Genomic DNA, 144,179 nt, shown 5'->3' on the forward strand with positions numbered 1-144,179 from the left:
TTTTATTTTTCTTGTGTATATTAGAATGGTTAAAAGTATAATATTATGGTTAAAAGAAGGAATCCACCTTTATGTGCATCCACTACCAAGGTCAGGTGAGTTAATCAATATATATACATATATATTGTGAGGGGTTATGCTCAGGATCGCCTTTGCTGGGGTGAAAGGAAACTTGTCTGGTTCATCCAACTCAGATCACACACCGAGGTATCAGCCTTAAGCTGGCTTGCAGCAAAGTTTGTTGAAGGTTGCAGATAAAATAACAAAACAGCAAGAAAACCTTGCCTGTCCTGCACTCACTATACATCAGACGTCCCTGTCTATCAGCTGGAGGACTTCTCCCTGTCATCTAAAAACCAAGCTTCCAGCAACCTTCTACTCACTTTTGAGCTCACTCACACAGCCTAACTTGAGCTCACTCACCCAGACCGACTTTCTGAGTCTCTCAGCAGGGCTCCCTCACACAGACGGACTGTCTGTGTCTCCAAGCAGAGCTCCCTCACACAGAACCCCTGTCTGTGTCTCCAAACAGAGCTCCCTCACACAGAACCCCTGTCTGTGTTTCCAGCAGAGCTCCTCACACAGACCCCTGTCTGTGTCTCCAAACAGAACTGAACTACTGACTGAGCTTGTGGCTCTATGTTATTTCCCCACCCTCAGTTTTCTTCAATAATTACCTCATAGGTGAGAGTCTTCCACCTGCTACTTCACACAGAAGAGGAATCTTAGACAAATACTTCACATAAAAAAGGAATCCTGGGCAAATATATCTCCCTTCCACCTCCAATCCTGCCTTGGTGTCACAATATATATATATATATATATATTATTTATATATATATATATATATATATATATATATATATATATATGATCTTATAGTCACAGAGTGGCTTACAACAATGGTCGATTTACATTTACAATTATTACAAAAATTCATACTGTTACTATTTTCACAGTTTTTATAATACACAAAAATACAAAAACAAAAAAATATAAATATCAAGTATTCATCAACATCGAATATACATGCTATTAATGGAAGGGTTTGTAGCTTAATACCTCATTCAGACCTGGGAGATCTGTAGCCTTCAACTCAAATATCCAGTGAGCTTCTTTCTACAAAAGGATTTGATCAGTGTCACCCCCCCTTAAATTTGGGGGTACATGCTCAAGTACTAGGAATCCTAATGAATTTTCCTTGATTTATTTCTATTTCAAGGGGAGAATATTAATATCTATGTTCAATTCGAATATTCCCTCTTCATTATTTATGTTTCTTCATCTTCTCTATTTCCCTCTGTAAGGCCCGGGTCAATACCAGCATTCCCCAGACACCAATTCCCCAATCTTTCGCCACAGTCTTTGCCTATAGCAGCCTCCGCTCAGCCTTGGGAGACCGGTTGCATCTCCCAACACTCAGTTGACCCCAGAACTTGGTGCGCAAGGGATGGTGTCTAAAGATAGGCTGGCAGCCGACCCGGAGCCCACTAATACAGAGTACAGAGCCCACAAATACTGGGTACAGAATGTCAGGAAATCAAAAACAAGCCGAGGTCAAAATACAGGAAATCAGTCCACCAAGCGAAGTACAAAGTGAAAGGCACAAACAGAGTCGGGGTCACAAGCAGAGGTCGGTCCAGGCAGAGTTCAACGTATAGTTAGGAACAGGCACAGGTCAGTAACAGAACAGTCAAAAATCACTCCAAAACAGGTAAGCCCAGCAGACGCTATAACAGGCACAGAAACTGGAAGCAGAGTGGCTATAAAGCCCCAGCAGCCAATGACAATGCAGGACTGAGTCAGGAGCTGATCAGCCTCTAGAATTGCCTTCAGCTGTGCACAGCCTACCAATGGATGCTGGGGATGCCATAAATCCATCAGGCTGCATGGCTAAAGGGAAGCAGGGGCTGCTGCTATCTTAGTTCTCCTGGTTGTTGCAAATGACATCTCTGGACAGAACAAACAGCGTTTTATAGTGCAATGGCACACAGCACAGAGTTGTCGGCCAGATGAGCATTTCCCAACACCCTCCTCCCATAATTATTTAAGGATTTTAAGAGTTCTAAAATTCTCACTCCTAAATCTCTCAAGTATCCTCATATTTGAGATATTATCTGAATCTTCATTGTCATATAGTACCTTATAAAAAAAAGTTTTACGTGCAAAAAGTTTTAGATCTTTAGTAATTTCAAATTTGTTTAACTCTTCTGTGGGACACAAACTCAAATCTAGTTCTAATACTTCTATTTATTTAGGTGACAATGTTAAATCCGACAAATTATTCACACTTAAATGCCTGTCTTTGGTGGTGCTTTGTACACATAATTTTCCACTGTGCCCAATATTTGAGTGTTCAGTGATATGCGATTGAATGTTTGGCCAAAAAAGGGGCTTATAATGAATTGTGGGGGTTACACTGGAACAGGATATACCTAGGGTGAGATTTATACTTGCAGTTCATAACTGGTTTGGATGCAGTTGCTACTGGCAACAACACATTACAGCGGCAATTTGAATACAATGAAATGGGTGATGGGTAGCTAATGCATGTTATAGTTACCTTCATAATAACCATGTGTTATGTGTCCCCATAAATGTGTTTATATTTTTATTTGTGTAATAAACATTTGTATTAATATTAGATACATATTGGATTGTGAATGAATTAATGCCTGTAAAGTCCCAAGGTCATTGACCCTGTTATGTAAAAAAATGTTTGTTTGCAAATTGATATGAAAGGATGTGGCATAGGTTTTTAAATATTTCTCTTTTGTTAACCCCAGACATAAACACAAACACTACTGGTTAACCCTAATTAAAAGGAAACAAAAACATATATATCTTTACTCAAATGTCAGTTTCTTACACTGCCCCTGATTCATCAAGCAGAATCGGATGATCGCTCGCGCATTCGTATTCGCGATCCGAAATCATACGCCGTCGCGCTATTCAGCAACTGAAAAAGCTCGCGGCCGGGGCCGCGCATCTCCGGCAGCTTTACACTGGCGAGGTTGCATTAAAAGTCACTGTTCCCCTAAAAAATCTTTCTTTCTAATGGCACACATATTACCCATAGCCCTAAAAAAAAATGTTTGCGCTATTTAAATGGTTTAAACATTTATGTGCGCTAAGAGAAAAGCATATTTTTAAATCACTTATTTCTTTCCTGTTAGGCAAGAGTTAACCGAATTCAACTCCTCTCCATAGGCTGATCTCACCAGTGACAGCTTAACAGATCCTCCTTAATCGCGCAGCTGAAATCTAATGAAGCATTAAAGATCCTAATTGACCTGTAAAGGACTGTAAATAAGCACAGAACAGAGAGCAGGTGTGCGGTAATTAATTGCTATGATCTCACGATTGAGCTTAACAGATCCTCCTTAATCGCGCAGCTGAAATCTAATCGCCTTAATTGGCAGATTCACGCCCCCTATTGCTCATTATTATGAAGGCAGGAATCCGGCTGGCAGTGAGGAGGCGAGTGTACGAGCACACTCGAGTCCGGACCGCGGTAAACCGCGCTCGCTGGCCGCACGTACTTTCGCGCTTCCAGCGAGCGCGGATTTTATTGATGAATCAGGGGCACTGTCTCAATATCCCCAAATAATTATACAATTACTTTACCCGGTAACAGTTGTGGACCTCTGCTGACAATAGCCTAACATCTCCCGTCCTGATACTGTCTCTGCTACCAAAGAAAAATACCCCTTACTTCACCCTCGACTCACAATGTCTTATAGTGACAGCATCCCACGTGCAGAGGTCGTTCCCTTAACAGGAAGTGCACACCCTGCAGTCTGTCAGCTTGGATTCCTATAACAGAACCACGCTGTTCTAGAGTCGCTAGTGTCGCATAGAGCTCACGTCACTCGAGGGTGATGTGGGCATGTCTCCTCTCGGCTGCACACCCCCAGTCAAAGTATTTCCCCTATACCGCAACGATTCATAATGGGGCAGGGCACACTCCCTGGGGTCGGGGCGCCGATCACTCAGTCAGCACTGTGGGAGTTTCTCCTGAGGAGAGGCCGCCCTACATTTGTTCAGAGAGGTGAACTTCCTTTATAAGATATAATGAAAGCGTATCTAAACTCAGAATTTTCATATTACATAAAAAGTTAGACAACCCTTTTATGTAAAGTAAAAATTATTTTCGTTTTTTTTTAATACAACACACTTTAAAAAAAAAAAATGGTGCAGTACCACCCCCTAATTCTTGATTGCCTAGGCAATCGAGAATGAATAGGAGCACAAAGCCTCCCAGGATACCTACGCCAGGCATTCCAGATAACTCTAGGGTGCTCCTTGATGATGCTCAGGCATGCACAGAATGAGCCTTTCTGCATGCACGCATGCGCAGTGAGATCTGCAAATGTTTTTTTTCATCCTACATCACCCGATCTCGCGCCTAGGTCGGGTAACATAGGATAAAGAACTGGAAGAAAAAGAGAAGATGGCAGGACCCGAAGCGCCGGCTTTGGGACAAATGCTGGGACGACGCAGGCCCCGATGCAGGACAAAAGGTGTTTTTTTTTTTTTTTTTTGCTGTTTTGAGTTTATTTTCTCTTAAAGATCTTCCGTGGGGCTGGGTGCCCCATGCGGCACGAAAAGAAACTACCCATGAGGTATCTGCCTCCAAGGACATCCATTTATAATTGAGGGTTCTTTGTACAATTATAACATAACAGACATTAAGGCAAACTATATTCATAATTATTTTGATGTAAATTTTGTCCCCAAACAACATATTTTTTACTCCATGTGCTATTACAAATTATTAATACCAAATGTATGCATTTGTTGTAATAAATGATATCCATCATCAAGATTTTCTACATTGATTGTATTTTATTTATATTCAGAACAATCAAATCTATAATCCAGCATGAAAATTCATAACCCACTAAATAATTTTAGTACATGAATCGATAAAAAAAAAAATAGGTATATATATGTTTTTACATAGAAGAGGTAAAAAAACGAAACTAGGAGGCACTAGGGGGGTATTTTACTTTTTACTTTTCTTTTCCCCTTCTTTCACAAAAATGGCTTAAAACTAATAATTTTGTTTAAGCCAGGATATTATAGTGTGGTAAATCCATTTCTTTTCTTTCTGTAAAATAAGCCTAGTCCCCTCCCCTTGGGTCACAATATATTTGTTCTACAGCTATAAATCTCACTTTTTTTGAAATCGTGGCATGTTCCCATGTGTAAACTCAATTGTGTTATAATTTTTCTGTTTTTTATCACATATATGTGCTCATATATCTGTTTCTTGAATTCCAGTTTAGTTTGTCCCACATAAAAACAGCCACAACTGTAGAAGGCTAGGTAGATTATGCCTTTTGGTTTTACAGTTTACCCTTTTTTTTTAATTTAGTGACAATACTTATTGGCAGCTGCATATTATTTTTACTACTATAGATCCATTCACACTGTTCACAGGTTGCACATGGGTATGTACCCATAACCCATTCTCGTTTTAATTTTGTTTTTGTTATTCACCATAATAGTACTTTCTGTGCATAAATAACAAGATAGGGAAGGTGGGTCCTTTAGAAGGTCCTGCATTACTTGTGCTTATGGCTACCACCCCCCCCCCCCTTCCCCTTCCCTCTATCAAGAAAGCTTCCAAATCAATTCTTCTACTCAAATTGGGAACACTGCACACTCTAACTTTAAATTGAAATATGAAGAAAAAAATGATCAAATTTGTATTATTACTTTAAAGAAAGTAAATAAATGGGAATATTAGGCTGTTTTTACTGTTTTTTTGTCTAGGTTCTAGAGCAGTTTTCAAGGGAGTGCAGGGAATTACACAACATTAGGGTGTAATATGTATATCTTTACTAAATCAAAAGTGTAAAATGTATACAGAAAGACTACCAGGCAAGCAAGCAAGCAAGCACTGATGAAAAAACAATGGAGAAAATAAGAATACAGGCCAACAAATCTCAACTATTTCCCTCCTTGGACAGCAGCATTTTTTCAGGACCCAGATATCAGTTCTTGGATAAATTATACATGGTAACTGTATGGACATTTTTGCTGCTTTTTTCTTACCTTTACGGATTGCATGAGAACCTAATTCTCCTGGACACCAGACGTATAGTGCCTATTTTGCCTATATTTATGACCTGTACAATTTGTTGCACGGTTTCAGAAGCACAATACCTAAACTCACAACAGTATCCAGATATTTTGCATGGTAACAATATGCTTGAGGAAGCCTGTTTAGCCAAAATGCATCAGGAAATACTGAAATAACATCAACCAGCTACTGGACACCCTAAGGCTAAAAAATCATGCTAGTAGCAGTATCTGTATAGAGCCTATGGGCAAAGAACCAAGTTCTGTTTTATTTCAGCTTTTCTTGCTTTTTTGCTATATGTAAACTTTATTGAGAAGTAAACAATTTTTGTGTGCCAAAAAAACCCTCTCTCCTTATGTTAATTTGATATACTGATCTAGGGCTGGCACACTGTACCTAGATAAGAGAAAGGAAAGAACGTCTTAACCCACTACTTTACGCTATCACCAGGAACTCATCTGCAGCTTCCTCACCTTTCATTTCTCTGCATCTCATCTGGTCTCGCCATCAGTACTGCTTGCTCCACCTCTCAAAGCTTTTCACCTTAATATGTAAAACAAAGCAGACTATATGTTCTTTCCAACTAGGCTAAATATACTACTTTGTTTTTCTATGCTCAATTCTGTGGTTAAATCATTGTAGGGTGAGCACTTTTCTTGTGTGATACTTTTACACCACGGTCTGCTATTCCAACTATAGGAACACATTTGCTTCTCTGGAAAGACATTGTGTTCTCCTGGAAACACTGACCTGCTGCTGACCATTCTTCACAATATGGCACTCTACTTTTGTGTCTCAGTCTATGACAACAAAAATATCTGATGCAACCGAATTTACCTTTCCCAAGAACTTGCTTACACCTCTTGAGCAAAGCTGGTGTGGGGATCATATTTCTCTCCTCTCTAGGAACTTTCATCCTAGGTAAATCAATCCACATTTGCCTTCTAGAGATCACAGACCTGGCATTTCTATTATGTGATTCAACTTACTTACTATTACAGTTCATTACACTCACAGCTTCCCACTCATGGGGCGTAATAGTGGGACACATCCTACCTCTACACACAGGCTTGCAGCCTTTGTTAGGACATTGTTAGATTTGGTTTTAAGGGATGCACACCCGATTCAAATCTTCAGTTTTGTCCACAGAAGTCTATACAAACTGCCTATATTTTACTGTAAAACCCTACTTTCTGTTTTTTCCTATGATATCCTGGTACAATAAATGTTTTAATATGGGCACTTCACAATAAGTTATTAAGAATTGTGTTACCCATGGTCTACTTTAAACATTTATTACCACTAGGTGGTACCTATTTGTGGTGTTACAAAAACCAGCCAAGACGGGTGACAATAACATAATGTTTACTTGCATTTTAGAGGTTAAATATGTATATTGTACAATATTTATGTTTTTTCTGAACACTACCTCAACTTTCTATAGCCCCTACAATGCCATGTGACGTTCCATGTTTTCCATTCACACACCCCACTTTTTTTAATCATACAAAAAAGGAAGCATCAACATTTATTGAACTTTAGATTAGATGTCACATTCTGACAATTCAATATACAAAAGACTGATGGGTTTCTCGGGACAGCCTGCTTTTTCAGGGTTTAACATTACAATAATTGCCCTTGAAATTCTGTCTACAATGGAATCAATCTCTGCCTAGGGCTTTAATCACAACAAGGTACAGGCATCAGGCTGAAACAAACCGCAGGTGGAACAGAAAAGGGGGTGAGTTTAAAAGAGCAGAACAAAAATTCCCCAACCCTTGATTTAATCAAATGCAGTCCTCCAATGTAGCTGTTAGATACTCAAGAAAGAATATGTAATAATATGATCTTTAATACTACAAGGGTCCTCCAGACTCGGCCAACCCTCCAAACTGGATTGAAAAGAGAGGGGGAAACTTGTCAGACTACCAATAGATCCATGGGAACTTTGAAGCAGCTGCAGAAATTTATGGCAAAGAGTGGTCGTCGTATGTCACTAGCTGTAATAGAATTTGAATGAATGGAATTTTGGCAGAGTCTGAATTATCTCTGCATTTTTTATATTTGTGGATCTCCAAATACTTTTTTTATTCTTTATTCTTATAAATGAAAGACCTTCATCAGTACTATTACTTGGCTTCTCTGTTTTCATCTTGAGGAACCTTACTGAACTTCATGATAGCAAACAATTCCCCTTTGTTCATTAACCACACTGTTATCCAAAGGTGTTTTGAATGCCTTCTGTTTCTACCAATCCTTTTATTTCATCCTATTTTGGTGGTACACCACACAGCTGGAAAAATTATTATTTAAATGTGACTATTTTGTCTAAGGTGATTCTTTTCTTTACCTTCTGTGGTATGCTTTGAAGATGGTCAGGTATGGCAGTCATATTTCTCACTACAGGTGACATGATGCTTTCAAAAGGACCATACAAATGTAAAATGTTGTATTAAACAGAAACGTTACTAAATTTTTAAAAATATAATTATCCTCTTTATATATACTTGATGTTCAAGAGTTGTGGAATATGGCAGGGTTTAGTTCTGAAGAAAACAATACATTATTCCCCTGTCCAACAGCTACTTTGGATACTCTTAGTTAAATCTGTGTTAACTTTATGAGTATTAAATACCACAACAAAAAATTACTTTTGATAATCATCAGAAACCACAGCAAACTTTTCTAAATCGGTTTTTCGTGCAGATCTGGTTTTAGTTTTTCCCTAACAGGTAGTTCCTGGGTAATGAGTACCCTTATAGTTAACATTATATGTCCATGTATTTTGTTCTAAAATGTAAGCACCTTTGAAGTGAGGGGGTAATACATCTTCAGTGAGAGCTGCACGCAATTCTCGCCTAAAATGTATCCAACGATATTTAGGGGGGCTTAACCTACCCTGTTTATCCCAATCGACTTGATTGGATTTGGAGGCCCCGAGTTTCAGAGAGCTCTCAAACCAAATCAGGGAAAGCTCCGGGCCCAGATGGATTCTTGCTCTCCTATTATAAGAAGTTCCCAGAGAATTTGTCCCCTCATTTTTTAAACGCCTTTAATTCACTGACCGGAGAGGGTTCTTTACCAATCGACACTCTAAGGGCTTTAATTACAGTGATCCCCAAGGCTGATAAAGATCCCCAGGCCTGCAGTAGCTACAAACCTATTTCACTTTTAAATCAGGATCTTAAACGCTTCACAAAAATCTTAGCTAACAGATTTCAAAGACATATCCATGATCTCGTACATTTTGATCAGGTGGGGTTCATGCCTTCTAGGGAAGCATGTGATAACACTACCAGGGCCATAAACTGGATCCATTAGGCTGTATGTTGTTCACTTGGGTCAATGGGTTTCAATGGAGATGCTGATGGCTGAATCTGGTGGCTTTGGAGATTTGGAGGTAACTGCAACTAATGCATTATCTCAGGTCTTCTTCTGAGTACGGAAGTATTCGATCAAAAACATTGTTTAAAATGGTTTGTTCAGGTAGTGGATCGTCCATGCATACTCTGTCTTTGCTGTATGCTGAACTGAATTCGCTCTCTGCAAACTTCACACCCACCTATCTACAGGCATGGGAGGCAGAACTTGGGTACACACTAGAGGCTGAGCAGAGATCTAAGATTCTTACACCAGTGCACAGATCCTCCATCAGCAGTAGATATCCGAGAGTTTAAAGTTAGAGTTTTAAAATCCTTTGTAGGTGGTACAGGACCCCGGAGTGGTTACATAGGGTCTGATTTATTAAAGCTCTTCAAGGCTGGAGAGCATACACTTTCATCAGTGAAGCTGGGTGATCCAGCAAACCTAGAATGGATCTGGCCCAGGATTGAAAACATTTGCTAACAAAAAGCTTGATTTTAGAAAATCCATTCCAGGTTTGCTCAATTACTCAGCTTCATTGGTGAAAGTGTATTACTTCCAGCCTTGGAGAACTTTAATAAATCAGGGCCATAGTTTTTTCCCCAAAGTTTCCAACAGATGTTAGAAAGGATAAAAGTACTATGCTCCATGTTTTCTAGTCCTGCCCACTGCTGCTTCCCGACTGGGAACAGATGAGGGCCCTGGTGCAGCAAGTCACTACTTTCAACATACCGTGGGATCAAGGGTTTCTCCTGCTGCACCATAATGTAATTTTAGAAAAGGCATATAAAGGCTCTATTCTTAGACATCTTATTGTGGCAGCTAATTCATGGATCCCTCTGTTCTGAAAGTCAAAGATTATTCCAACTGTGGGTATGTGGCTTCTTAGGGTAAACAAAATAAAGCTGATGGAGGATCTTACGGTCAGTTTAACCGGTACCCAGGACAAATTAAATGCTATGTGGGGTAGTTGGACTTACTACTGAGAAACTCAGAAGTTTTAGCACCACCTGGACCCGACTCCTTAACTTTTAAGTTGCTAGGATCAGAACCAGTCTTTGCAGTATGTATCCATAGGGCAGACCAGTCCCTTTTTTTCAGGCATTTTTATGTTTGTACAATCTATTGCTAATTTGATGCTATATGTCTAACCTCACCACAATTTTTCTTTATGTTCTGTAAACTGTGCAATGCACTGTTTTTGTATGTTAAAACTGTTCCTCTTTTTCACAGTTTTTGTTAGTGTAATTCATATATTTTAAACTTTTCTAAAATAAAGACTGTTATAAAAAAATACATCTTCAGTGTGAAGTAAAATAAGGGCACTGTGGTTATAGAGCTTACTAAACAGTGTCAGTCAGGTTTCTTCAGAAATGCTTAGAGTATGATTTTCTTGTGTACTCTTTCTCTGGATTGTCGTGGTACAGCATCCAGCAGTACTCAGCCATCATTCTTTTATTTCAGAAACCTTGGTAGCGGTGCACCATAACTGAATGTCCTTGTGAAAATGTTCTCCTTGTTCGTCACTCACCATACCAAGATTTTACGGGAAGAATTCTAGATGTCAGTGCAAGAAATGTATTTTAAATGAAGTTCCATCTTCGCTTTCCTCTGAAACCTGGACCTCGGCGGATGGGGAGGTAATGTGACACTGACCTCTTCCTCACTAAAGCGCACATGCCTCTCTCTCCTGTACATGCGGGCCGTTCTGACACTGGGTGTGCCTGTGCTCCCAAGCTTTTTCAGTTTCCCCCATCCTGCCAGAAAATCAGGAAATAGCCTCTTAATCATCCCTGGCTATTTAGCTAGCTCAAACACAGCACGCAACATTCATGCAATGTTTCTCCACTAGTGCTGAACTTTTTGGCAAGAAGAGGAGCAGACACATCTGCAGCTGGAACCCACAATCTCTTCTCTGTAGCAAAACCTTTCCAGTCAATCAGGTACATAAGATTCTTGTGAGAAATTTAGGAATCCAAAATTTGATGGACTTCATAATCCTGAGAAATCAGGTGCAGGAGTAGCCAGCGGAGAGGGACAAGAAAAACATATCAGGACCAACAGTTAAGGCAGAGACATATGGAAAGCAATAGACAGCTTGAGACATAACTTGTAACAAACTGGGTTACCTTTGGCAAAAATGGCATAAGATGCGATGAAACGTGGAGCAAACTTCAGAGAAGGCACCTTGAAACGAAAATTCCTTTTTTTAGGTTGGAAATGAGGCTCCTTATGGCGACACTGATCAGCAAACTTTTTGTAACAGGAAGCTGACTGCTTTAGGTGCTCTGAGATTGAAGCCTAAATATAGTTGAATTCCCTTTCCAGGCCACTGAGTGTGGGTACATCAGCAGAGCAGGGTATAGGAGACGGAAGGCGAAGACGTTTCCTGTAGACAATGAGGAATGGGGAATCCTTGGTGTAGACATGAATATTGTGGGAAACCTCTGCCCAAGGTAGAGCCATCCATAGGCTGAAGAGAACTCTGCAGAGATGTCCAGGGATTTGCAGAAGAGGGCAGTAAACTGCACCCCATGATCTGACACAATATTGTATTGCCAGGTGTCAGTGACGCTCACTGGGACTTGGCCCAGGGACCCCAAACTGACAACACTGTATCTGATTTATCCATCTGGGTTCAGTGAGCATCACTGGCACCTGGCATTACAAATTTGGTGTAGTCGACAGGATTCCGAACCGAAAAGGTGGTTGGGAGGTAGGAACCCCTGGTCACGTTTTGGTAAGCTGCTCTGAGTGCGTGCCCAGAGCACTGTGACCACTGTGTTAGAGGAATACCTTGTAAAAAACCTGTGTAAACATGTTTAAGCAATAAGAGTAAACAGAAAAACCTAATACTGTAATTCTTAGGTGCGAGGATTCCCCTATAACATTTTAGCGCAACTAAACTGAAACTGCCCAATGGACAATATAGAAGAGGCTAGGTGTTGCTAACTGCCTATGCTAAAACACATCAGCAGTTACAGAAAATTAAACAGAAATATGGCTCTCTACAGCCTCAGTATGTGGCAGGATATAAAAACAGTAGTAGAGTAGAAAAGAAACGAAAGATAACAGCAAGAAGGTACTTTCAGTAATCACAGAAGCGGGGAAAGATTGGGACCCTGACAAGTGGAGTGTAGAGTTTTGTACACCCATGAGCGAGAATGGCCAGGTGGAGGTAGACCATTGTATACCCTGAGGGACGCTTGCCATCGTCTCAAGAAGGAAGCCATAAGAACCTCTGTTCTAATGGAGAGACCGGGAAATTATTGGAGGAGTCCCTAATGCCATTAGAACAGTGTTGAAAAAAAAAACCGCCACCCACTTACAAGGGGGTGATGATGACATTGCTGCTGGGTAATGTTGGTCGAATAGGTCACTATTCGATTTTACCGCTATTCGGTCGAATACTGCATAATTATTCGGGTGATCGAACATCGAATTCGAACTCCATTAAAGTCAATGGGGGAAAAATTCGGGTTGTTATTCGGGTAAGTAGAGAGCTTCTGCAGCCTATAAATACATTTAAAAAGACATGTCAAGACTCTCCCATCTCTGCACAACACTGTACAAGTAAAAATAAAATAAGGAAGTCTTTTTTCTGTTGCTGGCAAGGCCAATTTATGGGGCGGCCAAGGGAACATACCCGATTTTACACGGTCTCCGAGTACAGCCAGAGAGGGACATATGGGGGTTCCTCTGGTCCAAAAATTAACCACCAGGTTTCACCGCTCCGTTAAAAGCCATACACAGGCTTCAGAGTACAGGCAGAGGTCTCTGAGGGTAGTCTTTCAGTCCAAAAATTAGCCAGCTAGACAGCTCTGGTATACGTTACAAGTGACAGGTGGCAGCAGCAGCAGCAGTAGGAGGAGGCGGTGGGCACTGAGACGGAGCGAAGACCGCATTGGTAACTGGCATCCAGAGTTGGGAACTGGGCAGACGGCATCAGTTACAGCATGAGGAGGAGGCGTAGGGCCCTGAGAAGGAGCAAGGACGGCATTAGAGGTTGAGGCCATCACCCATATGGACAGTGTCGAAGCTGTAGCTATTGGAGACATGAATGGATCAACGAGATTCCAATCCGTACCAACTATGTAGCGAAACCACATGAAACATGTTTCCTGAATGATTGGACGAAAAAAAACATGTTCCGTATCTTCATCCTCGATTTCAGGAATAGGAATGAGGGAGATTACAATCTGTACTTACCTACTATATAGCGAAACCACATGAAAGGGATTGTGCTTGGAGGAATCAGCAGGGAAAGAAGACCCTGTGTTAGCACTGCAGGCCGTGCCGGCGCCGCTGCTCCCAATCGCAAAGCCTTATTCATTTTAATAAAAGTGATTTGGTCGACATTTTCTGCGGAAAGCCGAATCCGTTTGTCACTCACTATGCCCCCAGCTGCACTGAACGCTCTTTCAGATAACACACTTGCTGCTGGGCAGGCAAGGATCTGAATGGCATGTTCTGACAGCTCCAGCCACTGCTCAAGCTTAGATACCCAGTACCTCAGTGAGTCCTGGCTTTGCAGGTTGCAGATGTCCCATGCAGAGCTCATGTATTCCTTCACCATGACTGAGTACCGCTGCTCAGTGTCATTGGCAATTGCTGCACGACTGGCAGCTTGCTTCCGCTGAAAAAAAGCCTGCATAGTTAGGCTTAGATGACCTCTACTGCTGCTGCCACCCATGCCGCCTAAAGCAGTTGTTTGGCTCCGTTGGCTGGTGGAACTGCCAGGGGGATCCCTGCTGCTGCTGCTGCTGCCAGCTGGAAAGGCTGAGCACAAGTCCCTTACAAGCACTTCTTGGTAGTGCTGCATTTTAGGTCCCCTGTATTGGGGCAAGATGAGTTGTTGTATCCCAGGCTTTTAACGTGGATCCAGTAATGTAGCAATCCAATAGTCGTCAGTCTTTGTTTTTATGTGTTTTATGCGTGAATCTTTGGCTAGGCACTCCTGCATGAAGGATGTCATGTGGCTCAAACTACCCACAGCTGAGGTAATTCTGGACCCACACTCCTGTGGGTCGAACAGAAGCACAGGGTCATCCTCCTCCTCCTCCGCCTGGTCTTGCCATCCACGGAACATGCCGCCTTGTGTTTGGATGGATGGATGCCATATACCCTCAATATCCTTCTCTGCCCCTTCCTCCTCTTCTCCCATGCCTGCAATGTCCTCCTCATCCTCTTCCACCTCCTCCTCTTCCTGGGTTGGTGGTGCTCTATTCATACTAGGCACGCATGTCTGAGATGATATTTGCAGCGTCCGCTCTGTGTCGTATCTGAGATCCATTATCATCTGTTCCAGCAGGCATATGATGGGGTGACACGGACACAGGCCTGATCTCTGCTGATCATCCTGGTCGCCTCTTCAAAAGGTGACAATACAGTGCACAAGTCTTCAATTTGCAGCCACTCCGCAGGGCTGAAAAAAATCTGGCACTGGCTGTGTACGACCGGCGGAAATGCGCTGACAACTTTCTGGTCTTCAGTAACAGTGGCTGGAGACCTGGGTAATTCTGAAGGAAGCGCTGTACTATGAGGTTCATGACGTGAGCCAGGAAAGGTACGTGTGTGAGTTTCCCACAACGCAGGACTGCAAGCAGATTGGCCCCATTGTCACACACGACCTTGCCTGGCTGAAGTCTGTTCGGAGTTAGCCATTTCTCCTCCTGCTCCCGCAAGGCACTTAGAATGGCTGCGCCCGTGTGGCTGAGGGAACCCAGGCTTCGCAACTTCAGGACTGCGTGGCAACATTGGAATTGTGCACCGAAATAGCACAATTTGCAGGTTGGTGCTGGCGCTGAACAGATGCTGCTGAATGGGAGGTGCTGGTGCTGGGTCTCCACGGCAAAGTGTCCCTGGAGGAAGAGGTTGAGGCACAAGATTCAAAGGAGGAGGTGGAAGTGGAGGTTGAGGAGGAAATTACATGGCGATACGCTCTGGGCGGAGGTAGGTATGCAGGCCTTGCTGCAGCTGCATCTTCCCCTGCTGCCACCAAAGTTACCCAGTGAGCTGTAAAGGAAATATATCTTCCCACTCCATGCTTGCTCGACCAACTGTCGGTTGTCAGGTGCACCTTGCCAGAAACTGAGTGCTGCAGGGTCATAGACACATTGCTCTGCACGTGTTCATGTAAAGCAGGAACACATTTTTGTGAAAAGTACTGTCGCTTAGGCATAACGTACTGTGGGTTTGCGCAGAGGAATGCGTAACGGAACGCATTGGAGTCCACCAGCCGGTAAGGGAGGAGCTTACATACTGTGGGTTTGCGCAGAGGAATGCGTAATGGAACGCATTGGAGTCCACCATCTGGTAAGGGAGGAGCTCAAATGCAATCAGCTGTGCAATTGCTGCATTGATCAGCTTTGTTTTGGGGTCAAATTTCCTCTTGCGCTCCAGCATCTGGGGGATGGAAAGTTGGATGCTGCAAATGCTAACCACAGAAACATTGGATGATGGGGTAGAAGTTGTGGGGGATGGCAATGATGCCTGGTCCTGACTGCCAGCAACGCCACAGACAGCATCCAATCTGCGTTGGAGCTCCTGCTCACCGCTGGTGGAGCCTGAAAAAGGTAATGATCAGCTACATGCCACACTCAAATTGCTTGCAGCAGCACTGGAAACTTAGTGGCAGAAGGAGGAAAGCCAGCGGAGGAAGATCGAGCAGTTGGAGCTTGCTTCTTGGGCGGAGGTGGTTGCACAGAGCTCTGTGCTTTCACCAGGTGTTCAGGCCAGGTTACTGGATGGTGGCTTTTTAAATGGATGCTCATGCAACTTGTTCCAAGTTTGTTTGGGTTTTTGCCTCGTTTCAAGTATTGAGCACACAGTTTACAGATGACCATAGTGTTATCATCACTATGGACATTAAAAAATGCCCACACTGGCGAACATTTAACTGGGCCGAAAGGTGCTCTGGAGCTGATGCTTGTGGTGGCGGTCCGCGGTTGTTGAGGCACAGCTGTGGGGACAGCTTCCGACGATTTACGTCTATGACTTGCCTCACTGGTATGTGAAGACTGCAGAGTGTGGGCAGCTTTTACCCTCTTCCTCCCTCTCCCCCTTTGAGGGCGCTCTGCAACCTCCTCCTCTTCTTCTTCTTCCTCCTCCTCCTCCTCCTCTTCTTCCTGCCTATGAGGATCTCCTTGTTCGCCCCATGTCTGATCAAGGACAACATCATCATCATCATCATCAGAAGAGACAGTTCCCCTATATGTACCGAAAGGAAGCTGCGGCCTTTTGGAGCCAGTTTGAATTGGCTCGTCTGGCTCAGAGTGTTCTGGTGAAAAGTAACTGGGGGGAAAGCCTGTAAACTGACTCTCCTCGTCAGATGACTCAAACAACTGAGCATCTTCAATGAATGATTGTAGCTCAGCCTCTCCAACCCCTCGGTGGGACTCCTCTACATACTGCCATACACGTGACTTTCCAGCTGCTGATGAGGAACTAGGAGGAACAGGTGTATCATGGACTGTTTGGGACACCTGTAAGGCCTGTGTATGGGACTGGGATGAAGAGGGGGTACAATCACTAGACCCAGGCTGGGTCATGTACTCCACTACGTCTTCTGCCTGGTGTGGCAATAATGGATGCCCACCACCAACAGCAGCGCTTCTTGTTCTTGGGTCTACAGCTAAAAACAAACTCATACTGGTTTGCTTGCCAGCACCCCTGCCAAAGCTGCCCTTTCCTTTTTGCCCAGACATTGTACAAATGTTTTTATTTATGTAGCTTGACACCCTGCAAAATACTTTGTAGCTACTAATAATATATTTGTATATATAAATGTGTATATATGTATATATATATATTTGTGTATATATGTGTATATGTGTATATATATATATATATATATATATTACAATCCAACAATCTATCTGACTAATAGTGTGAGTGTGACACAGTCTAACAAAGTAAAGCACTTTTTTTTCACTTGACAAAGAAAGCAAGCCAAGCAGCACAGAAAGGTTGTGTTGCTATCAGCAAATCTCTGTCAGGAGTGGGAAATGCAGGCACACCTTGGCCAATGTCTGCCTGTGTGGCATGCAGTGACAGACAGCCAATCGGCGGTCTGCCACAACAAAGATCGAGGGGGCATCCCTGCTCTAATTGGAGGGCACTGTGCATCATGGGGGAGATGCCCAGTTGTTTGAGTGCATTGTGGGAGGGCCGAATTCGGGTAATCGAATGCAGCAAAATTCGGGTCGGGTCCACCCGAATTCGAACGGTCATATTCAGGTCGAACATTAGGACGACCCGAATTCGAACAACAACACTACTGCTGGGCTTGACTGGACACCCAGTTAGTGAAGTCATCGAGCGCATCTTGGAATTGCAGGATCTGTGTGACTGGGAAAAGCCTGCTCCCTACCGCCTAAATTCCTTCTTTTTAGAAAACAAGGGTGGTAAAGAAAAACCTAGAGTTTCCATGAAAGACATGTTTACCGCACTGTTAAAAGCCAGTGTTCTGGTGGACGTGTTTTAACACAGCTCTCATACCGGCCCGCACTCCAGCTAGTTCTCTGTCTGAGCATGTGGAAGCAGAAACACCAGTGGGATCCTAAAGCTTCAGGAACCCCCATTCTTACCGCTACTGATCCATGATTCCGGGTCTTTTGCAGCAAAGCCGGCTCCCAGGAACCACATGGCTAAGATGGCGCCGGCAGCTTCTCCCTCTCCACACAGAGGAGATCCCGAGGCTTTTACCCCCTCCTCCCCCCGGCTGGCAACAGCTTCTTTGAGAAGAGAGGAGCCCTCTGCCTGCGATTCCTCTCCACCTTCAGCGGCCCGCTTCTCCCCAAACATCGAAGGACTTCGGGAGGATTACTCCGGGATTTAAAGGGCCATTGCACTCCAGTAACTATCGTCTCCCCCCTGCCTAATTCTTACATAGAAATCTCCCAGGCTCGAGTTAGGGGTGCCTCTTCATCACATATGCTGCAGACCACCATACTCTGTGGTGATGGGGGAATCTTACATTAAGGTAGGCACTACTGACAATTGTGGCCTTCAGCCTCTCCCGCAGAGGATTCCCCCTCACACAGCCCCTGTGGTGCTTATTGTAGCATCTGCTGTCCCCTTTTAAGCTCTTCCCACAGGCCTGGGAGTAACATCCGCCAGGTCGCACCTGTCCACCACTGCACCTCATATGTCATGGCAAGATAATGTGCATATGATTCCCACTAAGGAGGACTTTCACCAACTTTTAATGAGGTCAAGGAGGCATTCTGAAGTGAGATTCATGTTTTGAGGGAGGTTTTCCGCTTACTGGCAGTAAGGGTGGAATCCGCAGATGAAGAATTACAAGCCTCCAAAACAGTTGTTACTATTCTACAAGACCGTGTACATGCCCAGGAGGTTGCTAACACGATATCTGTGTCAGGGGCCTTTCTGAGGCTACTTCTGCAGACGACCTTCCTAGGGTCCAGCAAGCCGTATTCCATTATATTGTGGGTCGCCTACCAGTGGATTCCATCCCACTGGATTATGCGCGCAGGGTTGCTTGCTCTCAAGGCCCTGCTTCTAGGCCCTATGATGTTATATGTTGAGTTCAAAATTTTGCAATCAAAAAGGAAATCATGCCTGCTGCCCGGAACATGCAGACTGTTGAGTTTGATGGAGCAGTGGTTCAATTATTTCCAGATCTCTCCTGGTCTACATTACAGCAACCCCACTGTAGCTTCAGGAAGGACCCTGACACGGATATTTTGCCTTTTCTCAGTGCTCAGGGATAGTTCTATCCCCTAAAGGTGGGGTTTCCCCCTTAGCCTCAGGGCTAGGAAGGAAGGCAGATATGTGATTCTACGCTACCTGGAGGACTGACAATCTTTTTGCCAGGAACTTGAGATTCCTTGCCTGCCAATTCTAGGTTGGGATCCCCTACCGATGGCGGTGGTGGTTTCTGACCAATGGCAACAGAAACAGAGGTGCTCACTGCACCCAAGGTCTACAGCGCTCTCAAGCCCCCCATCCTAGTGGTTCCTCAGCTTATCAGGGACCTTGAATTTAAGTGATTATGCTCGTTTTTTTTTGTTAAATTGCATTGATTTTGACAGTTTTACTTTCATTCTCTTTTGCAAATTTTTTTTTCTTTTTTTAAGCAAATGTTTTAACATGTGTGCCCCAGGTTGCCTCCAACAGGTGACCCAGGAATGTGAGTTTGAATGATTATGCTGGTTATTCATGATTTTCTTGTGCTCTCTGTTCTGCTTCGTAACGCAGTGATGAAATCTTGAGCAATGTTTTGAGGCTTACTTGCACTAGGCAAAGCTTTGATTTTATACACAGTTACATTTTTTACAGAGACATGATGAGGTGGGGCAGTCAATATCTAAATTTTTTTTTTCAATTTTATTGAAGCTTGCCTATTGCAGGTAAATGTCTGAATATGTGTGTAGTAAAAAGGGCGGTTTATTTGCAAGGTGAATTTGAATGACTATGTTTGTTATTTATGGTTGCCTTGCTCCTCCTGTTTGTTTTCCTACTGCAGTTATGCAATCATTAGCAACTTTTTGAAGCTCACTTGTAGTAGGCAAATGTTTGATTATATGCACAGTTTATTTCATGCAGTTGTGTCCTGTATCTCTGTTCTAGAAATATTTGTGTCATTCAGCCTGTACTTTACCTGAGCGACTGCCTGTGGGTTTTTGAGTGCCTGTTTTTGTGCTGCTCATGTTCTCTGTAATTCCCCAATTGTAGCACATGGTTGGGCTGTTTGACATGGCTCCCGTTGGGACCACTGTCTCACCCGATTGTTTTTTTGGCCCTAGGAGTGGTTTCACCCCTGGGAGTCCCTTGGGTGCTATGGGCATACCTACTGATGTTTGTAGGTGTAACTTTTGTTTTATGTTTTCTTTTTTTTTCCATTTTGTCCTTGTTTTTTTTTTTGTTCTTTTATGTCATATCAGACTATTTTTTGCCCAGCTAAAGTTACGTTACTTTACTGGTTTTTGATGAGGTTTCTAGCATTGTTTTGCATATGCTGACTGCTCATGTGTCTTATATTGGTAGTATCTCCGCTTAGGAGGAGGTGGCCTAGTCCAGCATGTCCCCTTTTTCTCCCGATATAGAATAAATGTTTAAGTGTATATCTTTGAATGTTAAGGGGCTAAATTCCCCTTCAAAGTGTAAACTTGCCTTACAAGAGTGCAGATGCCTATGTGCAGATATTGCATTCCTACAAGAAACCCATCGGGCTGATTCTGGGGTCTAACGCTTTGCAAAGGGGTACTATCCTCTGGTTTTTGCAACCACCACAGCAAATCATTGGGGGTCGCTATCCTGATATGTTCAGGGACCCCGTTTACCTGAACCCAATCAATTATAGACTCAAAAGGCCGGTATGTGCCTCTTCACGGGTATATTAACTCAGTATCTGTTGTACTATTTTCGCTCCTAACACCTCACAGATTGCTTTTTTAGGGAAGGTGTTGAATCTTATACCTACTCTACCTCATACATACATAGTAGTTGGGGGTGATTTTAACCTTCCTCATATGCCATCATTAGACCGTCTCTCTCTTGATGGGAGAAAGCGCCCCCCTCCTGTGTTTCCTACCACTTTAGGGCCCTAATGCATACATTTGCATTTTATGACACCTGTCGGGTCCATCATCCGGGAGACAAAGAATTTACTTATTACTGCAAACACCACAATACACATAATAGGGTAGACTATTTTTTTATAATTTCCCAGTACTTAAAGCCATTAGGAAGTCCCGTATTGGACACATTGTTAGATCAAGTTATAATTTTATATGATTCATGTACGTGACTGAAACAAATGAAGGGCAGGATATATGTTGTTTATCTATCTTACTTTACAGAGTTGATGCTGTTTTGGAGTTTGAGACTCCCCAGAAGGCTGGAACAAATACTCATGAGTTGTGTTATGTGGTCTTTGTTATCAATTACTGTATGTATGACCATATTTGAATGTATGGAATGGTATATATTGGAGTGTAACTATATTGGGAGATGTCACATTCATCGAGCATCACCACACACACACACACACACATACACATATTTACACTCATGTATTCTTATTGCCCTGCTGCTGTATCTTCCTATGAAGATTTTTGAATAAATACACACTCTTTTTATGATACAGAAGAAGACAATCCTTTTCTTAATGCGCCCAAACAATATTTATAACAATATAACTTTTTTTACACATATTACATGGTCCGATCATGCTCCGGTATCTATAAAGATAGACTTAGATAATTCTCCAAGGCGGAAGTGCCATTGGAGATTTAATAAATACCTACTTAAGTATTCCCCTACTGAATTGGAGTGCTAATTTAGAGAGAATGCCTATTTAGTCTCTGAAGTCTCAACCCTTTGGGAGGCATACAAGGTGGTAATTAGGGGGCACTGCAGGCATCAATTCACAGTCCCTGAAAACACTAGAACAGAAAAAAGAATCATACTTATCTCTTTGCTCCTTGCTCACACTTAATAGCGGTTGCGGCCGCTTATTCTGCATTACCGTCGAACAAGGCCCAGGCCCAGATGGGTTCACGTATCTCTATTATAAATCGTTTAGTTATATCTTGATACCGCATTTGACTTCCTTGTTCAATAGTTTCATGGAGGGATCTGCCATTCCATCTATTATGTTACATTCTCATATTTATGTTTTTTTGAAACACGGTAAAGACCCAACAGACCCTGCTAGTTACCACCAAATTTCCCTCCTAAATAAAGATCTGAAGCTTTTTACTAGAATTATGGCTATGTGTTTAGGTAAGCCGCTCCCTTCTCTGATTTCAAAGGTGGGGTTTAATATGGGACGTCAAGCAACGGACAATATGAGGCAAATTGTGTCTCTAATAGATGTCATTAACTTCCTTGGCGGTCTAATTATGTCAGTATTTTTATGCATGGAAATTTGTTGTTTAATATCTCTTAGAAATTCTTAGTAATTCTTAGAAATAATTCCCAGGTATGATAAAGTTTAAAACACATCATAAATTGTAATATAATAAAAAATTATAAATATTAATTAAAAAAATAATAAAATATTATACCAACAATCAATGTAATTTTAAAATTTTATCAAATCTAAAACACTGAAATTTGTCTAAACAAGGGTGCAATATTATTGATAAAATTTAATGAAATGTCTAATAGACATCCCGGGTATGGTAAATTTTAAAACATGATACTGCACAAAGTCCAACGTCGCAATCAGGACAGTAGAACCTGGTTTCCTTTTGGATCTTCCTTCCACTGTCAACCCTCTTTGAGCAACAAACCACGCACATCCTTGTAGGTGCTGCCTTTTCTCGGTTGGTGGGTTGTACTCTGTGAAGTGACGACCAGTCAGCCGTTCCGAGTTGACAACAGCAACAGCACAACGTCCAGGTCTATTCACGGCCATTGATGGTGTTTGGTGGTTCTTGTCAATAGATTCCGAAACTGTCTAAATGAAGTCAGAAAGATTCACAGGCATTCCGCAAGCATTGCTCAAAAAGATGCCTGAAAATCTGTCGACATGTCCCATGGTGTTATTGTAGTCAATCACCACTTGTGGCTTCAATATTTGTTTCCCACCTTTTGTGCGTACCATAAAAGTGGAGGCACTATGGACTGTACTCATTAGGCACACATCTTTTTTGTCATGCCATTGCAGGGCCATCATTTTGCCCTTCTGCCAGGCAACCATTTCTCCTGTTTTCAGCTTCCTTTTTGCAAACATTGATGGCAGGTTGTCCCAGTTAGCTGTAACGGTTCCATACGCATCTGTTTTGTGTTGTAGAAGAAACTCATAACGTTCAGAAGTGTAAACGTTGTTGGTTGTGACACAATAGCCCTGATTTAGCAATAGATCAATGAGTGAGTTAGAGAACAGAAGATGTTGCTATTCCATAGTTGCTGTATTTTGGGTTGAAATTTGTCCCTTTTCCAGTGTAAAGGACTTGAATTCCATATGTAGCCAGTTGACGATTCACACAGCATTTAGGATTTCACGCCAAATCGTGCTCTCTTTTACGCAATGTATTGCACCCAGCTGAGCCTTCCCTTGTAAGCCATTGGACTTTCGTCTTTGCTGATGTATCTTTCTGGCACATAGGTCTGTCTGAAATTTTTAAGAATCATTTGAGATACTTCTCAAGTTTTTTTGAGTTTTGGTGCAAGATGAGTAGTTTCATCAAACTCTTCATTGTTGGCAAAGTGTAGATACTTCATGATTAGGGTAAATCTGTACGGCTGTTGCAAAGAATAGAGTGGCAAGTAATTTATTACTTACTAGGGGTTTGCCCACCACTCCCTGAAGTATCACTAAGCCCAAAAAAGGGCCTCCTTTGGTCACTGGTTCCCACTTTCTGCCTCTTGCAAACTTCAGGTGAGGAGCAGCTAATTGTGGTGCAGCATACCTGTTTGTCTCACCAACTATTTTATCAAAAACTTCATCGGTCAGAAACAATTGTAGGTATGCCAAGGGGTCATTGCGTTAGGCATCAATTTTCACACCAGGTGCGCCAGTTATTGGGAATCTTGTGGGCGCTGCCTGAGCTGCATCAAGATCAATAGAGCACCAAGTGCGCACATTACTGACCTCAAGTTCAGAATTATCGCTGAGTTCACTTTCAGTATCACTGTCTGATGACAAATCACTATCGCTCGATTCCACAAGTGACTCCAAATCGCTATAGCTGCTTTCTAGTTGTTCAAAAACAGCTTTTACGCTGGCAAGACGCCTTTTGAAGGCCATGGATGTGGTCAAGTCTCCAGTAAGCAGTCAGGAACTTTCAAGGTCAGAGACAAGTGTTCAAATGAGGAAATCAGGAAATGATGAAAAGGTCAGGAAAAGTTCAAGCAAATGTCAAATCAAAGTCAGGGCTAATAGTGGACAAACTGTAAATTCGACAAAGCTGTTTTATGCACTAATAGATGTACTATTGCATTTATAATTTATTATATTTTACTGTGATCAAGCATTTAAAAGCATATTACAATATAATCTGCTTTTAAATTTCTTGCCTGGCCACGCCTCCCAAGCGTACAAACGCTTCACCCATCACATCGAACGTGCGATGCAGAACCGGCTGGGAATCATTGAGAGCGCCGCTGGATTGAGGGGCGCAGGTAGGAGTTTTTTTTACCTATCCCGAGTGTGATTAGGGGTTACCACATTTTGCATGTTAATTCATTCTGAGTCACACTTGGGAATATCGCCAGGGGGGTTAATAAACTAATTCAGGGGGTTTTACTTCTCAGCTTAGATGTTGAGAAGGCCTTTGATAGGCTTTACTGGCCTTTTATGCTTAGAACATTATGTGCAGTTGTAATAAGGGCCTCTACTACAAGCCATAAGGGCCTTGTAATCGGCCCTTATGGCCGAAGTCAAATTTCCCCATGCTATGTTCCTTAATATTAGAATTAAGAATGGTACTTGATAGGGCTGCCCTCTATCCCCATCTCTATTTGCTTTGTGCATTGAACCACTAGTGGAAACAATTAGGCGACACCCTGATATAACTGGGGTTAATATTAAAGGGAGAGGGTATACCATTTCCCTATACACTGATGATTTCTTACTTTCGCTAACAAACCCATGTGTCGCTCTTCCAAATCTGCTTGCAACTCTGACAGAATATGGTTCTTTGTCAGGGTATAAAATAAACTTCAAAAACAGAAGCGTTGCAGCTAAAACCTTTCCCAAGGTACAATGGACCACCTACAAGCAAATTTCCCCTTTAATTGGAAGACTGACAGTATGAAATACTTGAAAGTTTGTCTTACCCCATCTTTCCAAACACTGTACAAGTCTAATTATCCCAAAATATATTGGGAAATACGTAATCTTCTGCATAAATGGAAACACTTAAAAAACAAAAAATTTTGTTTTTTAGACGTATGGCCTTAATGAAAATGTCTGTACTTCCTAAATTGTTGTACTTATTTGAAACCTTATCAGTCCCTATCCCCCTCCATGCTCTTAAACACCTTCAAACAGATATACAAAATTTTATATGGGCATAGAAGATGTATAGAATCTCAACATGGGTCCTTTGTTCCCGAAAAGACCAAGGGGGTTTAGGTGTGCCTGATTTTCTTAAATACTACTATGCTGCCCATCTTAGGCAATTGGCATCTTGGACCACCCCGACTCCATCTAATAGGTGGATGGAGTTAGAACAAAGTTGGGTTTCTCCAATACATCCTAATTCTCTACTATGGAGCTCCAAAGTATCACTTCCGGACAGCAACATACTTGCCCCTTCTCAATTTACAAAGCAAATTTGGGGTAGATGTAAACTTTTCTTTTTCAAAAAAGTTTATTAGTTTTCCAATTATAAATTACAAACATTGGTAAAATAAACAATAACAAGAAGGTAAAGGAAACATAGTATAAGGGGGTCATCAAAAACAATTATATTTTCTTAACTGTCCAAACTAGCCTAGATTTCCATATTTATATATTAACTATTAATAACTATTCATTGTTATCTATACAAAAGTTTTTTTTCAAGAATTATTATAACATAACCATTCTTCAAAACTTTCGGGTCCCCTTCATTTTTGTATCAGAATTATCTCAAGTAACCAGGAATGGGGTAATAAAGATAAGGGAAACTAAGAAAAAACATTTGAGCATTTGAAAAAATAAAATGCGGGACGTTACATTTAAATTACAAAATTCAATCCACGGGTCCCATGTCTTATAAAACTTATTCAGGTTGCTCTTAGGGATACATGGCAATTTATCATTATCCAATTAATTTTATGTTTCGTAAAATCAAGAGGAATATTGGAAGCTTTCCAGTAACAAGCAATTGTGATGCGGGGTGCTATCAGAATGTATTTAACCAGTCTACTCGACTGTCTATGAACTGATTCCTTTAGCTGCGAAAATGAGGCACTTTCCACTTGTTTGGGAGATTAACTTGCGTGACTGTATATATGAGATTATAAATTCAAATCCAGAATCTCTGGACTCGAGGGCAGCGCAACCAAGCATGGTACAGGGTTCCCATCTGACCGCAGCTTCTGTAGCATAAGAGGGAAATATTTGCATTTAGTTTATGAATTCTGATGGGAACTAAATACCACCACATCAACACTTTATAGTTAGCCCTTATAAGTGATGTATTAAGGGATACTTTTGACACAGAAATCAACCAAACCTGAGCAGTCCAATCTACCCTTAGATCCATTTCCCATTGATTCATGTAAAAAAGTTTTTTGTCTTGGGGAAATAGTGTGCTATAGACTGCTGATATCCTCCCTTTAGCTTCAGTGATCATGCTACAAGATTTTTCAAACACAGTTCTCTGGTAAGGAGGAGACAGCCCTTTAAGCTTATTTTGGATAAAGGATCTGACGAGATAGTACCTGAAAACTTCCACTGGCAGGAGGGCAAATTTTTCTTGTAGGTGTGAACAACTAAGGATGGTTTTCATATCTAATAAATCTCCAATGCGGAAAAATCCCTTGTTGCACCACCACTTAAATCGACCAATTGCATCCAGGAAGAAATTCAGGGTTTTTCCAAAGAGGTGTAAAAGGAGCATGTTGGGAGTGAAGTTTGTAATTGTTCTTTTGCCCATCCCAAACTGCTAAAGCATAGGAGAGAGAGGGGCAGAGAATTGCAGGTTTCCTATTGGAAGGTATCCACATAAGTACCTCTATCGTTATGGAAGGGCAAACTAGGGCTTCCAGGTCGGTCCATTGTGGTTTAGGATGTGGTAGAGTGCTCTGTCCTAGAGCTGCTATTTGAGTGCTATATAGTGCTATATTGGGAACTCCCAAACCTCCCAATTTCTTTGGGGTGTAAAACGTTGACGCTTTTATGCGGTGTTGCTTGTTGCCCCATACAAATTTGAGTAGCTTGTTTTGTATCACCATTTGAAACCTATAAAAAAATAACAAAATATGTAAAACAGAGATAAAATGTGCAAAACTTCAAAATGAAAGACAGATTGCAAAGGAAAGGCCTGGTTTGGCAAACCCCACAAAAATTTTCAAATATAATAGCAAAAAGATCAGATCTTAGCATGTAGGCTCCTTAAAGGATGTCGCTGGGTTGGTAACTGGGAATAAAGACAAGGCAGATTTACTAAACACTTTTTTTTTAGCTCTGTGTACACAAAGGAAAATGGCAGAGCTCAAGTCCAAATTCATAATAGCAATGTCACTGCCCTAAATGAGTCACAATGGCTCAGAACTGATATGATTGAGAAAAAGCTGGGAAAAGGTAAGGTTGACAAAGCACCAGGACCTGATGGATTACATCCACGTGTCCTCAAAGAGCTAAGCTCAGTTATTTCAAAGCCATTATTTCTAATTTTTAGAGACTCTTTAGTCACTGGCAAGGTACCGATGGATTGGCATAAGGCTAATGTGGTTCCTATCTTCAAAAAGGGAGCAAAGTCATTACCAGGTAACTACAGACCCATTAGTTTAACGTCCATAGTTGGAAAGGTCTTGGAGAGTTTGATAAAGAGCCACATGGAGGAGTTTCTGCTAGAAAATAATATTATACGTGATAGTTAGCATGGCTTCAAGAAAGACAGAAGTTGTCAAACAAATTAACTCTTTTTATGAGGAAGTAAGTAAACAGGTAGACAGTGGAATAGCAGTTGATATAGTGTACTTGGACTTTGCTTAAGCATTTGACACTGTACCCCACAGATGGGGAATATGCAAGTTAGGGTCGATAGGTTTAGAAAAGTCAATCTATAAATGTATAGAGAACTGGTTTAAAGATCCCATCCAGAGAGTTGTAATTAATGATTCATACTCTGAATAGTCTAAGGTTATTAGTGGTGTACCCCAGGGTTAAGTGTTAGGACCTTTACTGTTTAACATCTTCATAAATGTTAAAGAGTTTGGGATTAAAAGTATTTTATTTTAACCATTTCTGTGTTTGCAGATGACACCAAACTATGTAATAGAATTACGTCCATACAGGATGTCTATAATCTACAAGCAGACCTGGATGTACTGTTTGATTGGGCAGCCAAGTGGCAAATGACATTTAATATAAATAAATGTAAAGTTATGCACTTAGGGGCTAACAACATGTATGCTTCATACTGTCTAGGGGGAATACATTTGAGGGAGTCAGAAATGGAAAAGGATCTGGGGGTTCTAGTAAATCATAGACTTATTAACAGCATGCAATGCCAAGCTGCAATATCTAAGGCTAGTAAAGTACTTTCTTGTATTAAAAAAGGAATAGACTGCAGAGATGGAGATATAATCCTGCCCCTGTACAAAGCATTGGTTAGACCACATCTGGAATATGCAATCCAGTTTTGGGCACCAGTTTACAAAAAGGACATTGTGGAATTGGAGAGAGTGCAGAGAAGGGCAAGGGGATTTGAGAAGAGATTAGCTGAACTGAATCTATTCTCCCTTAAGAAGAGACGTTTCAGGGGGATTATGATCACCCTGTATAAATATATAAACGGTCCATATAGAGAACTCACTTGCCCTTATTACTACCATTATTCACTTTGAGATCTTTACAAAGAACAAGTGGGCACTCATTGAATCGGGAAGGATTTTTTTTCCCCTGTTGAAGCAAATTGTACCAGGGTTTTTTTTGCCTTCCTCTGGACCAACTATGTCTTATAGGGTTTTATATCTGGGATATGTTTATTTCCCTAGTGGTTGAACTAGATGTACTTATGTTTTATTTCAACCTAACCTACTATGTAACTATGTAAGTTGAACTGCAGACTTTCAGCTTTAATTCAGTGGGTTTTAACACAATCACTTCCTTTCAGGGGCTTGTCTCTGTCCAAATATTTATGGACCTAACTGTACATGGCACTCCAAAAAAAGGGACACCCATTGAATTGAGTAAAACCCAAAACAGGCCCTTAGCTGTGAAGCTTGGGAAATCATAGCTGAGTATGTTGCCATTAGGTGGGTCATATGTCAGATAACTAATGCCACAAGTTAAGGACTAACAATTGGACAGCACCCTGCCGCCCTCTCCGTCTCATTGGGGAATATTTTTAACCCGCATAAAGTAGTTCAACAATAAAATCCCATTCAGATTACCAGTATTACCAATAAATAACATAAAAAAGGGAGAGAATAACAGAAACCAAAAATTACAATACAGGCAATCATTAATAATAATCAGTCCCCAGATTGAGACACTTTAACAGCCGCCATTGACGAGGCTGTTTCCTTTGATTTTCCTGCCAGGCTGATTGATGAAGAGGTGAGGATCTAATATATTCTGCATCTCGCCATCCTGAAAGAGATAGTTTCAGTATGCCCAAATCAAAAAAGGTTCTAGCCCTTCCTGGTAATGCGATTTAAAAAAGCGCTGATCTTTTTTTTGAATTCTTTTTTTGCAATTAAACATGCAGGAAAGCCCCAGTGGTACTGTATGCCTGCCTTTCTTAGTGACGCCAATAAGGGGCGTAGTACCCTACGACTATCCAGCGTGGCTTTAGCGAGATCCAGATAAATGCCAATAGCTGCCCCCTCAAAAACAATTGTAGGAAAGGCCCTAAGCTTTTCTTGAATTGCAGCCTTATCCGAGCAATAATGTAAGCGACATATAACATCTCGGTATGAATCAGGGAGAGCCGCTTTCGCTCTGGACCCCTGTGCACTCCATCAAACCGAAGTGAAGCTGTAGTGGGGGAAGCCCAAGATCTGAATAAGTAAACCCCTTATAGAAGCTTCCAACTTATCCAAGCCTAAAGCTTCAGGAAGGCCCCCAATTCTCAAATGATTCCTCCTTCCTCTATTTTCAGCATCCTCTACCTGGTAAAATATGTCATAGTGAATTGTAACTGACTTTTGACATCTCACATCTTGCAGATCCCTTATGGCCTTTTCATGTAATCCCAACTTGTTTTATGCCTCCTTCCCCCTAGAAAGTGTGTGTGATTAATCAGTACGCAAAGAGTCCACCTCTGTTTTCAAATACTCTTTCATGTCCGCAAACATGGATGATATATCTTCCTTAGAGGTAGTGCACAGACATAAACAGCCAGGGACCCAGGAGACAATAAGAAGGCTCACAGGAGCGAGAAAGTGGGTCTGCTTGGAAATTAGCAGAAACAGGTTTCAAGGTAATGACAAAACCAAACTGTGAAAATAAAGACTGATGGACCAATGAATTGCCAGTAGTAGCTAGTGAACCTCAGGAAACACTAGTAGCCTTAAGGCCGCAGGGTAGTTGCCAGTTAGAAATAGCCGCAACCTTTTTAGGATCCATGCAGAGGCCCTCTTTGGAAATAATGTAGCCCAGAAGGGGCACCTTGGGAAGTTCACACAGGCACTTCTCAGCCTTTGCTCGGAGCCTAGGAATAAATTGTCTCAGAGCCTTTGTAGGACTAAAAAGGCATGCTGTCCATAGGAGGGCAAGTCAGGAGAAAAAATCAGGATGTCATCCAGATAGACAACAACACAGATGTATAGCATGTCACAAAAAAATTTGTTGACAAAGTGTTGGAAGATGGACTCGGCATTACAGAGACCGAAAGGCATCACCAGATACTCATAATGCCCATCCCTGGTATTAAACGCTGTCTTCCATTCGTCCTCCTCCTTGATCCGAACTAGGTTATAGGCCCCTCGGAGGTCCAGTTTGGTGAAGACCTGGGCACCAGGGAGACGGAGATGATCAAAGAGCTTGCGCATTAGCGGCAGCAGGTAGCAGTTCTTAATGGTGATGCCATTCAGACCACGATAGTCAATACAAGGGCAGAGAGATCTATCTTTCTTTTTTGTCCACAATACAAACAGAGACCTGTAGATAAGCGCCGGGACCTTTCTTCTAAAGACAGACATGATAGACCCGATTGCATAGGTTCTTCTGAAGAAGGAGAAGCAGAAAAGATTGGAAGTTCCAGAGGTCGCTGGAAGGATGGAGCTAACTCTGGTGAGAAGACATTGCGTGAGCAAAATCAGGTTATCCAGGAAGGCAATAATCTCTCAACCAGCCAACTTATTATCTTTGATGTGGTCAGAAACTCCCTGCCAGCAGGTAGAATGAAGTGCCTATTTCTAGGCGAGCAAACTGTCCAAGAGAAAGTGACCCTTGGCGGAAACGCAAGAGCGAGCTAGCTCCTGAGGAGGCACAAACTGGTTTATCACAAACCCTCCTAAAGAGGCTCCGAAAGGCTTCAATACTAAAGGTGATAAGGTCCTTCCTTTCCCAGAGCGGAGAGGCCCACACCAAGGCTTCTCCAGAAAGTAGGGAGAATAAGTATGCTACCTTAGCCCAAACAGTGGGGAAATTTTGTGGCTGAAGCTCAAAGTTAAGTCAAGGCTGGAGGATCAGCAGGTACATCGGAGGCCAGAAACAAACCCAGGCAAGTAGTAAGAGTATGAAGCTGGCTAAGGACCTAGATTTGGGTAGCTTTTTGGACGTCCAGCCCCTGGGTGAGGAATTGGTCCGGGTCTGCTGAGGCCTGGGAGGGTGCGGTCATTGTTCGTGCAAAGTGTCACGCTTGGGGAGGGTGCTACGGCTTTCACAAAGGTGGTGTGAGTCCTGAGAAGGACCAAGGTGCAGAGTCTAAGCGGCAACCTGGTCTTTTTTTGGAGCCTCTAGTGGTGAGGATGTTGCGCTTCTGGGTATCGCCAAATTGCGGTTCTTGGGCACACCAGGGTGAGCAGGAGGATACATGGTACCAAATCCCTAGGCAGAAGAGTTGTCAAGGAAGGCCTGGGTCAAGGAAGGCAGCAAGCAAAAGAGGTCATGTTAAATGCCAGGGGTCAAATACCAGGGATCCAGGAAACAGACACCAGTGACACAGGGAACACAGGAGACACTGGAAGCAACAGGAGGCACGGGTGACACAGGAATATCCACAGACAGGAACACTGGAACAGCACAAGAGAGTTCAGCAATAGGTGCACAGGAAATAGCTCAGCAAGCTAGGGGCTCTGCGCTAGTGGAGACACGTAGCACGAATGCTGAGTGCTGTGTCTGACTTAGCTTTTTAGCCAAGGATGATTAAAAAGCTTTTTTCTGATTGGCTGGTAGGCTGGGTGAAACTGATAAAACTTGAAGAGCAGGCACGCCCCGGGGTCAGAACTGTCCGTGTGCGCAGGAGAGAGGCGTCTGTTCTTTAGTGAGAAAGAGGTAAGTGTGACAGTTTTTTGCTCGGTTTCCACATTAGCCTGGCTTTCCTTAGGTGGCGGTCACTGCGCACTCACTAGAAGCCCCTAGGCCACTCTCCGTTTGGTTGGGTTATTTTGTTAGTTGATTGTTGTTGATTGCTGAATTATTTTACACCATTAAAGGTTCTATTGCACTTTATTTTATTTTGTGTTTGTCTTTCTCTGTACCCCTCCTTGCGTTTCTGTGTTTACCTAACATTTTGTCTCATCCCCATATTCCCCCCTTTCAGCCACCACCCCTTCCCCAGGAGAGCGGGACCCCCATTGAGTGCCAGTGAGTTTCATCTTTACTACAAGGTTAGTTGTGTTACTATACAATGCCACTTACAATATTAAGTTTGAATCTGCAGGTGCTGAACTCCCCTGTTAAAAGGATTAAGGAGTTCAGAGCCTTCCACTCGCAACAAGTGGACATTATTTGTCTTCAGGAAACACATTTTTCAGCCTCTAAAACTAAAATATTTCAGTAATCACTATCCCCATATCTATATGGGCAACAGCCCAACTAAGCAAAAGGGTGTCATGATTGGTTTCAAGCAGACTGTCCCATTCACATGTGACAAGAAAATTAAAGACCCGGAGGGTGGCTATGTGATCTTGGTGGGACAACCCTGTCACGTATATGTGACATTAGTCTCCTAATATGCTCTTAACAGCAAAGCAGCTCCCATTCTTACGTAAACTATCGTCTGAGCTACAAACATGCCACAAGGGATCACTTCTGGTATGTGGGGACTCTAACCTGATGATTCATTCCACCCTAGATAGGGAAAAATGTCCAATCATCACGCTCCCAGGTACATTTATTTACCTCTGGCCCCTTCTTGAAATTGTTTCAACAGCACAACCTTGTGGATAGCTGGTGGGAACTACATCCCTTACAAAAAAGATTACACACATTTTTCTCATCTGCATAATGAGTGGACTAGGATAGATCATGTTTTTATTTCCTCCCTTCTGCTTCCACAGGTGTTGGATTGCAAAATCACTCCAATCTCCTGGTCAGACCATGATGCTATGGTACTCCCCCTCTGCTCTCCATATGATAGTGGGTGAGTGGTCTTTAAATGATTCTCTTTTGGGCAATCCAGAGGTGACTGCCCTCTTGCAACAACACATACGGGAATATTTCACCCATAATGACAATGCTAAGGTGGGGGACGAGCACTCTCTGGAATGCCCATAAGGCGGCCATCATCATCAAAGGCAAGTCAGTTCAAGTAGCATCTCGTAGGAAGAAACTAAGAATGGCAGAAGTCACTGAATTAGAGACAAAGTTTAGATCCCTGGTTGACCCAACAGCTCGAGGATATACATCTGGAATTCAATGTCTCAACAAGCAGGCTGAGCGGCAAATCTGTTGGGTTAACAACAAGTTTTATTTCAAGAGCAGACACCCTGCTGGCAAATAGGTTGCGTTATCAGGCCAAAATGGCACAAACCATATAGGGGAAACCATCCAAATCATGGTCCTACTAGTCACCCACATAAAATAATAGAAGAATTTCAGAAACATCTCCACTCTCAGTATGTGTGTCAGTACATGGTAGAATGCAGCTTTTTTTCCCATCTGTAACCCTCCCTACCATACCTAAACATCTTCACACACCCGTGGAGGCTGCTATTTCTCCAGAAGAGGTGCAACGAGCTATACAAATTCTGAAACCCAATAAGCGCCTAGGACCTGATGACTTCTCGGCGGCATATTGCAAGAAATTTGGCTCCTTGTTAGCTCCACACCTGGCTAGTCTGTTTAACTATCTCCTACTGGGGGACAGTTTCAGGTCAGACACACTCACAACCAGCATATGTATGATGCCTATACCCAACTCCGACCATACCACCTGGGCTAATTACAGGCCCACCTCTTTGCTGCTAGCAATTTAACATCCAAATTAACCAATTTTGGCAGGACGACTGAACTACGGTATATGATATTTATTAAGTAAAGATCAAGTGGGCTATATGCCGCAGAGACAGGCTGGAGACAATGTCAGACGCATAATACACCTTATACAACAAGCACACAAATGAGGAGTATCTGCGATGTTCCTGTTCCTTGACATCAGGAAGGCCTTTGATACAGTCTCCTGGGTAGATTTGCAACAACTCCTACTTAGGATTCAGTCCACACTTTGGGTGAAAGCCCTATACGCTGACCCAAAAGCATTTGTACAGTATGCTGGCTACCGCTCGGATTATTTCCTGATTCAACGAGGCACCAGGCAGGGATGCCCCCTATCACCTCTATTATTCATGTTAGCTATGGAACCCCTAGCCGTCTCGATTTGTGAATGTCCTGATATTTGGGACATAGAACTGGTAGGGTATCATCACAAAATATCCCTCTTTGCGGATGATGTTATTTTATTCATTACTAATCCTTTGATATTGTTACCCAATCTGTCCAAGATACTAGACACCTTCTCTAGGGTGTCAGGCTTAACTGTAAATCATGATAAATCAAAGGTCTTGATTGCCTCAAAACGCGTGTTCAATCTACGTTCTCTTATCAGTGGGAATCACATAGTTTTGCCTTGTGTTGTCGATTATGGGTCCAGTCTAAAATAATATTTAGGATTGCAGCTTTATAATAGATTTAAAATCAGATTAAAAACAGAGATAGCCTATCCTCCTTTGGCCTTCTTTCTGGTAGGAATCATGCGATTTATTCAAGCTTTTTTCCCTGCCAGATAAAGGAATAGACCATTCGGTCTAAACGAGAAAGAAAGAACTCAGTGGTGGGGACACAATTGTATAAAAATAGTATAGAATCTTTGGTATAATATCCATTTTGATGACATTCACCCTATCCAACCAGGATAATTGTAAATTGTGATAAGAACAGAGGGCAGTTTATATCCCCAGTAATAAGGGTTTATATTAGATCTCTGTGAGATCGGATGAGTTAGAAGGAATACAAACTCCCAGATATTTAATGACATTAGATTGCCATCTGAAAAAAAAATCTTTTCAAGGTAGACACTTGGGCAACCGATACAGAAATATTTAGGGCCTCCGTTTTATCATAATTGACTTTAAAATTGCTTAAAGCTGTAAATCGTTCATACTCTTTCATAAGTCTTCCCCAACTAGTATACCCTCTTCATAATGGCCTTTATACCTTATTCCTAATGGCTTTGGCTTTCAGATGTTTAATTACTAAAATGTATAGAAGCGGGGACCCCTGCCTAGTACTGTTGTGGATTCCAAAGAATTCAGATAAAATACCATTTGTACGGACTTCTGCGAATGGACCCATATATAAAGTTTGTATGAGCTCAGTCATGATTGTACCAAGACCAATCTGTATCAGCGCTTCGTGAAGAAGTACTCATTACCCAAATTAACGCTGTTAAAATGTATTTTCAGCATTAACTGATAAAAGGCAGGTTGGCACAGAGGCCTTTTGAACCCAATTGACTAGGGAAATTGTTTTCAGGGTCTTGTCTCCATCTCTCATCCAGTCATAAAGCCTGCTTGGTCCAAATGGATATTATGAGGTAACAGAGACTTCATTCTATTTGCTAGAAGTTTGGAATAAATCCTAATATCCAAATTAGTTAGTGAGATGGGTTGTAAATGCCACACACAGTACGGTTTCCACCCAGAGCCATAGTTATTTATTTTATATTTATTTTATCCATATATTTTATATGTAAATATGGCCACATAATATTTAGAAAAAACATCTTTTTAAAATCCTACACAGAAAGACCTACCACTTGATTATTTTGACAACTACAGGAGAACTGGAGACCTGAACAAATAAAACTGGCCAAGAAAAAAACTGGCCCACACAAAAACCATGAGAAATCGGAAATAGTAATAAGACCATACTCAGCTATGCTAACCTGAAACTAAAATTCTCAATCCAACAGGAATTGAACATATATGGCTAACATGGCGTGTTGTGTAAGAAGACATAAGGTGAATTATGTGACCAACATGGGTATACTTAAACTATGCTGACCCAAGTTTGTAAATTATTCAGAGACCAATAAGTAACAAGCAAAGGTCCCTACATGCATAAAAAATTACAAAGGAATGCAGGACAAGCAGGTGAAATCATTCAAAAAGGACATAGATTCTGGGGACCAGATCCCACAATATCAGAAGGCGATCAGGGAAAAGTATGGCTACGTGAAGGAAGAACAGAAATCTCTAATAACAGAGAAATACCTCAGCCCAATGCTGGTACAAAGCATATCATGCCTAACAAGGCACAAAGCCCAAGAGATTCAGTGTCTGGAAAGTAAGAATATCTTCTGTACCAATATTGCTACAAGATATGGAAAAAAATGTACGAGGTCAACTGAATCCCAGTCCTAAAAATGGAATACCTTTAGCATGCCATTAAAAAGCCTTCCTTGACAAGACAGGGGGCTGGAGAATTTTAAGGGGCACATCTTGGAACAAGGCTGAATGATTTTATAGCTCCATGCCCTGGGGGTTTTGAAAATTAAATGAGTCTACAGAGACAGGACAAAACAATGCCTGGAGCTTTGGACTTGGAAAGTTCTTCACGCATGACTAATGCCTGATTAGGATGTGGATGCCTTTTTTCTTAAATTCTCTGCCTTGTGATCTTTCAGCCATGAGAGGAATGTTAATTGAAGAGGATTGACAGTAAATAAAAAAAAAAAAAAAAAAAAAAAGACTTTACTCTGACAAAAAGTATAATAAAGTTTGAACCACAAAATCATGTCAAAATAATAAATTAAATAAATTAAAAAAAAAAACGCTGTGCCCCTAGCGATGGTTGTACACACTGTCACTCACGGGGAACGTCAGCGCACTCGCCGAGGGAAAGATGGATGGAGGAGAACGCGGTTAGAGGATGGCAGGTCACTGGAGGGTGCCAGAAGATGCCGATGGGACCAGGTAAGGCTTTATTTTTTACTTTATTAGCTACCACGAGTGTGGCTCGGGGTTTACCGCTTTTAGCAGGTTTTTTTTAGTCACACTCGGTCTTACCACCCGGGAAGTAAATGTTTCACCAACCATGTTATTGTTTGGACTGTAAAAATACAAAAGGGGTTCAGAGGGGTAAAAAGATCCTTTACCCTTTTTTACACCTTTTTGTTGTTCCTAATTTAAATATGAAAAAATAAAATTGTCACTTGATGGTTCCTCACTACGAGCCATAAGACCCCGCTTTTTTGAACCTAGACTTTGAATTTTATATTGACAAAAATTCTTTCAAAGATATTTTGTATAAGATCTGATTTTTTTTTTCTTTTCAGTGTATCCTTCTAGTGTTTTTTTCCAAATTCCCATTTCCAATGTTGTGCCAAATATAATATTTCCCTTCATAAACATCTTCATAAACAAAAAGACTTGTGCAAACATGTTTACAATAGCAGCAACAGATATTACAAGACCTGAGGAAGCAGAAAAATATGACTTAAAGAACTACAATAGCCACAAAATTAGATAGTCCTTTTACAGCTCAGTGCAAGATCAGGTGACCTAGCCAGAAGAAGGAAGAAGGCTGAAGATGGTGGTGTCTGGAGTTTCCTCTGTGCCAGGACAAAGGAGAATTTCAGGACTGCGCAACACCGGATGAGAGACTTCTCCAGCGTGATCGAGGGATCTGTGAAATTAAAAGTAAGTAAGATTTTTTTTATTTTTCAGTTTAGTTCTGCTATAAATTTGAGAATGCCAAACACAAAGCCAACATTTAAGGCCATTTATGGGACTGCTAGTTCAAGAACTGCAACTAATCCTCTTTCTGGTGTTGAACATATTGTCAAAACTTCTAAGAAAAGCCACAGTTACCACTAGTTTAGGAGTCTATCCACAAACCAGAGCTTAACTGCATACTGTTCAACTGAGCCTTTGCAGTAGCTGGGAGGTAAAAGGGAAAACATAGTTGTGAAAAAATTGGAGGAGAGAATCCATGATCGGAGACTAAGGGCACAGTGACACAAGCAGAGCTGAACAGTGCTTAACTTGATGATATTGATCCTAGTTATCGCTACTACAAATCTGGGTGTCCAATGCATCACTGCAAGCAACAATCCAATGGGATGTAAGGTTTAGTAGGCTACAATATTGTACACAAGCAAATGTAACTGATTTAGCAGTACTGAAATCATGAAAATGTTACACTATTTTACTATGGTATTGTTTTGCAGATACCACCTCCACTAGAAGAGTCTTCAAATGCAGCCATATGAAAGCCTGAAAATAAGTGGCAGCCAATAAGTTTCTACATTTGGTTTTCTGAGCCAATCCAAGTTTTATGTTCAGGGTTGTCACATTGCAAATTCTTGTACTTTCTGTAGGTGAGCCTTTCTATCTTTTTAGTTGTCCGTTTGGAAAATGAACAGTAAAAAAAAAAGGTTAAGGTGCATCTAAAGTTCCACATGTAAGAATACATGGTCATGCCAGTCATTATTGCAGAAAAGCGACTGGAATTAAAGTTCCACTTTTAAAATTTGCAATAAGGGAGAAGGCATTACTGCAATTAGGAGTGGTTATGGTTGTATTAAGTAAATACTCAGAAAATGACATTTTTGTGGCTATTGTTTTAAATCCATTAATCCATGAAAGACCTGGCCTTACTAAGATGTTTTGAAGTGCACACAGTAAAACAGCCAATCACATGTGAACAGAGCAAGAAAGTTATTCAAAAAAGTAAATGCATTATCTTACCTCCAGATTAATACAGGCCACACTCAACAAGATTGCTCTTTATGATTACATCTGTGACTGCATCAAACACAAACTGCACATTCTTTGTATCTGTTGCACATGTAAAATGTGTATAAATCTCCTTTGTCTCCTTTCTTCTGTTTAGGTTCTCAAACTGACATTGGATATAAGCTGTAGCCTCTTCATAAGTGTTCGTTCCTAAATGAGGAAGTTTAAAAAAAAAAGATATTACAGATTTCAATTTTTTATATGGCTGAGTGGGTAGTAAACACCACCACCAAACCCTGTACAAAAATTACCAGCTTATTGTTTACCTGAGTATTCTGGATAGCAAGTTGTGAGCGGACTTCTAGTTATTTTCTCCTCAAACAAATCATTTTTATTCAAGAAGAGAATTATGGAGGTGTCACTAAACCACTTGTTGTTGCAAATGCTCTCAAACAGCTTCATGCTTTCCTGCATACGGTTCTGTAAGAGAAACAGTGACTGTTTTTGAATGAAATCAAACAATTTATGTAGAAAATCAGAGCTTACATAAAAATACCCATTCTCATATCCTATCTCATATCCTGAGCACTTGAAGATACCAAACACACAGTAGTTGTGGAAAATACCTTCTAAACATTTGCTTACCATCTCTTCATCTTCAACCAGAAGCAAGTCGTAGTCACTAAGTGCCACACAGAAAATAATTGCTGTTACACCCTCAAAACAATGAATCCATTTCTTCCTTTCTGACCTTTGTCCTCCCACATCAAACATTCTGTAATAAATTAAAATTAACATACACTGAGACTTGTCATGCAAGAGACGTGTAAATTTACCTTTTTTTATTACAATCTACAAATAATGACTACTAATTATGACTTAGGTTCAAAGTATCAACTGAAAAGAAGCAGGAGACAATGCGAGTATTGAATTAAGTATAGAAACAGCAAAATAGCAAGACACTAAGCATTGGTGGTATGTTTTTTTTATTTAAACTTTTTATTAAAGGATTTTTCCTTATTAATAAATAACAATACAAACAAAACAACAATCAGGGTTATAAAAAATAGATTGACATAAAATATACAAATGTGTAGAAAAATTTACATTGAATGAAAAAGAAAAAAACAAGGAAAACTAAACAAACAAAAGGAAACAAAAAAAAAAAAGACAGGCATATGAAAGTATACCTATATATTATGGAAGCAGGAAAAAATGGGTACACAATCTCGTTAACAATATCAGAAAGTTTTTGACCACGGAGGGTCATTTACTAACACGCGCAAAGCATACCAGGAGGTATGTTCAAAGGTAGACACATTCTGACGTTTTATTGAAGGAGACTGGGTCTCTATATAGGATTCCTATATTTCAAAAATTTTCCCCACCTAAGTTTCCTTATCCAGGGATGGCTCAATCCAGACCATTCTGAAAACATATCCCATTTTTTCCTGAAAAAACCCAAGTGTCAATGGATTTGGGTCTAGCCATTTATGTAGTATTGTTTTTTGGCCACTAAGGAGAGGATAGCTAAAAAAACTGTGGCTGCCCCTAGTAATATTTGCACCTTGTAAATGATAGGTACCTAAAATAACCCATTCAAGGGTCAGTGGAACATAGTTAATCAAATATGAAGTAATGTAATGAGCTACCTCTTGCCAGAACTGTTTTATTTTACGGCAGTTCCAAAAAGCATGGTATAAGTCTGCCTGATCCTATGCACACCTAAGACAGTTAACGGTAGGGGCATAGCCCATCAAATATGCATGCTGTGGGGAGATTGCCTCTTACCAGCAAACTATCCAGGGGGTTCTTCCAATCCCTAGCAGATAGGGACTTCAATACCTTCGAAGTGTATGACTGTAATTGCATGAAAACATAGACTGCTGACCTCAAAAAGGGAAACTCAGCCACCACCTCCTCAAAACCAGAGGGGTCGTTTGCACTCCCATCCCCCAATGAGTTGACCATTAGAGTGTAAAAAGTAGGCAATTTCTGCAACAAGGAGAAATTGGATAATTGTGGGAGATCCAAATTGCCCCAATATGGTAAAAAAAAGAGAGGAGTGACTATTCAGAAGATGTTTTCCCCTAATCCTATGCCACACTGCCCCACATGAAAACAATAGCGGGTTTGATGTGACTTCCTCAGGAAGTAATTCCCTATGAATGTGTAAAACATATTTTAGATTAAAATGTGGTATAAATTGTTGGTCCAAGGTACAGTCAGTGTAAATACAAGTACTATATGTAACCAATCTTTATTGTATCTTAGGATGGAAGCAGCATTATATAACTCAATGTTGGGAAAATTTACTCCTCCATTTCTGGTCAGTTGTTACAACACACAGAGACTCAATCTAGCACATTTACCTCCCCATTTGAATTCAGAGAATAATTTAAAAAAGTTTTGAGGTCCATCTTTTTAAATACTAAAGGTAAAGATTGAAGGATATATAGAAGTTTGGGAAAATAATCATTTTTATCAAACTAATCCTTCCTAGATAGGAGAGCATAAGTTTTGACCAGTTGCACAGTTGTTCACTAAGAGCTCTAAAAATCGGTTCAATATTCTGAGAGTATAATTTGTAAGGATTTTTAGTAATTTGTACTCCTAGGTACTGTATTTTCTCTGTACACCATATAAATGGGTAATCTTTACCCCATACAGGCCTTACAAATTTTGTCAAATATAAAGCTTTAGATTTATCAAGATTAATCTTTTAGCCAGATACAGAGCCATATTGAACAATTAAATTCATAATAGGCGTCAGGCTGTTTCTCGGGTTAGATATGTATAACAGCAGATCTGCAAAAGCAGTGATCTTAAAGAGTATGAGAACCCACTAAAATACCTTTAAATTCAGGCAAATTTTCCAAAAGTCTAAGAAGAGGGTCCAAGGCCAAATTAAATAGAGGGAGAGGGGGCAACCTTGTCTAGTTCCTCTGGAGAGAATTATGGGTCTCGATAAGGCCCTATTAATATATAATTTAGAGGACAGATTGTGATATATATATTGGATATAGGAGGAAAACACATGTCCAAAAGCTCTGTGAGATAATATTGTGTTGAGCAAAGGCTATTCTGTTCTATTGAATGCTTTTTCTGCATCCAAACTTAACAGCATGGATTTGGAGTTATGTGAATTTGTAGACTGTACAGGAGCTGCAATAGCCACCCGAAACCCAGTTGTTGAACGCTTATTACGTACAAAACCCAGCTGATGTTTAGATAATATAGTGGGTAGAAATATCTGCAGCCTGTTTGCCATCAATTTAGCCAAAATCCTATAGTCACAATTCAACAATGAAATTGGTCTATACGAAGGAAGGGAGTCTTTTTAGCCGGTTTTGGAATTAAGGTAGTGTAGGCTTCATTAAAACCTGGGAAAGGAGTCTGATGAGATAATATTTTGTTGTAAACTTCTGCGAGCTTAACTAAGGTGCTAAAATTTTTTTATTATCCCGCTGAAAACCCGTCTTGGCCTGGCGTTTAATTGGAGGGCAAGGTACCAGTTGTGCAGAGAATTTCTGATTCAGTAACTGGGGCATTAAGCCGCTCCCTGCAAGTTGTGGATAGTTTTGATAAGTTAGCTTTTTCTAGTAAACATTGCATCAAATGGGGTTGGGCTTCCTGAGCAGTATAACGCTTTTGATAGTATCTTTGAAAGGCCTGTAAGATATCACTATGAGACGTATAAAAACTATCATAAAATGGATCTTTCGCTCGCAGTATATGCCGCTTTGGGCCTAATGGGTTAGCCAATCTGGACAACAGAGTACCTATTTTTTTTCCTCACCTATAGAATTTGTGCTTAGTATAAAGAGCTTGCATTTTCACTCAGGTAGCTACATGCATATTTATATGCACAACCGCCTCTTGCCAGGACTTCTTAGCCTCTCTATCAATACACTGAGGAAATATTTTTAATATATTTATTTTCGTGCAACCTGTTCATGAAGAGCATTATGCTGATGATAGTATTCTCGGTTGCGTCCTGCCACAAAAGACATGATATAACCACTCATAATGGCTTTCATAGTATGCCACAACAAAACTGGGGTATCCCAATGTTGGAGGTTATCATCCAGTCCATCCGCCCAATATGATTGAATATAGGCTCAAAAGGAGAAAGACTTGGATAGATAAGCTAGAAATGGCCACAAAAATGTTTTTCCAAAAAGGCTGCTGCAGTTGCAGTTGGAGGGTCAAGGGGGCATGATCAGAAAATGTAAAGTTGCCAATAGATATGTCCTGAATCCTTGGAAGTAGGCCTTCTATTGCTAAAAAAATCAATTCTGGAAAATGTGGAGTGGGCTTTCGAATAACAGGTGTAATCCCTCTCAGTTGGGTGGAAGAGACGCCATACATCTATTAAAAGAGTTTCCAAGAATAAACGTTTTAGTTTAGAAGTGGAAGGGTCAGGTCTAAAATTGATTTGCTTAGACTGATCTATTAAAGGATCAATGATCGTATTCAAATCTCCCGCTAAAATGAGATTAGGATAAGAATTTGTTAAAATATTTTTGCGGAGGTCAGTGAAAAAGTTCGAAGAGTTGTTATTGGGTGCAGATATGGAACAAAAAGGTGGTGCCTGCAATCTTCACTATTAAAAAAAGATATCTACTGACAGGATCTAATTCAATGGAAACTATTTTGTATGGCAGATTTTTGTTATACAAAAGCACCACTTCTCGTTTTGGTTTTATAAACAGTGTGAATCACTTCAACAATCCACAGGGCTCTGAGTAACATGGCCTGGCCCTCCTTCTGGAGGTTCTGCATCTGGAGACTGTTTTTAAGATGCACTAACACCCTTTTTCGCTTTTGGGGACTGGTTAAACCAGCCACATTCCATGAAATAAGTTTTAAGGAAGATTGATCTGAGGAAATACAATGCGTGGGGGTTGTCATGGGGTTTCAAAGTGGAAAGCATCAAGCATAAGATATATAAAAAATATGCATCATAAAAAACAATGAGTTGCAAACTGGAGGCACTTATGTGAAAGGATATGCATCATGAAGTTATCAATTAATGTCCTTCTGAAGATGAACTTGTTATTTGAAGAGTTTCAATGGCATCAGCAGGATCCTCAAACAATTTTGTTTCCCCTTGCAGAAGACTTTCAGCTTCGCTGGGTACAATAAGGAAAAACGAACTCCCATATCTATCAGACGTTTACAGACTGGAGCAAAACTTTTTCTCTTTAGTGTAACTGCTGCGGAGTAGTCCTGGAACAGTAGAATCTTGTTGCCCTTCACATGGAAATCACAAGCTTTCCTATAGGCTCCCAACACAGATTCTTTGTCAGCATAATGAAAGTACTTGACTATCACAGGATGTGGACATTGATTCATGTTGTGATGCTCAGGGCCCATCCTATGAGCCTTTTCAATGCTCCTGGTTGTAGCAGGTGGGATATTTATCCCTTGTATCAAGGGGACAGTAAAAAATTGAACTAAATCATGGCCTTTATAGGTTTCTGATATGCCAAAAATACGTTATTTGGATCTTCTGTTGCAGTTCTCCAGATCCTCTAATTTGGTTTCCATTGATGTAAGTATGGTGTCTTGGGCAGCAATTTTACTATTAGATTGCAGAAACTCATCCTCTAAATCACTGACCCTCTGTTCCAATTCAACTATGCGTTGTGTATTAGAGGAGATACATGTTAGTGCTGATTCAATGGATTTTTGTAAGCCATCAAATTTGTTATCAAAATATGGCATTAGGACTTTGGATACCTCTGAGGCAATTCCTGAGCAATCAGGTATTGCATGCAGCCATTGGATCTGCCCTGGAACCTTCCCCCTCTAAATGTTCCATGGGGAATAAAGGTTGTGACAAAGAAGGTGATGAGGGAGAAGGGGAGTCAGCTTTTGGTGCAGGTTTAAAGTTTCTGTTTAGTGGTATGCTTACGCATGGAAGAAGAATGTTGTCATATGTAAGAGATTCCATACATATGATGCCAAGTGCAAACACAAATCTCAAATTTGCAGGTAAAATATAATGTCAGATGAAATTTCTCATGAAAGACACTAGGTGGTGCTATGTCCTCAGTTTCCGACTTTCCGACTTAAAAAAAAAAAAAAAAATTACTTCCAATTCCTCTTGGTAAATGCACTCTCTCAGGACTTCTACAGCCTATGTAGGCAGTCAGATGGTCGGATAAAAGAGGAAAAAAAAGGCTCTGAGAGAGGAGATGCTGATCAGGAGGCCTCTAATATTTATGCTAAACTCTTGGAGGCACCCACAGACAGGGCTCACAAGCAGCCCTGCAGCCAATATGGCCACCGCACACCATAAAGCCTGGACATAAGGTGCTGATTCTGGGTGTTTTGCAAGGTATGAGCCGTGAAATAATGGCTTACCCTCTGCTAAGTCGCTCCCTTGTTGCAAACCCTGACAGTCTACAGGGGAATGATGCCTGGATGCGAGGGATAAATCCCAGATGAGGATCAGAACAGGGAGCTGGATTAAAATGCAGTTTCTTGTAGCTCTGCCCCCGGAAGGCCTGGTGGTATGTTGTACCTAAATAGGGCACAATCTGAACAAGCCTTTTTTATTACACCAGGAAACCATGAAGAAAAATTATGATTTAAAGGTTAGGACAGATTCCATTTAAACATAGGGCAAATAAATATTTATTGAGAAATAAAACGCTTGGGGCATTTGCAACAACACACATTATCACAATGAAGTAGTGTGAAGGGGTCCAAAAGAAAAAGCGCAGAATGAGCTTTTTTTATTCAGACTGTTGCTCTTCAATAAACTGTTCTCGATCTGAGAACAACAGGAAAGGGAGACCAGCCATTGCTCTGACTCAGCTGTGTGTATTCATTAGGCAAAATGTGTTTTTTTTAACAAAGCAAATAAGAAAAGCATTAAAAGGAGCTAGAGCTTCACCTGGGAGTATAGAAATAATACTATACTACAGGTAGTCCCCGGGTTAAGGACATCCAACATACGGACTACTCCTAGATATAAACGGGCTTCCCTGCTCCCTGCTTGGAGGGGGGTAGTTTGCATTACTTGCAGAAGAAATCTTTTGCTAAACACCGCTGAAACCGCTGAGTTCTTCTGCAAGCTCTTGTAACTTTTTAATGACCAAGAAAAAATCTGCAGTTGTTTTTTTTTTTTTTTTTGCATATCAAAGCACAGCTTGCTCCAGAATAAATGTCTAGGCTACAGTGAGGATTTTATACAGTAACTAACACCACGCTGCCTAATATGTAGAGACAAATATCTGTCCTAATTGCATTTAGTAAAAGAATGTACCTGTTCTGATTTTCATACAAATTCAACTTAAGAACAAACCTACAGTCCCTATCTTGTATGTAACCCAGGGACTACCTGTACTTTCTGTCTTTACTTTCTATTATCATCTGAGACTCTTAGTAAGTCATACTGGAAGAGACCTCTGGAAATTGGGGATAATTTACTTTGCAGTAACCCACAATTCCTACCTCTAAGAAATAACAAAAGCTGCTGAGTAAAACAGCAACTGTAGTAAATTCTTCTGATCAGTGTGTATTAAGTCAGACTTTTTTTGACAGAAGAATCAGAGAAAAAAGGATAGAGATGTAAGTGTTCCTATTTACCACCATAATATACCTTTATAACAATTTTTTGTTGTGCTATAAATTTTTGAATTGTGTTAAAAGAAAGTCACTAAAAAAAAAAGAAATGCTGTATCATGATACCTTATTCAAAGCTTTAAACAAATAAACAGGCCCAAAGCAGAAAATGAAAAATTGCTCTGGTCCATAGGAGGTAAACAGCTGTGGGATTTTAAATTTGGTGTTTACTTCAGCCTTTCCTAATTTCCTTAATTGCACCTTGTAGCCAAAGCACAATTTTGTCCTGGCCATAATAAAGATATTACATGTAAAGCCAATAAACAGTCGTGAATAAATTGGGACAACCCATTAAATATATTCAGTTCTTTATCAAGGAATGTTCAAATATTGACGTTTAATCTTGTTTTTTATCTCCTGAAAAGTAAGTGATTTAATTGAAGTTAAACAAAAATAATCTTGATTTCCTCATTAAACAAAAAATCCCAAAAATAGCTAGTGTTACCACCTTTGGCTGAAATAACTGCAGTGAGACACTTCTTGTAGCCATCTACCAGTCTCTGATATTGGTCTAAGGAAAGTTTGTCCCACTCCTCAATGCAGTATTCTTTCAGCTGTAAGATGTTTGAGGGGTTTCTTGCATGTACAGCCCGATCTTGGTTTTCACTTGACCACTCCAGGACTGTCCATTTCTTAGTTTTCAGCAAGCCCTTGGTCGATTTACAGGTCTGTTTTCACTCATTGTCGTGTTGCAGGGTCCAGTTCCACTTCAGCTTTAAATTTTCTTACAAATGGTCTAGGATGTTTCTCAATCACCCTATGATATATGTAAGAATTCATGGTGGATTTCATGATCGTGAGCGGGCCAGGTCCTGCTGCAGCAAAGCATCCCCAAACTATGACATTTCTACCTCCATGCTTAACAGTTGCTATGAGCTTATTTTTCTGGAATGAAGATTTGGTTTACGCCAAACCTGTCCTCTGTTCTAGTGTCCAAGTAAATCACTTTTTGTCCAAAAGAACATTATTCCAGAAGTCCTGGTCTTTGTCTATGGTCTCTCTGGCAGACTTCAGTCTGGCCTTGATGTTTCTTTTAGAGAGCAAATGTTTCCTTCTTGCACACCTCCCACGCAAGTTAAAGTTGTACAGTCTCATTCCGACTGTAGAGGCATTCACTTTCACATCAACAGTAGCAAGAGCTTGCTGTAGCTCTTTTGCTTGGACAGCCAGACCTGGGCATGCTGGCAGCTGTTTTGAAACTCCTCCACTTGTAGACTATTTTCTGGACAGTGGAATGATAGATCTTTTTAAATCTAGACTTATAAACTGATGGCCTCAGGCAGCCCTTTTGCGTTCACCATGGTGTTCACTCCCACCTCAACAGTCAGGAGCACACCTGTGCTGAGGTTTCTGGTCTGAGGTTTGAATAGGGCAAACTTAATTCAAACTTCATTCAAAATGCTCCTTCTAATCAATCATTCAAAATGATGTTCTAATCATGTGCACTCAAAGTGATATACCTGTGTGTGATATGTGACATTTTTAGTGGGAATAAAAATGGCTTTCAGAGGGTGTCTTACTCTAGCTCTACTACTATGCACTGAGCACCCTTAGTAACTTAAGCAGAATTAAACTGATAGCAAAACTAAAAACTTAGGATTTTCAAGTTTTTCACCATAATGTTACCCTCCTGGGCATTTCATTTCTGTCCGGATTTATATGTATAAAAGCGGAACATTGTCTTTCATGAAAATTTATTTTACATTGTAAGCCTATAATTCTTATGCATAACTCACTGAAATATTTAATAAATTTAATAATAAACTTTAAATAAAAAAAACAAAAATCTGTTTAAAAAAGGGTGCATAGAAATACTGAAACCTGTCATATAACTGTACATTAGCATAAATATATTTATGGGATCCGATGAGCAGGACACTGGAGGACACTAATGGGACCAGGTAAGTATTTATTTTTTAATGTTTTTAGCTACCCCGAGTGTGGCTCACAGTTACCGCTTTCAGCATTTTTTTTGTACCCCGAGCCACACCCGGGGTTACCTCCAGGGAGGTTAAAGTATGCATAGCGTATTTGAAATGTAATTTCCTCCTGTGATGCAATTTTTGTTCTCCACCTCATTACTTCCATCTTTTCTAAATCTTCAGACTTTTGACTGAAGGACCAAAATCGTTTTTCTTTGAGGTGAATTGCACTATATGCAGTGGACACCAATTGACTATTATATATATATATATATATATATATATATATATATATATATATATATATATATATTTATTTACTGAGGCTAAATGTGCATAGAAGCTATTCTACTGGATTTAGAAAAATGTTTACATCAATTACATTGATGAGTGCAACCAATATGCTGATTTCTATCAATGAAATGAAGAAAAGTATTGGTGGTAAGCTTCTTCTTCTGGTCTATATGGCTGTTTTAATCTGACTGAAAGTGGGTAATATTGTTTTAAAATTGTCAATGTAATTCACTAGAGGGCACAGGACTATGTTTAGACACCAGGCACCAAGGATACACCCTTCTAGTGTTTTTTTTTTCCCTACACACATTAAGCTAGGATTTGCATCTACAGAACATGAAAAAGAAAACTTACCTTACAAGATTACTGTACTTTATTCAAAATGCATTTTCCTACCCCGCTTACCTACACTAACCCCATCCATTTTAGATTCATACTTAAAGAACTGAATGGCTGTGCTTCCATGGTTTGTTTTAATTCTGACAGTTGACAAAAGTGTTTCTTATCAGCATCTGTGCATTGAATCCCTAAAGAATAAATGCATTTTAATTAATTGCCTTTTATGACTTATCTACGAGGCTCTAATAGAGAGGCATTGGCAGGGAAGAAGACTAGAAGATATCATTTGTTAAGAATCATTGGTTTCCCATTAGGGGACAGGAATAAAAGTGACACTAAACCCATCAATACTTACCTGTCCCTTGGTGGATGCCTCTATCGTCTTCCTTCTTTCTTAATGTATCCTGACTTTTGCCTATCCTAATTGGCTGGGAAGGGATAACATTCATTCAAGGGAAGGGTATAGTTGGGTAAACCTGGCAACAAACACTGAACTGCACATGTGCAGTTTAAAGCAATGTGACAGCTGGGTGGCAGTAAGAATAGGCAGGCAAGGTATTAACAGTTATTGCAGAAGGGACAGCACCTGTCACTTTCTGCAATAAACACCTTCATGAACTACAAATTTTCAAAGTGGAACTTTATTCCACTTTAACTGCACTCTATGATAAAAAAAAAAAAAAACCTCTACAGCTTGGAACAAAACCATAGCTTAATAAAAACAGTATTATTTTTTCTTCACTGCAAGATGAGACATAGACAACACAGATTTCCCCCTTTATGGGTGCTCAACCACATGCTTACACGGTTGTGAAAATTATATTAAAGCACATTTACAGGGTAATAAAAAAGGTTTTATTTTTCAAAGTAGCTGAGGAATTTTGCTGAGTCTTGAACTTAATTATTTTTGTGCTTTGGTTATGTTTTGTAGATGATTGAATTATGTTGAAACTAGTTGTACTCTTCTTATCAGTAAACTAACGTCCGCTTCCCCCTTTTTTGCTTTGAAACTCTCCCTTTCTTTCCCTTTCCTTCCTATGGCCATATATCTGTTACTTTGACAAAAATATCTTGTTCTAAGAGAACCACAGTTTTGACAGTGATCTAACCACACATTGAGTTGTGTGTTACACTCTTCCAGCGCTGTAAACAGAAGCTATTAGAAAGAGGGACAATTGATCTGGGATCAATAGGAGATCGCCTTAACAATTTTATTTTGAGTGGAGAAGGGTTAGAGCCTTTTTTTTTATTGTGGTCAAATGTTTTACATGTGGATATATTGCTGCCTACAGGTGGTTAAGATGATATGCAATTTAAAAAAGGTTAGCTCCTTGCAGAAAAAAACAGAATCAATAATCTTGGAGGATATTTATTCAGCTGTTTTACGGTTACAAGGCTAAATCACAGACATGACCCCCAAACTAATTTATTTACAGGTGACTAATCTGGCATTACAAAACATACCTACCAAAAATAAATTTTTGTAATGAATAGCACAAGAGAAACTTGTTTTCTTCTGTTTAGGTGTTAACAGTTTAGGCTTGGCTTTTGTTTATGTAAATCCCATTTACTTTAGCCAATTTCTTAAAACATAGATTCCAGAATCCCTTGTTTGTTGATCATTTTTTGTCCTAATGCTATGATGCCTTTCTTGTCTACCTATTTATCTTTTTTGCATATTACTAGGGGATGCTAAAAGAATACCGTTTTTTTAATATGAACATCCTTATACAATGAAGCAGCCACATACACCACTAAAACGTGGTAAATTGAGAGCCAGAGTGTAACTGCAAATTTTGGATACTAGAGTCTAATGCCTGAATGCCTAGGAAAGGCTTACCGCCCTAAATGAGAAGTGGCAGGAAAGGCTCTTAATGTTTTAACATAGGAGACTGTAAAATGTTTGCCAAAACCTCCAAAAAATGTTTGCATTCGCAGTAAATAGGGTCATCAATAACAATGAACAAAGGATTAAACTTGATAGCAATGTTAAAAGGAACCCACTGCAAGGACCAAGTTGAGCATGTGAAGGGGATGGCCTTTTTGTTAAATCCTGAATTTATAGCTATGAAGAAAAAAAAGGCAATCTCCATCAGACAGCCTAACCCCAGACTTAACTATGCATGTACCACATAAGGCCCCCATACAGGGACAAGCAGAGGACATACAGGTTATACAGACCCAGGCAGTGAGTGCCCTCTAATGCATTGTGGCAGCAGCACCAGAGCTGGGGTACAGCAGCAATCCAGCATGGTCACCCCACATTCATCTCCACAGTCTGTGATTTCTAAACAACAGGGCAACCGTCATTTGCCCTTAGATCCTATCCCTCAGGACATGGGTTTCCAGTTGCATTGGCGGAATTACCTACAGTGACTACCCACTAAATCAGACTTCCAGAACTTTATATCTGATGTCCAGGCAACCTGTCAAGAACAGATAGGTGCCTGTTGCACCGACTTGCAGTCATTAGCTGGGAGAGTTTAGAGCCTGGATGAGGAAGTCCAACAAGTTAAGGGGGACATTGACCACCTTGAGAATAAATGTAAGGAATATGACACTAAAATTAGAGATCTATACCACCATCTGGAAGACTTGGACAATATAGGGCGCAGGAACAACAACAGAGTATGAGTCCTACCAGAAGCCACTCAAGCTTCAGATCTTAAGCTGATATTCCAAGCTTTTTTAAATATTATCCCCGGGCTCCTTGCAAGGGATCACATTTTTAGGGCCCATAGAGCTCTGAGACCTTCCTCTAATACATCAAGGCCCAAGGATGGTATTTGTAGACTGGTGGATGGCGAGCAGAAAGTCAGAAAAATGCGCAACCTAGAGTTTGATGGCACCTTTACAACTTTACCACGACCTCTCATGGAATACTCTATAGCAGCGAGGCCTCCTGTGACATCACTATCCTTAACGATCATGACATCCCTTATCATTGGGGCTATCTATTTAGTTTGACAGCACAACGTGAGGAGAAATCAGCCACCATCCATTCCCTGGAGGACCATGCCATCTTATGTAGAGACTTAGAAATTGACCATCCTAGGATCTCCGTCTGGGAACAAGCACCACCTTCACCCCCCGAAACCTCCTAGATGGCAGGCGGTAATGTAGTGTTGCCCTACAAGTAATATCCCTGCTGTGGATAGAACTGTCAAAAGATAACAGTGCAGTTTTGATTTCTCATGTTTACTATCTTGCCTTGATGGTGATTGAAATATAGTTTGCTTAGTACTTAGCCATTGATAGGCGCTTAATAACATGTTTGTCACTAGGTCTAATATATATAGCTGCTGGTATTGGAGTTGATACTTTGTTTCGTAATGGACACTCAGCCCCTTGGGTGACTTCAACATGTTTTTTTTTGTCTACCTCACCTTCCCCCCATCACCATCAGTGATCTATCATTCCCAAGCTCTGCGGCAGTTGATTAGACTATACCAACTATATGACCTTTGGAAAATATTTCACCCGTCTGCTAGACTATTTTCCTTCTTTTTGGTTTCATATCAAACTCACACCCTTATTGACCTTCCAATACTGTGTGATAGAGTTTCCTCTAGGATTCACCCGATAACGTGGTCGGATCAAGCTCCTACCACATTAGATATTGATGTATCCTCGTCCACAACTAGAATATGCCATTGGAGAATAACTGACTTCTTGCTTAAGCAAGAAGATGCCAAAATCTCACTCTCATGAACTCTACAAAACTACTTCGAGCAAAACAAAGGTTTGGTGTCACACACCTCTACACTGTAGAAGGAAAACAAATCAGTTATTAGGGGTCATTGCATAACCTTAAGCACACGACTTAAAAAGGACTCTAATTATCAATGCACTCTTACTCTGCAATTCCTACGGGCTGCTGAACGAGGGCTCTATACAAAACCCTTAGTCCACTTCCTTCGCCGGGTGGTCTCCCTCAGATCTAAGTTGCGAGCATTAGACTTGAGAAAAGTGAGCTGGATGATGACACGTACTCATCAGCTGTATTATCATAAGAGGAATAAAGCGGATACCCTCCTTGCAAGGAAACTGCAGGAGTCACTGATGAAGTCTCCAGTAGCCATTAAGGATGACAGGGTATGTCCTTATATGATCCCTCCCAGATAGCCTCTCACTTTGAAACCTAGAATATATAGAAATGTCTATAAGGCGGTCCATCAAGCCCAGGGCCCACAGGGTATAGGTCTGCAGTCCAAAACAGACTCTTATCTAGCAAATATCAACCATCCCACTATTCCTGCTGAACATCTAGAAAAGCTTAACAAGCCAATTACACAGTAGATTTTACAAAAGTGATACAACAACTATCTTCGAAAAAAGCTCCTGGCCCAGATGGTTTGCCTTATCTGTATTATAAAACCTTCCTCCCAGACCTCCTCCAAGACCTCCTCCCAAACCTTGTTGAACTTTTCAATGATTTTTATGGAAGTTAAGCCAGTCCCACCTTCTATGTTAAACCCCCATATTACGGTTGTCGCCAAACCTGGAAAACCCCATGGATTGTTCTAATTACAGGCCTATTGCTTTGCTAGATTCGGACCTAAAAATGTTCACAAAAATTCTGGCCAATCGGCTAGCTAGCCTTCTTACTTGTCTCATTCAGAGAGACCAAACAGGGTTCATCGCTTACTGACACACCAGTGATAACACTAGGAGAGTGACTGACATAATAGACCTCCTGAATAAATGTAAAACAACATCCTTAGTTCTTAGCCTAGATGCTAAGAAGGCCTTTGACTGACTCAGTTGACCATTTATGTTTTCCACTGCTTTGAGATGACCAGGTCATTCTATCAGGCAATTCACTCCCTCTACTCCTCACCCTATGCATCAGTCAAACTTCCTCATGTTTCCTTGACAGTATTCCCCATTAGAAATGGAATATGGCAGGGTTTCCCACTGCCCCCCCTACTATTTGCCCTCCGGATTGAACCTGGCCTCTTGATTGAACTTCTGGCAGCATATATCAGCAGTAACCCGACATAAAGGGGGTTCATGTTTGGGAACAGTCATTTAAAATCTCCCTATATGCAGACATTGTCCTCCTCACCCTGACACACTAGCTAAACAAACTCCCTAACCTATGGAGGGATCTCCAAGCCTATACTGAGGTGTCAAGGTAAAAAAATACATTTGCTGACAGTGGAGGCCCTCCCTCTACACCTGCCCCCCGCATTACTTTCATCCCATGTACTACCTTTTATATGGAAATCGCTCTCTTTGAGATATCTGGGAAGTCCAGTCCTCTTACAATCAATATAGAGAACTTCCCTCCAATGTTTTGGGATATTCAAGCATCCCTTCAGAAATGGAGTGGTCACCCACTCTCCCTTTTTGCAAGGATAGTGTCAATGAAAATGATGCTCCTCCCGAAACTACTCTATTTGAGTAGTTTCTATCTAGAAACTATCTATTTGAGACCCTTCATGTCCAAGTACTTACCTGAACTCTGAGGAAGCTCAAGATGGACTTCTTGAATAATATTTGGGCATACAAAAGAAGGCACAGACTAGCTTGGGGAGTAGTCTGTTTCCTGAAAGATTTAGGAGGTTTTTGGAGCCCCAGATCTATCCAAATACTACTTAGCAAGCCACCTAGATGTCTACTTTCCTGGTCCTTTCTACACTCGACTAGTGTCTGGAGGGAGATAAAGAAAAACTGGATCACTCCTATACACCCCAATGTCATGTTCTGGAGCTCCTCTTCCCCTTTCTAACCATGACCCACTCTCCCCAATGGTCTTCACTAAACAAATCTGGAGGCAATACCAAGCTGAATTTAAACTTGTCTCCGCTACTTCAGTGAAGACAATAATTATCCTGACACCACAGATCCCTGAAGACTGCTATAATTCTCGGAACTAGGGGGAAAGTATGACCTACTACGGACAGCCTTTTATGCTTACTTGCAAATACGTTAACATATCACTGCATTAGGCCCCTCCTCCAGGTTTACTGACTTCACCGTGTTTGAAAGGCTGTGTGGGGAAGGCCCATACCCTAAGGGTTTAATTTCACCCATCTACAAAATTCTGCATGTTAACAGCCATCCATTAAAAGCCAAATTCCCTAGCATTATCACTTGGGAGAAAATTTTGTGACAGAGTTAGATACTAAAGCATGGTCTGAGATTTGGGAGGCAACCCATAAATCTCGAACTGTGCTATTTACAAAGAAAATTTGTAAACAAATTCTATTTCGGTGGTACCACACCCCAGAGGTCCTTCACCACTTATTTTCCAGCTCCAGCCAAGTCTGTAGGCAGTGCAATACACATAGGGGCACCCTTGAACATATATTTTGTCAGTGTCCCATTTTTGAGGACTACTGGCTTGGGGTTAATGGGCTACTTCAGGATGGTACACACCACCAGATTACAATGGACCTCCTTACACTCCTGCTTGGCTTACCAATACCAGGTATCCCTAAACACACAGGTAAATTGATATCACATTTTCTAGTGGCGGCTTGTACACTCATCCCCTCTAGATAGAAATCCATTCTCCCCCTTCCATGGATGATCTTTACAAGTGCATTTAAGATGTCTGACTAATGGAATATCTCACGGCGCTGATAAAGAACCAAGTGTCCAAATTCGAACGTACATGGGAGGTCTGGGATGTTTTCTACTGACAGATGTCTACTTAGGTTTCGGAACCATTGGATGAGTTTCTCTCATTTGATGTCCCATTTCTGCTACTCCCCGGGGCACTCTTCCCATTGGCACACACATGTTAAGTTGAAGTTACAGAAATTTACAATAAAATATATGATTAATTGGTATTTTTGTGAAAAATGTAACCTAACTAATAAGTTTATATACAGATGGCCTGGAGTACTAAATCGGCAACTTGTTTTATTTGTTGGACGCTTTGATTCTTCTATGTTCTAATTCGACATTTATGTATGTATAGATTTGACATAATCACCAAGTGCCTTCTGTTTATGTTCCCTGTTGTTACTTCCTAAATCCCCCCACCCCCATTGTTCTATGTTCTATGTGCCTTAGTTGCATTTGTATAAATCAAATAAACATAAGGTGCATAATCCACAGCCTTTTTGAAGTGGCCATATATGGCCCTAGACATAGTTCAACTCAACACATCATATACAAAGAATAGATTAGGATATCTTATATTACAAAACACCATGATCGTGTTAATGGTTGCACCCGACGCATTTCGCATAGTTTGGCTTCTTCAGGGGTGATGGCTTAACCATCTGTGTTTGGATATTGATGGTATTGGTATCTAAATCAATGGAAATGAGAATCAATTGTATTAAAGATATATGGGATTAATATTGCTTGTGGTAAATGGTATGTAAAGTATGGCTTAGCCTCCATCATGGGATAACCCAAAACCATACATACCACGTCCAACATAGTTATATTTATTTATTTCATTATTCTGAACTAATATAAAAAGTACCTCATGGAGTTGCTGCAGATAGGTAAAGGTGTATCCTTAATAAATGTGTTGTGAGCTGGTAATCCTCTCCTCAACATTCACAGTAGTACAGTGGCAAATATGTGTGCATAAGGTTTGATAGCCTAAAGGATATAGAAAACATATGTGGCTTATAAAGAAGCTGTACAAATATTTAAACTTTTTCTGAACTCGTCTAAAGAACTAGAAAAGGTTTCAATTGTACCTTAGTAGATTTCTGTAATCCAGATCCGGCCACTGGCAGATATGCAGATTCAGCAGGGAGAGAAGCACATGGTTCCTGTCTGTGTGGAGGAGCAGGGAGATCTGAGACAACGCCATCTTATATGCAGACGTCGTTCTCAGAGATCCTCCATCACACACGTGCACGCAGCAGGCGTCCGTGGAAACCACAGGCGCCAGCTAAGCAACGTAGGATAACCTGGGCGGCGCTTGTACGCCAACCAGTGCATCCTATTAGAAGGGAGGGGAGGAAGGCGGGCCCGACATACAGCGATTGGCTCAGCGCTGTAACCTGTCAGGGTGAAAGGCGCAGCGAGGCATCTCCGCCTGACAAGACGGGGATATGCGGGGAGAATCCCCCCCCCCCCATGCAAAGTTAGCATGGGGAGGAAGTAAGCGGCGCCGACCAACAACAAGAGTGAGCGCCCCCGTCACCCGCAAGCCAAGTGGATGTGGACCTATGGGGGGGGAAAGAAAGGGTAAGGGGGAAGGAGGGGGGAGAGAGCAGGAAGACAGGAACCATAACACATCTACATTCCCTGTTCTGAATGCATAAATGCTGTGGAGGATACATATGATAAAACAACTTGTTGATCATACATAGTTTTAGATGTAAGGTTGTATCATTGGTAAAAGGGTTGAAATAAATGTGTGTATACATATTATGTATTGTACTGGAGTTCCCAATAAGTTGGGGTAAAAGACATATAGCTATAGTTTAACCTAAAGGTATATCCTAGGTAGATTAGTATAAAGTATGTCTAAGAGACTGTTTACTGTTGGTCAGTGTTCAGTAAGATATGTTTATAAAATATAAAGATTTTAATAATTATAGAAATGGTTTAAAGGTAAACGCATCATTCAGTCCAGGGTAATGATTAGCTTTCAAACGAAAAATCCACTTTGTCTCTAGTTGTAAGAGTTTCTTGTCAAAATCACCACCCCGGGGATTGCATTGTGCCTGTTCTAATGCAGCAAATGTGATGTAATATGCAATTGGTGTGCCATGCGCCTACACGTTGTACCAATAATGAAAAATCACAGGAGCACATTAAATAATATGGCAAACTGAAGTCCATGTAGGCTGCAACTGTATTATGGGTTTTAGGGAGACTTGTAAGCTTGTTGAGTTCCAAGTGTGGGATAGGATGAATCAAAGCTAGAGAAAAGGCAGTTCAGGATGGTAGCAGCCAAGGTTGTGTTGGAGTCCAGGAGTAAAATTGATGATGATTCTATCTGAAGGCATGTAATGGAAATTGAGTCTAATGATGTATCCAATTCTGTTCCAATTGCTGCTTCACTTGCCTGGATTGTTTCCCATTGCTTTTAAAAATTTGGCACTTGAAATTTAAGCATGTGACCTTGCCTGATGTTTAAAAAGTAGTGCTTTGAGCTCTGAATATGGCTGGACTGATTTGTGCAATAAGTCCATCTAAAATGCAGGACATACCATACACAGTCCGATGTAGATTGTGGAACACAAATAGAGTTATTATGGCAGTCATAATGCAGAACATAAGAATTTGTTTATTGTCAGTTTCCTTTTCCACACCCCTCAAACGAGTTAGCATTTCCTGCATTGATAGATATTACTTACATAAAATAGAGCCTCAGAGTTTATCCATTTGGATGTCTATTTGCACTTCTAAGTAATTGCAATTCTATAGGAGCGACTGCTTACATAAAAAGCTTCCATATATATATTATTATAACATCCAATTGTGTACACTTCCAATGCAAATGTACACTAAGCCCAAAGGAGAAAGATAGTTTTAAATGCTTGCAATAAAACCATTTCACAGGTGACCATTAAAGATGTGTCTTGTTATTTAGGGAGTTCATCTTCTGGAAGCCTAGTTGCTGACAAAAAATTTTAAACCAAAGGATTCAACTAATGACCACAACCAAGTTGAAACCAAACAACCTACATCCATTGAAGTGTTAAAATCATATTTGACCACCTATGTCATCTGCCTAGGTAAATGCTTAAGTGCTACAGTAATCACTGGACAATAAGTTGATGATGCAAAAGTTTCACTGGCTTGGTAGCCACCTAGAAGACCCGGAAACATGATTTTTTTTTATCCACTGAACGTTTATAGAATTATATTTTGCAATAAGAAAAACAGTCGCCTTGTTGAGGTAGACCCACCCAAGTGGGAAATGGGAGGCACCTGAGCTAAATTTCAAGTGTTGTTGCAATAGGTCCGCAAACTTATGTAAATGTGTTTTTTCTTTTCAACATAACAAAACTGAAAAAAGTGAGGTCTGCATACTTTCTGAAGCCACTGTAAATATATATAGCACACGCTGGCAAGTGCAATGAGAAAGCTAAAGAGATCAACTCCCTACTACCCCTCAGAAATTCAGATATTACAAACAGTGACTTACTTAAAGTAAAGGTCTTTAAAACTGAAATGTGTCTCCACGATACCCGTTGTTTTGACCCGAGTTCTCAGAACATCTTGTTCTGTGGGAATGTAGTTGGGCTCTGAGATCCTGTCCAGATCATTCAGGTAACTTTAAAGAGAGAGCAAACATAAAAAGGTTATGTTAGAAAAAGCTACTTATGCTTTCTGAACTTTATTTATTTTACCCTTGACCAATGGAAATGTATTTTTTGTTTTGCTAGATGGGAGTGGGTCAAAACCTCTGTAGCATGTTTACCGATGTCTCAACTGAGATCTCTCATACATCCTCTTCTATCCAACACTCTGTCATTGGGTACACAGTAAACAACTTAGTCAAGTTAGTCAACTGACTCCCAGCACATGTAGCCAGTGACTTGGTGAGGAAGATTATGAACAGTCTCCAAATAGCTGCGTATTGTTAGGCTACAGAAGGTACAAAAACTCAAATGGAGACTTAAAGGTAGAGGCAGTAATCCAAAATATTTTTAAAACATATAATTTATTTTGATAATACTAAAAATAAAAATTATCAATTTAAAAGCTTCTAGGTAATGTATAGCATAATCTAATACAAATCTCAAATCTTCCTCGATGCTTTTCACAGACAAAAGCTGCTTCCTCAAGAGATTGATTAAGATCTAAACACAATATGAATATATGAGTTGTACAATATAATTCATTATTTTCATTTTAATACATTTACTTGGCAAATTTATATTCCTTTTTACATATTACAATGATACACTATATATCATCTTTACTACCTCCTCATGATTCCTTGGAGCTGGTATAAGAACAGAAGAATGGGGGTGAACTCCAAGATCATCCCACAGTGCAGGGGATAATAAATAGGTTGCAGTCAAAGAACTTATCAAATGGAATAAATAGTCACCAGTTCCCACATTCTCTTTTGAATATATCAACTTCATCAATAAAATCAATTACTCTAAATGTGTCGGTGTATGAATTATGCTATATGTTACAACATACTACTGTTTCCCATCAAATCAATATTTGCCTAACGACTAATAAATTAAATAAAATATAACATTAATCAAAACCATGATAATCAAATATGTTCAATTGTAACAAATAATCTTTATTAGTTATAGTGAGTTTTTAATAATTATTTGTTGAATGATGCAGTTGCCATTTAAAATTAAATTAAGTAAGAATATGAATTTGACAAGTAAATGTAGTAATATGAAAATAATGAATTATATTGTACAACTCATATATCCATATTGTGTTTAGACCTCAATCTCCCGAGGAAGCAGCTTTTGATTTGTATTTTTAGTATTAAATATATTACATTTTAAATATATTTTGGATTACTGCATCTGCCTTAAAAGTCCCCATTGGAGTTTGGAAATATGATGATGGTGGTAATATATCACAGTTACTGTAAATAGGACAATAACGTGCCTACCCTTATCATTTAATAGATCAAAAAATGGTTTTGTATTGTATTATGGGATGTGGCAGTATTCTTTAAAAAGTATGCACATAAGCTGGACACTCAAACTTTTGTTCTAAGCTACAGAAGTGCCTTCCCTTTTGAGACGTTGGTAGGTCCTGTGACTTGGACCGATTCAGCCTTATGTGAGTTTGGGATTATGTGACTACAAGATGCAATCACAGTGTTTGTCTTGAAGAAGAATTGAGTGTAAAATGCAAAGAGAAATGATGTATCAATAATTTTTGTTCCTTTCAGCAAGTGTACCTAAAAAGTCCATTAAAAATTACACAGTAAGCGACTCAAACCTTGAAGCCCAACCTTTCCCCGTTTTTTTAAAAACATGGCCTTTATCAGGTTTGGTGGTCTTGTCAGGAATTAGAGAGCAATTAAACATAATTCTCTTTACCAGGAAGATAGACAGAAGTTTTAACTCTCTCCTGCTCTATCGAAAATTTACTTTATATACTGTTCAATAAATGCTCTAATATAGCTTTCTTTAGATTTTTATTGAGAACTTTCAGAATAACCAGATAAAGTAGTTTCTGATTGACAGCAGCATAACAATTTACAAGGCAGGAACATGTGTATATAAGCCAAAACAGGCACAACTGGGTTATCATATTTGAATTAAGTTCTAGGATAGAGAGGCATATGCATATGAGGTTATTACATCAAGATGTAAATTGAGACAATCAGTGGACAATGAACAGTAATTTGCTATGGTAAATACAGAACATCGTCTGCCAACACCAAACTTGAGAATGATTTATTCATTGTCAAATGGTTAGTCGTTTAGAAATTTTTGTAAAAATTGTTTTTTTTATACATGCATCTATACAGTGCTGGCATCTTCTCCAGAGCTTCACAGTCTAGTCATGTCACAAAACGGTCTCTCAGAGGACCTCACAATTTCCTATCCCTACCCTATTAATAAGTCTAACATAGTCCAAGGACAATTTTGGTAGAAGTCAATTGCCCTACCAGTATGTTTTTGGGATATGGGAGAAAACTGGAGCGCCTGAAAGGAACCTATGCAACCCAAAAACATACATACTTCGTTTAGTATGTACCCCTGGGTCTGCTTTGTTTAAATTTGTGAGCCTACTGATGGTCCAAATAAAATTTTGATCTCACAAAGAAAATGGTAAACTGTGATAATTTAGAGTGTGAATCTTTTTCAAACTCAGGTAAAAAAAAAAAAACATAGCTCCATATCTACTTTCCAATAATGCACAGCTTGCAGAACACATTTAGTCTTAGGCCCTAGCAAGATAGACTCCGAGCCTGAGAATGAAGGGGGATTTCAAGTCTGCCTGTTCATCTGAAGTCCAGCACTGGAAAGGCATGTTGTGATCAGTGCCGAGGACGAAAGTGCATCAGTGTTTGCTTACCCTTCAAAAATATTGTTTTGAACATCTAGGATTAAAGCCTAATAGTGGAGTATTTTGAGCTTGTCATTGATAGTGTTGTTGTTCGAATTCGGGTCGTCCTATTGTTGGACCCGAATATGACCATTCGAAATCGGGTAGACCCGACCCGAATTTTGCTGGATTCAAAGCCCCGAATTTGACCCTCCCACAATGCCTAGGGACCTCCCCCATGATGCCTAGGGCCCTCCAATAACAGCAGGGATGCTCCCCTCCATGTTTGTTGCGGCAGGCAGCCGATTGGCTGTCTGTCACTGCATGCCACACAGGCAGCCATTGGCCTATATAAGGCAAGGGCATGCCTGCATTTATCACTCCTGACAGAGATTTGCTAGCATCACAACCTTTCTGTGCTGCCAGGCTTGCCTTGTCAAAGTGAAAAAAGTGCTTTACTTTGTTAGACTGTGTCACACTCACACTATTAGTCAGATAGATTGTTGGATTGTATTGTATTGGTGCAGTCCTGAAATCTACTGTACTCAGATAGGTAGAGTGTTCACTGTTAGCTAGATAGATAGATAGATAGATAGATAGATAGATAGATAGATAGATAGATACATAGATAGATTATAGATAATATAGAGATAGATAGATAGATAGATAGATAGATAGATAGATACATAGATAGATACATTGATAGATAGATAAATAGTCAGTCAGTGTGTTACATACACGCAGCCAGAGGCAGGGTCCCCTCCCTGACTGCGTGCACAGTATCACACTTGTACTGAGAGACAGACACACAGACGCAGTGTATACTGCAGTATATAGTTTGTATACTGTGCTGCATATTACAAGCATTACCACTGAAGGAAAGTGCTGCATACAACACACACAGCGCACTTGCATTTTTTGTGTCAACCCCCCCCCATAAAAAAATCCCCTTACTGTACAAATTTACATATACATATAGCATATTAGCTACAAAGTATTTTGCAGGGTGTCAAGCCACAAAAAAAAAATTCTACAATGTCTGGCCAAAGAGGAAAGAGCAGCTTTGGCAGGGGTGGCAAGCAAACCAGTATGAGTTGTTTGTTTTTAGCTGCAGACCCAAGAACAAGAAGCGCTGCTGTTGGTGGTGGGCGTCCATTATTGCCACACCATGAACAAGATGTAGTGGAGTACATGACCAAGCCTGGGTCAAGTGATTGTACCCCCTCTTCATCCCAGTCCCAGACACAGGCCTTACATGTGTCCCAAACAGTCCATGATACACCTGTTCTTCCTAGTTCTTCATCAGCGGCTGGAAAGTCACGTGTACAGCAGTACGTAGAGGAGTACCACCAAGGGGTTGGAGAGGTGGAGCTACAAGCATTCCTTCAAGATGCTCAGTTGTTTCAGTCATCTGACGAAGAGAGTCAGTTCACAGGCTTTCCCCCCAGTTATTTTCACCAGAACACTCTCAGCCAGACGAGCCAATTCAAACTGGCGCCAAAAGGTCGCAGCTTCTTTTTGGCACATATAGGGAAACTGTCTCATCTGATGATGATGATAATGATGAAGTCCTTGATCCGACATGGGGTGAACAAGGAGATCATCATAGGCAGGAGGAAGAGGAGAAGGAGGAGGAGGAAGAAGAGGAGGAGGAGGTTGCAAAACGCCCTACAAGGGGGAGAGGGAGGAAGAGGGTAAAAGCTGCCCAAACTCTGCATTCTTCAAGTACCAGTGAGGCAAGTCATAGACGTAAATCGTTGGAAGCTGTCACCACAGCTATGCCTCAACAAACGCAGACCACCACCACGAGCACCAGCTCCAGAGCACCTTTCGGCCCAGTTAGATGTTTGCCAGTGTGGGCATTTTTTAATGTCCATAGTGATTACAACGCTATGGTCATCTGTAAACTGTGTGCTCAACACTTGAAACGAGGCAAAAACCCAAACTTGGAACCAGTTGCATGAGCACTCATTTAAAAAGCCACCACCCAGTAACCTGGTGGGAACACCTGGTCAAAGCACAGAGCTCTGTGCGACCACCTCCGCCCAAGAAGCAAGGTCAAACTGCTTGATCTTCCTCCGCTGCCTTTCCTCCTTCTGCCACCAAAGATACCCGTGCTGCTGCCAGCAATTTGAGTGGGGCATGTAGCCGAGCATTACCTTTTTCAGGCTCCACCAGCAGTGAGCAGGAGCTCCAATGCAGATCGGCTGCTGTTTGTCGCATTGCTAGCAGTCAAGACCAGGCATCATTGCCATCCCTCACAACTTCTACCCCATCGTCCAATCTTTCTGTGGTTAGCATTAGCAGCATCCAACCTTCCATCCCCCAGATGTTGGGGCGCAGGAGGAAATATGGCCCAAATGACCCCAAAACAAATCAATGCGGCAATTGCACAGCTGATTTCTTTAGAGCCCCTCCTTTACCAGCTGGTGGACTCCAATGCATTCCGTTACGCATTCCTCTGCGCGAAGCCAAAGTACTATATGCCTAAGCAACAATATTTTGCAGAAAAATGTGTTCCTGCTTTGCATGAACACGTGCAGAGCAATGTGTCCATGGCCTTGCAGCACTCAGTTTCTGCCAAGGTGCACCTGACAACCGACAGCTGGTCGAGCAACCATGGAGTGGGAAGATATATTTCCTATACAGCTCACTGGGTAACTTTGTTGGCAGCAGGGGAAGATGCAGCTGCAGCAAGGCCTGCATACCTACCTCCGCCCAGAGCACATCGCCATGCAATTTCCTCCTGAACCTCCACTTCCACCTCCTCCTTTGACTCTTGTGCCTCAACCTCTTCCTCCAGGGACACTTTGCTATGGAGATCCAGCACCTCCCATTCGGCAGCATCTGTTCACCGCCAGCAACAACCTGCAGTTTGCTGCATACAACAACTGATCTTGCCCCAATATAGGGGACCTAAAATGCAGCACTACCAAGAAGTGCTTGTAAGGGACCTGTGCTCAGCCTTTCTGGCTGCCTGCAGCAGCAGAAGCAAGGATTCCTATGGCAGTTCCACCAGCCATTGGAGCCAAACAAGTGCTTTAAGCGGCATGGGTGGCAGCAGCAGTAGAGGTCATCTAAGCCTAACTATGCAGGCTTTTTTTCAGTGGAAGCAAGCTGCCAGTGGTGCAGCAATTGCCAATGACACTCAGCAGAGGTACTCAGTCATGGTGCAGGAATACCTGAGCTCTGCATGGGACATCTGCAACCTGCAAAGCCAGGACCCACTGGGCTACTGGGTATCCAAGCTTGAGCAGTGGCCGGGGCTGGCAGAACATGCCATTCAGATCCTTGCCTGCCCAGCCCCAAGTGTGTTATCTGAACGAGCGTTCAGTGCAGCTGGGGGTGTAGTGAGTGACAAACGGATTCGGCTCTCCGCAGAAAATGTCGACCGAATCAATTTTATTAAAATGAATAAGGCTTGGATCGGCAATGACTTCAACACCCCCTCTGCAGAGTGTACTGATTAGTCGTCAACTGCTGCACGGACATCTTGATGGGAAGAGCACGTTCACACCCTTTTGGCATCTCCTACTCCTCCCCCTAAGTGGCCCTCTACCTCTACTCTGTCTCTGAGGTCTATAACTTGCAATAAAGCTGTGTAACCTGCTAATTTTTTTTACCAAGCACCTCCCTCGCGGCTCTCTGCCTCTATCTGCTTTGAGGCCTATATCACTTGTAATGGAGCTGTGTGATTCATAATTAAATATTTGTATTTTTAGTGGAGAAATACATACATTTTTCTGTCCTTTTGGATAGATAGCAAGTAGTATCAATAATAAATATCTGTATTTTTTTTTACAGAAATTCAGAAGTTTTTATGGCTTTTTTTTATAGATAGCAAGTAGGATCAGAATGAAATATCTGTATTTTGTTTACAGAAATACAGGCATTTTTCTGTTTATTTTGATAGATAGCAAGTGGTATCAAAATTAAAAATCTATTTTTTTACAGAAATACAGAAATTTTCAGCTTATTTTGATAGATTGCAAGTGGTATCAGAATTAAATATCTGTATTTTTTTTTTGACAGAAATACAGAAAGTTTTTTGTTTATTTTGATAGATAGCAAGTGGTATCAAAATTAAAAATCTATTTTTTTACAGAAATACAGAAATTTTTCAGTTTATTTTGATAGATTGCAAGTGGTATCAGAAATAAATATCTGTTTTTTTTTTACAGAAATACAGAATTTTTTCTGTTTATTTTGATAGATAGCAAGTGGTATCAGAATTAAATATCTGTAGCAAGTGGTATCAGAATTAAATATCTGTATTTTTTTTTACAGAAATACAGACATTTTTCAGTTTATTTTGATAGATTGCAAGTGGTATCAAATTAAAAATCTGTATTTTTTTACGGATACACAAAAATTTTAATATTTTGATAGATTGCAAGAGGTATCAGAATTAAATATCTGTACTTTTTTTTACAGAAATACAGACATTTTTATGGCTTTTTTGATAGATATCAAGTGGTATCAGAATTAAAAATCTGGATTTTTTTTTTTACATAAATACATACATTTTTCTGTTTATGTTGATAGATTGCAAGTGGTATCAGAATTAAATATCTGTATTTTTTTTACAGAAATACAGAAATTTTTCTGTGTATTTTGATAGATTGTAAGTGGTATCAGAACAAAAAATCTGGATTCTTTACATAAATACATACATTTTTCTGTTTATGTTGATAGATTGCAAGAGTTAGCATAAATTATGATAACTCTTGCAATCTATCAAAATAAACAGAAACAATTCTGTATTTCTGTAAAAAAAAATACAGATATTTAATTCTGATATCACTTGCTATCAAAACAGAAAAAATTCTGTATTTCTGTAAAAAAAAATACAGATATTTAATTCTGATATCACTTGCTATCTATCAAAAAAAGCCATAAAAATGTCTGTATTTCTGTAAAAAAAAAATACAGATATTTAATTCTGATACCACTTGCAATCTATCAAAATAAACAGAAAAAGTCTGTATTTCTGTAAAAAAAAAATAAACAGATATTTATTTCTGATACCACTTGCTATCTAAAAAAATAAACAGAACAAGTTCTGTTTTACTGTAAAAAAAAAATACAGATATTTAATTCCGGCTACAACTTGCTATCTATCAAAGAAGCCATAAAAATGTATGTATTTCTCTCCAAAAAATACAAATAATTATTTATTATTCATAATAAAATATCAGTATTTTTTAGAGAGAAATACAGATTTTTCATGGCTATTTAGATAGATAGCAAGTGGGATTAGAATTCAATATCTGTATTTTTTTAACAGAAATAAAGAAAATTTTATGGGTTTTTGGATAGATACTAAGTGCTAACAGAATGAAATATCTGTATTTTTATAGCTTTTGTGATATATTACAAGAGGTATAATTTAGGATACCTCTTGCAATCTATCCCAAAAACCTAAAAATGCCTGTATTTCTGTAAAACAAATACAGATATTTTATTATAATAGCACTTTGTATCTATCCTAAAACCCATAACAAATTCAGTATTTCTCTCCAAAAAATACAGATATTTCATTCTGATCCCACTTTGCTATATATCTCCAAACCGATAAAAATTTCTATATTTCTCTCCCAAAAATCTAGATATTTAATTCTGATAGCACTTGGTATCGATCCAAAAGACCATAAAAAATTCTATATTTCTCTACAGAAAATACAGATCTTTAGTTCTGATCCCACTTTGCTATATATCCCTAAAGCTATAAAAATTTATGTATTACTCTATACAGTTATATAATTCTGATAGCACTTGGTAGTTGGTATCTATCCAAAAGGCCATTAAAAATTATATATTTTTCTCCAAAAAATACAGATATTTTATTCTGATAGCACTTGGTATGTATCCTAAAACATATAAAAATGTATGTATTTATGTGAAACAAATACAGATATTTAACTGTGATAGCACTTGCTAGATATCCACAAATGATAAAAAATGTATGTATTGCCCCGCGGATTCCACCAAGTCCGTTCCTTTTTATGTGGTTTCGCTAGATAGTAGGTATGGAAATTGTGAATTTCGTTATTCCATTCATGTCTCAATTAGCTACAGCTTCTACACTGTCCATAGAGGTGATGGCCTCAACCTCCAATGCGGTCCACGCTCCATCACAGGGCCCACCGCCTCCTACTACTGCTGCCACCTTCCCAGTACCCAACTCTAGATGCAAGATACTAATGCTGTCCACACTTTGTCTCAGAACCCACCACCTCCTCCTCCTGCTGTAAATGATGCTGCTGCCTGCCCAGTACCAAACTCTAGATGCCAGATACTAATGCCATCCACACTCCGTCTCAGAGCCCACCGCCTCCTCCTCCTACTCCTGATGTAAATGATGCTGCCGCCTGCCCAGTACCCGACTTTAGATGCCAGATATTAATGCCATCCACACTCCGTCTCAGAGCCCGCCGCCTCCTTCTCCTGCTGTAAATGATGCTGCCGCCTGCCCAGTACTCAACTTTAGATGCCAGATACTAATGCTGTCCACGCTCCATCTCAGAGCCCACCACCTCCTCCTCCTCCTGCCGTAAATGATGCTACCGCCTGCCCAGTACCAAACTCTAAATGTCAGATACTAATGCCGTCCACACTCCGTCTCAGAGCCCACCACCTCCTCCTCCTGCTGTAAATGATGCTGCCGCCTGCCCAGTACCAAACTCTAGATGCCAGATACTAATGCTGTCCACACTCCGTCTCAGAGCCCACCGCCTCCTCCTCCCAGTACCCAGCCCTAGATGACAGTTAACAATGCCATCCACACTTCTCAGGGCCCACTGCCTCCTCCTCCTGCTTTCACTGATGCTGCCGTCTGCCAGGTACCCAAATCTAGATGCCAGTTACTAATGCCATCCAAACTTCGTCTCAGGGCCCACCGCCTCCTTCTTCTGCTGTTACTGATGCTGCCGCCTGCCCAGTACCCTACTGTAGATGCCTGTTACTAATGCCGTCCACACTTTTGGACAGATTGCAATCTCGTTCATCCATTCATTTCCCCAATAGCTACAGCTTCTACACTGTCCATATAGGTGATGGCCTCAACCACTAATGCCATCCTTGCTCCGTCTCAGGGCCTACCGCCTCCTCCTCCCAGTACCCATCTCTAGATGCCAGTAAACAATGCCATCCACACTACTCAGGGCCCACGGCCTACTCTTCCTGCTATTACTGCTGCTGCCTGCCCACTGCCCAGTACCCAGCTCTAGATGCCAGACTAAACTGAAGCTCAACAGGATTTTTTTCCCCGCTGATTCCGCCAAGCCCCATTTCCTTTCATGTGCTTTCACTCGATAGCAGGCCCTGGGACAGGGTGTGGAAGGCATTAGTAACTGGCATCTAGAGCTGGGTGTAGTGCATCTTTAATGACACCCCGAAGTATGTAATGCAAGTGTGTAATCTGAAATTTGTGATTGAATGTAGAAGGCCACGTCTTCTGCTTCATCTGTCGGTACCACGCTTTATCGGACTGAATTTCTCTGTATGTTACCCCGGAACTGGGAAAGCAGTCCCTCTGTATATGTTGGGGGGATGAGATGGGAGACACCGGTATATTTAACGGGAACCTAGAGGTCCTGGATGACCACATTGGATCATTAAGTTATTGAGCTCAGCAGACGTCCGGAGACTTCTCCACAACAAGTATGTGGCCGTCCTGGGAGACTCCATTCAAAAATCCTTCAACGAGGATCTTGTGAATATCCTGCAGAATGAAGAGTTTCGGAGTAAGAAGCAGCTGAAAGGGAAGGGTGAGATGTCATTTCCAAACGACACATTGGGGGATCTCTGGGTGAAATGCACAATGGCATAATTTACCGCCAAGTGCGTCATTACAGAACTGACCACCACCTTGTACGGTTCTATTTCCTGACCCGTTTTTCTTCGAAGTACATAGAGAGCGTGCTGGCCAACTTCCAACATGGACCTCAGCCCGAGGTTGTCATCATCAAACTCGTGTATATAGGATGTTATTCGGTATCATGAGCAATCACTGCAAATGTACAAAACCAACCTGGACCACCTGTTTATTCGACTCACCGAGGTGCTGAGGCATTAGAGGTTGAGGCCATCACCTATATGGACAGTGTCGAAGCTGTAGCTATTGGAGAAATGAATGGATGAACGAGATTCCAATCTGTCCCTACCTACTATGTAGCGAAACCACATAAAAGGGAACCGGCTTGGCGGAATCAGCGGGGAAAGAAGACCCTGTTGAGCTTGAGTCTAGTCTGGCATCTAGAGCTGGGTACTGGGCAGTGGGCAGGCGGCAGCAGTAAGAGCAGGAGGAGTAACACAGCCATCCACACAACGTCTCAGGGCCCACCGCCACTGTAGGGACAGTGGGAATCTCATTCATCCCAATAGCTACACCTTCTACACTGTCAATAAAGGATGATGGCCTCAAGCTGTAATGCCGTCCTTGCTCTGTCTCAGGGCCCATTGCCTCCTCTTGCTGTTGCTGCTGCCACCGCCTGCCCGGTACCCAGCTCTAGATGGCAGTTAACAATGCTGTGCACACTCTGTCCCAGGGCCTGCCGCCTCCTCCTCCTCATACTGTTACTGCTGCTGCCTGGCCACTGCCCAGTACCCAGCTCTAGATGCCAGACTACACTCAAGCTCAATAGGGTGTTCTTTCCCCGCTGATCCCGCCAAGCTAGTTCCGTTTCATGTGGTTTTGCTACATAGTAGGTAGGGACAGATTGGAGAGCAGTATTCTCCCTAGATACATTGTTTCAGGCCAATCAAAAAAGTTTTAAAAATCAACAACTTGCTACACTGCTTACCCTTCTTTCTACTACCTCCTACTTTTCCCACAGCATCCCTGAGGCCTAATCTTTGAGAGTCTAGATATATGTGTGCCAAAATGTAATGTGGCACTGTGTGTACAACCCTGTTTTCAAAATTTCCACACATTGATGAAATTCTAAAAGATGCTTTCCCCACTTTGGTATAATACACTAACAGATGACCGTGGAATATATAGTAGCAAGGAAATGTCACAAATAGGAAACAAACAAAATTTGCTAAAATAAATTGGCCTGGAACACTTGCAAGCCACTAACTAAATTGGCGGTTAAAAGGTTAATTATGGAACATACAGCTTTTAGAGGTAATCCAGATATTGGAGGACTGCACATTGGAGACTCACAGTGCAAACTGTGAAAGGGTTTAGTGCTTGCAGTCATTTTAAGGTAATTTCCACAAATCAGAAATATTACATTTTTCTATCCCTTTTTTAAGATTTACAAAGTTACTTCAATTGGTGCCATTTTTTCGGTATAATGGTGCTCTGGATTGTTTAGGGATTTATATTTCTAGGAATCATGCGGATTTGTTTACTAATAACTAACCTCATATTCTCCAGAAGGTGGAACAAGATTTATGTTCTTTTGAACACTTCTTTCATGGCTGGGTAGAAATAATGTAAATAAAAAGTCAAACACTTACGAATCAAATTTTTGGAAATCAAAACAAAACTTGCATAGCCTATGATGTCATGACTAGACCAAGCAGTAAAGTAAGTAAAGGTATCAAGACTTCCTTGATATGACTATTATCCTTCAGTTATGGTAAGAATGGTGTATTGGTTTCATAATTTCCAGAAACACATTGGGTAATATTGGAAATGTCCTGATCCCCATCAATCTCTGCGCTTTGCCATGGGTAGATCATTTACTCCACATGCCTATGTATTCTTTACCGGTTCTTACTTGCAATTTGTTAAATATATGGGACAGCCTAATACGTCAATGAAAGATTTCATCAGTGCTGTACACACACAAGATAGGGCTGGTTCACATTAGCATTTTTTTCAAGTTGAACTGTTTTGGTAAAAATAGGTTTTTCATCTTTTAAAATGCAGTTTGTGGCAGCATCATTGCTACATGTTCTGCTGCCCTGCTAGTGTTACCACCTGTTACTGCTACTGGGTACATACAGATTGGCAGTAGACGCTTGTGGAAGGTAAAAGCTGCTGTTATTTTCCAGTAATGCAAACTAACTCTTACTCTTCTAAATTACAAAATTTTAACAAGGCTCAAGTTTACAACCCCCAATATGCTAATGGACAGCTTAGAAATTCAAATAACTATTTTTAGTAATGTCACATATGTCTTTTTTCAACCTGACTATGTATACGTCCATCAAGTTCAACCACTAGGGAAATAAACATGTCCCAGATAAAAACCCTATAGACCGAGTTGATCCAGAGGAAAGCAAAAATAAACCTGGTTTAATTTGCTCCAACAAAGGAAAAAAATTCCTGATTCCATGAAGCAATTGGATGTTCCCTCGATCAACAATCTCAGTTATCTTAATTTTACTGGGTATTAAAGGTTTAAAGTAATGTCATTCTAGAAAAGCATTTTTCTTTCCAGCTTTTTATAATGCAATCTACAATACTTGTTGAAACTACTTCCTGAGGTAGCCTATTCCACATTTTCACAGACCTTATAGTGAAGAATTCCTTGCTCATCCGGAGCCTAAATTTCTTTTCCTCCAGACGCAAAGAGTTGTCTAAATGTGACATTTATACAGGGTGATCATATCCCCCCTTAATCCCCCTAGCGTTCTAATTCTGTCAGTTTTTTGATGAAAAAAGTGATACAATTTTTTCATAGGAATTTTTGTTTATATTGTGGGCCTGTAATTCTTAGGATTAACTCCCAGGTATAATATTTATATTTATTTATTATATTATAATCATAAATTATAATATAATACATAAATATAAGTCACAATTATAAAAAATGAAATAATAGACCACAAAAATGTAATTTATCAAAATAAAACTATTTTATGAAAAATGTCTCACTGAAATTTTCCATACAAGGGCGAAATATTATTGATAAATAATAATACAAATTAAATGCAGATTTTAGAAAAAAAAAATACATTTTTAGTAGACATTCCGGGTGTGGTAGATTTTGAAGCAGGGTGCTGCACAAAGTCCAACATCACAGTCAGGACAGTAGAACCTGGTTTCTTTGCGTTTCTTCCTTCCTCTGTCTTTGAGCAGCAAACCACACACTTTCCACACATCCTTGTAGGTGCTGCCTTTTTCTGGGTTGGTGGGATGTATTCAATGGAGTGAGGACCGATCAGGCGTTCTGGGTTGACAACGGTGGAAGCACGATGTCCAGGTCTATTCATAGCAACTGGTGGTGTTTGGTGGTTCTTGACTTGGATTTGGAAACTTGCAAAATGAAGTCTGAATGATTCACAGGCCTCTGACAATTTTTTCTGTACAGAATGTAGGTATTCCATAGGCACTGCTCAACTAGATCCCTGAGGATATTTTTGTAGTACTTCCTTTGCTGTTTCCTCATTGGTGGGTAAAATGTCATGGCTTGGTCAGCTCTGATGACACCTACTCATGAACAGTACTCATCAGGCACACATCTGTTGTGTCACGCCACCTCAGGGCCATCATCTTGCCTTTCTGCAAGGCAACAATTTCTCCTGTCTTCAGCTTCCTATTTGCAAACAGTGATGGCAGGTTGCGCCGCTTAGCCCTAACAGTTCCATAGGCATCTGTTCTGTGATGCAGAAGGAACTCATAAAGCTCAGGAGTGGTGTAGAAATTGTCAGTTGTGACACAATAGCCCTGATTTAGCAATGGCTCAATGAGGGATAGCACTGAAGATGTTGCCAATCCATATTGGCTTTATATGGGGTTGAACTGTATCCCTTTTCCAGTGTAAAATACTGTATTCCAGATGTAGCCAAATGAGGGTTCGCACAGCATATACGTTTTCACGCCAAATCGTGCCCTCTTTGACGCAATGTACTGCACCCAGCTGAGCCTCCCCTTGTAAGCTATTAGACTTTCTTCAGTGCTGACATCTCTTTCTGACACAGAGGTTTGCTGGAAATTTTGTAGAATCATCAGGAACACTTCCCAATTTTTTTTAAGTTTTGGTGCAGGATGGTTAGTCTCATTAAATTCTTCATTGTTTGCGAAGTGCAGGTACTTCATTATGAGGAAAAAGCGGTGTTCTGGCATGACTGTGCCAAAGAATGGAGTGGCAATCTTTTTATTCTTGGACCAGTACCACTTCTGCACTTGCCCACAACTCCCTCTAGGATCACCAAGCCCAAAAACAGCCAAATGTTATCCTTGGTAACAGGTTCCCACGTTCTGCTTCTTACAAATCTCAGGTGTGGAACACCTAATTGTTGTCCAGCATACCTGCATAAAACCAAATTAAAAAAGGTATTTTAGGATGTTCTTTTATAGTGTGGTGAAGGTTGCAAGTAATATGTTAGCAAACACAGAGCAGCATACATGTTGGCAAAAAAAAATTTAAAAAGTTAACAAACACAGAGAGCAGCATACATGTTTGCATAAAAAAGTTAGCAAAAATTTTCAAAAGTTTCAAAAAGCTAGCAAACAAGGAGCAGCAAACATGTTGGTATAAAAAAAAAGTTAGCAAAAAAATTCAAAAAGTTAGCAAACACAAAGCGGCTTACCTGTTTGTCTCCGCAACAATTTGTTCGATAACTTCATTGATCAAAAACAACTTCAGGTGTGCCAGGGGGTCGTCACATTCAGCCTCAATTTTCATCCCAGGTGCGCCGGTAAATGGAAATCTTGGCAGTGCTGTCCGCATCAAGGTCAATGGAGCACCATGTACGCACAGCACTGACCTCAGGTCCAGAATCATCGCTCAGTTCACTTTCGTGGTCTGATGATAAATTTACTGGATAATCACTATCGCTCGATTCCACAAGGGACTCCAAATCGCTATTGCTGCTTTCAAATTCCTTCAAAACAGCGCTTGAGCCGGCGAGATTCCTTTTGGATGCCATGTGGTCTCCAGCAATCAGTCAGGAACAAAGACAAAGTGATGAAATGATACATTCAGGAAGTGATTTATAAGTCATCAAAAGGTCAGATCAAGATTAGGGCTAATAGTGGGCAAAATGTAAATCAGGGCACTGGGCAATGATGCTTAGTGCACTAAAATATGTATTTATACTTTTATTATGTGTTTTGTACTGTTTTTATTGTAAAAATAAATTTAAAAGCAGATTACATAGTAATCTGCTTTTAAATTTCCCGCCCCCAGAATCCATCACTCTACTGCATCACCCGGAAGTTGTCACATCTTGCCGGGTGATGCGAGTGGGGATGTCCCGCCCTGCCTCACCCCCCTAAATCCACCAACAACTGCTCACATCACCCGGAGGATGCGAGCGTCACATCCTCCGGGTGATGTGAGCAGCTATAGTAAATTCTGGGGGTGATGCCAGCAGAAATCCTGCATGGTGCATCGCATCTAACTAATAATAGGCGCAGCAGTATGGCCAGGACCTGGGCGGCATTTAAAAGCAGATTACTCGGTAATCTGCTTTTAAATTTTCAGCCCGGCCACGCCCCCCGACAGACTGACGCCCCGGCATCACAGCGGGATCGTCCAATCACTGGAGCATGGGGCACAGGTAAGAGGGGCTTCTAAATAAACCCCGAGTGTGACTCAGGGTTACTGCTTTTTGCAAGTGTTTTCCACCCCGAGTCACTGGGCTGTATATTCCAGATGAGGCCTGACCAATGCTTTGTACAGGGGCAGGATTATGTCTCCATCACTGCAGTCTATTCCTCTTCTATTTCCCCTACTCAGTATGAAACATGCATGTTGTTAGCCCCTAAGTGCATAACTTTACAGTTATCAATGTTAAATGTCATTTGCCACTTGGCTCCCCAAACAAACAGTACATCCAGGTCTGCTTGAAGATTATAGACATCCTGTAATTACATCATGGACGTAATTATATTACATAGTTTGGTGTTATCTGCAAACACAGAAAATGGTACTTTTAATCCCAAACACTATATCATTTATAAAGATGGAAAAAGGTCCCAACACTGAACCCTGGGGTACATCACTAATACCCTTAGACCAGGCAGAGTATGAATCATTATTCACTAATCTCTGCATGCGGTCTGAATTTTCTAAAGCTTTACACCCTAACTTGCAATAAATCCTCTCTGGATTATAGTGTCAAATGCTTTGGAAAAGTAAACTATAACAACAGCTTCTCCACTGTCTACCTGTTTACTTACTTTCTCATAAAAAGAGAGTAAATTTGTTTGACAACTTCGGTCTGTCTTGAATCCATGCCATCACTTATAATATTATTTTCTAGCAGAAACTCTCCAGGACCTTTTCAACTATGGAAGTTAACCTTACCAGTCTGTAGTTACTTGGTGATGACCTTGCTTCTTTTTTAAAGATGGAAACCACATTGGCCTTATGCCAATCCATTGGTACAATGCCAGTGATTAAAGAGTCTCTAAAAATTAGAAAGAATGGCATTGAAATAACGGAGCTAAGCTCTTTGAGGACATGTGGTTGTAATTAGAGATGAGCAAATCGAAGCCGACAAAGTGGAATTCGATCCGAATTTCAGAAAAACTTTGATTCGCAACGAATCCGAATTTCCGCAATTTTTTCTAAAATGGCGGCTACACGTGTGAGGACATGGGGCAAGGAACTCTGGGACGGCGGGATGACCCATAATGCCATGCATGCAGCCAATCAGCAGCCAGCCAGCCCTGTGATGTCACACCCCTTTAATAGCCTCAGCCATCTTGGATTAAGACATTTTACAGCGTTCTGAGTGCAGAGAGAGACGTGTGCAGGCGCTAGGGAGAGTGTTAGGAGAAACCTCATTGTGATAAGTGCAGGGAAAGGATAGGGAGGAATCATTTCACAGCATCTTAGTGCAGGGAGAGACGTCAGCAGGCGCTAGGGACAGTGCTACAAAAGCGATTTACAAGTGCAGGGAAAGGATAGGGAGGAATCATTTCACAGCATCTTAGTGAAGGGAGAAACGTCAGAAGGCCCTAGGGACACTGCTAGAAAAGCGATTTACAAGTGCAGGGAAAGATTATTTGGGGATCCAAATAGCCATTATACAGCTCTGTCATTCCATCAATTTATATATCCAGAAAAATATATACACACTTCACTGTTGCAGTTATTTGTGGTCAAAGCGTTTAGTGGCGTATTTCAGTACAAAAATACAAATATATTCTCAGTTCACTTCTGCAGTTACCGTATTTTTCGGACCATAAGACGCTCCGGACTATAAGACGCACCAGGTTTTCCGCACAAGGGAAAACAAGAAAAAAAAAAATTGATTTGATTTCCCCTGAGATCCAGCGTGCGGCACTTGTGCCCGCCCACGAAGGCGGCGCCGATCGGCATTCATCAAATCAATCGGCGCCGCCTTCGTGGGCGGGCACAAGTGCCGCACGCTGGAACACAGGGGAACACAGAGGAGGAACACAGACACTGGCTGCTGTCAGCCTCTGTCTGTTTTCCTCCTGTGTTCCCCTGAGATCCAGCGTGCAGCACTTGTGCCCGCCCATGAAGGCGGCGCCGATCGGCATTCATCAAATCAATCGGCGCCGCCTTCGTGGGCGGGCACAAGTGCCGCACGCTGGGACACAGGGGAACACAGAGGAGGAACACAGACACTGGCTGCTGTCAGCCTCTGTCTGTTTTCCTCCTGTGTTCCCCTGAGATCCAGCGTGCAGCACTTGTGCCCGCCCACGAAGGCGGCGCCGATCGGCATTCATCAAATCAATCGGCGCCGCCTTCGTGGGCGGGCACAAGTGCCGCACGCTGGATCACAGAACAGGCAGAGATCGGCGCAGCCGGGGACCGGCGGGGACACAGGTAAGTAAAAAAATATGCCCCTGTACCTCTGCATTCAGACCATAAGACGCACCCTGATTTTCCCCCCACTTTAGGAGGAAAAAAAGTGCGTCTTATGGTCCGAAAAATACGGTATATGTGGTGAAAGCATTTAGTGACGTATTGGAGTACAAAAAGAAATATATATACGCAGTTCACTGTTGCAGTTATTTGTGGTGAAAGCACCGGCTTTCAGGCAGTCAAGTCTCCACCACCTCAGCCGAAGGGAGCTGTATGTCATTTCCATCTTCTGCTGGTCCAGATGCAAGCAATCACCGAAGCTATTGCCAAGAGACAACAGTATGCGTGCACTCATCAACGACGCAGAAGCTGAATGTGCTCCTGTCCAAGTTGCAGGTGCTGCAGTCCCTCCCTTTCCAAGTGGTGGACTCTGCACCTTTCAGAGAACTGATGACTTGTGCCAAGCTGATTTGGAGAGTCCCAAGTCGTCATTTCTTTGCGAAAAAGGCAGTACCAGCCCTGCACAAATATGTAGAACATAAGGTGGGCCAGTCCTTGAGTCCGTGTCTGCCAAAGTGCAAGGCAGCGCCGACGTGTGGAGCTGTAACTATGGTCAGGGACAATACATGTCCTTTACACCCCACTGGTTGAATGTGATTCCTGCACAGCCACACCAGCAACTTGGCCAGGTGACACTGTTTCCGCCTCCACGTTCTCACGCCGCTGATCCTGCGACAACGTCCGCCTCACCCTCCTCATCCTCCACCGTGTCCTCAGCCTCCACTGCAGGGACAATTCACAGTGCCCCTCCAGCATACCACATGTGCAGGGCAGGGCAGTGTCACGCTGTTCTGCACTTGGTTTGCCTGGGGGAACGGAGTCACACAGGGGAGGAACTGCTCCGTGTGATTCATCAAGAGATCGAATCAAGGCTTTTTCCGCGACAACTCAAAATCAGAACCATGGTGACCGACAACAGGAAGAACAATGTGTCTGCGCTGTGTCAAGGAAGGCTGAGTCATGTACCCTGCATGGCACACGTCTTCAATTTGGATGTCAAGCGGTTCCTGAAGTCTTCCACCCATCTGCAAGACATCATAAAAATGGCCAGGAAACTTTGCATGCACTTCAGCCACTCGTACACCACAAAGCACACCCTCCTTAAGCTGCAGCGGCAGAACGACATCCCCCAACATAGGCTGAAATGCGACGTTTTCACCCGTTGGAATTCCACCCTCCAAATGTTGGACTGACTATACGAACAGAGAAAGGCCATCAACAAATTCTTGATGATCCAAGCGGATAGGAGTACTCCCATGTGTAACTTTGATGTCAGCCAGTGGCAGCTCATGCGTGACACCTGCCGTTGGCTCAGGCCCTTTGAGGAGGCCACGTTATTTGTCAGTCGCCAGGACTACGGGATGAACAACGTCATTCCACGGCTTCATGTCCTGGAACAGATGCTGGTAAATCTGGCTGGTCAGGGGACTGAAGTTGTGGCGGCTAGATCCCACGGCCACATGAGCCTTGCTGGGGCTGAACTGGAGGAGGAGGAGGAGGACATTGGATCAAAGGCAATGTAAAGCGAAATGGGTGGTTTTTCTACTCAGGTGACAGGAGAGGAGGAGCAAGATGGAAATGAGGAAGACGAGGCAGAGGACCCAGACACAATGTGGCAGTTTGCAGTGGAGATGGAAGCAGGGAGTCCCTCCGAGTCGCTTGCAGAATTGCCCGCTGCATGCTCACTTGCTTGCGCAGTGACAGCCGAATTGTCACCATTCGGCAGAGGGATGGCTTCTGGCTTTCCACCTTGTTGGACCCTCGTCCAAAATGGGGGCCTTTTTTACACCTGCCGAGAGGGAGGACAAACTGAACTACTACAGAGACATCCTATGTAGTCAGTTGGCTGCTGCCTATCTGCGTCCATCCTCTCGCATGTCTGACCGGGGGGGGGCCACTGCACTTACGTTCCACTGCCATGGCTGCTGTGGAGGGGTGGAGTGGCAGGAGCAGTACGAGCTCCATCAGCAGCAGCCTGAGTCTAGAGTCGCTGATGAGCAGCTTTCTGCACCCGCATAGTGAAGAAACTACTGACCATCAGCTAGACATAGAGCAGAACCTGAACCAGCAGGTGGTGTCATACTTGGGGTGCACCCTGCCAGCCGTCATTGAAGATCTGCTGGACTACTGGGCAGCCAAACTGGATTTGTGTCCGCAACTGTCCGAGTTTGCCCTGGAAAAGCTGTCCTGCCCGGCCAGTAGTGTGGCATCAGAGCGGGTGTTTAGTGCGGCGGGTGCCATAGTTACCCCAAGAAGAACTCGCCTGTCCACCCATAATGTGGAGATACTGACCTTTGTCAAGATGAATTAGGCGTGGACCAGCCAGGATTTCCACCCACCAATTACCTGATACATCTGATTAGATGATCCATCCCACCTGACCCAATCCTTGACAAAAGAGACCGGTTTCTTCTGGCTACCTGCCTCAGCTACTACTCTGATGCTGCCACCCACCTGATGACACACATCAGATCCCAAGTGCTCCTTCTTTCACCCACCTTCGTCAGCGGGTACTGGTATTGCCACTCACCGCCCCACTCTGTCACCGGGTCACTTTGTGGTCTCCTGATGCTGCTGCTGCCATCTCCACACTAGGTCACCTTGCCACTCTGTGGTCCCCTGATGCTGCTGTGCTGCCATCTCCACACTATGTCACCTTGCCACTCTGTGGACTCCTGATGCTGCTTCTGCCATCTCCACACCATGTCACCTTGCCACTCTGTGGTCTCCTGATGCTGCTACTGCCATCTCCACACTATGTCACCTTGCCACGCTGTGGTCTCCTGATGGTGCCGCCACCTCCACACTATGTCATCGTGCCACTCTGTGGTCTCCGCCTGATGCTGCTGCTGACGCCAACTCCACACTCTGTCACTGTGCCACTCTGTCATTGTGCCACTCTGTGGCCTCCTGATGCTGACGCCACCTCCACATTCTGTCCTTGTGCCACTCTGTGGCCGACTCATGCTGCTGCCACCTGCACACTCTGTCATTGTGCCACTCTGTAGCCTCCTGATGCTGCCGCCACCTCCAGACTCTGCCATTGTGCCACTCTGTGGCCAGTTATCCCTGTGGTAAATTTTATGACACCTCCTGCTCCTAACCCAAAAGTAACAAGGATCTAGAGGCCCACTTTCACAGTCTGTATTCATTCCTAAAATCCTGATGCTGCTGCCACCTCCAGACTCTGTCATTGTGCCACTCTGTAGCCTCCTGATGCTGCCCCCACCTCCAGACTCTGTCATTGTGCCACTCTGTAGCCTCCTGATGCTGTCGCCAACTCCACACTCTGTCATTGTGCCACTCTGTGGCCTACTCATGCTGCCACCACCTCCAGACTCTGTCATTGTGCCACTCAGTGGTCTCCGCCTGATGCTGCTGCTGACGACAAACTCCACACTCTGTCATTGTGCCACTCTGTGGTCTCCTGATGCTGCTGCCACCTCCACACTCTGTCATTGTTCCACTCTGTAGCCTCCTGATGCTGCCGCCACCTCTGGACTCTGGCATTGTGCCACTCTGTGGCCAGTTATCCCTGTGGTAAATTTTCTGACACCTCCTGCTAACCCAAAAGTGGCAAGGATCAAGAGGCCCCATTTTCACAGTCTGTATTCATACTAAAAATCAAGATCAAGCGAGCTTTTGCCCTTCTGCTCCACAGGAGGTTTCTGTCTTCCCTGAGCTTGCCTTAGGACACCTGCGTTACCCCAGTCAAACTCTCCACCTGTCACTGTCCTCAAAACGGGTCGCACCCGGCGCACGCCGGGCGCTTGGAGCCAGAAGTGAGAGCCCCTCGGAGTAAAGTCCCCACCTGATGCCACACATCAGATGCCAAGTGCTCCTTCTTTCACCCACCTTCGTCTACTGGTATTGCCACCCACTGCCCCACTCTGTCACCGGGTCACTTTGTGGTCTCCTAATGCTGCTGCTGCTGTCATCACCACACTATGTCACCTTGCCACTCTGTGGTATCCTCCTGATGCTGCTGCTGCTGCCATCTCCACATTATGTCACCTTGCCACTCTGTGGTATCCTTCTGATGCTGCTGCTGCCATCTCCACACTATGTCACCTTGCCACTCTGTGGTATCCTCCTGATGCTGCTGCTGCTGCTTCTGCCATCTCCACACTATGTCACCTTGCCACTCTGTGGTATCCTCCTGATACTGCTGCCACCTCCAGACTATGTCATTGTGCCACTCTGTAGCCTCCTGATCCTGTCGCCAACTCCAGACTCTGTCATTGTGCCACTATGTGGTCTCCGCCTGCTGCCGCCACGTCTAGACTCTGTCATTGTGCCACTCTGTGGCCTCCTGATGCTGCTTCCACCTCACCACTATGTCATTGTGCCACTCTGTGGACTTCTCAAGCTGTTCTCCCACCCTCCCCACTCCATGACTGGGCCACTATTTTGCCTTTTTGGCCTGGATGACATCACTATTTATTTGACCCTTCTTCTGATCTGTCAGAAGGAAGGAAAAAATGACACACAACGGATCCTGTCTGTGTAGCAGCTGTAAGGCCTGTAATAGTACCATCAAAATTGGCTTATGATTTGGTAGCCAAAAGCAGGAGTGGGTACAAAACACAGAAGACATGCAAATATTCTATTCACGTGTCATCTCTGTCCACTCCTGTTTTTTTTGGGATTAGCAATACTGATGGATTTTTGAGCAAATGCTGACCGAGTGAAGGCATATGCTCTGCAGACAGGATCCGTTTTTTGTGGGTTATTATTCTGATGGATCAGAGGAAGGGCAAAAAAATCAGTGACGTCAACACAAACTTACTGCTGACACCCTCTCCACTCTGTCGGGGGTGCTCTACTTGTATAAGCGGTTAAAAGAACAGGTTCTGTAGACATCTTTGTGGAATTAGCTGACAAGGGTGTAAAAGGAGTGCGCTTCTTTGTGACGCTAACATGGACCTGTAAGGCTGAGTTCATACTTGAGTCAGTTTGGCCCCGTGACTGCCCAAAGTGAAGTGTGCAGTGATTCTAATAGCGACGCCTGTCATCTGCATGTCATACTGACTCACAGTATTATTTCACTACCACAGCAGACTCCCTATGCGTGTTACTGCAAGGCACAGTGTTCTACACCACTATCAAGGCTCTCTGCAGGCCGGAAATAGACATTTTATAACGCAATTCACAGTGAATCAAAGCAAATCTTTTCCAAAAATTTGGCGAACCGGCCAAATCGAATTTTTGAGAAATTCGCTCATCTCTAGTTGTATTCCATCAGTTTCTGGTGCTTTGTCAGCCTTAATTTTGTCCAACTGTTTCCCAATCATATCAATTTTAAGCCATTATAGCTCATTAAAGCGGTGACATTGCAATTAGCATTTTTTTTTCTTTATCCCCAGTTACCAACCCCATCAAATTCAAATTAAATGTTTATCTTTCCTGTTTTTGCTGTTTTCCTGTTTACAATTTACATTAAATTAGGTCAAATTATGGTCACTGCTACCCAGATTCTCTTATATATGCACATTTGGTATAAGCTCTGCATTGTTAAAAAAAAAGTAGGCCCAGCAGAGTATCATTTCTAGTTGGGGAATCTATAAACTGTACCATAAAATTATCTTGTATTCAATTCATAAATTGCCACCCTTTTGCTGTACGTGTAGTGCCATTACTCCAGTCAATGTCAGAGTAGTTTAAATCTCCCATTACTAAAACTATGCCAGCCTTTGCAGCCTATATGGAAAGCAAAGTTGTTTTGTGGGTAAATAATTAAATAAATCCTAACTCACTGCAGCAAGCTAGAAGCTGTATGGGGAGAGGAGACATTTCCAGGTAAAGGTGCAGTGACCATGAAAAAAAGTATTGTACTGTAATGTGTGCGTGGCCAAGTAAATGATCTATAGACAAAATAAATTATTTGATGCAGTCCAACCAAAAGGCAGGTCCTATTTACTCAGGTAGGTCCTAATTTACCATTAGAACCTGGCACTTGAAGAGCCAACCATTGCTATCACTTACTATGAGGCAGAGTCGTTGAGCTGGTACTCCCGTGATCTGTTAAAACATGCCTTTACACCCAAATCTTTCCACAATCTCTTGATAACACCAACAAGTTCTGGAGACAGAACACCTTCTTCTGCTGTACTGGCCAACATAAACAGTTGCCGGGCATCATCCTAAACAAATGAGAAAATTAATAGACGCAAACTCAAGGGTTGTCACATATGGGGGGGGTTAAAAAAAACATGACTCACAACTCTAGCCAAGTCCTCAAAATCAATCTTCAGCCTCCCCATGGCTCGCACTAAAGCTATTATAGACTGAATGGTGTTACTGTAGACAACCACTTTGTATGACCTGCATTCTTCCTCTGAGTATCCATTTTCATGAATAATCCTAATAAAAGACATTACACTCTTAAGTATACACATACAGAACAATACAAAAATAAACTGTTGCACATTACTGGAAAAACTATATCAAACCAAGGGAGGAAATACCGTAATTAGTGTTTAAACCTGGCAGTGGCACCCAATCTTGTTCTGCACACGTCAGATTGAGAGCTTATCCGTGGGCATTACACCAATGAAAATGACCTAAAATCCAATCTTGAGAATGTGAAAAGTGAGATCATGTATCAGATCTGTTCCTTTTGTGCAATGCCCACATCACAGGAACTGCAGGAGACCATAAAGAGGAAGGAAACATAAGCCGAAGATTCACTTTAAGGATGCTTTGTCACTTCCTGTTGGCTTTACCAATGTTTTAAAGAAGTTTTGCTGTAAATGTTGCTCTTAAAATGCATTTAAACCTGCAATACGCACCTTTCCCTATTTTATCCCAGAGCTAGCCTCTTCCTTCGTCTCTGCCAAATGTCAATCTTCGGTTAATTTGTGTACCTGGGCTGGGCTGACCTAACTCCCGTGTAGGTCTTTCAGTCCTGACATGCACAGTGGAAGACGGGAGGGCTTAAGTCCATATGCACCCTAAAGTCCACATACTAGCCCTTAAAGTGACTGCATAGCAAAAAATGTTTATTAGTTTTTGAATAGGGAAGGATTAGAACCCATGTCAAGTATTTATTGCTGTCTATGCCATTGTTTAGGAGATTCACTCTTTTTATTCTCCTGGTGTCAACTGTCAAAGAGAAAGGTATTGGAAATCACAAATTGTTGTTTGTGAACAGAACAAAAGGAAAGGAAATATTTTCTAAAGGGGACACATATGCAAGCAACAACGTTCTAGAGGAGGTAAGTCACCTTACCTTCTGTTTATAGAACAGGAAGCGAAGGAGAAAATCCTCAATGGATATAGTGCAAAATAAATTGACCATAACTTTTAAGGTTAAAAATGTGCTGGATAATTTTATGAGCCTTTTACTCATTATTTTCTTTAAAATTTTTGCAAAGGTCAATACACACATAAATACAAAGCCAAATATATTGAAGCTGCCTCTCACACTGTTTACCATTACTTAGTGGTTCAGTCCATCAATCATGTTCATTAGATATTTCAATTTCTCTAATGTTCAGTAACATTCACCCCCAGTCTTTTGTAAAGTACATTTATATTTAGAATAATAGCAATCTGATAGTAACCTGATCAATCACTGTGTTTGATAAAAATTTTATTTCCACATGGCAAATTATTTACAAGTATGGCATAGTACATTGATAGAAAACCAACAGACCCACTAGTAATAACATGCATGCTGCTGATTCTGTGTAGTTGAATCATTAATTGAACGGGATTGTTCAAAATATTAGCAGTGTGGAGTTTAATTAGTGAAGTAATTCATTCTGTGAAAAAAACAGGTGTCAATTACTGCTCTTTTTTAACCCCCCACCAGTAACCCTGAGTGTGACTCGGGGTAGAAAAAAGAAACTGGAAGCGGTAGGTAAACCTATTGAAAACAATAGTAAATCGCGACTTACCTGATCCGCTGGCGATGAGTCGATGAGTCACCAGGGAGTCCCCGGTGACGTCGGTGAGTGCAGATGTTCCGTTCAGGGCGGGGAATTCAAATCTATTTGTATTGCATTCAATACAAAATAACTGTATTGAATGCAATACAGTGGATTTATATGTGTAAAAGCAGTACATTGTCTTTCATGAACATTTATTTTACAGTATAACATAATAGTATGAGTATATTATTTATTTGTTTTAAAAATGTTTTAAAAATGTAAACGTTAAAAACCTTTTTTTTTTATTTATTTAATTTATTATTTTGACATGATTTTGTGTTTTAAGTTTTTTTATACTCATACTATTATGTTATACTGTAAAATAAATTTTCATGAAAAACGTACCGCTTTTAGACATATGAAACCGGACAGAAATGAACCAACCAGGAGGTTAAAGAAGGAAGGAAGCAAATGTTGTACATGCTGGTTATAGTGCATTTCTCTCTGATAACCCTAAATAAAATTAGTTGTTCCAGACATTGTTCGGAAGAACATTATTCTTTGATGAAAAGTTGATTAGAGAGGGGAAAACAAAATTATAGACTGCTCAGCTAAAATGATATCAAATGTTTTTAAATGGCAGTTAAAACATGAAAAACGTTGAAAAAAAAACAGAAAACTACTATTCAAACAGCAAGAGGAACAACCAAAAAGGCTAAAACCCAGGCACTGATCAGCTCCAGACAGATCAAAGAAGGTCTAAAATTACCTGTGAGTTCTGTTACAATTAGAAGCCTATGTGAAGCCAAGGTATTGGCAAGAAGCCCCTGCCAAGTCCCAATGTTGTAAAAAAGGTGTGAAGAAGAGCTCAGTTTGCCAAAGAACACAGTGACTGGCCTAAAGGGAAATGGCACAGTATTTTGTTTTTGTTTTGTATTTTTTTTTTTATAGCCTGACATTTGCACTCATGTTGATTTGTCCCCACACAACTCCTGTGTTCATTTGTAGTTGTGTTATAGGTTTGTTGTCATTGTGCTGCCTGATCTTAGCCCTATTGTATACAAACACACTTCCACTTGCTGTCCAAACTGGTTGTCAATTAGTTGTCTAGCTGAGTTGCATACTCATTCTAACACACCTGATGGTAATGGAAGGAGGTCCAGGTTGCCAAGCACAACATCAAAGCACATTGATGGCCAAGTTTACAAGAAGGGTCTCGCACTCTTAGAAATGAACAGATGTTGTATTGTTGCTTAACTTAATGCTCATAAATACTGGAGTGTATGCATTATATGGGTGTTTACACAAAACAAATAGTACTAGTATATCAAAGTTCCAAGGCCAAATCCACTTTGTGCCAAACATTTTCTTGCTTTTCCATCCCTTCAGGGTGTTTTTGCAGATTTGAATGGCATTTTAGATGTTGGCCCCCTATATATCTAATTGACTTACTCCCCTCAACTTGGTAGTGGAAGCACATAAAGGTGGATTCCTTCTTTTAACCAGAAGCAATATCCTCCATAAATGTTGCTTGTAGCTAAGCCCATGATATCTGAAATCATAGGAAGAAATTGGCAGTCTTTTCAATGTGAAGCAATAGGGTCCAAAAAACCCTCTTTGCCTATTTCTTCTTATAATTTCTCTTTTCTATGTATATGTACACACATCTAAATGCATACATACAGGTTTGGCTTTATGTGCACTCATGTCTTTACATACATGAGTGGATATGAAGCAAAACATGCAAAATACACAAAAAAAAATACAAACTTACCTTAATGAGGACTGTGCAAAAGTGCAGTGCATTTTTCAACTGATAAAACAGTTCAAGCGCACGTAGCCAGTCCGCCGTGGCGCACAACTATGAGCTACAAGCTCCTGAAGTTTGGCGCACAACTATGCGCATGAAACAAATAAGACAGTTGTGTTGTTCTTTACTTTACAAATAATTCAGAGGAAGGAACAGCTTAAAACAATCAAAATTGTCTTTTTAAACTGTGTGTCCTGGGAGATTGGAAAGGAGATCACATAACAACAAACCCCCAAAAACAAACAACATTTTACAAACAACTTTATTCAAAAGAAACATTTGCTAAAAGGTCACAATAAAATATAAAAACACATAAAAAAAACACACACAAAAAAAAAAAAAAAAATCTAGTCGGACGGCAAAGCCAAGCCTTTGCCCGCGGAAAGTTGCAAGATTTTCCCCGAGGCCGGTCCTCCGATCAGGCATCATACGCCTTTAGATAGGCGCCTATGTAGAGGAGCTGAACTCGGTTAACTCTTGCCCAACAGGAAAGAAATAAGTGATTTTAAAATTTGCTTTTTTCTTAGCGCATATAGATGTTTTAAACATTTGAACAGCACAAACATTTTTTTTAGGGCTAAGGGTAATATGTGTGCCATTAGAAAGAATGCTTTTTTAGGGGAACAGTGACTTTTAATGCAAGCTCGCCAGTGAAAAACTGCCGGGGATGCGCGGCTCCGGCAGCGAGCTCATTCAGTTGTTGAATAGCGCGACGGCTTCTGATTTCGGATAGCGAATACGAATGCGTGAGCAAGCTTCCGATTTTGCTTGATAAATCAGGGCCACTGTCTTTAATTGTGCTTCACTATGCACTCTTTTCACTCTATTCTAAGTATAGTGTTAAATTTTTTCACTGTACTCTTGCATGATCACATTATCACATGTATGCAGGGATGTATGTATTTACTTGTAAATATGTTGTGGGGGATTGTAAAGTAGTGTTTTTTGCAATTCCATGTATGAATGTACCCGGACTGAATTGTTTTCGATTATGTGAATAATAAAATTATTATTTAATCAAAAACTGTATTCTTACATGATTGCTCAGACATATATTTTGTTAGCATGTTCATATAGTATGATGTATACTTTTTTAATTTTGCAGTGAACAATACAAAAACTCGCTGGAAGTCCCTGTGTGACAGGTTCACTAAAGACCTGAGAGAGCAGAACCAGCAGAGAAGTGGATCGGCAGCAGGCCAAGTGAAAGTGCACGCCTACTTGCAGAACTTACAGTTTCTCAAGAGAAGTGTAGAGATGCGGCCGTAAGTATTCATCTGACAATCTTGTTTGCAAAATGTGTTACATTTTATATCCATGTATCTCCCTGTAGAAATGGGTATTTTTGTATTGTACTAATTAAAGTCCTAAACTAATTGTTCCTATTTCCCCATAGGACATCTGGAAGTGTCGAGCCAATGGAAGAAGCTGCTTTTGACAGCGAGAGGGGAGAGGAGGATGATCTGGCCTCTGAAACATCCCCATCTACGGCACCCCCACCAGCACCACGGAATACAAAACAAAACAAGAAAATTTCAAGCAATTCAGAGTTGGATGTTGGAATTGTTAAAACGGTTTCAACCATCCAGCAGCAAATGGTGATGCAGCAACAGCAGCAGGTGAAGTTCAACCAGTTAAATTTAGACAATGACATTGCTTGGTTCTGCTACTCAGTTGCTGGGGACCTCTCTTTGCTGCCCAAAAATTGCCTCTTCCAATGTAAGTTGGATATTATGCATACCATCCAAAAAGCATTTGCTTGTGCTGCAGCTGACAGATCACCAGGGTATGACTACCATCTTCAACCCCACCCTTACCCACAAAATCCCCCTCTTCCCAATCACACCCCCATGTATTCACATCAGAATGGAGCAGCCAGTCTCCAAACCCACCAAAATCCACACTACCCAATCCCTCAGCACTCAGTTTCTCAGTTTCAACATCCCCATTTCCAAAGTCCCCAACACTATGTTCCCACATCTCCAAGTTCTAGTAGCGCCTTGAACTTTAGCTCCTTACCCCAATCAATTCCCCCATTTCATGAACATCTATTTACAATCAGCTCTCCCACAATCTGCCCCTAATCCACAAAATGTAAATTCTGCCAAGCAAGGCCCCCACCTAAATGATCTATCCCAAGCTGCACTGGAAGACAACTCAGTACTGCAAAACCGGAATACTTATTAGGCCATTCTTGCTATTGATTATTATAATTGCTTTTGTTAAAAGTTTTATCTTGTTATTTAAAGTTTTACTGGTTATTTATATTATTCTTTGGTTTACCTGTTCCAAGTTGTGATTAACTTGTTAATTATAATATTCTTTTGTTTGCATGTTTACTGATGTTATTTACTTGTTATTTATTTGTGTTTTTGTTTATCTGTTACCAAATTTTGTAAGAATAAAGTATTTTTGCCTGAAAAATATTATTGGAAGAAGTCATGAGTTCAGTCCCCGTGCAGCCCTAGCGGAGTTCTGGCAAGTGCTCCGCACACGTGGGTGCAAGGCACGTGTCTCAAATTAACCATGACTGCAAGACTCAAAGGAGTTCCCTATGCCTGCAGTCATGGTTAATTTGAGGCACGTGCCCTGCAGAATGCTGTGCTCCATGTGTGCTAGGCACCCACGTGGGTGCAGGGCTTGTGCCTCAAATTTTGTTCATTTTTTTCTTTTTTTTCTATATCAGTCATATAAAAATTAAAGTCATATAATGAATATTGACAGAACGTGCAAATCTTACACTTTAATTTGAGGTTATCCATCTCAGAAATCCTGGATGAATTTGGAGGTGTACTGATGCATACTGTCTGCACAAATCCAGCCAAATTCAGCCAAATTCAAAGTTGATTGGGAGGCACTTTACAATACAGATGAACAATGACCCAAAACATGGGTCAAAACAGTGAAAGCAACCCTAGATTTTTTTTTTCTTTAAAACATGTCTTAATTAACAGTTTGTAGATAACAGGGACAAGCAAACAATAAAATTAACCACAAAACGAAAAAGATATTCCTTGTAGTATATTTCTTGGGTTAAAGCACAGAATTACATATATCTTAGCAGAAAATAGAGTAAAATAAACAATAACAAAAGAAAAAGAAGGAGATGGGAAAAAGCAGCGACTGCAGGTAAATCCCTAAATAACAGCGAGCAGCCACGAACAGAAATATCACGAACATTAGGAACGACCTCCCAGCTCCACATTTAATATGTACCAAGAGGACTGCAAGAAAGGCTTCCAAATCTTTTCACTTATAAGTTCAGTAAATGTGTGGAGAATGAATGAGTGCCATTTGTCCAAAAATTACCAGTGTGTTTATCATCATTTATTTTAGCATCTGGGGCCTCCTTGTGAAATAGTGTACTCATAATACCTTTAATAACCTCCATTTTAGGGGGTAGAGGATCTGTCCAACTCATGAGTAGGGTCTTTCTAGCTGCCAATAGACACATGGAAATCCACCCCCTCCTGCCCTGTACCACTTCCAATAACTCATCCCAACTGCCAAATAGACATATTGTAGTGTCCTCAGCAAGTATTGTGTGCTCAAAGGGCAAAACCATAGACAGTGAACCAATGTGTCGGATTGGGCCTTCTATTTAGGGCAAGTGAAATCAAGTGTGGTAGTAGACTTGTTCCCTTCATTGGTTCTTAACACTTTGTATGCCCTATGGAGTATTTTAAATTAAATCCCTCTCCACACTTCATTTACCGTAGTTTTGCATACAGTTTGGTATCCCTGTGTCCCAATGGAGACCACGTCCTTCATATGTAGTTTCTCACCACACCTGCATACATTGGTAGACGATGATGTCAGAGATGTAGTAAAGAAATCCTGAATCGTCTTGTAAATTGCAAAGATGGAAGGGGATGGAAGATATAATAAATGGTCATATCTATTGTAACTGAAAGCCCCCTTGACATCCTTCACTACTGACTTATAATAATGTACCACTTGTAAATAGTACAGACGATGTTTCAAAAGTGCAGGGGATCATAGCCTGACACGTAGTTCCCTAAAGGTGAGCTATCGACCTGCTTCCGGATTGTAAACATCTTTGCTGTTTTTACATTTTTGCCTTGCCATTTTCGAAATATCAGCTGAGCACCCCCTTGTGGGAACATTGGTTTTCCGAAGATAGCCAAATACCTGGAAAGGCTAAAGGAAAGATTCATCTATCTACTCACTTCTCGCCAAGCAAATATTGTGTCCCTGATAAGAATATTATCGTTTAGCTGAGCGGGGAGCGATGATAAAGTGCTGTGCAATACGGCCCTGAGATCCCTAGGATATACCAGTGCACTTTCCAAAGCACAGTTGGAAAAGTAAGAAGTCCCCTTAAGCCAATCAAGAAAATGTCTAGTCAAACAAGTCATATAGTATGTTTGGGAAATTACCCATCCTGACGATTTGGGTAAGTATAGCTTCTGCAGCGATATTCTTGGATGGTTGCTTTGCCAGATACATTTTTTGAAAAGCGTGAAGATGTGTCACATCCCCGGCAGCACAGCAGCAGAGGTATGGTCTGTAAAGGGCAGAGAAGCTTGGAGAAGGACATCATTTTAATCAAGTGGATACTCCCAAACAGTGATATTGGTAAATTGTGCCACATCTCCAGTTCCCTTTGTATTTTGGTTATCAGAGGAGGATAATTTAACCCATATATCGATGAAGGATGCTTGCCTATCTGAATTCCCAGGTAAGTGATATGATCACGTGCAATGAGAAAAGGGGACTGGCACAGGGTAAGCTGTACAAGGCACGAGAGCAGGGACAAATAAGGACACTGAAAACCTATTTTCTCCAGCACTGAAAAAAAACAGACGACATCCTCACTATTAAATGCCTTCTCTGCATCAATACTGATAATTGAAATGTCCTCTTTGGGATGCCGCCTGGCTAAGTCCAGCATGGTAAGGACTTTGCAAATATTGCTCACCGCTGATCAACCACCCACAAAACCCACCTGGGTACATGAAATTAATAAATTAATAGGGGTAATAAGGAAGCAAGTCTATTAGCTAGGATTTTTGACAAAGCCAGTTGAGAGAAAGAGAAAGAAAAGACAGGCTTTTGTAGGGCAAAACTTTTTTCTTAAAAACTGGCGCACAAAAATAACATTATAAGAAGCAGTGGCTTGGCTTGATGTACTCTGGCTATCCTGAGACCAGGGATTCCTGTCTGGTATTGCCTGTCGGGTTACACTTGCCCTCATCGTGAGCTCTTGGTTTGTTGTTCTTTATTCCAATCACATTGTTGGCATTTTCCACATTTGTACATGCCTGGCACGGGCTGATTACTTATGGAATTTGTTCCGAAATGACTGGAATCCAAAGTATCTTTTAACAAAAAAGATTTTCTGTACGTAATGCTTGGTTGTGTAAAAAATTAGCTGTGTTTGGGTCCCCTAGCAAGATATGCCAATGTTAGCACCTTGAATATTATGCTATGCTGGATATTATAAGTTGTGATCACCCTGTTTCATCAGATGTGAGCATGGTTTTGTGAGAAAAGAGATCTTGGCATTTTGATGTTTTTTCTTTATAATAGGATCTTTTTAGGAAGTTTCTTGCTATATCCTCCCAGAAGTAGTCTCTCTCTGAGAGCTTTCGCTTCTGTTTCAAAATCCCTGTTGTCAGCGCAGTTTCTTGTAAGTTGTAGGTACTGACTCAGAGGAATGCTTCTTTTTAGTGGCATGGGATGTGCACTTGAGGCATGCAATACGGTCTTCCCAGCTGTCTACTTTCTAAAAAGTAGTGGTGCTGACTTGACCTGGTGGTGTGACTCTAACATACATATCTAGAAATGGTACTTTAGACTAAGATTGCATTGTGAAAGAAAGGTTGTATGTATTGTTTTGTATTTTAGAGAAGAATTCTTTTAGGGAGGATTCCGGACCAATCCAGATGATGTTGATATCGTCTATAAATCATTTCCAACCCTATATGAATTGTTGTATGGAATTAATGTTGGATTCTGGAAAAGGTTTTCCTCCCAATTGCCTAAATAAAGGTTGGCATACGAAGGGGCACATCGTGTGCCCATGGCAACTCCCTGGATCTAAACAAAGTAGTGGATGTTGAAATGAATACATTTCTTGTTAGAATGTATTCCAATAATGACACTATGAACGTGTTGAATGCATGGTTAGAAGGGTAGTAACAATGTAGTTCCTGAATTATCTGTAGACCTTTTGTGTGGGGAATACTGCAGAAGAGTGCCTCCACATCAATGGTGACTAGGAGAGTGTCTTGTGGGAGCAGTAGATTAGATGTGATGGATGTTAAGTTAATTACTAAAGATCTTAAATAAGCATCCACCAGATCACTAGCATATGAAGCAATGGATCCAATATCCCGATACTATGGGTCATACTGATGGATTAGTTAGGTTTTTATGAATCTTGGGGAGAGAATAGAAGGTTGGAATAATGGGGTGTTTGACCAAAAGGTAATTTTTCTGTTTATGATGGTACAATATTAGTTGTAGAACGTATCTATAAATTTTTTCCGGGATGGTTTTTTACCAATCTTTATTATGGAGAATTTTATAGCACATATCCAGAAATTGGGAGTGATCTAGAATCACAATATTTCAACCTTTATCTGAAGGTTTTATCGTGATTTCTTTGTTGCTCTTCAGATTTTTGAGTGCTTTTTTAAGGTTAGGGGTCAATTTTCTGGTTCCGTATAAATCTAGGGGTTTTTTTTCCTGGGTGACAAAATTGATAAAGGTTTGGATGTGAGGATAGTTAGAAATGGGTAGAAAAAAGGTTGACTTAGGTGGTCTTACTGGAATAGTGTATATTGAGGTTTTCTGGTTGAGTGTAGGTTTGGTGTTGTTGGTTCAGCACATCTCCACTGTTTTCTTCTGTCAGTTCATATAGAGTTTTTAGGTTTCTAAAATCAAGTATCGAAAGAACTGAATTGTGGTGGTACCGTGAATCTGGTGTGTGGTTGCGACTTAATAAACATAATCTTTAATGTAAGTCTTCTAGCGAAGAGTTGTATGTCTTTGACAAATTCAAATTTATCAAAGTCAGTGAAAGTACAGAACGAAAGTCCCAGTTTTATTGGTTGTAACGCATCATTTGTAGGGTTGTATGAGGACAGGTTGATGACCTCTAGTTTTTGTGTATTACAGATGCTTTCAGTATAAGGTGGTCCATCCATCAGACCTGTTATCGGTAAAGGTGATGAAAATGGGGGGGCAAGTTTAAAAAAGATTTGGTTTTAGGTATCGCTCCAAGCGAAAGGGTGTGTTGTGGTGATGCTGGGAGTGGCATGTAATTAGGTGATAAAATAGGAGGATCAGAGGAAGACAGAGGAGGGTCTATTGGTGACATTATATTATCTAGTGTATTGTCATTAAACGTGGGTGATCCAATGAGGTTTGTGTGTGGAGTAGGGGAAGATGATGGTGATAAGGGTGGTAGTCCTGGAAATCCTATGGAAGGTTTTTGCTTAGGATTTAGTGTGCTAGAGGGGCTTGGATCACTTTTTTGGTGTTTTTTACCTTGGAGTGTATTAGGAATTTGCATTGCCAATTCCTGATTGAGAATGTTGTATGAGGATAGTGATGAGAAGGAAGCTGATTGTGAATTTATAGATGGGTCGGTTGGTAAACAAGTTTTGGTTGATGATTTGGTTTGAGTTGAAGTGGGTTGTGTCTCAGTGGGTTTGGATGGAAGGTTTGTGTCACGTTTGACACCAATAGAATCCCATTTATATGGCTTATGCTTGATAAAGGCCGACTTATCTTTTTGAAATTTATTCTCTTTCCTGTTATATATATTGATGTTAAATTTCTCCAAATGCAGTTTTAAAGGATCTGAATTGATCCAAATTCTTTGAATGCATTTCAGATAATTCATAGTTGAGGGTGATTAATAAGAATGTTAATCAGGAATTCAGAGCATTTGTTTAAAACCCCTACCCATTCACTTTTGCATAATTCCGGGTTCTTAATGTTGGGGAAGAGTTGGAGTCCTATAAGGTTGCACTCTTCCTTTTAGTTGCCACGCATCCACATCATGCATCTTCTACAATTCCAGCAACATTAAACCAATATTAATACCTTTTAGGTCTTGGTCATGATCTACCCTAATTTTGTGCTTACACGCATTAATATCTATTGATTCTTGTTCCAATTACTCTTTTTAGGGGTTTGTTACTTGATTAATAACTACAAGCTACAGGTAAATGGTACAAGTACGCCCTCATGTGGTTATTTTGTTAAATACATTAAACTGATTCTCTAGGACAGTTTACATGCCTATATATTTGATTATAGACGGTAGAGCAACAACTTATCCGTATTTGATTAAGAGTACATCATCGATCTTTCTACTCTGAGTATCAAGCATCAATCTATACTGATTTTTGCTTAACTGCACATTTATTCTGTATTCCTACAACCCAATATTTTTTTATACCTAATTTTGGACTCTTCAATAACTACTATTAATTACCCGGTTTGAAATAGCACTTGGCAACAAACTACTTTTTCCTACAACTACAGTGGCAGAGTGAGAACTTATAAAACACTATTTAAAAAAAACAGCACCATGTTGTTTTATTCCTTTAATAAACTTCGACAAATATCATGTATACTGTTTATATTTCTCTTTTCTGATTAGAACGTCCAAACCATTATTTGATTTTATCATTACTGTATTTCTGAGCATTAGCCGGCATCAGGCGTCTGTTCTATACGGTCAAAAGTTTCATCAATCTTAGCAAGTAAGCTCCTTAAATAAACATTTATACGTTTTAATTGTTGTGTATTGTTTAATTTTTATTGCAACATATTGATTACAATATTTATTATTGTAACTTTTAACCTCCCTAGCGGTCTAATTCCGTCCAAATTTCCATGCAAAAAGCTGTACAGTTTTTTCTATGGAAATTTATTTTTCATCGTAGGCTGTAATTCTTAGGCATAGCTCTCTGATATTTAATAAATTTAATAATAAATTTTAAATAACAAAACACAAAAATCTGTTAAAAAAAAATAAAAAAAAAATATTTAAACATGTCATGTAACTGTAAAGTAGCATATTTATATATAGCATAATTATATAATATATATATTATATGAATGTTTCTTTGTATTGGATTCAATACAGCTGTTTTGTATTAATTCCAATACATAATTATTTGAATTTCCCGCGATCCTACCCACCCACACCGAACCCATGTACCGAGGTCACCAGGAAACCCTGTAGATCTCGTCACTGAACTTTGCGGCTGGAGATCGAAGGAGCAGGACATGTCCCCAGGACCTGCAGGGACCAGCAGGATGCCGGGGACAGCGCGGGAGGTACGCGTGGTTTGTTCTTTAGTTAAAAGCAACCCTGGGTATGACTCAGGATTACCCCTTTTTGGATATAAAATCCACCCCGAGTCACACTCAGGATTACTGCTGGAGGGGTTAAGGTATCTCAATCCCCTGAGGAAGCGTTGCGGGGCGAAACACCTTGGGAAGTAAACAAATTTTTGCTCTAATATGTTATAATTACTCTATGACTTCTAGAACAGTGAACCTGTGTTAGCCCAGGTATAGTGCAAGAGTGGTCCAGCCCAGGTATAGTGTTTAGTTTTAGAATGATTAATTAAATAAAAGTTAGGTTTTTAAGAAACATTTTGCCCTACAAAAGCCTGTCTTTTCTTTCTCTTTCTCTCAACTGGCTTTGCAGATTCTTGACGCGGGTAGCTCGGACCTTCTAGCCCATCCCTTATAAACACCATTGTCATCCTCCTCTCCCACGTTGTACACTAGCCCAGCCCCCTCTGGCAACACTACCTTTTTTCTTAACCCCTTAAAAGCTCTGGGCTAGGCCCCAGCACCCGGTCATGTAGGCACTGCGCCTAATTCTTACGGCTACGTGCCTCTCTTTCAGGCTGGGCACTCTGAAAAAACTCTCTCCAAAACAACTGGGTTGTTTTCCTTGGTTGAATCTATTAATTTAGGATTTTTTACATAATTTTGGAATCTAGATTGATAAGTGAAATGGGACAATATGATTCAGAATGCTTAGGGTCTCTCCCCTTTTTGGGGACCACTTTCATATACGACTCCATCCCAGAGGAAAAGTAGGAGCCTCGATCGCACATGGAGAAGTATAAACTATGTAAATCTTGTAAGAGATCATATCCCATTAATTTGAATTATTCGGCCGAATAGCCATCTGGCCCTGGTGATTTGCCATTGGCCAATCCTTTAGTAGTATCCTGTGTCTCTTGTTCTGTTATCGGGGCATTTAATAACTACAAGTCCTCCAATTCAAGAGTGGGTAAAGGGATAGAACTGAAAGCTGAAGGGCTAAATATAGATGTCCCAGATCGTTTAGCATATAGTGTATGGTAATAATCTACCAGCTGGGAATTATCTTGAGCAGGATCAGTTATTATGGTCCCTTCCAAAGTTAACAATAATAAGGGCATATTATCCTTATTAAGTGGTTTCACTAAGTTGGTCAACATTTTTTCTGCTTAATTCCCAAATTTATGGAAGCGTAATTGGATATACTGTTGTCTAAAAACTTGTGTATCTTTTCAAGCCCATGGTCAAAATCCCTTTTAGCTTTTACCCATGCTCCTTTGGTGGCAGGGGATGGGGAATCAGTAAGACATTGCTGTGCCTGGTGTGACTTATGTAGCGCCAAATTATGGTGTCACCCTTAGGAGCTGTACTATTCAATGATAGTTGAATAGGAGCATGTTCAGATAGCACAATATCGTGTATCGTTACATCTTGAACAAAGTTGCGCAAAGGAGTGGAGCAAAACAGATAATCTAAACGTGCCTGTTAAAAAATGAGCATAAAAAGGTGAACTGTCGTTCAAATGGATATCTCTGTCTTCAAACATCATTAAGCTGCATAGATTCAGTAAAACTAGCAAGGTGAGTAGAGACAGGACCCTGCATGTCTAACCTCTCTTTCATTCATTACAGTGTTAAAGTCGCCTCCCACAATCTTGTATGGAACCGGATCTTGAAACATCCAGCATGTTAGGTTAAAAAAAAAAAAAAGGAGGATGGGGGTGAATTAGGCGCATACACATTGTAGAAGGAAATTGTTTTTAATCGTGAAACTCAATAGAATGAACTCTGCAAAGTCTCCCTTCTCCATCATGATGTGAAGAAACCACTTTACCTCATAGATTTTTGTGAAGCAGTATGAGCACACCCGCTTTACGATCCACTGCTGGAGAGACCACTACCTCCCCCACCCACAATTTACAAAGTCCTGGGCGTCCAGGTGGGTCTCTTGAAGCATGGCTATATCTACCCTAAGTTTCCTGAGATGGCACAAAGTCGCCATACATTTATGGGGGGGATCGTAATCCCTTTAGAATCCATTAAATTAAAGTTAAATAAAGAGAAAGTGGCTATGAACCTAACAGTACCATTATGCATAAAGGTGGAAACAATAACCATAAAGTCCAATCAACAATGTTACCAAAAACCATGGCACCTGAGATATCATCCCCTTGAACATTCAGCTGATGCTGTAGCCTCCAAAAGAAAAGGGGGGTCCGTGGATGAGAAAGTGCTGCTCTCTGAACTCGAAAGGGTACAAATCCCAATAAGGCAAAAATTGCCCTGTAAACATCTTGGTCATGCTCTTCAGTGGGCATAGGGTTGGGAAATAATGAGGTTGGGGAACAGGAAAATAACAATATAAATAGACATAAGTACAATTTGGTGGCATTTAGTTTTCATGGGCATGTAAATCCTTGAGATTTATCCAAAAATAGGCTTGCACTCAGAGGTGCATAAAGAAAATAGGCTTCAAGAGTACCATCAGCACTACTATATTAAAATTGTTAGAGTGAAAGTCAAAATCTAATATTCTAGCGACTTTTGCTTTGCTGTGTACCCTTTTTTTGTTTTCAACGGTTTCTTCATGATCGCATCTCTGTACGATTTTGGGGGCAAAGATAGAGATTGATGATCGGGAGGAAGATTTTCTTGTGCTGGAGATGTTTTAGGGCTAACCAGTGATGAGACATTCCCTGGGTCATCAGTTTCCATGGTACCGCGGCATCCCTTCAGGAATTCTTCAGCATCTTCTGCAGTCGTAAAGAAATGATTTTCCCCCTAAAATCATATAGATGAAGAGTGGCTTGATATACCAGGGTAAACCTTATTTTTCTCTTGAACAATGAAGTGTAGGCCGGTTGAAAAAACCCACGTTTGCGGGCCACTTCTGCCAAGTAATTGGCGTAAATCAAAAGGCGGGCACGCTCCACAGAAAGGAAGGCCATAAGTATTTTTGATCTGTCAGCATAGTCCAGATATTTTGCAATAACAAGATGCGGCCGTCGCTGATCTTTAGTGAGAGGGCCCAATCTATGTGCCCGCTCGACTCTGCACTCATGGTCCACGCCTAGAAGCTCATAACTGTGACAGCATGTTGGGTTTAATAGACTCAGGTAGGCCCACAATCATCAGGTTATTTCTCCGGGATCTGTTTTCCAGATTGTCCACTTTATTGCATTTATAGCACTTTATAACCATGTAGCAGATTTTCCATTAAAGCTATCTGGGTTCTGGCTTGGAGCAGATCATTCTCGTTAGGGAAGATCCTGGTTTTAGCAGTAGAGGTCCTAGTAGCCTGGCTTAAGAAGAATGGCTACCGCTTCAGCTATCTTAGTATGACCTGGAGGAAGGGGATAAGGCTCACTTTCGTTGTCATCGGATGTTCATAAATGCGGTGAGGACGGAGCTTCCACCATCTTGGATCGTTTTTCTCTCTCTGCTTCTCCTTTTCCGGAGAACTGTACATAGCCAATTTTGCTACAAATCTATCCATGCGTGGGTTTACAGGGAGTTGCTGTTTGTCAGGAGAGGATGATACATGGGAATAATCGCCAATAAATGAAAGCAATGCCTCCGAGTGATCAGGAGCCTTGCAAATGGTGACCCGGAACCAGAAGTCCCCAGGAGGTTTTAAAGGCAAAGAAATTAAATATTTTCCAATGTCAGTGATCTGATTTCAACCCAAATGAGCATGCATTTCACTTCATTAACTTTGGACAAAATGACCCACAAACAGCAACTCAAAGCCCCTTCTGTTAAACCTTGCAATAAGGCTACTCCTCATTCTTGTTCATGTCTTCGGGGTATATATCGAGAAACTGTACTTACTTACCCCTACTCCGCCATCAGCTCTCCAGTCACATCTGAGGCTTCTGGTGGACCCTCACCCACCCCACAGTTACATAGATTTATGTACAGAAGAGACAAGTGGAAAAGCTTGCAGGTGCAATGGATCAAGGCAAGTAAAATTCCTTTTTACATCTCCCCCTGACATAAATAATATTAAACCCGGATAGTACATTTTTTAAAACTTTAGTCTTTTTACCTTCCAACTGTGAAGTCCAACAGGTCTGATGAACTCCATAAACTAAACTTAGTCCTACTTCTCTTCCTTTGCAAGTCAGCTATTGGCAAGAAATCTGCCTCTTTATAATCAGCCTTCCAGGCAATAGGAACTGTTAATTCTGCCTGTGGCAGAATAAATGATGTGCAACTGCTACTTTACTTAATAACAGAGCAACACCTCACTGGTTTGCTCAACAAGGTTGCAATAGCACAGGACAACAGACATCTTAGCAACAGTACTATTAGTGTGACATAGAGACATAAAATTGTGGTCTAGTAACAATTTCATGTTCAAGGTCTATATAGCAAAAATAATGTAAAACAAGAAACTTGTTTTCTCATAAGCCAATTTAAACAAAACCACATACAATAGTGATCCATATCATAATACACTGAGTAGAAGAAAGTAAACTTACTTCATCTGCTTCACAATTGTACTTTTCCCAGATTCACCAGCCCCTAAAAAACAAAATAGGTTAGGCTGATCATCAAATTTAGGTTTCAGAAACTGTTAATAATAAACAAACGCCCACCATACACTGGCTAACATTTCTAATGGATTTGACTATAGATACAAATCTAATTTATATCTATTCAAAAAATAAGAACATTTGGGAATTTTGATTTTTTGCCCCTTCCCTCGTTCTGCCCACCAATGTAATCTAGTGTATATGCAGGAGCTGCCACGCACTTTTAGTAGTCAGAGGGGGAGGCGACATCAAGCAGGCAAAACAAGACAGGTGCAAGGTAGTTAACAGGTAAACAGTTGATATCTAGGAAATAATTATTTATCAGGTCATGCACCTATCAACCAGTGTATAACCAGCAAAAATGATTTATTCATTTTAGGAGTAAACAACTGCGTGCAGACAAACAAACCAAGGTCTGAAAATTAAGTAAACTGTAAAATTCCTAAAGATAAACTTCAGAGATAGATGGAGACACAATTTACTTCAGATTTTCATAAAAAAACATTAAAGCACAGAATGGAAACATTTTTAACTTTCTTTTTAGAAACAACAATAATTGTCATTTAACCCCCCCTAGCCTTCTAATTCTTTCCGTATTTTCATGCAAAAAGCATGTGGGCACAGCAATTTTGACAATAATGTGATATCATTTTCAGCCTTTGAAAGAATTTTTCTAACCCTAGAGGGGGCAACTTTGATATAGCCCTCCTCAAAGCAGAGACAAAATGGATATACAAGTTGAATGCCTTCACACCACCAGGTCTCAATGATGTGCTATCCTTTAAACTCTTTCTTTGATCCTTTAAGCTATGGGCTATTCTGTTGACTACTGTCTTATTTATGATAGGTCACTATCTTGTGTTTATCTATTTTTTGGTTGCTGTTATATTTTATGATTAAAGTGTTAAGTGAGGTATCAACAATTAGGCAAACCTTATTGTTGTGGTACACTACTGTATGACTATATGGTACAGTAGTGGTACACTAACACTACATGTTTTTTTGATCCTGGGTTTTCCTTCTGATTGATATAAATATGTAGTTGTGTCTTGTAAGGATCCGTAAATATAATATATTATTAATCATGAAATGTATCATGCATAAGAAAATTGGTTTTCACAGTACCATGCATTTAGTTCTTTAGCACCTTTGTACTGCTTATTAATATATTGAATTTCTTTTTGATAGGTTCAGGGGCCCCTATGAAGGACGGGGGGGGGGGGGGGGCAACTCTCCTTGAGTTTGGGGGTTTGCCCATTTATTTGCAGTCATATCCCTTTTAGGGATATACTGCAATTCCCTCCCTCGTTTGAGCATTGGTTATTACCTAATGCTCAGGACCTGAAAATTTTAGGAGATAATTATCTCCTAGTCAGGTGAGGGACCCAAGCCAAGAAAATCCTTAAATGTATGAATGTGTGTTCATATGCATGGATATACACATTCAGACTTAAGTTAATTTATATTTGACTATAATCCCTAGCTTAATCATTGGACTTTGTGATTTGGAATCAGGGTTTCTGCCTGTAAAAATACTTATAACATTCTTTCAATACACCTTTGTCTGTTTGCAAATTTTCTTTTTATTTGCTCATTCTATCTGTTCTTATAATAATCAGCACATTGACACCAATTATGTTCATCTATGGGTAGAACTATGGAGGAATGACGGTGTAGTGGGGCTGAGGTTCACTGGCCCATGTCTGTCTTCCCTACAATGTGAGGGCGGAAGTAAGGGGGTAGATCCCGAGGACACATCCGCCCTTAGGCGGAAATTCATCTATGTGTCCTTAGATACACACACTTCCATGTTTCGCAAGTCGCCTTCTCATCACTGATTATGATCACTTGCATGATCCTTTATAAGCTCCAATCGCAGCGCAAGCACATTTTGTTGGTTTGTGGTGATCGGCTCTTATCCAGCTACCATCTAACTATCCCAGATTTCTGAATGTATAACTTATCAAAAATACTTCGGATCACTCATTCTCCCTCACTATTATACCCTTTTGTGTTTTCTGATGTTTTAGACTATTTATATTTAAACCCACTAACATCTTATCAAGTTTGACCCAGTCGGTCTATATCATTGAACCATCTGCATTCTCTTCCCCATGCACGATATCAGGTAAATACCTTAATAACAAGAAGTGTTTATTTTTGTTTAGCATTATTTATTTATCCATTTCATTACCACATATCCCTTTATTAGGTAGCATTACTTCATCTATTTACAGGAAATCTGTCTGCCCTAGTATCCTATAAATTTCCCTGGGCCTTCAGAGTGATGATTTATGTTCAAGTTCTGGTGATCAATTCATTTCCCTGGGGCTCAGTTCCCTATCTTTAGGAATTCAACCATAATAATCATAAATGTAAGTTTCTATATTACTTACCATTATTCAAAAGGAATATAGGCAATGCTCACACTTTGTATCTTGAATTCCTTCATGTTTTTACCTTTTGTAGAATACAATATACATTATCTTAGAGATTTACAGCGAACCTTCAATTATCTCAGTTGCTGTTTTTACTGATTTGTACATACATGACACATAAATGTAAGTCATTCAATTGGAACTTTGAAAACCATTTTTTAAAGCTACAAAGTATATTATGATTCCATGCTTGTTGGCAATGATGTCCTAAGATATTTTCTTTCTGTTTAGTTGCTAATTTGTTCCCCTAAAAATCTCCTGATGAAGCCTATATAGGCGCAATGCTTCGGGAAGGGTGACAACCTTTTTCTTCTCTACATATGTGCAGCAAAACAAATCTGGCAAAATTATAGTGTATATTTTATGTCACACTATTGACTAATATATATTTAACGTGTCCTTATTTGTATTACATTGTTTTTTTATATGTAAGTAATTGATAAATATAATGTTTTTATTGAACAAAATTATCTTCTTGTTGATTAAAAACCTTTTAAAAAGCCTCCTTTTCCTTTTCTTCTTTTTCTTTTTAATGTTTTTGTAATTGTAGGCTAGGCATGTACTGGGTTAACCGGCTACATCTGGTTGTTTGCTTCTAGGAAAGTCTCATGTATATGTGAAGATCGAAGAGGAAGGACGTGTCTCCAGGACCAGCAGGACGCCGGGGGACGCCGACAGAACAAGGTAAGAGTTTAAAACCACCCTGAGTGTGACTCAGGATTACTGCTAGGGAGAATAATTTTTAAACAATACTAATGGGCAGAAAAAAATAATCCTAAACATGTTTTTAAAAGTAACCTGCATTTTTTCCAAAATTTGCAAAGAAACAAAAAGATCAATTTAAATTTTCCCCCAAAAAATACCTAATACTTTTTCTAAAACACTCTACCTGTCTACGCAGAATACAACCAATACCTGAATGTTACCATCTGGGCTGGAGAAAACATGGATAGAGATGTGCAAATGTCAACATAAAGCAGGTATGAGCAGCAAAGGTAAGTGTGCACACTTGTAGTTAGGGGAACCTAAGTGGCCCACAGTTGCCAATATATCACAACACATTATAATAAAAGAAAAATTACCCACAAGGAATCCTTTTTTTTTTTTGTACCATTTTGTACCATTCAGATGGTACATCCAGTTAGCAAATTTAAGGGGATAAATTATTATTTACACATTGCCAGGAGGGGTTGGATCGTGAATGAAAACCCAAACAAAAAGCGCACTGAGATGGTGGCATGTTGATCCAGCTCAGTACACCTCGGGCACACCGACCTCCTCAGCGCTGAGCATACGAGAGCAACCAACTTTACTCACTCCTACTCCTTCTCTGGATCCTTTAGAGCACCTTCAGTTGTGATAGGACCTTCGGGAAAGCATGCAAATAGATCACACCAGATGCCAGGGATCCTTTGGATGAGGCCTCGGTGTCCGACAGCAGTCACCATCAATTTCCCTTAGAACTTTCACTAGCCGAACCTGAACCAGGTGAGCGCCTATTTACTAAAATCAGGGAAATCATGGGAGATGCAATATCTTTGGCCAATAAAAAGATCTCCTCAGCACTTCTGAAGGAGATTAAAGAATTGGGGCACTGTACTGCTGTTTTGGAGAATCACTTTGACGATGTGACAACAGTACATGGGAAAGATTTTGATTCCATTTAGGTGGAATTGCAAACACTCAAGAGATTAGCTGGAGGACGCTGACACAGAAAGTCTTCGAGAGATGTTAATATTAAAGCTACGTACACACTTCCAATTATTATCGTTGGAAAACGAACGACGAACGATCCTGCACGATATCTACGAACGATCGTATAGCACCGATCCCGCACATAGAGATAACGACACGATCGTTCGTAGATATTGTACACACAATAGATACGATCGTTTGAGCGATAGAGGAACTATGTGCACGACAGGAAAGTGAACGAACGTTCGTTCATTACGCATGCTCAGATCATGGACGATCAACGAACGACCGTACACACGAACGATGTTCAACGATCGTCGTCCAATCCGATCCGCCGGTCTGGTCGTTCGTTTCCAACGACTTTCCTCGTTCGTCGGCGTCGTTGGTTACTTTTTTTACGAACGATTTTTGCCCAATCGATCGTTCGTCGTTTGTTTTGAACGATAAAAATTGGAAGTGTGTACGCACCTTTAGTTTCATCATTACCCCACTAAGGAATTGATTCTAAAAGCGGCTCCAGTGAAGGGTTCTCTTAAGTTGGGTACACACATGCAATAATTGTCGTTGGAAAGGATGCCAATGCATGAACGAGTGCTGTACATACAGCACCGTTCTGCTCTATGGAGAGGGGAGAGGAAGAACAACAGCGGCACCCCATTGCGTACTCTCCCTCTTCACTTCCATTACGATCGTTCGTGGTCCATGGATCCGCCAGGATGGTCATTCGAGCAATGGATGACGGGCGCTGTACACACCAGATTCTTGTCCGATATCGTCCCTGAGCCAATTATCAGATGAGAAGCATTGCAAATGTGTACGTAGCCTTACCAAGCCATCTCCTACCAAGTCTTTCGCGATTTATCAAAGTCAAAAGCGGAGAGCTGTGAAACCTTATCTTCGAGTACTTCAAGATAATCTTTTGTTCAATTGTTAAGGATTTCTGTTTAAATTACTTTTTACTTATTAAAATCACCCTTATTCTGTGGTAAATGCAGCCGATTTGCGGAAATGTCTCACAGACTTGTCTTTGTATCCTATTGATATTTCACTACAATCTTCACGTCCCATCTCAGGTGATGTCTACTTTTTCCATTCCTCAAGCTTTGCCATGCAAGAAATCCTCATCTCAGGATGCATCTAGTTCCAAGGCTTTGGGACCTTTGCATCAATCTGCATCAATCTTTTCGTAAAGTATTTGATGACTAAATTCTGCTTTCATAATTTTATTAGGTTTTTTAATGATAGCTTGTGATCTTCGTTTGGTATTTTTATACTCTTGTGTTTTATCTGGTCATCATTTTCTGTCACTCAGGTATATATTTCAGTTGTTTTTTTATGTGTATGTTCCTGTAATTGCAGTGGTCAGTGCCCTAGTTTTTTGCCTGAGGGGATACATGTTCCCCCTTTTGCTGGCCTTAGCTTTAGTGGCTTCTCAAGACCAAGGGTCTGCTCTGATGCACCACAGTGCCTCCTTTCACATGGTTGTGGAGTACCAATTTTCCTATTTTTATATTTATTTTTGTTTGTTTTAGTTTTGTATTTTTTTTTTGCCTGTTACCCACCCCAATATTCTTCCATTTATCTTGTTTACTTTATATTCTGAATGGAATTGAAGGATTTAACCTTGAATGTTCAGGGAATGAACCTCATAAAAGGTCTACTATATTTAATTATCTAAGATCTCAAAAAATTAATATTGCTTGTTTACAGGAGACTCATATTGCCTCTACTTTTGAGTTACGTTATTTGCATCACTCGTATCCTCAATTTTATTAAGCAAATGCTCCTGTCAAAAAGTATTACCAATATATAAAGGTACTCCTTTTGTTTGTCATAAGCAACTTAGTGATCCACAAGGCTGCTATTTAATATTACTGGGATCCATTCTTGATAATAAGGTTACTTTTTGTACATATTATGTTCCCAATACCCATCAGTTGACTTTCTTTTTGCATCTGCCCACAATTTTGCGCACTCATGTACAAGGCACTATCATTTTTTGTGCAGATTCCAATTTAGTTTTAAATCCCAAACTGGATGGATCTGTTCGAGATGGTTCAGTATCTAAGGAGGAAAAAATTCCTTTTCCTCTTTCCAATGTGATCTGGGAGTGACAGATGTGTGGAGGGAATGTCATCCTGTGGCAAGAGATTACACTTATTTTTCCCATCCACACTCCTCTCACTCCCATATAGACCACAATTTCTTTTCTAAAACTCTTCTTCCGCAAGTGATTGATTCTAGACTAATAACAGTGACCTGGTCTGATCATGACCCTGTTCTCATGGTGTATAACTCCTTTTTTCCAATGACTGTGCCTACTACTTGGTGCTTAAATGACTGTTATCATACTCTCCCATAGTAGCGGATTTGATTGCACAAACTACTGAATATTTCAGATTGAATTCTGGCAGTGTTTCTTCTCCTATGGTTCTATGGGAGGCTTATAAAGTGGTTATGCGTGGAGTATTAATCCGGCATCCAGACGCAAGCGTAAATGTACAAAACAGTTGAGTAAACTGAAGGCGGAATTAGCTGTTGTTTCTGAATCATTTAAGAAGCACCCCACGGAACGTAATAGGAAACTTTTTCTCAAAGCTAGAACAGATTTAAAATTTGTGGCTTGTGGATTTTGCAGACCGCAGCAATCGTTGGACGCAACAAAAATTTTATGCTAATAATAATAAAATTGGCACTATGTTGGCTAATAAGTTATGTAATATTACCAGGCACGAGCCTGCGATTTCTTTACGTACCAGACCACATATTCATACTTTTAGTCCTATTAACATTTTAGAAGAATTTTAATATCATTTATAGAAACTGAATAGCGCTCTATCAGAAATCTCTTCTACTTGTACCCACTCATTTCTGTGGGTACAAGGTGCGTCTTCCAAAATTTTCTTCTGAACATGCAGATTTATTGGGTGCAGACATAACTGATTTGGAAGTACTGGGCACTGTTAAAAAAAAAATGGTAAACGGTGTGGTCCAGATGGGTTCACAAGCCTCTTTTATAAAAAAAATGGCTGATCATTGTTCCACAGTTAACTACTTTTTATAATTTTTATAAACCTTCTGGATTTCCTAGTCTAGCTGTGTTGCAGGCATAGGTGGTGATGATCCTTAAAAAGGGATAAGGACCTTCTTAGTTGGGCTAATTATAGGCCCATTTCGCTGCTAAATGTAGATCTTAAAATTTTACTAAAGTATTGGCCAATAAATTGAATGGGTTTTTTACCTTCTTCAATCCATAAGGATCAAGTTGGCTTTGTCCCTGCGTGCCAAGCTTCTGATGGTATTCGCCGTAATTTGTTACTTATTTAGCTAAAATATCCAGTCAAAAGTTTATGCTTTTTTTATTTGGATATGAATAAAGCTTTTGATTCAATATCATGACAGTACTTAAAACTCACATTGCATGAGTAGAATTTGGGCAAGGAATTAATTTTTTGGATAGATGCTATTTAACACTGTCCAACCGCAACAGGTAAACACTGTGGTAATATGTCCGAACCAAAGCTAACTACCTATACAAATGGGTCAAAATGTTGCCCTATCTTGGTATCCAAGTTGTCGCAAATCCTATGGATTATTACAAGGCTAATTATGTTCCTCTGCATAGGTCACTTTATGCTCTCTTGAAATCTTGGAATTTGCATCATATTTCCTGGTTCGGACATATACAGGCTATTAAAATGACTTTTTTGCCAAAGATTCTCTATCCAATAAGGGTCCTTCCTATACATTTTACCTATAATGTTTGTCAGATTCTACAAAAAAGGTTTTGATATTTGTTTGGGAATCGGGAATTCAATAGAAATGTACTTTTTCGGCCTAAATTGTCAGGTAGTCTTGGAGTACCTCATTTGTATTCTTATTTTAAGGCTTCCCAAATAACACCTCTTATTTCTATCCATAACAAAGACTGTCCCTTAGGGGGCTTATGGAAGCAACTCTTGCACATCTGATATATTTGTTTAATCTGATCTGGGGCCCTCCATCTCCTAGATCTAAAAATGCGAGTACGTTTATGATACATAAAGTAAAGCTATGGGATTTAGTTAAGTATAAAGTGAAACTTATTACTGTACATTGTCCATTGGTGGACTTATTCAATAATCACCTTTTTCGACCAGGTCTTGTCAATAAAATTGATGGTGGACCCAACATAACCTTACTACAGTTGGTTCTATGTTATCTATTTTAGGGATACATACTTTTGCCTATCTTAAGAAGAAGTACAAAATACCTAATAAAGAACTTTTCTATTATTTGCAAATACGTTTGATTTGTTGATCTCAGTTCCCTTAGACTATTAGTATGTTCGTACAAATTTGTATAGATAAACCAAGTACGACAGGTGCTATATCCTTTTTCTATAGTTCTTTTGTGATTTCATGGTTTAACCTCCTTAGCGGTCTAATTCCGTCTGAATTTCCATGCAAAAAGTGGTACAGTTTTTTGCATGGAAATTTGTTTTTCATTGTAGGCTGTAATTCTTAGGCATAACTCACTAATATTTAATACATTTAATAATAAACTTATATAAACATAAAATTCTGTTAAAATATATATATTTAAACATGTAATGTAACTGTATAGTAGCATATATAATATATATATAATATAATTATATCCTTCTATTGGACTCAGTACAGCTATTTTGTATTGAATCCAATTTTTGAATTTAAATTTCCCGCCAATCCTCCCCCCCGCACCGACGTCACCGGGAAACCCCATAGAGTCTGTATCTGCACTTTGGGGCTGGAGATCGGAGTAGCAGGACGTGTCCCCAGGACCTGCAGGGACCAGCAAGACTCTTTTTTTTTTAGTTAAAAGCGACCACGAGTGTGACTCGGGATTACCACTTTTTGCATGTAAAACCCACCCTGAGTCACACTCGGGATTACCGCTAGGGAGGTTAAAAAACTTTTATCTTATCTATCGGCTTCGAAAAGGGAACTCTTTTGTTTTCACTGAGGAAGATACCTCTAGCTTATGGCAAACTATTCCTAAATGTTCCAGAAATGTACTTGTTCTAGTTCTTATAAAATTCTTAAAAGGTGGTTCTAGTTCTTATAAAGTTCTTAAAAGGTGGTATCCAACTTCTGCCCAAATAGAGCATGCAGTTTCATCTATGTTGACAAATTTTCTTAGAGGATGTAAAGTGAGAGGCTCCATGGGTCATATAATGGTGGCAATGTCCTAAAGTGTCTAGATTGTGGATAAGGGTATGTCATATGATTAACTCTAACTCTCTACTAGGCCTTAATTTACCTAAAGATCTGCGACATGCTTTGTTTCATGTTCCTTTCCCTAATATCGATAGGAAGTTGACCATCCTTATTACACATTTTTATGGCTACCAAACTATTGCTTCTGCTTGGAAATCTTTTGTTCTGAACTTTCTAGAAGTTAAGAATTGTATGCATGGTACTTTGGTTATTGAAAAAATTACTGCTATTGTTAATGACACTCATGACAAATTTTTAGCTGTTTGGCAACCTTGGTTGGATTGCCTTCTCCGAGAACTTTTTCTCTTCTTTCTATTTGAAATATACTTACCTTTTAAAGTAACAAGACTTCTTTCTCCCTCCACATCGCTCCTTTTTTATCATTTTATTTTATTTATTTTGGGCTAAACCATGTGTGTTTTTTCTTTTCTTTAAATATGTTGTTGTTAATTCTTATTGTAAAGTTGAATTGTAACAATTCCTGTGTGGATCACAGGTGTTCTGTATCTCTATGATTTCTGTACTGTTTATCTCCTATTGCTGTGCTGTTGGCATGTTTTGCTTGTTTAAAAAAAGAGTAGGAGTGTTTGAGTAGTTTGCAAGAGGCAAGTTGGCAGGAAGACATCACTCACTCCTCCACTATCTAATAAGCCAGGTTGTGGGCAGGCCTTTGGTCATTTATGAAGCAGGAATATTGGTGCTGCATTGTAGGGATGTAGGGGATGACATTCAGCGCCTGTGACAGTATATCACTGTAGTTAAAAAAAGATGTGGGATTTGAAGGAAGGGACAAAATATTTTTTTGGGGGGGAATATTTGCATTCAAACAAGTCTTTCTGCCAAAAGGCCTAGACACAACAACTCTTCTCTCCCCAAGACATTAGAGGGGTTATTTGATAACTGCCAACTTTGTTGTGCACTAAAATACTTGTGTATGATATGAGAAGATAAGAATCTTGTAGAGGACAGTAAAGATTCTCACATTTCATTGTTACAATACTTGGTAATAATTGAATCACCATGTGGGAGGGATTGAATGAATGTGAGAAGGACATTTAGTGATGCAAAAGAGGAGGTTGGCTGACTATTACAAGGATAGGAAAGGAAGTGGCAGTGGGTAGGATTACCCAGGGGGACATTTAGGGAGATACTCTGGACCCAAGACACTTGGGCAGAAGAGTGTTAGAGACAGGAGCAAGGAGAATCTACAGGAGGGATTTTATTATAAAATATTCATACCATTTTTATGTTATTCTGAATAATATTTTCCTTTCACAGCAAAGTCTCGCAGACTCAGAATGTGAGTATTTGTAAACATCCTTTGCCATCTTGAGTAGGAAATACATTGTGGTGAGATACTGTATCAGGTGCATGTCTATGCTGACAGAGAAAGGGGCGTACTTTCACACAAGCATTTACAGGCCAGAAACAGAGAATAAGAAACTGAAGACACAGGAACAGCCAGTCATGCTTTTAGAAGAAGGTTAGTGAGGGCAGGTTTGTGTGGTAACGAGAAAGTGAATGCACAGGCTATGTAAATACTTCTAAAACTTTCACACATTTATATTATATAATCTTGACCCCTGTGCTCTATACACTGGGCTGTATATTTGTTTTACTCTTGGATGCTGAGGTGTGCAACTAGAGATATTTTTGAATATTATATTGGCACATGTGCTGAAGAGCATTAAATACATCAAGTAGGCGCTTGTATTTGGGAAACATGCAGCATAAAAAAAAATCCTTGATAAAAAAAAAAAAGTTTGGCCTTGTGTTTTACTTTATTGCTCATTGATAATATAAAATTGGTCCATACATGGCAGATAGCATAATCATACACCTAATATCATTGGTTTCTTTCTTTTGGTGCAAGTTTTCCGTTTTACGAAAGGGTTAACTGTAAATAGGGAAAATGTATGCATCCTAAGTCACAATATGAAATTCCTTATTAAAACAAAATTTAAACTAGTTAATTAAACAAGAGATATCCTGGTTTAGTTACCTGAGGTTGTGATGTAATAAAAGCATCACATTGGTACACTCCATTGGTTTCCAAGCAGTTAAGATGATGCAATACGCTTTGCAGAAAGAGGAAGTTAGCCTGGTTTACTAACCTTTGACACACTGAAAACACATTTCTGATTTTCCCATAAACACCTTTAATTAATTTATTACTATGACCAGAGCAATACTATTCTCTAGGTAACAAACCAAAAACCATAAGCATTCTATAATAATCCATTTTTTTTATGTATTTAGATTTTCTACAGCAGGGGTGTCAAACTCTGGCCCCCAAAGGAATCCTAAATATAAAATGCGGCTGGCTCGCCGCTGCATTGAAATAGCGCCGCTACTACAATTCCTGGCATCACTCTCGTCTATAGACCAGTGGGCTCTCTGATTATGCGTGCCCCTGCATTAGACTGTTTTATAGACACAAATAATGCGGGGAGTTTTGGTAGCTGCGCTATTTCAATAAGGAAGGAGTTTCACTCATAAGGCGGCGGGTCACTTTTCCCTGCTACTCCAAGGCATGGACTTGAATGGTTGGATTTTCATAAAAGAATATTGTTATTATAATTGTTAGCCAGTTTGCAAAAAGGTTATCATTGCAAAAAGGTTATCATTGAAATTTAGCTCAGAAGGCTACAAATAGAGAAGGAGGCATAAGAATTTTTCTTAAATAAAATTAAAAAAAATGTTTATGCCTCCCTCTCTATTATAAGCTTGTTCCAGATTGAATAAGAAGCAAAACCTTTTTGTTTCCATATGAAAAGGGTTTAAATCTAATAAGAAGGAAACATTTCCTCAATTATTTCAATAAATGTCATGGTTGGCCGGCTATTTTGTCTATGTTTTTAATTTTGTGTCCCTCTGTGTATTTGAGTTTGACACCCCTGTTCTACAGGTTTGAAATTTTCAGTAGGGAATGTGTTAAAGCTAAGTGATCGCATTCACCATCAAAAAAGCATGAGCTCCCAACTGTGCTTGGTGAGATGAAGAACAAAAGTTGTCTAATTGTGCAGCTGTGCTATTGTTCCAAAGCCACAAGTGCTACGTACACACTTCCAATTATTATCGTTGGAAAACGAACGACGAACGTTCATGCACGATATATACGAACGATCGTATAGCACCGATCCTACACATAGAGTTAACGACACGATCGTTCGTAGATATTGTACACACAATAGATACGATCATTTGAGCGATAGAGGAACTATGTGCACGACAGGAAAGTGAACGGACGTTCGTTCATCACGCATGCTCTGAACATGGACGATCAACGAACGACCGTACACACGAACGATGTTCAACGATCGTCGTCCAATCCGATCCGTCGGTCCGGTCGTTCGTTTCCAGCGACTTTCCTCGTTCGTCGGCGTCGTTGGTTACTTTTTTACGAACGATTTTTTGCCCAATCGATCGTTCGTCGTTCGATTGGAACGATAAAAATTGGAAGTGTGTACGCACCTTAAGTTTCATTGCTGTGACAAGATAAACTCACAGTGCAGCCACAGGGAGTGAAGCAAAGAGAACAAAGTCCAGATCTGCATGAGCAAACATAGGACATAAGTGTGGATGGGACTAAAGAATATGGGTCTGTGTTACAAGCAACCAAATGCAAAGATCAGTTTTAAAACTCTTCCTTTGGCTAAGAATACCATAAAATATTATTGCTACACATTTTGTAATTTAAAGCCTAACTCTAGGTAAGGCTTAGTCTAGACAGACTGTTTCCCCAGCGTTTTACCTGACGCTTTTAAAGCCCATGTTTGAAGCCCCCATGCCCCCATAGCTTATTCCAATGGGCTAATCTACACCAGGACGTGTCCTTTAGGCACGTTTTTGAGCTTTATCTTAAACGTTGCTTACAACGTGGGCAACAATAGGGGCTTTTAAAAATGTTTTTAGCAGGTCTTTGGAATCTGGAAGCCCCCTTTAATATGGAGACTCCCAGCTCCCCACCACCCCACCCTGGGGAATGAGTACAGGGGTACATAAAACCTGATGACAGCTCAAGCATCATCAGGATTTCCCTTTCCTCAGCCAATCAGGGAGCAGAGCAGTCAGCGGAGCTCTGCTATGCTGACTGCTCTGCTCCCCTGATTACTCCCGCAGCCCTGGAGAAGCTGTAGTATGTGCTACAGATACAGAACACATGTCATGAGCTGTCATCAGGGTTTCCTATTTCTCAGCCAATCACAGAGCACTAGTGATGAATGGTCAAGGCTTCCCATTCAAGTCTAGTGCTGAATGGCTGAGAAACGTAAAACCTCAGCCAATCACAGAGCACTAGGGGAGTATGGAGAGCCTTGTCCTCATTTAACCCCTAGTGCCCTGCGATCCCTCACTGTCAGGAGGAGTTCCATGGCTGTGCTCATGTCATGATTGCAGCCATGGAAATCATCTTGTCATTGGGATTACCTATAAAAAAAAAAGTTTTGTTACACAAACACATACACATTTAATAAAATATTTTACCATTTAGGCCTCGTCCAATGTTCTACACATATTTTAACCCTTTCAGGGAATGAGTAATGGGTTTTATGTACCCCTGTACTCATTCCCTGAAAGGGCTAAAAGTAAACCTTTTATAAACGCCTATGTAAAATCGTCGCAAATCGGGGCAATCCGCGGTAAAACGTATCATAGGCGTTTATAAAAAAGTTTAGCGTTTTAAAATTAAGCTTTAAAACGCTTGTAAAAGTGCATAAAAACATAGTAGGAACGTTTATATGCGTTTTTAAAACCATTTATGTAGACCCAGGCTAAATATTATATAAATACCCTTGTGGTGTGACCCCTCCCCCCCCTTTGCACTTAAAGAGTTAAATGCCCATGCAGGATTTACATGCAGTGTTACTTTATATGAATGAGTGTGCAAAATTTTTTGGTACTCTAACCTAGTCGAAATGGTTAATGGAACCAGAATGACTATTCATAAATTACAGAATTTTTTACTATGAGTGGAGGATTAAAAAAGGAAGGAGGAAGCATAATTGTGAAAAGGAGGAACATTAGAGAAAAAAAAAATTAAATTCAGGAAAACTTTGCTAGAAAGGTTAAATCTTTTGGAGGGGTAAAACAAGGTAAGGCTGATGGAAAGGAAAGAAATCAAAATGGAGCACAAATCATATGTACTCAAAAAAATCTGGCTTTATTATAAAAGAACAGTCAAAACATGTTGAACACCAACGTTTGGGGGCATACAGGTTCCCTTCATTAAGGCAACATAGTGACCCTGTGCAGTTCTGAAATGTTTTTTTTTAACATAAAAGTGAGTGTAGGGTTTGTTTATTTTTATGTTTTTTTTTTTTTAACATGCCATGACAATGATTTTTTTACCAGAGACAGAACCCTGTATTTTGGAGTGCTGGTGACTTTGTGTTTCATAGCTTCAAGACGTTTCCAACTCTATTTAATGCCTTAAGAGGAAAGGAAATCTGACGAATGCTCATGACACAACATTGTACCTCTCACAAATCAGTATAATATACAGAAAACACATTCCAGAATGTGGACTTTGACACATGAAGCAAAGCACTTGTACAGAAAGTGAAAAGAAATCTTCACAATTCACAATAAGACAATTAAGAGGAGAGCTAACCCTCCCACATTCCACCTAACATAGGAGGAAATTCCACTGTAAAATGTACACTTTGCAATATCAAGCTGCTGACTTAAAATTTCAAAACTTGCAAAACAAAAAAGCCTTTAAGTAAGTTTTCCTTCCTGTTAAACATGGCACTTCCCCATTAAGCACACACAATTTTTGAACAATGTATTTAACAGCAAGAAGCATGCTTTTCTTCTAACATAAAACTTGTAAAAGGGACTAACTAATAATATGTAGTATATCCTTGTGAAGTCTATTACTTTCCAACAGTAAATGTTTAATCCAACATGTTTCCAGGGCACAGCTGATAAGATGAAAGGTACATTTTTATTACTAGTAAAGTAATTAAATTAACACAGATAACAATTACATAAATGTAATGTACTAAGGCAGGCAGACATTTTAATCGGTTGGGTATGAAAATAGTAATTCGGCATGTTTGCAATAGCGACCATGCATAAAAACATAACCACATAAATTCCACATTGCCCACACACTGTTCATTATTATCCTAATGGCAGAATTAAATGAGAAAACAGATCTGGTCTAAATGAAAACTATGCATAAATTAAACTCAGTAATTTTCCAAGGGGTCATTAGAAAAAGGACAATAAATTAACCAAAAGTTCTAACACTTCTAGCTCATATTAAAAGGCAGAGGTTTGTCTCTTGATTGTATTGATCCACCCCTAACTTTAGATCCAAAATTCATCCACTTACCAAGAATATTGCCCTATCTTTGATCCTGTATTGTATAATCCCTTTGTGATATAATTACAAGGGCTTTCAAAAATCCCAACACAGTTTCTAGCAGCCCCTGTAGCCAGTATCCATACAGAGGGAGGGGCATGTGCAGCTTTATATGGTTCTCATACCCTCAGGCATGCTGTAAATTCCCTATGCTCCCATTTACTGCAATTTATAAAACAATCTTAAACCTTACTTTTTACCCCTATACTGACCTAGTCTCTGAATAGTTTTTCACTAACCTTTGTTATCAGTTCTACTCTATCACTGCTAACAGCACAGACATCACAAACCATAACTTCTTTGTATTGCCTTTATCATTGGCAGGGCAAAAGAAAAAAAAACAGGAACAAACCACTAACTAATGATGCAATGCTATGAAAGAACAACAGGGAATTCTAACATGGGATAGAAAACCTACAGCATTTACATTTTTTTAACAGGTGATATTAAAAAGAAAAAGATGTCTGTAATACTGCATATGGGGAGGTGAGAATTCTGCTTTAAGCTCTCATAAGTGCTCTGAATAATGGCTATTTGTACATATTAAAACAACTGTGATCTAATTTCCTTGCCATAAAGTGCAGCCAACTATACTCGCACATTTTGGCAGACACAGCTATTTATTTGTCCTCCTTGAGCAATTAATTGACAGTTTTCCTAGTCCCTTTGCTGCCACTATCTTCTTAGCCATTTCTTCTGATGCTAAGTCACAAGTGTGACCTTGTATGTACCGGATCAGTCACTTTGCAGAAAACATGACTGGTCTGTTTTACAAGAAGCTCCCGCAAAACAGGAAACATTTGCTAAACAGCTCTGGATGTAAAGAAGGAGGTCAGCAAAGGCAGCTGAGCTGCACAACCGCAGTCTTTGGAAAGTATCCTACCTAGGCCATGTAAGTGGGTAATTTCCCAGTCTTTCCTTCATATAAGAATGTATGGGGCAACTATAATACCTACTAGCCCAGGCAAAATTATTTCTCAGGACATTGTTTTAACTTGGATCCGTCAATCTCAAACTTTAGGAACACTACAGGTCCTCTCTCAGATCACAAATCTGTACCTCACACCCTCTATGCTCTTCTTTGCCTGCAGCCCCTCTGCACTGACCATCACTTGATTGTGTAGAAATTATTACAGACACAATCCTCACATCTGCTTCAATGCTTTACAAACCTTAAACCCTCTGCCCTCCGAAATCAGCTTACAGAAAGCATATTCAAACTACTTCAACACAGTCACGTCAGGTGTGAAATCTGTGTTATCCTACACAAAGCCTCCACATTAACTGGTCACATTAAAGTCACCAGGGACCTCTTGGTAGCAAAATCCAAGGGACACTGCACCATAATAATTCTTGTTAAGCTTTCTTCTGTCTTCGACACGGTCACTTGTTTTCTCTTTCTTTAGACTTCAAGTAAATCATCAGGTAATACGGCCCAAACACATTCTTAATATAGAAGAAAACAGTGAAGGAACCTAGCTGTGTCATATTCCACTGCAACACCTTTATCTGTGTGCGGTCTACCAACAGGCTAGCAGCTTTCCAATCCCCACTTAATTCTGCCTCTTGCTAAATCCACCTCTCATACCATTGCTCAGATGCCTCGTGTGTCAATCCCTCTACTTGCTTCATCCCCCTCGTGAAAGCAATAAAAGTTACCAAAAAAAAGTGTATAAAAATGAAAAAGTTAATCAACACACCCCTGCCTCCACATATATACAGGTAATACAGGCAGTATCACAAAAATAAAGTAACATAAAAGCTAGTAAGCATTTAATTTAATGGGGCTGCAGTTACTGACTCCTCACTGCCAATAACCAGACACTATATCTCTTAATAATAATATAAATTGCTAGAACGGCTTAGAGTAAACTTGTCCCCACCAAGTAATAGCAGTTTGACTTCTTTGGATGATTTCTCGCCGTCCTCCCGCAGGTTGCGATCTATCATTTTACTCCTTTCAGATGCCGCTTTATCCTCAGTGCTCAGTGTGCAGCCCATGGTGGAAACGGTGTCCTATGAGATAATCCTACTTTAGGAATGTGTACTACCAGCTGATTGGGCGTGTACAATGACGTCACACTCAGCGGTTTCTGCTCTGTCTGGGCGCGCATCTCCTATCTTTTTCTATACGATTCTGCTTCAGTTTGAGATGAGCTCTTCCTGTTCTATAGACCTCGGTCAGTTGTGCTGCTCCCAGCCCACTTTGCACTGTGAAATAATTCTACCCTTCCTATACCAGCAGCATCTGCATGAGATCTATGTTCATGCTGCTGTCATTACCTCCAATGAATAAACCTTCATATCTCCCAAACCAATTGTTGTACAAACGTGACATTTTCAGGGTACACAGGGGACCCCGTGAGCTGATACAAAACTTAATTTCAGATCTCTAAACATAACAAGTTGCCAGATACGCGGTCTCAAACGTAAAATCCTAATTCGAATCAGGGATCTTTTGTCATTAAAGTGGACTAAAAGTAAAAATTAAAAAAAAAAAATACTTGCACATATCCATGACATATGCCACAGCATTTGTCAAAAAAAATGCACTTTTTCTTGCACATGTGTGAGATCGCCAACTTTCTTCATTCAATGACAGAAAAGTCCCTCCTGCGCATGCCTGTTCTCTGAGACCAAACCTCTTGGAATTATTGGCGTACGTATCCCAGGAGGCTCTGGGCTCCCATTCGATCTTTACTGCCGTGGCACTTATGGCAAAGGGGAGGGGGTTTGCCATTTTGTGTTTAAAAAAACTTTAAAAAACAAAAGTTTTTATACTATTTTATATTATTTTTTTAATTTTTTATAAAGTAAAAATTGTAGTGATTGGCTATTTCAAGACCAGGATCCCGAAATTGAGTTTGCATATTAGGGACCCCTGGGGGCCACTTCCATGGCATTAAGGATTAGGGTACTGCCAATTGTCTGTGTGCTGTGGTGTGCTGGCATTGAGGTGGCCCTGCAGTTACCCCTTCCTCATGCCATGGAACCCTACTTAGGGGAGGACACTCAGTAAAGCTCACTGCCGCCGGGTTCGCAGAAAAGGTTCAGTTCTATCGGCAACAGGTCACATTCCTGGAAATGCTTTTAACCCCAGGATCCCGGCTGCTAGCTCCCAGCCGTGTACATGCCATTACCAGTCTGCCTTGCCCACAGACAAAGGCCCTGATTTATCAATGAAATGCGCGTACGCTCCAATATACGGGGCGTTTTTCCGCGGACCAGAGCCTAGTTCTAGTACACGCACCTTCATTTGCCAACCGGATTCCTGCCTAATAAATGAGCAATAGGGGTCGCAAATCTGCCAATTAAGGTGTTTAGCTTTCAGCTGTGAGATTAAGGAGGATCTGTAAAGGTGTCAATGGTGAGGTCATAGCAATTAGTTAGCGCACACCTGCTCTCTGTTCTGTGCGCATCTACAGTCCAATACAGGTCAATTTGAATCTTTAATGCTTCATCTTTTGGGTAAGTGCGACTTTTTTAGGTTACATTGTACTCATTCACAAAATTATTAATTTATTGTTACATTTGTTGCACTGTTTTCATACTTTTGGGTTTGCTTTGCAACTTTGCAAACTAATTTAGATCAAGCTGTGTATATAGTAGTTAACACTTCATAATATGTCATCACACAATAGTATGAATTGTAAAAAATTGTCATCAATCATTTGTGATCTAATTAAAATTTCATTGTAGTTTGGCTTGATAGAAATCAAATATTCAAAAAACATTTAGTGATTTCACTTGTGTATGTATGTCAAAATACATTTAAATGCATATAAATACATATGCATTTTCATTATTATTATTTAACTGGACTGGTAAGTTTGCTTGGATGGTATCCATTGCTGTGACTTTGTAATCCTCATTATTGTTAGTTTCATCTTTTGCTGCAATGTTTTTGTGCTTGGTTTGTAATGACAGTTTTAGTTGTTTAGCAAATCTTCTGCAATGTTTTGTCATTTTTTTTAAACTAATATTCAGTACAAATGTCTGCATGGTTTTCACTCCAAACTGCAACTTGAACCCCCTGTTTGCCTTTGTCCCATTTTCAAAGTCACATTGTCACATATTGTTTTTTGAATGTATTATGTACATACTTATTACTCTGACATTTGCAGTCATGTTTATTTGCAGCCACACAACTCCTCTTTTCATTTGTGGTAGTGTTATAGGTTTGTTGTCATTGTGCTGTGCTGCCTGATCTTAGCACTATTGTATACAAACACACTTCTACTTGCTGTCCAAACAGGTTGTCACTTAACTGTCCAGCTGAGTTGCATACTAATTCTAACACACCTGATGGTGATGGAAGGATTTCCAGGTTGCCAAGCACAACATCAAACCACAATGATTGCCAAGCTCACAAGCAGGGTCAAGCACTCTTACATACCAGATAGTATGCTTTATTTATGTGTTTACATGATTCAAATCGTATTAGTAATTTTGTATAGAAAAATGCTTGGGACAATTTAACTTAGTGCCAAACATATTTTATTGCTTTGTGCCAACAAACTCATTTTTTGTTTTGCTCCAACAAACTCATTATTTTTGCTCCTCAAACCAATGACCAGAATGTCAAAAGGCGTTTATGCCTGTCCCGCCAGGTTATCCATGACCTGTAGATCTTTCTGGAAGGTAAAATTGCAGCAAAAACCAAGAAAAGCTAGGGCTGTGCCAAGAATGACGAGGCTCCTGGACACATATTTTAGGAAGGGAGTCCTTTCAAACCACGTCGCCCTTAATTTGTTCACTGAGGCAGTCTACAGTTTTCTGGGGGTTTATGAAGGTTTCAGTGCCATTTTAGACCTTGGCCCACTATATATTCACTTCCTCACATCAGCTTGGGAGTGGAGGAACAAAAAGGTGGATTTCTCCTTTAACCGGAAGCAATATCATCCACAAATGTACAGTACAGCACAGCAGAGGGATGTTATCGCCCCAAAACGAAACAGATTACATTATTAGGATGTGTTAGGCAGCATGGTTAATCATGTTTTAGTGGTAACTACATGCTGCTGGATCGTATTTTTCATGCTTTTCTGACTGCATAAGCAATACTTGCCCAAATCAAAACTAAATTGCACTCTGCCCTAGTTTGGCAATGTGTTTTTGTAAAGTGTCACAATAAAGGTCCAGCTCTTACACAAATATGTCTGCTATTTCATTTCCCAAATGATTAAAGTGTGCTTGCTATGACTTCAACTCCTAGGTTGGTTTGTAACCCAAACATGAGGTGCTGAAATATGTAATGCATGCATTGTAAACATATGTAAATACTCATGCGCAAAGACATTAGCAATAAGTTCATCCCTGATGCGACGGCCCTCTGCTGTGCTTTGGGAGCTGGAGGCAGGATGTTGATGTACCTCTGGCTCGAGTTCCTCTGGAATGTCAAAGGTATCACCATGGTGCAGGCACAGGTTATGTAGGACACAGCATGCCATGATGACTCGGGCAGCTTTCCATGGTGCGTACAGGAGCTCACCACCGGGCCGCTCAAAGCACAGAAACCGTGCTTTTAGCAGCCCAATGGTGTGCTCAACAACCCCCTGGCTTTTATGCAGAGCCTTGTTGTAATTATGCTCTACTTCAGAAGCCATGGAAGCTGCCCATATCCTTTGTCAGCTGTAAAAAGACAAACATAATACGTGTTAGTTCTTGGTATAGTAAGTGTTCTGTGAATGCAAGTTAACACTAGACTTTTTTTACAAAGGTTGTTAAGGCTTGTGCTCTTCGGTCACTTTATTGCTTTTTGGTTGTTAGGAGACATTGTTACTTCTGACTACCACACTGAAGTACTGTGAGGTGTGAAAATAGTAATTATACTAGGGCTTCCAGAAATATCTGAAAGTTAGTTCTTCCACCATGCTCCCAATATTGTACAATATTTATAAACTATTTGCTAAATTAGATGTTAGCACAAAATATGACATATATACAATATAGGTCATAGCCTGGCATTCTGACAATGCAAAGGGACATAGCAACATAATTGGTGTCGTTAGGATATTATTACTGTTAGTTGTATTACAGTAACAACATTTTACATTACCTATTAATCAGCCCTCAGGCATTTCTCCAGAGATGAATTTCTGGTAGAGGGCTGTCTGACGCAGGTTATAGGCATCATGGCATGATCCTGGGAAACCTGTGCATGCACTCATGATTCTCTTGTTGGCATCACAGACTATTTGTACATTCAATGAATGATATCGCTTCCGGTTGTGAAAGGCGATTTCCTGCAGTTTAGGGGCCTGAATTGCCACATGGGTGCCATCGATGGCCCCCAAAACATTAGGAAATCCAACTCGCCTGAAGAAATCCACATTTACCTTCCTCCACTCCTGAGCTGTTTGAGGGAAGTGAATATATGCAGGGACAAGGTCCACAATGGCAATGATGACCTTCGTAAAAACCCTGGAAACTGTAGGCTGGCTTAGTCCCCAAATTAAGGCCGAGGAGGTCTGAAAGAGACCCGTTCCTAAAATATACAGAGTGGACAAGAGCCTGGTAATTCCTGGCACTGCCTAGCTTCTCGTGGTTTTTGGAGCAATTTTATCTTCCAGCAAGCTGTAAAGGTCATGGATGACCTGGCGAGACAGGCGGAAACGTCTTTTGACATCCTGGTCACGTAAATTCTTAAGGTGGCTATGCTCCAAGAAAATGCGTGGCTCCCGCACCCATCACAAAGTTGAAGCTTGCTCCTCTGGTTGTTGTTGTTGCTGCTCCTCTTCTGCAGTAACAAGCAGCGTTGCGTTTGATGCCACAACAGCAGTGGTGAACAGCAAGTCTACTTCCAAATCCTACTCCATGACAACAACAAGCAAAATTCTCGCCCCGGCGCACATTTAAGTGTGCATAAATGTGCGCATAAACGTGCCTATGCCTATAAATTTGCACAGAGCTTCTTAGCCATTCTGAATGTAAACCAAAACTTTACAAAGACAAAAAAGAGCACACATACCAGAAGGCTGCTACAAGAAAAACGAAAAATAAGAATACACCATTTACTTTAATGCTCAAAAAAATGTTTTTGGTGTGTTGTCCCATAACTCTTTTATTTTTTTCCTTCTAGTAACATGGAGCCTGGAGCATCTTAGGGAGACGTGCAGCATCTCAGGGAGTACGAAAGATTGGCGTTGCCATTCATTGGGCCAGAAACGGTGGTAGGGGTGGACTACCGGGATGACTCCAATGCATGGCAACCATGTAAATTCAATCCTTTTACATTACATAATTACCCATGTGAATTGATTTTTGCATTTTTGTGGGATTGCAACAGTTTAGTCATTAGCATTGAGAACAAAATAGGATTGTGTTTTTACTTATTTATGCTTGGGGTGAAATATGAGATCACTTTTTTTAAAATGACCTCTTTAGTGTATTTTTACCTTCTTTTGACTTGCATCAACAATGTGTGTATTTCAATTTTTTTTACAATAGCACATCCTGAGACGCAGCAGTCCCCTCCTGCCTTCTGTGCTCGGGGTGATGTGGATGATGAGTAGTGTTGGTTGAATAGCTCACTATTCGATTCGACAGCTTTTCGGCCGAATATAGCAAAAAAATTCGGGTGGTCGAATTCGAATTCGAATCCCATTAAAGTCAATGGGAGAAAAATTCGGGTTTGTTTGAGCACTGTGTAGAGTTTCTACAGCCTCCAAACAGATGTAAAAAGATACATTATAAAAGGATACATAAAAAGATACATTGTAAAGAGATACATTGTAATTTTTTTTTGTTTAGGGTCCCTCAGGTGGACATTTACTAGAAGGATAAGAGGAGACACCTGAGGTTTCCGTAAAGCGACCCATGTTTAATGTTTAGGATTCAGAATAAATGTGTCTAACATTTTGTCTAACATTTGTTGATGTTCCAATGTCAGGATGCTAACTGCATATTGGTATGGTGACCCACAAAATTATGTGATATTGTAGTAATTTTTTATTTTCCCTTTATAGCAACCAGTGGATTCAGGTGGATTGGGTCAACCCTGTGTGGACAGCCAGCTTCTAAGCCTCACTCGGAGGCTGGTTGGCCATTTTGATAGAATAGTGGAGTCAAGGATGTCTGCCCCAAATTCAAATAATTTGGAACAGGTCCCTAGGCTGCTACATGAAAACCTCAATCAAAATCGCCAGGACCGAGAATTTAACCAACAACATGTGGCGGCCATGCATCGTCTGGTGGCCATAGAATCGGTCTAAGAACAATCGGCCACTTTGGGTGCCTACATTTTCAGAGTTGACCATCTCTGTAACATGTTAAGTGAATCCCTGGGTCAACAATCTCAGCTAAATCAGGAGATTATTGACAGGCTGGGTTGGCAAATCCCAATAGGTCCAGCTGGCCCCCCAACCCCTGCAGAGCAGGCAGCGCCATCCTTCTCCCTGGCTCCATCTTTCTCCCTGGCTCCATCCTTCTTTCTGGCTCCACCCTGTTCCCTTGCTGTTGCCTGGCCACTTCCACCTCCTGGCCGCCCACCCTGTGCCCCTGCCCGGCAAATTAGTGCCCCTGCCGGCCCACCCCATGCCCCTGCCAAGCCACCCTATGCCCCTGGCCACCCAATTAGTGCACCTGCCCACCCAATTTGTGAGCCTGCTCAGCCAATTAGTGCCCCTGCCCGGCAACTCTGTGCCCCTGGCCGCCCAATTTGTGCCCCTGCCTGACCACCTTGTGCCCCTGGCCGCCCAATTAGTGCCCCTTTCCCACCCCATTTGTGCCCCTGCCAGCCCACCCCATGCCCCTGCCCAGCCACCCCATTCCCCTGGGTGGGTGGGCAACTTTCCCCTCAGCTTTTCTCAAATTTCTGACCTATGCCCTCCCACCTCAGCTCTATATATACTACTGTCCTTTGACCCCACCTCTCACTTACTCCACCCATCACACCACATATCTTGACCAATCATTATCCTTAACCCATTCTCTCCTGACTTCTTCCCCCCCCCCTCTTACTGTCATGAGGCCCTCCGCCTATATTTTTTTTTGCCACCCTGTGCCCCTGCCCGCCCAATTTATGCCCCTGCCAGCCTACCCCGTGCCCCTGGCCGCCCACCTCCTAACACGCGGGCAAGTAATCGCCGTGCTCTGAAGGTGGGCCACACCCGCGGCTGTGCTGTGGAGGTGGACTATGGGCATGCTGTGGGGGGTCCCATGGCCGAGGCCAGGATGTGGAGGTGGGCTGGGCCCATGGCCGTGCAGTGGGGGGTTCCATGACCGAGGCCAGGATGTGGAGGTGGTCCCTGGCTAGGCTGTTGGGGTTGGGGCCGGTCTGGGCGAAGAATGTAGATGGATGCCGGGTGCCAGGTAATAACATTCTTCCTGTCATTCTTCACTCAATTTTTTCAGGACTCCATGAGATCGCCAGTGTGGGTTTGTGTTGGTATCCTGTGTGAAGACGTTTGTTTGTATAAGATAGCTTAATCTCAATTTTGTGTTTACCCAATGTCCACAGGTTAGTGACCCTCGCACTTTGACACTTTACCTATCTAAGTTTCTTTTGATGTGGCCCAAGTATGCTCTAAATGCAGTTTTGCTATCTTTTCCCCGAAGAATGTTCCAGTTTGTAAATTTGTCAAAGTGATTCTAATCAAGTATGAAGTCCCAGCTCAATACTCAATACAAGTATTGCTGTAATGACCTTAAAAAAAGCTAAACATTATTTCCAAATACACGATTGCATCTTTGTTCACTAAATGAACACATATCTAATTATGTCTAAGGACTAAATATGGCACAGCTCACTTCTCTGACATCTAACATACCTAACTCTCTTACTTTTAAGGTCACAGGATGTTTGAAACTAAAGTGACCAATGCAGGAATGGAGCAAAATCGGCCAAGCTGCAAAACAGGTTGGTGTAGAATAAGAGCATGTTCGATATTTAATGGTTCAAAAAATCATTGTGTAAAAACTAAGGTTACTTTTTTGTGTTTTTTTTAGGGATGGATTTAGATTGGCCGGGCTGGAAACAGATTTTAAATGAGCACTTGAAAGAAAAGAAAATAACATTCACAAAATATGGCTTTTATTTTTTTTACAAAAGTATTTTTTTTATTCTCCCCCATAACTTTAAATATGAAAAACCCAACAAATATAAAAATAGAACAAACATTTCTTAAAACATATGTACAAAAAAACTTTTTTTTTAAAAGCGGTACCGCCTGGGCATACCCCGAGGAGGGGCCATTCTGAACCGGCGCTCCATGGCAGACATCCTCTGGTGCAGCCAATACAGGCTATCCCGTCTACTTCCTGGTGGGTGAGGAATAAACAAATAATATAATATCCGCAAGAGTTTGGTTCAAACATTTTTTAAAAGTACTGTCCTTGTAAAAAACAAACAAATGAAAATATAAACTAACCAGGAGGATGTCTGCCATGTCGCCGGGGTTGGGGTGGCGGTGGTGGGGGTCTCGGAGGCTCCTCAGGAGGGCTGGCTGCCTCCCTCGATGTGCAACTGGCTGTGTTTGTGGAAGGAGACCAAAAAAATAAGAGAAGTAAGTACTGACCAAATGTAACAGTATAATATACAGCTAGTTCCTAAATTGCACAGTACTAAAAGAATTCAAGTTATGTCATCTCATCTGACTGTTTTGCTGTTTACACTGTGCCAAACAAGAAAGAAAGGTTATTCCTGGGGCCAAGCTAATTATGGCTATGGAACTAAAGTGATGCAGTTTGTTGGCAATGAAGGTTGTGGGTTTTCACAAGGGACAAACGTGGCTAAGTGACATTTAACCTTTGTCTTCTTTTAAAAGCTGCCTAGACATGAAGCTAGTCATACACTCCTAATGATACTTGATGGAGCTAGGCCTAACAAAGTATCTCAAATATCAAATTATTAAAAAAACAAATATCCAAAATTATTAAGGATAGTAAAATATAAGAAGTAAAAAACAAACAGTTCTAGGCTAAACAATACTACTTTACACAAACAACAAACATTCTAAAACACCACTCCTTAACAAGAGGAGAAGACAAAATGCAAAACTTACCTGACAGGATGCTGCCCCCACTTCGCGGACTCAATTCGCTCTCCTCCGCTTCAGGTCCCTCCAAACATGTTGTATCCGGTTTTAGTGAAGCATTAGTAAGTGCCAGACATACATACAATCTAGGGTCAAAATGTAAGCACCGTTGTATTAGGTCAGATAATGCAACACATGTGGATTTATTTTGTTGACACGGGAAAAAAAAATTAAATAAAAAAAGTAGATAAATACTAAACACGGGAATATCTATTTGACACAGTAGAATGATGTGCATTCACCAAAATCAGGATTGTGGTCTCAGCTATCCAGAGGACATTCTACCAGAAGACTTCCACTGTCCTTCGGACAAAGAAAGATAATTTCCAGCCTTGCCTGATAGCGAGGAGGCTAATTAGTGCTCTTCAAATGATCTACCTCTGATTGAGCTTAATGGGGTAGAATCATGAAGATTTTTACAAACTGTATATACACACATCGAAATATGTGCATGTACATAGTTGTCAACAGCCAACATTAGGTGTGTGGACCTCTACCCAGCTCTCATCTACAGCTCTAATCCATTGAAAGAACAATAGAGGATGCTCCATTCTCAGCTGTCATCTGTGCAGAGGATTCCAGCTGCTGATAAGAGCTGGGCAGTGAGAAGAGCGCAGCTAGAATGAGATGGGGACACAGGCTAACCGTCCCCCATTCTATAGCTGTGCTGTGGCTTCTATATTAAAAAAATACTTGGGAAAATATATCCACTCTATGGGCATTTGTAACGACATCATGAGCACAGTGTGATATCTGTGTGTGGGAATTCTGCATGTCATATCTTGCAGCCTTACAACTCTGTGTACAAGCACAGAGGACACTCATAGATAATAGTCCCAAAATATCTACAAAATCTCAGCTCAACAGATTTCAAGCATTTGAAGATATGGTGATCCCAATTGCAAACACTATAGAAAATCCTACATTGGAAATGTTTTTTCCAAAGCAAGTGCACATAGGAGTCCTTAATTGAAAAAGTAGACCCCCGGGCCCACTTACATAGCAGTGAGCAAGTGTCCCCCCACTTGAACCTACATTTTCTGGGTAATGCACCTCACCATTCCCAAAAAATGATTTTTTCTTTTTCCCCTTTGGCCTCCTAGATGCACTTGCTTTTTAAACAGCAACAACCTCCAAAAAATGTGGTTGAGTAGTAGCTAGTAGGATCCTCAAAATTTCAAGTAGTTACAAACAAGGGTTTGGGACATCTGAAGGATTAAAGACGGTGAGTTCTTAGGCTGAGGAATATGAGAAGCAGCCTTAAAACACATTTAAATGTTGCAAACATGCATGATGCATAAAAACACATTTAAATGTGCAAACATGCATGATGCATAAAAACACATTTAAATGTGCAGACATGCATGCATGATACATAAAAACACATTTAAATGTGCAGACATGCATGCATGATGCAGAAAAACACATTTAAATGTGCAAACATGCATGATGCATAAAACACATTTATATGTGCAAAATGCATGATGCGTAAAAACATATTTAAAATGTGCAAAATGTATGATGCATAAAAACACATTTAAATATGCAAAATGCATGATGCAGAAAAACACATTTAAATGTGCAAACATGCATGATGCAGAAAAACACATTTAAATGTGCAAACATGGACAAACATGTATGCTTATTCTACTAAAAAGATTCCCCCCCCCCTGCTAAAACTTCAAAAATCACTTACCTGAATGGTGAAGCGCAGGTCCCTCTCTGCAAACAACGAGCGCGGCATGATGATAACGCAGATATGAAACTTCTGGGTTTACTCCCACCTACTGAAAAACGTGCCCATGCCACACATTTGCACATAGGCCTGCTGTATGTGCATTAATACCCGCATGTAACCGTTGTTATATGTTGCGCATATTATTATTTCATATATTATCTGATGTTAAGTAAATCCCTGACCTCTGCCCCTGCATTGGGAATGCAGAATTTTAATGTACCATTTGTATTGTATGCAAGAGAGAATTGTAAAACCATGGCTGCTGTGCTTGCTCTCAGATGCATGGTGGTAAATTTAGGCCTGTGGCGTATGTCTCCAAGACACTGCCTGTTACTGTGCAAGGCATGCCACCCTGTCTGCATGAGCTGGCAGCATGTGCAATGGCTGTAGAAAATGTCTTGCTTCTAACTTTGGGGCACGAGACGATACTTTACACATCCCATGCCGTACTACACTTGCTTAGGAATTTAACCACTTAACATAACAGCACAAAGGTTGTCTGGTTATGAAGTTATACTAACATCCACTGCAGGATTAAGTGTTAATATGCTCCTGGTAACAGCAGTCCTGTCACTGTGCTCCATACCCTCTTAGGTCTTAAAAGGCCGGAGGATGAAGTGCCAGAGTCACACTCATGTATCACTGAAATTCACCTCCCCAATCAAATAGCCATTGTCGAATGTCAAGCACACACTTCATTCAATTTCTGTAATGCCATGGGCAACAGACTAGCAGATTTTCATGCCAAAGCCGCTTCTCGGTCTACCACACCCACCACTAGCCCCCCCCCCCCCCCGATACACTTCTGCTTACCATCCCTGCTTCCACTGAAACCAACACACTTCTAACACACTTTAGAATCTGGTCAAAAGGAAGGATAGTAGGGCTGCCCCAGATAGCAGTACCCCTCATTGTTTTTCAAATAAAACCACAACAGAAGAAATAAACAAGCTCTTTTGTGCCCAAAATTTGTGCTAGAAATAATGTGCAAGGGATGAAAACAGGACAACATGAGCATTTGTTACCTCCACAGGGTCCATTTCAAGAGTTGCAAATTGATTTACATGTCAAAGGCTTCCAATAGATGTCAGATAATGTTAGTGATTACAGATAGATTCAGCAGATAGGTAGAAGCTTTTGTAGTCAGGAAAGAAAATGCAAGAACAGTAGCTAAAATACTATGCAAGGAGATCATCCCCAGATGCCCAGTGAGAATAAGCTCAGACAATGGCACTCCATTCACTTCTAAAGTCACACAGGAGTAGTAGAAAGGACAAATAGGACACTTAAAGACAAACTTAGGAAACCAACTGGAGGGACATTCCATAAGTGGACCAATACCTACCAGCCGTACTAGCAGAAATAAGAATGATACCCAACCCAGTTAATAAGCTGTCACTGAAAGGGTCTGAGACACTCCATTTTGTTACAGTTTTTAGTTATGAGAGCTTAGTTATGAGAACTAAGTGTATTTAGACTATGTGTATAAACCTGATGTTCTTCCAAGACGAGTGTCCTTGTTAATTTTGCCAACTCAGATAATGTAGATTGTTTATGAATAACAAGATGTTTTGTACGTGTCTGAAATTATGTAGCTAATTAATATCAATCTAGAATAGATACACTAGTGTCTATCTATTCTAATGAATGAGCATGGGCTATGGCATATTGTTATGTTATAAAAACTAGATGTTTGTTACAATAAAGTGGAAGATTGCTTGATACCATACGAGTGTATGCGTTGTTGACCAATTCTTCCCAGGCACCTGTTCTGATGCACTGAGAGACACTGGGATGGTGAGAGATCTGAGAGGAATAGAGCCAAGAAACCTGCAGATCCTTTCAGCTGGGGGCTCGTAAGCCGGGATAGAGCACACAAAATTTTCGGTGAGTACGGGAATTCCTCCCTAACGGGTTGGGAACTTTCTCGTTTCTTTCCGAATAATTTCTGTTGCTCCTATCTTGAATCCTTTTAGTAGAGATAAAGAAAGGAGAAGAGAAGTGCTAAATAACTATCTTTGGAGAAGATAGGGACTATCTTTAGGGAAGATAGGTCTTAATATAGGACTAATTGTGTAAGTCCTTACATGTAGATTTGTGCACGTCTACAAGAGATTCTTAGGAGAAGAATCAGGATTCTTAGGAGAAAAATCAGTATAGCACATTTTTGAGCTGTGATGTTACACACATCCCAGTGTCTCTTATGGTCAGATTTACTTTCACTTTTGTCTGTCTCAGTGTTTCTGTCTCAGTGTTTGTGAATATAACAGCTGTTGTTTTTCTCTGCTTTCTCTCCTCTATCACGTAGAAGTATAAGATAATTTGTTTGTATGACACAAGTGTCCGGGTGGTAAGTGTACAAAGAATGCATTTTTTTCTGTCCCAGTTGACAAGGAGACACGGCTACTTTTTGCTTTTACATTTAAACATCGCCAGTATACTTGGTGTAGAATGCCTCAGGGTTATGTAGATTCCCCTGTAGTCTACTCTATTGTTCTCCAGACTACACTGCGCCCTTGGACTGGGACCCTCATGGTTCTATCCTTCTACAATATGTGGATGATCTCTTCATATGTAGTTTCACTCGGGAGGCCTGCCAGGCGGACTGTGTTAGTCTAATACTGTGGTTATATGCATGTGGACACAAGGTGTCAAAATTACAATGGAGTACAAAAAGTGTTGATTATTTGGGCTTTGTCCTCAGTAAAGGTGAAAGGAAAATCAGCCATGCCAGAATTACTGCTGTACTGGGTCTGCCCCGTTGGAAGTTCCACCTCATATACCACCCTCAAAGTTCAGGGGTAGTAGAAAGGATGAATAGAACAATTAAGGAAAAATTAAGGAAAATTACTGGAGGTACGTTTACAAATTGGAAACGTTTTTGCCTGTAGCCTTAGCAGAAATTAGGATGCAGCCTAATAAGAATACTGGCTACTCACCATTTGAGGTCCTAATGGGAAGACCCTTTGACATTTTAATGGGAAGACAATTTCCCATCCCGTGAGCTTAAGACCCTTTAATTTTATTACCCGGGGATCTCCAACAAATTCAAGACCAATATGTTGCTAAACTTATTGAAAAACTGAACAGCAACTACGGAGATATGTCCCTCTCTTTTCCTCTCCCTACAGATCAACCGACGCACCCATTCAAGCCCGGAGACGTAGTGTTGGTTAAAGCTCTGCACAAGCACAAATCCTTGGATCCACCCTTTGGACCCCCGGTCACTGTGCAAGCCATCACTAGAACAGCCGTGCTGACCAGTGGAGGACCCACCTGGATACATGCCTCAAAAGTAAAAAAGGCACCACCGATCCAGCGCCAAGATGATGCTTCTTGATCCACGAGTACCAGCCCGGATGCTTGTCTGCAGTTTTGAGCCCTCATGGTCATATTCTGCCTTGTATGGGTCACAAAATGTGCCACTATCACCCTCAAGATTTGCCCTTCGTTTGTCCCCAAACAACCCATAACCTAAAGAATTACTCTACCCTGTCTATGCACCTGCGAAGACTTGAGTATAGTGACTGGACTGATTTCCAGGGTAACATATGGGAACGTCTTGCCAAAGAAATATATAATAGTTCTAGTTTTTGCTCATCTGATATACATAGTACTCAAAATATGTTAACGTCTTGTTTGATTGCTGTCTCCACTCCAGTCAGCATACTGCTTAGAGTCTTTAGCAATATCTATATTGACACTGAGGTTATTGAAAGTGATATATGTTTATCCCATGACCCAAATAACCTTTGTAATAACTGTCAAACCTATGATTTCCTAAAAAAAAATTGTTATGGTCAATATGCAAATCAAAAATCATTCAGCTTCCTTATGTATGCTGAAGAACCTGAGTCTGTTTATTTGCATTTAAAAGGAACAAAGGTATGAAGTCAAGTAGTTATCCTTTGTTTAAGGAAAAAGGAAGGGAAATGTAAGGAATGTATTTTGCTGAATCTTGAAGTTAAGTTGTTTTTGTGTTTTTGCTCTATTTTGCAAAAAATTGAGTTGTGTCGAAACTAGTTATGTCCTCCTTATCAGCAATATTTGCTCCATCCTTACCTTGAGGCTTCTTACCTTGAAACATCTTGCTCAGCGAAGTTCTTAATTAGGTTTCTTGTTATTGATTAACTACTAAGTGTCTTCCACCTTGCTGTCCGACTATATAAACTGCGATGTGATAATAAAGTTTTGAGAAGTGATATAACTACATGCTTGAGCTGCGTGTGTGTTATTCACTGCTCCTAACGCCTTGAAAACAAAGGCCACGATAGAGAGGTAACCTGATCTGGGATCAGCAAGAAATGGCCTTAACAGTTTGGCGTCAGAAGTGGGATATCTACCTATCTTAAAAGGACCAGGATCGGGTAAGTGGAAATTTTTTTTTCTACCCTTGCCTTTCCCTGTGTCCTGTAGATATTTTACGAACCTAAGCACTGTGCCAGTGTAGACTCCCTCATAAAAGGACTGGGTCCTTAGTTAGGAAACGATTTGTGAAATCTTCTTTTGAATTTGTGCACACTCGTGACCTCTGTTTTAATTTATAGAGTATAAGCATTTTGTTGCATGATATAGAAGTGTAAGAAATATTGTATACAAGATAAGTTTGTGTACTAATCTGGTTGCCAAGGTGAGGTTGGGTCAATCTTCACTGCTGTGGTTGCCTCGGACAAGCAGTAACTTGACCTAAGCTGCATTTTGGTAAGCGGTCCTGGGAACAGGACGTCAGCGGACGTCAACTGAACTAACAATAACTGTGTACAACCGTCTGATATTTATACTGAAATTTTTACTGCAACTATGGGAAATTCCCAAGGTAAGGAGAATAACCCCGAGGAACTCAAAGACCCCTATAAGAAACATGTAAAGAAACATATAGCTGTCTGACTATATAAACTGCGATGTGATAATAAAGTTTTGAGAAGTGATATAACTACATGCTTGAGCTGCGTGTGTGTTATTCACTGCTCCCAATGCCTTAACAAAACAAAGGCCACAATAGAGAGGGACCCTGATCTGGGATCAGCAAGAAACCGCCTTAACACCTGTATTCTTCTTCCTCCCGGGGAGAAGGAGTAATCTGAGCAATAACTTTGAAGCTAGGAATGAACACATGGGAACACTCAATGGTAGTCACTTTCACAAGTTTTTGTTAATTGAATCTTGAATGCACCGTGTTATGTCAGTCAAAAGTATTTTGTCATTGTCACCGCCTTCTATTGTTTTGCGCTTACTCAACGCTTCGCAATCTTGTACGTAAAAGTTCCTTTTGCGCATGCCTGTTCTCGGAGCCTCCTGGGATTCATGGCGTGCGTATCTCAGAAGGCTCTGTGCTCCTATTCAGTCATTATCGTCGCGGCACTAATGACAAAAGGTTAGGGATTTTGCCTTTTTGTGTTTTAAAAAAAAAAATAAAAAAACAAATCAAAGGGTTATCTACCCTTCTATATAAATCCTGTGAATCCCCTGTGAATCCTCCTGTTATAATTTCCTCGATCTTCTTATGGTTTTGCAAAATCGGTTCGGCAAAATTTTGCGGAACCATCGAAAGTTTGAGGAAATTTTCGCTCATCCCTAATCCCCTTAAGTTACATACACACGTGCAATTATTGTCCTTGGAAAGGATCTTTCACGATCCTTTACAACGACTAAGGACTGCATGATGCATGAACAAGTGCTTTACATAATGCACCCTTCTGCTCTATGGAGAGGGGAGGGGGGAATTGCAGATCTACACCCCGCTGCGTTCTCTCCCCTTCACTTTCATTACAATCTTTCCTCATGCGTTATCCGTGGATCCACCAGATAATCAACTCAGGTCTGATAACGAGAATGTGGCGTGTGTTCAGCACTCGTCGTCCATCGTCCGAACGACCGTCCAGGCAAATCCACGGACAATGGATGAAGAACGATCCTAATGCAAGGGAAGGAGGAGAGCACGCAACAGAGTGCCGCTCTGTCATTCTCCCCCTCCCCTCTCCATAGAGCAGAAGGGTGCATTATGTAAAGCACTTGTTCATGCATCATGCAGTCCTTAGTCGTTGTAAAGGATCGTGAAAGATCCTTTCCAAGGACAATAATTGCACGTGTGTATGTAACTTAAGGGGATTAGGGATGAGCGAAAATTTCCTCAAACTTTCGATGGTTCCGCAAAATTTTGCCGAACCGATTTTGCAAAACCATAAGAAGATCGAGGAAATTATAACAGGAGGATTCACAGGGGATTCACAGGATTTATATAGAAGGGTAGATAACCCTTTGATTTGTTTTTTTTATTTTTTTTTTTAAAACACAAAAAGGCAAAATCCCTAACCTTTTGTCATTAGTGCCGCGACGATAATGACTGAATAGGAGCACAGAGACTTCTGAGATACGCACGCCATGAATCCCAGGAGGCTCCGAGAACAGGCATGCGCAAAAGGAACTTTTCTGTAATTGAAAGAAGAAAGATGGCGATTTCACACAAGTGCAGTATTATTTGCATTTTTTTTTTACAAATACAGCGGCATATGTCACGTATCTAGGCAAGTAATTTTTTTTTTTTTTACTTTATTAATGTTAATATTATTATTTACTTTTTTTTACTTTATTAATGTGAAAAGGTCCCTGATTGGTATTAGGATTTTTCTGTTTAAGACCCCAAATGTGGCAACTTGTTACTTTTAGGAGGCTGAAAATAGGTTTTGTTTCAGCTCTCACTGTCCCCTGTGTACCTTTTTTATTTTCTTGTTTGTACAACAATCGGTGGGGGAGATATGATGGTTTATACATTAGGGGGTAATGACAGCTGCATGGACACAGAGCTCAAGCAGATGCTGCTAGTATAGGAAGGGTAGGAATATTTCACAGTACAAGGTGGGCGGGGCACAGCTGATCTCCAAGGTCTATAGGACACCCCCACTCTCTGGAGCCCACACTGAAACAGAATCCTATTGAAATAAATAGGAGATTCACAGACAGAGCAGAAACAGCTGATTGTGATGTCATTGTACACGCCCAATCAGCTGGTAGTATGCATTCCTAAAGTAGGATTATCTCATAGGACAATGGCCCAGTATCACCTGTCTAGGAATGCTAGCCACAGCACTCTTTCGACAGCCACTGTTGCTGGGCAACTGTTGCTACACAGCTTGCTAGTCTATCTTGAAACACAGTGCACACGCGCTGAGGATGCTCACTATTGCTGGCTAAGGTTATTAGCAACACGTGAACGTAGGCTTTTAGGTATTAGGTATTATTTAGTTTAGACTGAGTGTTGAAACATAGTAGCTGTCAAATATGTTTGTAGACCTAGCAAACAGTCTGCGATTGTAATGTCAAACGTCTTTAAATGAATGTTTATCTTGGTTGTTCATATGGACAAACCATTGGATCAGTGAACTTAGTATAATACAGAGGTCCACAACCCCCGGTCTGTCTGACAGGTGGGCCACGGCTCTGGTTGGTGCACCCCCCAGTGGGGTCAGGAGAACCTGCTTGGGGGGGGCGCACCGGCCAGAGCAGCAGGCCATGTCTCCTGGAGACATCACAGGCTCAGGGTGGTGGGCAGATTTTGTCTCTGGAGAGAGTGGGTGGGTTCTGGCATCATGACGTCTCTCTGGGTGGAAGTTTCTTCACACTTCTGGGTGACATTGATGATGCACTACACCCAGCGTCTTCTCCTCCTGCTCTTGCTGCTGCCACCTGCCAGTACTCCATTCACAAAAATTGTATTACACACATTGATGATGCACTACACCCAGCTCTAGATGCCAGTTACCAATGCCGCCCACGCTCCATCTCAGGGCCCACCGCCTCCTCCTGCTGTTGTTGCTGCTACCGCCTGTCCAGTACTCCATTCACAAAAATTGTATTACACACTTCTGGGTGACATTGATGATGCACTACACCCATCTCTAGATGCCACTTACCAATGTCGTCCACGCTCCGTCTCAGGGCCCACCGCTTTCTCCTCCTGCTGTTGCTGTTGCCGCCTGCCAGTGCCAGTACTCTATTCACAGAAATTGTATTACACACTTCTAGGTGGCATTGATGATGCACTACACCCAGCTCAAGCTGTCAGTTACCAATGTGGTCCCCTCTCTGTCTCAGGGCCCACCACCCTCTCCTCCTCCTGCTGATGCTGCTGCCACCTGCTCAGTACTCCATTCACAAAAATTGTATTACACACTATTGGGTGACATTGATGATGCACTACACCCAGCTCTAGATGCCACTTACCACCGCCGTCCCCGCTCTGTCTCAGGGCCCACTTTCTCTTTTTCCTGCTGTTGCTGCTGCCACCCGCCCAGTACTTCATTCACAAAAATTGTACACTTCTGGGTGACATTGATGATGCACTACACCCAGCTCTAAATGCAAGTTACCAATGTGGTCCCCACTCCATCTCAGGGCCCACCGCCTCCTCATCTTGCTTGTGCTGCTGCCACCTTCCAGTTCTTCATTCACAAAAATTGTATTACACACTTCTGGGTGACATTGATGATGCACTACACCCAGCTCTAGATGGCAGTTACCAATGCAGTCACCATTCCGTCTCAGGGCCCACCGCCTCGTCCTCCTTCTGTTGCTGCTGCCGCCTGTCAGTACTCCTTTCACTAAAATTGTACACTTCTGGGTGACATTGAATATGCACTGCACCCAGCTCTAGATGCCAGTTACCACTGCCGTCCACGCTCTGCTTCAGGGCCCACCGCCTCCTCCTCTTGCTGTTGCTGCCCCCTGCCCAGTACTCCATTCACAAAAATTGTATTACACACTTCTGGGTGACATTGATGATGCACTACACCCAGCTCTAGATGCCAGTTACCAATGCCATCCATGCTCCATCTCAGAGTCCACCGTCTTCTCCTCCTGCGGTTGGTACTGCCACCTGCCAGTACTCCATTCACAAAAATTGTATTACACACTTCTGGGTGACATTGATGATGCACTACACCCAGCTCTAGATGCCAGTTACCAATGTCCTCCAAACTCCGTTTCAGGGCCAACCGCCTCCTCCTGCTGTTGCTGCTGCCGCCTGTCAGTACTCCATTCACTAAAATTGTACACTTCTGAGTGACATTGATGATGCACTACACCCAGCTCTAGATGCCAGTTACTAATGCCGTCCATGGTCAATCTCAGAGTCCACTGCCTTCTCCTTCTGCAGTTGGTGCTGCCGCCTGCCAGTACTCCATTCACAGAATTTGTATTACACACATCTAGGTGGCATTGACGATGGACTACACCCAGCTAGATATGCCAGTTACCAATGCGGCCCCAAGTCTGTCCCAGGGCCTACTGCTTCCCCGCTTGCTGTTGCTGTTACCGTCTGCCCAGCACTCCATTCACAAAAATTGTATTACACACTTCTGGGTGACATTAAAGATGCACTACACCCAGCTGTAGATGCCAGTTACCAATGCCATTCCCACTCCGTCTCAGGGCCCACCGCCTTCTCCTCCTGCTGTTGCTGCTGCCTGCTGGTACTCCATTCACAAAAATTGTATTACACACTTCTAGGTGGCATTGACGATGCACTACACCCAGCTCTAGATGCAAGTTACCAATGCCATCTACGATCCGTCTCAGGGCTCACTGCCTCCTCCTCCTGCTAATGCTGCTGCCACCTGCTCAGTACTCCATTCACAAAAATTGTATTACACACTATTTGGTGACATTGATGATGCACTTCACTCAGCCCTAGTTGCCAGTTACCACTGCCGTCCCCAATCCGTAACAGGGCCCACCGCCTCCTCCTCTTGCTGCTGCTGCTGTCGCCTGCCCGATACTCTATTCACAAAAATTGTATTACACACTTCTGGGTGAGATTGATGATGCACTACACCTTTCTTTAGATGCCAGTTACCATTGTCGTCCACACTTCAACTCAGGGCCCACCGCCTCCTCCTCCTCCTACTACTACTACTGTTGCTGCTGCCGCGTGTCAGTACTCCATTCACTAAAATTGTACACTTCTGGCTGACATTGATAATGCACTACACCTAGCTCTAGATGCCAGTTACTACTGCCGTCCACACTCTGATTCAGGGCCCATCTCCTCCTCCTCCTGCTGTCGCTGCTGCTGCCTGTCTGACAGGTGGGCCGTGGCTCTGGTTGGTGCACCCCCCAGTGGGGTCAGGAGAACCCGATTGAGGGAGAGGCTTGAGTCATCATCAGGGTTTCCCTTTTCCCAGCCCATCAACGCAGATTTAGAGGAGTTGTAGCACATGCTCTGTACCCAAGTGGGTGTATTACACGCTCTGATTCAGGGCCCACTGCCTCCTCCTCCTGCTTCCTTCTGCCCAGTACTCCATTCACAAAAATTGTGCAAAATTGCCAGTTACCAATGCCGTCCACGCTCCGTCTCAGGGCCCACCGCCTTCTCCTCCTGCTGTTGCTGCTGCCTGTCCAGTACTATATTCACAAAAATCGTATTACAGACTTCTGGGTGACATTGATAATGCACTACACCCAGCTCTGGATGCCAGTTAACAATGCCATCCACTCTTCCTCTCAGAGCCCACCGCCTCCTTCTTCTGCTGCCGCCTGCCCAATACTCCATTCACAAAAATTTTATTTCACACTTCTGGGTGACATTGATGATGCACTACACCCAGGGCCTTCTCCTCTTACTCTTGCTGCTGCCACCTGCCAGTACTCCATTCACAGAAATTGTATTACACACTTCTAGGTGATATTGACAATGGACTACACCAAGCTCGAGATGCCAGTTACCAATACTGTCCCCACTCCATCTCAGGGCCCACCGCCTCCTCCTTCTGCTGTTGCTGCTGCCGTATGTCATTTTTACAGGAATTTACTTTGACAGTGCACTTCTGGGTATAATCTGTACTTGCTTAAAATGAACTTGGCATAAAAAGTGCTATCATTATCTTTGTTAGTGTATTGATCGTTTGCCCTTTGCTGGTATTTTCCAAACTCTGCAACCTTACCCACCTTGACAACTCACTATTTCCCCTTTCTGACCACAGTCTAAACACCTTCAATCTATCTAACTCTTTACCCCATTTGCCACATCCCACACCTGGTCAATGGCAGAGAGATATCCGTAACCTTGACCACAACCTATTCTCTAACTGCTGTACGTCCCTAACCCCCACTTTCTCTAAAATCATCTCCCCAGATAAAGCTTCCATCCAACTACAATCTTTCTTTGGCTCTGGATAAAGTTGACCCTGCCACCTTCCGCTACCCCTGCCCTGCCAAACCCGACCCTGGCCCAACAATCACAGCAAACATTTAACAAAGGCTGTTCATGTAGATGAGCACCAGTGAAGGAAATCTGGCCTCTGTACAGACTTCATGGACTACAAAGCCAAGCTAAAACACTGTAACATTGAACTCATTGTCTCCAAGCAAAAGGATTTCTCCGTGGTCATTTTCTCTCAAGCTTCCAACCAACGCAGCCTCTTCTCAACAATTGACTCCCTCTTAAACCCCACCTCTCAAACTACCCTCTCTGTCCAAGACATAGCCACGTACTCTTGAGATAAAATTGTCAAATTTAGACATGATGCCCACCATGCCACATGATGCAACCATATCCACCCCTTCCACCTGTAAGTCCCCTCCCTTCTCTCATCATCTGAATCTACTACCTGTCTGCTTGACCCAATTCCCTCTGATCTATTGTGTGCCCACGCCTCCACCCTGGCCCCTGCACTAACCCAACTATTCAACATTTCCCTCTCTACTGGTCGATTACCTGAACACCAAATCTCTCCTTGACCCTCTGCAGTCTGGCTTTCGAGCTTCCCATTCCACCGAAACAGCCCTTACTAAAGTGGCCAACGACCTCCACAGAGCTAAGTCTCAAGGTAACTTTTCCTTCTGCCTTCTCCTAGATCATTCCTCTGCTTTTAACACTGTTGATCACCCCCTTCTAGCCCAAATTATGTGCCCCATTGGTATCAGTGACATTGCTCTCTCTTGGTTTACTTCTTACCAGTCTGGCCCTTCCTTTCAAGTTTCTTTCAATGGTAATTCTTCCTCTCCCATACTCCTCCCTGTGTGTGTTCCCCAAGGGTCAGTTTTTGGACCTCCTCACTCGGTAGTCTCATTACCATCTGTAAGCTGATGACACTTAAATCTAACTGTCCACCCCGACTTGTCTCCCTCAGTCCTGAATAAGGTTTCATGCTGCCTGACGGTCATTTCATCGTGGATGTCTGAGAGATTCTTGAAAATCAACCTGGATAAAACAGAACTCATCATCTTCCCCAACTCAAATTCCAAATCTCCCCCCAACATATTTCTAACTGTTAACAACACTGTCATTCGTCCCTGCCCTCAGGCACATTGTCTTGGCATTACCCTCAATTCTGCCCTGTCATTTACTCCCCATATTCAGAACATTTCCAGGTCCTGCCACTTTTACCTGTGCAACATCTCCAAAATCCCACCCTACCTGTCCCCAGAGACCACCAAACTCCTTGTACACACTCTTATCATCTCGCATCTGGACTACTGTAACATCCTCCTCTCTGGTATCCCACTAACTCGACTCAACTTTTGTTGCTTATGAATGCTGCTGCCAGACTTATCCCTCCTTCCCACCACTCCTCTTCGCATTTCTTTGTAGTTTCTTCTTTGGCTTCCATTTCCCCTGAGAATCAAATTCAAGCTCCTGTGCTTTGCCTTCAAATCCCTTCACAGTTCTTGCCCAACCTAACATGGCAGGACAGTACTCCCCTAGCCGCTCTCTTTGCTTCTCCAATGACACTGGGGAACACATTTTTTGTTGAGTTAGATCTTACACTTGTTTTTTACTAATTTTTGGGTGGTGAATGCAGAAATGACCCCAGTTTTTTGCTATCACTTTTCAATTATGAAAAAAAATATCAATTTTTTACGATACAGGGTACCCCTTTTTGTCAAAAAAACATACAAATTTTACATAAAATGAAAAAATAATAGTTACATAGTAGGTTAGGTTGAAAAAAGACATATGTCCATCAAGGTCAATCACTAGGGAAATAAACATATCCCGGGATATAAAACCCTAAAAGACATAGTTGGTCCTGAGGAAGGCAAAAAAACCCTGGTACAATTTGCTTCAACAGGGTAAAAAAATTCCTTCCTGATATCATAAGGCAATCGGATGCTCCCTGGATCAACAGTCACTGTTTTTTTTACTTTAAAGCCTTATTACCCAGTTATATTCTGTGCTTCTAGAAAAGCATCCAGTTTTTTCACAAAGCAATCTATAGTAGTTGCTGAAACGTTTTCCTGAGGGAGCCGATTCCACATTTTCACAGACCTTACAGTAAAGGAGTATGTCTCCATCTCTGCAGCCTATTACTCTTTTAATACAGGAAAGTACTTGTGCTTTAGATATTGCAGCTTGGCATTGCATGCTGTTATTAAGTCTATGATCTACCAGAACCCCCAGATCCTTTTACATTTCTGACTCCCCCAAATGTATTCCCCCTAGACAGTATGAAGCATGCATGTTGTTAGCTCCCAAGTGCATAATTTTACATTTATCTATATTAAATATCATTTGCCACTTGGCTGCCCAAACAAACAGTACATCCAGGTCTGCTTGTACATTATAGACATCCTGTATGGGCATAATTCCATTGCATAGTTTGGTGTCATCTGCAAACACAGAAATGGTACTTTTAATCACAAACTCTATATCATTTATAAAGATGTTAAACAGTAAAGGTCCCAACTCAGAACCCTGGGGTACACCACTAATAACCCTAATCTATTCAGAGTATGAATCAATAATTACAACTCTATGGATGTGATCTTGAAGCCAGTTCTCTATCCATTTACAGATTTACTTTTCTAAACCTATTGACCCTAACGTGAATATTAACCGTCTGTTGGGTATAGTGTCAAATGCTTTAGTAAAGTCCAAGTACACTATATCAACTGCTATTCCACTGTATACCTGTTTACTTACTCATAAAAAGAGAGTAAATTTGTTTGACAACTTTTGTCTTTCTTGAAGCCATGCTGACTATCACTTATAATATTATTTTCCAGCAGAAACTCCTCTATGTGGTTCTTTATCAAACTCTCTAAGACCTT

The 144,179-nt window shown here is 41.0% G+C and overlaps 1 protein-coding gene and 2 long non-coding RNA genes across 3 annotated transcripts; all 3 read right to left on the bottom strand.

Moving 5' to 3' along the window:
- Nucleotides 1-37,906: 37,906 nt before the first annotated feature.
- GNAI3 (G protein subunit alpha i3) lies at nucleotides 37,907-119,397 on the bottom strand. The gene is made up of 9 exons (XM_072423612.1): nucleotides 119,243-119,397; nucleotides 101,566-101,608; nucleotides 84,293-84,434; nucleotides 84,057-84,214; nucleotides 59,486-59,614; nucleotides 39,860-39,989; nucleotides 39,541-39,694; nucleotides 39,227-39,424; nucleotides 37,907-38,162 (listed from the first exon to the last, which is right to left on the bottom strand). Exons 1-8 carry the CDS (start codon nucleotides 119,358-119,360, stop codon nucleotides 39,234-39,236), a joined length of 1,065 nt encoding a protein of 354 aa, XP_072279713.1. The 5' UTR covers nucleotides 119,361-119,397; the 3' UTR covers nucleotides 37,907-38,162; nucleotides 39,227-39,233.
- Nucleotides 73,117-77,659, bottom strand: LOC140339059 (uncharacterized). The gene is made up of 2 exons (XR_011922357.1): nucleotides 74,818-77,659; nucleotides 73,117-74,536 (listed from the first exon to the last, which is right to left on the bottom strand). It is a non-coding gene; the product is annotated as an uncharacterized lncRNA (long non-coding RNA).
- Nucleotides 80,835-82,130, bottom strand: LOC140322270 (uncharacterized). Its single transcript, XR_011919192.1, has 2 exons — nucleotides 81,301-82,130; nucleotides 80,835-81,249 (listed from the first exon to the last, which is right to left on the bottom strand). It is a non-coding gene; the product is annotated as an uncharacterized lncRNA (long non-coding RNA).
- Nucleotides 119,398-144,179: the final 24,782 nt, after the last annotated feature.

This window comes from Pyxicephalus adspersus, chromosome 1, assembly GCF_032062135.1.
Source record: "Pyxicephalus adspersus chromosome 1, UCB_Pads_2.0, whole genome shotgun sequence".
Taxonomy (NCBI): Eukaryota; Metazoa; Chordata; class Amphibia; order Anura; family Pyxicephalidae; genus Pyxicephalus; species Pyxicephalus adspersus.

Coding starts and splice junctions, on each gene's coding strand:
- GNAI3 (XM_072423612.1), bottom strand. CDS start 119,360: ATGGGCTGCACACTGAGCACTGAGGATAAAGCGGCATCTGAAAGGAGT. Junction 101,609..119,242: donor AGTCAAACTGCTATTACTTG/GTGGGGACAAGT, acceptor TTTGTTTTTTAG/GGGCTGGTGAATCTGGGAAA. Junction 39,990..59,485: donor TTTAAAGACCTTTACTTTAA/GTAAGTCACTGT, acceptor AATTTATTACAG/AATGTTTGATGTGGGAGGAC.